This window comes from Nicotiana sylvestris, chromosome 6 (genome assembly GCF_000393655.2).
Source record: "Nicotiana sylvestris chromosome 6, ASM39365v2, whole genome shotgun sequence".
Lineage (NCBI taxonomy): Eukaryota > Viridiplantae > Streptophyta > Magnoliopsida > Solanales > Solanaceae > Nicotiana > Nicotiana sylvestris.
In genome coordinates this window covers 69,488,758-69,632,936 of record NC_091062.1, presented here as the reverse complement: position 1 = coordinate 69,632,936, position 144,179 = coordinate 69,488,758, and the positions used below count along the sequence as shown (strand labels likewise).

Here is a 144,179-nt window from a genome sequence, read left to right as displayed (position 1 = left end):
TGGACTTTTTGGTATGATTGGACAAGTTCTGGAGGGTTCGGGGTCTGTTTTGAGATAGTTTCAGACCACTTCCATGAGATTTGGAGCATTAGATTTTGCCGGTGACTGTGTTCATCGCGTTCGCGAGGTGGATCTCGTGTTTGCGAGGAAGGATTCTGGCAGGAGGGATTTTTTTCTATGAGTTAGCATTAGGGGGCTCGCATTTGCGAAGTGCATGGTCTGGGTGGTCATCGCGTTCGCAGAAGAGTTCACGGTAACATAGCATGAAAGTCAAGAGTGGAGGGGGGGTTGCCTTCGCGGTCACGGATCTTCGCATTCAAGAAGGGTTATTTTGGGGCTGATGTTGTCTGTGCTTCACAAGCGCAAGGCTGTGATTGCATTTGTGAAGGGTATCGCTTGGATGAACACTTAAGAGTTATATTTCAGGATTTTACTGATTCTATCATATTTTGCAACCAAGACTTCAAGAGGTGGAGATTTTGAAAAGAAATTTTACTACTAGATTGAGGTAAATAAATTTTTATATGGATTTGGCTTTATATCTTGATTCTCCACAGATTTTTATATATAAAACTTGGATTTTAAAGTGAAATTTGGGATTTTTCTTTACAACTTAAGATGGTGAATTTTGAAGATTTGAAGGACGATTTGGACTTATTAATGGAATCTAATTACTTATTTTGACTCGTGAGGCTATGAGTAGTTGGGATCTATCCCTTAATTCGGGTTTTGACTGTGTAGGTCCGGGTTGACTTTTGGGAATTTTATTAAATATCGAAGCTTTATTGTTTAGGATTGTTTTCAATGATTTATTTGATGTTATTGAGCTATTTTTACTAAATTTGAGTCATTTGGAGTTGAATTTGGGTGATTAGGCAATTGTTGTTTTGCTTACCGAGCGGAGGTAAGTCGTTTGTCTATCCTTGTAAGAAGGGATTCTCTCCATTGGTGACCTATATGCTACTTGTTGATACCCATTTTTTCCCTATGTATTTTTTACATGCAAATACTTTCAAATATCATATACATACATGTATAAGTATGCCCAAGTGTTTTAGTATTTTTCTAATTTTTTAAAAAGATTTTTAAATTGATTTATTGCTCAATAATTATTCCCAAAATTATCACTTTGGTGAATAACTTATTTTATTCTCATATTTATACCAAAATATAGGTAGGTTACTTTTCATATATTTTTACAAATTAATTTGGTATTTTAAAAGCTAAATTGCATATAATTGCAATTTTAGCCTGCTTTAAGATTTAATAGCATTTTATAATTATGAAACTGGTTCCAATATTTTTAAATTAATATTTATATACTATTAACGGATCCAGTGCTTTTAATTTGCTTTCAAAATCATTTTTTACTATTTTTATAAAATAAAAAGGGAAAACTGGCTATTTAAATTTTGGCCTCAGTTCGTTTCAATTGTAGCCCCATTACATTTCGATTTTAGCCTAAAATTGACCCAATTTCAAACTCAAATTCGGACACGCCCAATTCCTTTTGACCCAACCCGGTTCCCCACCTACCTTCTTAAATCTAGGACGTTGATCATTCGGATCAACGACCACTATTCGCCCTACCATAATTAAACACAGGTGACTACCCTAATCCCTCATTCTCACCTGGCCCGCCGCCTTTGAATCCCAAACCCTCTCAAATCCTCTCAAAAACTCTCCAAAACCCTAGCCTCCTCTTACCCCCTTTTCAATCACCGGTCACCGAAATCCATGGCTTCTCAGGCCATGGATAGTTGGTACTCACTTATCATCACCAGTAAGCCAGGGTTGTTCGAAGCTTCGAGGCCTGACCTCGACGATTCCCTCTCCGATCTTCTCAGACCTTTGATTTCATGGCTCCTCCGGCCATGCTCCGGCATATTCAAGACTCAAGAGCCTGATTCTTGACCTCTCCGACTCAAGATCGGACCTGTTTCCAAGCCTTTCTCATTTCTAGGGTTTCTCTGAAACCCTAAGCTATTCAAGGTCCTTTCACCGTTATTTGCTTGGATCTATACTGTATTGCTTTTCTTGCCATCTAAAGTGTTTTCCCAAAAGTTTCTTTTCAAAATCGTTTCTCTTCGATTTTAGGGTTTCTGAAAGGATTTTTTGGGAAAAATCTTTCTGATTTTTCTTCTTCTTTACTTTATGTGTGTTTGTCCATACCCTGTTGGTGTGATTACTCTTTATTACGCATGTATTGTCTTCTACCTTTTCTTTTCTGCTATGCATGTTACTCTTGTTAATCCCTGCTTAGTTTTTTTTACTCTTTTACTATGTGTGTTTACCGTTAAGTTATTTGATCTGGTTTACTGGACTCTGTTCATGTTCTTACATGTTTCATCTACTTGTGTTCACATTTGTATTATCTCCTTCTTCTGAACTTGTTAGCTTCCGAGTTTTCTCAAATATGTTCTTCATGATTTTTCTTCCTTTGTCATTCAAACATGCTATCATATCTGTTTTGTTGAGACTCTGAAACAAATGACTTGCTTTCTCACTTCCATGTCTGATTCAATTTTGAAACCCTAGGATTTGGGGGTTTCCTTTGACGATTTTGATTTTTGTGTTCGAGTTAAGGCTCCACTTTGGGACCCTGAAATCTCAGACTCACTATGAGTCTGCAAATTCAACCTATATCTTTTTGCTTATGATTCTGAACTTCTCTTCGATTAAACTCTCTTCTAAATAATTTGACAACCTCTTCTTGATTCACATATTTGTGTGCTTTATATATGAGAACTCTTCTTTCAAAAGGTTTTGCCAACTACTAATTGATTCCGAATTCCTTTAATGTTGTTTACTTGATTGTTACTGATTTTCCCTAATTGAACATTTCTTTACCCTTTTTCTGACTTGGTTCATTCGAACAAAGCTTGCAACTTTGATTTTACTGGCTGTTTGATTGATTCCCTTTCCTTATTTTTCACAAACCATGTACCATTGGACTTTTGCCTTAAATAAACCCTGTGTATTTACCCTTATTATGTTACTTTGGAAAAGGTTTTAATCAAATTCTTTCCTTAATTGTCTTATGCCCGTTCGAAATCAGAATCCCTTAACCAAAGGGAGACTTTATGTGATTGATTGCAAACTATTTCCTTACCTTTTCTTACTTGTTTTCTGCACTTGAACACACTTTGAATTGCATACTCTTACACACACTCTCTCAATTACAATACTCTTTCAATTCTCTACTCTCTTCTGAGATCTTTTGTACTGCTTGCTTGCAATTTGGCTTACAAAACTTCTGCTTTCACTTATTTGTTTTCCTGAAACTGGTATGTCCTAAATTTGATTCCAGCATCATCCCTATGTGTTTACTTTACAGTTGCTACACTCTTGGCTACTTTCATGTTCATGTTCTGTATTGAATATGCTACTCCCTCTTTTCATATGTTGTTTGTTGTGAATTCCCCATACCCCTACTCCCTTCTATGTGTTTGAGTTAAGGTTTATAGCCTGGCAGTATCCAAATTGCTGCTCAGGTCTGAACTTGATCCTCAATGGATCTTAACTCCCAAAATGTGGCCTAGTAGACTAGTTAGGGTGTGCCAGCACTCCTTATTGTTGGGTATGACCACCAGTTTATGCTGGACTTCCCCTAATTCCCCTCTATTGTACTTGCACTTACTCCTAGCCTCTAAGTTCTGCCCTCCCCCTCCTATGAGCCTTGCCTTGGGACTTTGAGTTCCCTCTGAGCTTGGACATTGGAGGGCTGACCCTTCCACACTGCACTATAATCTGATTCTGCAATGATATTTGGGGGTGTAAGCATTGCCTGGAGTTCTTGAAGCTCCTTGGAACTTTGACACATCCCAAATAAGAGAAAGGCTTTGGAAATCTGATCTTTGGAAGTTGGTTTATTTCATATTTCAGACCTGGGGTCTGAATTAGGCTCTCTTTGGTTGGAATCTTTAATTTCTGATATATTTTTTTTATCTTTTTCTTATTCATTCCGTTCTGTAATAATCTTGTAATAAACTGCTGGGGTGTTAGTGAAAAAGGGAGGGTCAGTCCTGCATGCAAAGGGGTAGATACCATGTTCATAGGGAATTACTATACTTCTGAAATTCTGCATCTCATGTAGATACCATGTTCACAGGGAATTCCTATACTTCTGAAATTCTGCATTTCATGTAGATACCATGTTCATAGGTTTTTCTGCACTTCATATAGATACTATGTCTATAAGTCGTTTTTGAAATTCTGCATATCATATATGTAATATGCCTATAGGACTTCCTGCATTTTGCATATGCATCTGTCACTAGGCAAACCTGTTTATAAGATTTAAATAACTAACTGCATATAGATGACCTGCCTATAGGATTTCTGCATGACAATAACAACACTTAAAATCAGTAACGCCTAGAAAGCATGCCTATAGGAGCTGTCAACCAAACCTGAATCGTCAACTCACTTATAAGCCTAAAATCAGTAGCAATAATGTTTAACGCCTGCAGATCTTATGTCCCTGTAATTGACAATTCTTTTTTCTGCAATCAGTTTACTTCTTTATTTCTAAAACTAATAGATATTATGCCTATAGGTTCCGTTTAACACTTAAGCAAGCTTTAGGGTAAAAACTATAATTGCACCAGTCTCTGATAATTACAACCAGTAGGCATGCCTAATTCAGACTTCTTATCTGAAAATATGTGATAAATCAGCCTGCCTTAATATTTAAGTTTAATTCAGACCTAATCAGTACGTGTAAGACATGTTAAACTATATGATTTTCTCTGATTCAAGGAGGTTTATTTGAGCCATATCTGCTTACTTGTTTCCCAATACTTGCTGTATATGTTTTGAATGTTGCCTTAGAATTTTATCCTTTTTAAAAAATTGCAAAAGCCCCAGCTCCCTCCCCTTTAGGATTAGTAGTCTCATACGCCTCCGGGACTGATAGGATTGGGACGGGTAATAGCATGCAATAAGTAACGATATTATTCCGTGCTTTAATACCTTAACGGGATGGGAAGGGTAGATATGGAGATGATGACCGATGCGCTAATATCACGTGCGACCCCTCTTTTTTGAGGAGTGATTGCTGGGTATTGCATTGAAGTGATCCATATTAATCGTAAACCTAGGACCCCCTCCCCTTATTTGGTTTCATCTCTTCTTGTGAAACCATTCAAATCTTTTTTCATAAATTTCTGTCCTCTCTACTTACCTTCAAAAGTTTTCAACCTAATTGCAATGTTGTATGCAAGTCCTTATTTGAGCCTTGATTGTTTACTTATAAAGTCACAATTGTAACATGGCCGGGACCACACTAGTGGATCTTGAGGGGTGCCTAACACCTTCCCCTCGAGATAATTTCTAGCCCTTATCCGAACTCTGGTTTTTTCCAACTCAAACCTTTCTTAAAGTGTCCTAATGCACTATAATCATTAGGTGGCGACTCTTCAAAATTCCAAAACCAAATTCTTGAAAGGGAATAGAGTTGTCCTCCCAATGTCGTATACCCGATTTCGACCCATAGAAAAAGGGGGCGTCGACAGCATGGCGACTTGCTGGGGAACTTCTTTAGGCTTTTTCCATTGTATGTTGCTTGTGACTTTTCTATCTCATTAATTGCTTTATTTACTGTCTTTTATTCTTTCACTATGAAACTGACTTGGCTCTTCATGTCTTTTCTTTCCTTTAACTACTTTCCTTTACTGCTTTATTTCAATACTGTTGTGATTACTGCAATTATTGTAATTATTTATCTTATGAACGTGGAAATACATGTCAATTTATTTCATTCTTGTAAACTTGATCTTCAACATCATATTCCACTTGTGCCAAACAAATACCATAGCAACGCTTATAATGAGTGGTTGCACTCTTCCAATATTATCACCCTTTAAATTCGGCAAAGGCGTATTTGCGGTAAAATAGTCGATCAGTGGTGCAGTCGACGGTTCCGTGCCTTTCCCTCTTGAGTTGTCCGCTCAAGGGTACCTGTCTAATACCCCAATAGAAACCTTACTCTGTTTAACTGTGCATGCATCATGGTCAAACCTAGCCGAGTTAGTTATGTTGCCCACATAATGACTCATTAAAATAGCCTTGTCCGAAGTCCACTGGGTTTCCCTGAAACCCAAACGGACACCTACATGTTCTATGCATTTATTTGGAGAACTAAATGCTTGCTATGCTAATTATTAGTTTAAATAGTCGAGTCTGGTGGGGTAAGGGTCTAACACTCTGTTTTGCAGAAAATGAGGTACGAAGTCCCCAGATTTGGCATGGTAACCAACATTCATCCAAGGCTGCTAAATTGGTGGAAAGACCTCCACTCCAGTGATCAGACGCTCGTCCGCAAATACTTAGGGAATCTGCCTTCCCTTCTAGAAATCCAGCCTGACAACAAAATCATAGATGCTGCAACTCTGTTTTGGGATAGTGACAGGTCCGTGTTCCGCTTCGGGGACCTTGAAATGACTCCTTTGCTCGAAGAAATAGGAGGTTTAGCTGGTATTCCTTGGGAGACTCCGGGTTTTCTTATGCCAGAGAATCGCAAGGGTAGGGGGTTTCTTAAGATGATGGGACTGAAGAAGAATCCAGACTTGACCTGTTTGAAAGACTCCTACATCCCATTCGACTATCTGTACGAGAGGTACGACTATAGCAAGTCATACCGCACCTACTCAGACGAATTTGCCCTCACCTCACTAGGGCATATTCACAGAAGGTCTTCGTATTCATGTTTTGTTTCCTGGGGATGATAGTGTTCCCTATGAAGAAGGCTAGGATCCACACCAGACTGGCCATGGTAACCAAGACTCTGATGGAAGGAATTGGCGGACAACCTTTCAGTATAGTGCCCATGATCATTGCTGAGATATACCGAGCCCTGGACAACTGTCAGCGAAAGGCCAATCATTTTGAGGGATGCAATTTATTACTTCAGCTCTGGCTCATGGAGCACTTCCAGAAAGAAGAATACCGGCAAAAGATCCTACGCAGAGACTGGGATAATCACATTGCCTTCCACCAGTCAAGGCGTATGAATTATATGCCTAACATGCTCGCTCAGCCAGAGGACGCTGGAGGATGGGTGGAGATATTTGAGAATCTGAAGGAAGACCAGGTACAATAGATGGTCGAGTGGTTCCCTACGGAAGAATTTATTGTTCGATCCCGAGACACACCATTTCTCATACTCATTGGTCTAAGAGGAACTTATCCCTATGTTCCCCTCTGAGCCATGAGGCAGGCTGGAAGAAAGCAAATCATACCAAAGGTCGACAAAATGAGTCACTCCAGGGCTGATTTCCAGGACGATGATATCCCTCACAAATGCCAAGCTCAGCACATGTGGCATTGCAAGCTCGTTTTGGGGAAAGAATCTATTGAGCCAGACAAGTATCACGCTGGTTGTGTACCGCACTATTCGGGTTGGTTGGAAGATAATCACAATGGTATGGGTCAGCCCGGGTTCATTCGAGGACACAGAATTATCGACGAGAAAGCTGAAATGCGGGTTAAGTACAATCAACTGCGCAAGAGAATTCGAGAGTGTGAAAGTGAGCATCGGGAAATACAAGAAGCCTATCAGAAGTGGATCGAGGAATGGAAGGATATGGTTGTCAGCGCCAACAAGCGACTAGGGTATTTGGAGCGGGGTCTAGTGGAGCTATAAGGAAAGTTCATCAAGAGGATTAAAGACTGTCAAAATGCTGAAGGGAATGCAGGCGGACATTTGGCCCGAGCTTATCTGCTGCTAGGACTGCACGAGCTGGTGAAACTGTTCGAGGGAGACAAAGATGTCGAATCTGGGGAAGGTCCTTCTGGGACCAAGTAGTTAGAAGTCTTTTATTTTGCTTTAACGATGTAATAAGGTCGATGGCCAATAGTGACATTTTACTTTCTGTTATTTAGCGTCGTTTTGGATTCGTCTTATTTTTATCAATAAAATGAGGCATTTAGCATTATAAGTTCTCCATATTAATTTGTCGCTAGGCCTACCTTGGGCACAATGAGGCACCCAAATTAGGACATGGTTTATATTCTTGCACAATATGTTTAAATATTGCAACATTGTTTCCTCATAATCCGCACTAACTTGTTACCTTTTTGTTTTTCTTTTCTTTTATTATTCCCCTCCCCAAAGGTTAGTTCGTGCATTCTGGTACCATCATCATACAGTACAAGATCCTATGGCCCTCCACCTCCTCCGAGTCCTATCCGGAACAAGAACAAAGGTAGAATGGGAGATTCAAGCGCCAGAAAGGAAACTGAAAGAATTGAGATTCCTCAGGGTACCCCGATTTCTAAGGAAACTGCTGCACAACTTGAGCAGAAATTATTGAAGTTTCGAGAAGAACTAGACCAAGTTCGGAACTTGGCAAATTTATCATTCTCTCTCACCGCTCCTAATGTCAACTTTCCAAATGCTCAAAATCCCGTACCTCCACAGAACACCCCACAACCACAGATGGAACCCACTCACGCTCAACACTGCAACACATGCCACACTCCAAACAACACTCCACTACTCATTCTTGAACCACTGAACACCACAAACGACCACCTCCACAACACTCCCATCTATGTAGATACCGTACCCCACTACACTCAACCAATCTCAAGTGCACCTGAGTCTGATGACAAGGACTCTCTTATCAGAAACTTGGCAGCAGAACTCAAAAAGTTGACCAACCAAGTCCAGGGCATGGAAGGAAACAAAGGTATAGAGGGGCTGAATTATGAGGACCTCTGCATTCAGCCAGATGTTGACCTTCCGGAGGGGTACAAACCTCCCAAGTTCGAGATGTTCGATGGCACGGGAGATCCCAGAGTCCATTTGAGGACATATTATGATAAGCTGGTCTGAGTCGGAAGGAATGAGAAAATCCGTATGAAACTCTTCATGAGAAGACTGAAGGGGGATGCTTTATCCTGGTACATCAGTCACGACCCCAAGAAATGGACAAGCTGGGTAGGTATGGCATCAGATTTCATGGATAGGTTCCGATTCAATACAGAGAATGCACCGGATGTATTCTACATCCAGAATTTGAAGAAGAAGCTTACCGAGACATTCCGCGAGTATGCTACTCGTTGGAGATTAGAGGCTGCTAAGGTCAGGCCGGCCTTAGAAGAGGAACAGATGAACAGATTCTTCGTCCGGGCTTAGAATCCACAATATTATGAGAGGTTGATGCTGATCGAGGGCCAAAAATTCTCTGATATCATCAAGCTGGGAGAAAGAATTGAGGAAGGCATTAAGAATGAAATGGTTACTAATCTTGAAGCATTGCAGGCCACCAACAAGGCTTTACAGTCTGGTGGCACGTCCAAGAAGAAGGATGTGAGTGCCGTGATGGTCGCACAAGGAGCCAAATCACCACTAAAATACCACACTTACCCGTCACCTCCACTACATATCAGCCTATCCCGAATTACCAAGCACCCGTACCCTCTTACCAAAACCCACCACCCGTTTACCAATCATCCCCACCTCCAACATATCAACCCACTTCACCCAGATACTCTCAACCTGCACCTGTTTACCAAGCTTATAATGCCCAACCCTCTCACTACCAATCACCTCCCACTCGCCAAAATTTCCCTAGACCCAGACCAAATTTTGACCGCAGACCTCCCAGACAATATACAGTCATCGCTGAGCCAATTGACCAGCTGTGTGAGAAACTTAAAGTTGCTGGTTATGTCTCCCCTATCCCTGCCATAACTTTAGAAAATCCTTCCCAGTGGGTCAACCCTAATAAGACTTGTGCGTACCACTCCGGCATGAAGGGACAAACCGTTGACGAGTGCCGCTCGTTGAAGGACAAGATTCAAACTCTGATCGATAATAAGGTTATCGTAGCAAAGGAGACTGCTCCTAATGTCCGCAACAACCCTCTGCCTGATCACAAAGGTGTAGACATTCACATGATCGAGATCGAAGATGACTAGGACCCCAAGGGGTCGATAGGATTGATTGCTGAGGGCGATGAGCCAAAGAAACTGGCGGTCACGCTTAACCCAATTGTTGTGCAGAATCAGCCCTCCAAGGGAGATGAAGTAAATATGTCTATACCTCTCGAATTTGAAGCACCTTCTTCTGCAAAGGTGCCCGGACCAATTAAGGTTGAGTTTGGAGTCCCGAAGGCACCTGCACCTTTTGAAGTTGTTGTGTTACCACCAAGGGTACCTATTCCTGTAGCAATGTCAAACATAACACTGTTCCACTCAAATGCCATACCATGGGATTACACAGCTGAAGCAGGGAGGAAAGGGAAGACCAAGACGGGAGAAGCAATTGATGCGCAGGGTATGACTAGAATAGGCATGGTTTACACTCTAGAGCATCTAGCTGAGTCCAGTAAGCAAGCCTCTGGACGGACTACTAAAACTGGGCCCGATGATCTTTGGAGGAAAATACAAGAGTATTCGGTCGTTGAGCAGTTGAACAAAACACCAGCGCAGATCTCCATCCTAGCTCTTCTGCAGAGCTCTAATGCACACAAAAATGCCTTGGTGAAGATATTGATCGAAGTTTATGTGCCCAACAACATAACTGGAGGCGAAATGGCAAATATGGTAGGGCAAATATTGGAAAGCCACAAAATCACCTTCCACGAAGATGAGCTACCACCGGAAGGACTGAGTCACAACAAGGCCCTGCACACCACCGTGCAATATGATGATTACTTCATCACTAGATTCCTGATCGACGGAGGATCCAACCTCAACATATGTCCGCTGATCACTCTCAAAATATTGGGAAAGAGCCTGCACGAGATCAAAGATGGAGCCATCAATGTCAAAGCCTTCGATGGGTCCCAAAGGTCTACTATTGGAGAGATTAGCCTATGCCTGCAAATGGGACCAACTTGGTTCAACGTTGACTTTCAAGTGATAGATGTCCCAGCATCCTACAACTTGCTGTTGGGACGACCATGGATCCACGCCGTTGGAGCTGTAGCATCGACCCTGCGTCAGACAGTGAAGTTCGAATGGAATCGCCAAGAGGTGATTATTCATGGCGATGGTAGCAACCCTATATAAAGTCGCCAGACCATCCCGATGATTGGAGGTAGAAGGAGAATAGACGGAGAAACATACCACCACATTGAAAGAGTCAACGCTGTAGACAAGGATAAATGGTGGGATAACAAGATTGAAAGTATCTTGAATTGGTATGGGTACGAACCTAGAAAGGGACTCGGCAAAAACCTTCAGGGAATCACCAAACCCATCAAGCTGAAGAAACATGGTACTACGTTCGGTTTGGGGTATGAATACACTTGGAAGAAGTTCAATGACTGGTCACCACCATGGCACGGTCCCTACTATCCACTATAGCATCCGATACCTCGCCTGGAGCAGACTTTCCAACTGGCAGACATTATATATGGATTAGAGGAAGATGAAGCATTGGCAGCCATGAAGAATCTGTTTCTGGAAGACGATGATATGGACTGTTGTGTTATTTTCGAGGAGGAAGGGGAGGAAGACCCTTCTATACAAGCTGTGAACCAAGGAGAATGCCTCAGCAATTGGCCAATCAGAACCACTAGGGCCCGGAAAGCTTCGGGGTAGCAAGGCTAAACAAAAGCACAATGCATCACATTTTTACTTTTTACTAGCTGATTTTATTTCCACATTGTCTTTAATTTTGAAAAGAGCTCTGATATTCAAAACAATTATGAATTCAATCGAAGCATTTCAGTTTATTATATATCTCGCTCTTATTATTTTTTCTATCATTCACTTTATTTTACACAGCATTACTATTACTTGCCTTGACGATGAACCAACGATTGTGACTAGCAACGAGGCAACACAACAAACGGATATGGATTCAGAAGAGGATAATATACCAGAAGAGGTCGTTAGAGAGGTTGAGAATTTTGAGAATAGGCCTAAGTCTAACTTGGACGAAACTGAGGTCGTTAATCTGGGAGATACAGAGAATGTCAAAGAAACGCGCATCAGTGTTAACCTGTCACCATCAGAAAAGAAAGAGTACACGGAATTCCTAAAGGAATATGAAGACATATTCGCCTGGTCATATGATGATATGACAGGTCTCAGTACATCCATTGTAGCTCACAAACTGCCAACAGATCCAACATATCCGCCGGTAAAGCAGAAGCTCAGGAAATTCAAACCCGACATGAGTTTGAAAATCAAAGAAGAGGTTACCAAGCAAGTCAAAGCCAAGGTTCTCAGGGTAGTAGAGTATCCGACATGGTTAGCCAACATCGTGCCAGTGCCAAAAAAGGATGGGAAAGTTAGAGTTTGTGTTGACTACCGAGATCTTAACCGGGCCAGTCCTAAAGACGACTTCCCCTTGGCGAACATACACATTCTAATTGACAACTGCGCCAAGCATGAGTTACAGTCTTTCATTGATTGTTTCGCTGGGTATCATCAGATATGGATGGACGAGGAAGGTGCAGAGAAAATGGCTTTCATCACGCTATGGGGAATGTACTGTTACAAAATGATGCCATTCGGTTTGAAGAATGTTGGTGCCACCTACATGAGAGCCATGACTACCATCTTTCATGACATGATACACAAGGAGATCGAGGTATATATGGATGACGTCATCATCAAATCCAAGAAAGCCAAGGATCACATGGAAGACCTAAGAAAGTTCTTCAACAGACTAAGGAGGTACAATCTGAAACTGAATCCCGCCAAGTGTGCATTCAGGGTTCCTGCTGGTAAATTATTGGGTTTCATCGTGAGTCGTCGAGGAATAGAATTGGATCCGTCAAAGGTCAAAGCTATACAAGAATTGCCGCCACCAAAGAACAAGAAGGACGTGATGAGTTTCCTGGGGAGACTCAACTATATCAGCCGTTTCATAGCTCAGTCCACGGTCATTTGTGAACCTATCTTTAAAATGTTGAAAAAGGACGCTGCCACCAAGTGGACTGATGATTATCAGAAAGCTTTTGATAGAATTAAGGAATACCTGTCAACGCCGTCGGTCTTGGTTTTGCCTGAGCCAGGAAGACCCCTATTGCTTTACCTTGTGGTATTGGATGGAGCATTCGGTTGTATTCTGGGACAACATGATGAAACAGGGAGAAAGGAGCAAGCCGTCTACTATCTCAGTAAGAAGTTCACACCGTACGAGGCCCGGTATTCTCTTTTAGAACGTACTTGTTGTGCTCTGACTTGGGTCGCGCAGAAGTTAAGGCATTACTTCTTTGCTTACACTACTTATCTCATATCCAGAATGGACTCTTTGAAGTATATCTTCCAGAAACCCATGCCCACTAGCAAGCTCGCCATGTGGCAAATCCTGCTAAGTGAATTCGACATTGTTTATGTGATCTAGAAAGCAATCAAAGGGAAATCCTTGGCGGATCATCTCACCGAGAATCCCGTGGACGGAGAATACGAGCCCCTAAAAATGTATTTTCCCAATGAAGAGGTATCTTTCATAGGAGAAGATATTGCAGAATCCTATGATGGTTGGAGGTTGTTTTTCGACGGAGCTGCAAATTTCAAAGGAGTTGGCATAGGAGCAGTCCTAGTATCAGAAACCGGCCAGCACTACCCGGTATCCGCCAAGCTCAGATTCCCTTGCACCAATAATATGGCCGAATATGAAGCCTGCATCTTGAGGCTCAAAATGGCCATTGACATGAACGTTCAGGAGTTGCTAGTGATCGGGGATTCAGACTTGCTCATACATCAGGTTCGAGAAGAGTGGGCAACCAAGAACTCTAATATACTTCCCTACTTACATCACATACAGGACTTGAGGAAAAGGTTCACAAAGACAGAATTTCAGCACGTCCCCAGAGTCCAGAACGAGTTTGCTGATGCATTAGCTACTTTATCGTCCATGATCGAGCATCCAGATACAAATTTCATTGATCTCATCCCAATAAAGATTCATGATCAGCCAGCTTATTGCGCCCACGTTAAGGAAGAAGCGGATGGAAAACCATGGTTCCATGACATCAAGGAGTACTTGACAACAGGGGAATATCCAGAACTTGCCAACGCTACTCAGAAGCGCACACTTCGTAGGTTATCCAGCAACTTCTTTCACAGTGGAGGAATCCTGTATAAGAGGACTCCCGATTTGGGTTTACTAAGGTGTGTCAGAGCAAAATAAGCATCCAGGCTATTGGACGAAGTGCATGTAGGGACCTGCGGGCCACATATGAATGGTTTTTTCTTAGCAAAGAAGATACTCCGAGCAGGGTATTTTTGGATGACTATGGAAACAGACTGTATCTGGTATGTTCGCAAATGCCATCACTGTCAGATATGATAAAGGTGCCTCCAAACGAGCTTACTGCAACAAGCTCACCATGGCCATTCGCCGCTTGGGGAATGGATGTTATCGGACCTATCGAGCCTGCCGCATCAAATGGGCACAGGTTCATCTTAGTGGCTATCGATTATTTTACCAAATGGGTCAAAGCAGCATCATACAAGGCGGTCACTAAGAAGGTTATGGCAGATTTCGTTCGCGACCGCATTGTTTGTTAGTTCGGAATTCCGGAATCAATCATCACCGATAATGGTTCCAATCTCAACAGCGACTTGATGAAAGCAATGTGTGAAACATTCAAGATCAAACACAAGAACTTTATAGCCTACAGGCCTCAGATGAATAGAGCTATGGAGGCAGCCAACAAGAATATCAAGAAGATACTAAGGAAGATGGTCAAAAGGCACAAACAATGGCATGAGAAATTATCATTCGCCTTATTGGGATACCGCACCACAGTCCGCACATCGACCGGAGCAACTCCTTACATGTTGGTTTATGGTACAGAGGCGGTCATCCCCGCCGAGGTAGAAATTCCCTCCTTAAGGATCATACAAGAAGTAGAGTTGGATGATGCAGAATAGGTAAAAGGTCGCTACAAGCAGTTAGCCCTTATAGATGGGAAAAGGATGAATGCAGTTTGCCACGATCAGTTGTATCAGAACAGAATGTCCAGAGCCTTCAACAAAAGAGTTAAGCCAAGGAAGTTTACACTGGGGCAGCTGGTGTTGAAGAAAATATTCCCACATCAAGATGAAGCCAAGGGGATGTTCTCTCTCAATTGGCAAGGTCCGTATATGGTTCACCGGGTTCTAACTGGAGGAGCCCTTATTCTTGCAGAAATGGACAGAGAAGTCTGGCCAAAGCCGATTAATTCAGATGCAGTAAAACGATATTATGTGTAACCACTTATGATTCCCTCTATGATGTAATTTGAACTACGCCTGACTTGATTCCCGTTTAAAAGGGGATACGTAGGCAACCCTATGGGTTCGGTCACAATTTAATAAAAATTCCATTTTCCCAGCTATTGGAACTGGGGCAAAATTTTGAGGAGGACCCTCAAAATTCAGAAGTTGATTTTAGTCCATGCATCGCCAGAAGCGCCAGCCCAGTAAATTAAGGCAGAATATTGAGGAGGACTCTCAAAATTCCGAAGACGATTTTTTTAGTCATTCAGCACAACCGTCAGAAATGTCCGCTCAACAAACTGGGGCAGAATTTTGAGGAGGACCCTTAAAATTCCGGAGCGAAAGAGGTTGCAATGTCTTGAACCACGTCGCAGTCGTTGGTTCATCTAAAGAAAACTATTTTCGATTATATACTTACGTTATATTTACTAAATCATGCATAACTATTATCCGAATTGCTGTTGTTTAGCGACGCTACCCCAATGACACACAACGTCAAGAGCCCGGGGAAAACGAACTAACCTTTTCCCCTTACAGAACTCACGATTTTTCTTTGGATGCAGGCACTCGACTTGCAGTATCGTTAAGTATATTTATGTACGCATACTTTCCCAAGAATGCAACTTCTCAGAATCATCACTTGCCCGCAATTGCTATCCATACACAATCTCCCCATCAGTCATATTGTCGTAATCGGCTATCAGCTAAGAGATCTTACTATTAATCGTCCTTTTACATTCTTGCACTGCATAAGGCTACTTATCTGCCTTTCGAGACTAAGCTCTGTCTCCATCTGCATTTTGCATAAGGTTACTTTTCTGCCTTCCGAGGTTAAGCTCTACCTCCATCATCATTTGCATAAGGCTACTTATCTGCCTTTCGAGACTAAGCCCTGTCTCCATCTGCATTTTGCATAAAGCTACTTTTCTGCCTTCCGAGGTTAAACTCTACCTCCATCATCATTTGCATAAGGCTACTTATCTGCCTTTCGAGACTAAGCCCTGTCTCCATCTGCATTTTGCATAAGGCTACTTTTCTGCCTTCCGAGGTTAAGCTCTACCTCCCTCATCATCTGCATAAGGCTACTTATCTGCCTTTCGAGACTAAGCCCTATCTCCATCTGCATTTTGCACAAGGCTACTTTTCTATCTTCCGAGGTTAAGCTCTACCTCCATCATCATCTGCATAAGGCTACTCTTCTGCTTTTCGAGACTAATCCCTGTCTCCATCTGCATTTTGCATAAGGCTACTTTTCTAACTTCCGAGGTTAAGCTCTACCTCCATCATCATCTGCATAAGGCTACTCTATCTGTCTTTCGAGACTAAGCATTGTCTCCATCCTGCATGGCTGAAATATCGCCTCTTTACTTTTCTCGCACGGCTGCAACATTGCCACCTTCATTTAAATTCTGTACCGGCTGAAAGATCGCCACCTTTTGCATTTCATGGGCTGAAAGATCGCCAACCTATTCAAAGGCATCATAGTTCGGAGGCACCATCTACATGGCCCGAGAACATCATTTCATGGCTTGCGAATTTTTATTTACACTCTTCATAGCCCGAGACGTCATGGTCTAAGGACGTCATCCTAACCGTCCAAAGACAGCATTTATGGTCCAATGGGAACTTGCATCACGTTTAAATTTATGTATAATCTATGTTGTATTGCCCACTTGCAGGTACACCGGCTAGAAAACGACCGTCTCAGTAGTAGATCCCGCTTCGGTTCTCGCACCCTATCAGACTTCAACTATCCTTCTCAACTTAGGCATCGCGTCCGTTCCTTTCAATAACTCTATCGGCATATTTCGCCGATGGATCCTGAACTACATATGGCCTGATTCCTGTAAGACCAGGGATATGTAGGCAGCTCAAGAGCCAGAGCTCGGTCAGAATTCTTTGCAAATCGTCTCTTTCGGTCAAAATTGACCATCATATCTTTACCCCACAACTCTTTCATCCTTCCCGGGTAAAGAGGGGCAGCTGTTGATACCCAATTTTTCCCTATGTATTTCTTTTACATGCAAATACTTTCAAATATCATATACATACATATATAAGTATGCCCAAGTGTTTTAGTATTTTTCCAATTTTTTAAAAAGATGTTTAAATTGATTTATTGCTCAATAATTATTCCCAAAATTATCACTTTGGTGAATAACTTATTTTATTCTCATATTTATACCAAAATATAGGTAGGTTACTTTTCGAATATTTTTACAAATTAATTTGGTATTTTAAAAGCTAAATTACATATAATTGCCATTTTAGCCTGCTTTAAGATTTAATAGCATTTTATAATTATGAAACTGGTTCCAATATTTTAATATTAATATTTATATACTATTAACGGGTCCAGTGCTTTTAATTTGCTTTCAAAATTATTTTTTACTATTTTTATAAAATAAAAAGTGAAAACTAGCTATTTAAATTTTAGCCGAGGTTCGTTTCAGTTGTAGCCCCATTACATTTCGATTTTAGCCTAAAATTGACCCAATTTCAAACTCAAATTCGGACCAGCCCAATTCCTTTTTACCCAACCCGGTTCCCCACCTACCTTCTTAAATCTAGGCCGTTGATCATTCGGATCACCGGCCACTATTCGCCCCACCATAATTAAACACAGGTGACTACCCTAATCCCTCATTCTCACCTGGCCCGCCGCCTTTGAATCCCAAACCCTCTCAAATCCTCTCAAAAACTCTCCGAAACCCTAGCCTCCTCTTACCCCCTTTTCAATCATCGGTCACCGGAATCCATGGCTTCTCAGGCCATGGATAGTTGGTACTCACCTATCTTCACCAGTAAGACAGGGTTGTTCGAAGCTTCGAGGCCTGACCTCGACGATTCCCTCTCCGATCTTCTCAAACCTTTGATTTCATGGCTCCTCCCTCCATGCTCCGGCATATTCAAGACTCAGGAGCCTGATTCTTGACCTCTCCGACTTAAGATCGGACATGTTTCCAAGCCTTTCTCATTTCTAGGGTTTCTCCGAAACCCTAAGCTATTCAAGGTCCTTTCACCGTTATTTGCTTGGATCTATACTGTATCTATGCTTTTCTTTCCATCTAAAGTGTTTTCCCCAAAATTTTCTTTTCAAAATCGTTTCTCTTCGATTTTAGGGTTTCTGAAAGGATTTTTTTTGAAAAATCTTTCTGATTTTTCTTCTTCTTTACTTTATGTGTGTTTGTCCAACCCTGCTGGTGTGATTACTCTTTATTATGCATGTACTGTCTTCTACCTTTTCCTTTCTGCTATGTATGTTACTCCTGTTAATCCCTGCTTAGTTTTCTTTACTCTTTTACTATGTGTGTTTACCGTTAAGTTATTTGATCTGGTTTACTGCACTCTCTTCATGTTCTTACATGCTTCATCTACTTGTGTTCACGTTTGTATTATCTCCTTCTTCTAAACTTGTTTAGCTTCCGAGTTTTCTCAAATATGTTCTTCATGATTTTTCTTCCTTTGTCATTCAAACATGCTATCATATCTGTTTTGTTGAGACTCTGAAACAAATGACTTGCTTTCTCACTTCCATGTCTGATTCAACTTTGAAACCCTAGGATTTGGGGGGTTTCCTTCGATGATTTTGATTTTTGTGTTCGAGTTAAAGCTCCACTTTGGGACCCTGAACTCTTAGACTCACTATGAGTCTGCAAATTGAACCTGTATCTTTTTGCTTATGATTCTGAACTTCTCTTCGATTAAACTCTCTTCTAAATAATTTGACAACCTCTTCTTGATTCACATATTTGTGTGCTTTATATATGAGAACTCTTCTTTCAAAAGGTTTTGCCAACTACTAATTGATTCTGAATTCCTTTAATGGTGTTTACTTGATTGTTACTGATTTTCCCTAATTGAACCTTTCTTTACCCTTTTTCTGACTTGGTTCATTCGAACAAAGCTTGCAGCTTTGATTTTACTGGTTGTTTGATTGATTCCCTTTCCTTATTTTTCACAAACCATGTACCATTGGACTTTTCCCTTAAATAAACCCTGTGTATTTACCCTTATTATGTTACTTTGAAAAAGGTTTTAATCAAATTCTTTCCTTAATTGTCTTATTCCTGTTCGAAATTAGAATCCCTTAACCAAAGGGAGACTTTATGTGATTGATTGCAAACTAGTTCCTTACCTTTTCTTACTTGTTTTCTGCACTATAAAAGGGGACTACCCTTCTGCACTTGAACACACTTTGAATTGCATACTCTTACACACACACTCTCAATTACAATACTCTTTCAATTCTCTACTCTCTTCTGAGATCTGTTGTACTGCTTGCTTGCAATTTGGCTTACAAGACTTCTGCTTTCACTTATTTGTTTCCCTGAAACTGGTATGTCCTAAATTTGATTCCAACATCATCCCTATGTGTTTACTTTACAGTTGCTACACTCTTGGCTACTTTTCTGTTCATGTTCTGTATTGAATATGCTACTCTCTCTTTGCATCTGCTGTTTGTTGTGAATTCCCCATACCCCTACTCCCTTCTATGTATTTGAGTTAAGGTTTATGGCCTGACAGTATCCAAATTGCTGCTCATGTTTGAACTTGATCCTCAATGGATCTTAACTCCCAAAATGTGGCCTAGTAGACTAGTTAGGGTGTGCCAGCACTCCTTATTGTTGGGTATGACCACCAGTTTATGCTGGACTTCCCCTAATTCCCCTCTATTGTACTTGCACTTACTCCTAGCCTCTAAGTTCTGCCCTCCCCCTCCTATGAGCCTTGCCTTGGGACTTTGAGTTCCCTCTGAGCTTGGACATTGGAGGGCTGACCCTTCCACACTGCACTATAATCTGATTCTGCAATGATATTTGGGGGTGTAAGCATTGCCTGGAGTTCTTGAAGCTCCTTGGAACTTTAACACATCCTAAATAAGAGAAAGGCTTTGGAAATCTGATCTTTGGAAGTTAGTTTATTTCATATTTCAGACCTGGGGTCTGAATTAGGCTCTCCTTGGTTGGAATCTTTAATTTCTGATATATTTTTTATCTTTTTCTTATTCATTCTAGTCTGTAATAAACTGCTGGGGTGTTAGTGAAAAAGGGAGGGTCAGTCCTGCATGCAAAGGGGTAGGTACCATTTTCATAGGGAATTATTATACTTATGAAATTCTGCATCTCATGTAGATACCATGTTCATAGGGAATTCCTATACTTCTGAAATTCTGTATTTCATGTAGATACCATGTTCATAGGTTTTTCTGCACTTCATATAGATACCATGTCTATAAGTCGTTTTTAAAATTCTGCATATCATATAGGTAATATGCCTATAGGACTTCCTGCATTTTGCATATGCATCTGTCACTAGGCAAACCTGTTTATAAGATTTAAATAACCAACTGCATATAGATGACCTGCCTATAGGATTTATGCATGACAATAACAGCACTTAAAATCAGTAACGCCTGAAAAACATGCCTATAAGAGTTGTCAACCAAACCTGAATCGTCAACTCGCTTATAAGCCTAAAATCAGTAGCAATAATGTTTAACGCCTGCAGATCTTATGTCCCTGTAATTGACAATTCTTTTTTCTGCAATTAGTTTACTTCTTTATTTCTGAAACTAATAGATATCATGCCTATAGGTTCCGTTTAACACCTAGGCAAGCTTTAGGGTAAAAACTATAATTGCATCAGTCTCTAATAATTACAACCAGTAGGCAGGCCTAATTCGGACTTCTTATCTGAAATATGTGATAAATCAGCCTGCCTTAATGTTTAAGTTTAATTCAGACCTAATCAGTATGTGTAAGACATGCTAAACTATATGATTTTCTCTGATTCAAGGAGGTTTATTTGAGCCATATCTGCTTACTTGTTTTCCCAATACTTGTTGTATATGTTTTGAATGTCGCCTTAGAATTTTATCCTTTTTAAAAAACTGCAAAAGCCCCAGCTCCCTGCCCTTTAGGCTTAGTAGTCACATATGCCTCCGGGACTGATAGGATTGGGACGGGTAATAGCATGCAATAAGTAACGATACTATTCCGCGCTTTAATACCTTAACGAGGTGGGAAGGGTAGATATGGAGATGATGACCGATGCGCTAATATCACGTGCGACCCCTCTTTTTTTAGGAGTGATTGTTGGGTATTGCATTGAAATGATCCATATTAATCGTAAACCTAGGACTCCCCTCCCCTTATTTGCTTTCATCTCTTCTCGTGAAACCATTCAAATCTTTTTTTCATAAATTTATGTCCTCTCTACTTACCTTCAAAAGTTTTCAACCTAATTGCAATGTTGTATGCAAGTCCTTATTTGAGCCTTGATTGTTTACTTGTAAAGTCACAATTGTAACATGGTCGGGACCACACTAGTGGATCTTGAGGGGTGCCTAACACCTTCCCCTCGAGATAATTTCTAGCCCTTACCCGAACTCTGGTTTTTTCCAACTCAAACCTTTCTTAAAGTGTCCTAATGCACTATAATTATTAGGTGGCGGCTCTTCAAAATTCCAAAACCCAATTCTCGAAAGGGAATAGAGTTGTTCTCCCAATGTCGTATACCCGATTTCGACCCATAGAAAAAGGGGGCGTCGACACTACTTGGTTCATTATTGAGGAGCCACGTATATGCGAGGTGATGAGCATCTATGCCAATCTAGGTTTTGACAAAATTCGGTATTGTTTGCTTGAATTATGCTTTGTTGGTTATGTGTAGTTATTATCTATGTTCAACTTGATTCTATGACTACGTGATAATTTATATTCATGATTTAGGAGCATCCATTAGATTATTACTTGTTTGTTTAGCATAAGGAATTGTTTTGCTAAGTTGAGTTTTATTATAAATCAATAGTGATAAACTCATCTTATTTGCTCCATGATTTGACGGTTTTTATGGCTTAAGCGACTCATGTTAAATAATATGATTAAACTTGTGTATGCTTAAACAGCTTATTGAGCCGTTGTGATAAAGTAAATTACATGATTATCCTAGCCATCTAACAAGCGCAAAATACACACTTAAATATGCTCTCTAGTCGAATATAGTAAATAAAATATCGTATCCACAGGGATTGGAGTTAAACAGTTATTATAGTAGTTTGTAGCTAGATCGTTATCCAAGATGATCAACAGTTGAGATTTATGTGATTTACAACTAAAATTAACTAAGAATCTAAACTATTAGCTAATGACAATCGACACAAGTAATGAGTAAGGAAAGATATCAATGGAAGAAAATAGGGTTTATAGGAAAGGTACAAGATAAATGTTTGGGACCTAACTCTAGATAATTCACTTCTAATGTCAGGTGAGTCTCTCAAATTCACTCAATTAATTGTTCACACATCCAGCAGAAACTCTTCTCTCGATTAAGTTCAACCTCACAATATAAACTAAATTACGCTCGGTGAAAATATGCAAGAACTCGTAATGGATTGGTCTTTACGAAAACCACTTTCGATTATTCTCCTAACTAGGTTAATCAACAATTCAACTAGTATCTTTCGATTACTAAGAAGTATTAATAAATTTACCCAACAAAATATAACGCAAAAATATTACAAGTTATGCCTCTCTCGATTATATGAACTAGCGAATATAGATGCAACCATTTAAAACATCCACAACAATTCAATACATAAAGTAGAGTTATAATCCACAAACAAATATTAATATACCAAATCCATTAAACCCTAAAGAGAAATACTCCATAGATATAGAGTAATTCATCACAATTAAGTTTAAAGTAAGGAAAAACATGAAATAATCCAAACACTTGTCTTGAGTTGGGATTGAATGATGGTTTCCTTGTGCTCTTCTTTCTCTCACTTCTCCTTAGCATCCCTTGGTGATATCTATGGAGTATTTTGCCCTCAGGTTCGGGGATATCCCTTGAATGATTGAATGATGGTTTCCTCTATGGTGATATCTATGGTGATATCTCTCACACAAATCCGATTTATTTTGCCCTCAGGTTCGGGGATGTACAATGTCTATTGTGATTCTTCGCATGTTGGCCTAATGAGTTGGCAGCTATTGTGCACACACACTCATGATTTGGAGGAATTACTTGTATGGAAAATCTTGTGAGGGTAAAACTGATCATTAGAATCTTCAGGATTTGTTCAAGCAAAAGGATTTGAATTTAAGGCAACAGAGGTGGTTAGAGTAATTGAGGGATTATGATATCATTATCTTTATATCACCCGGGGAAGGAGAATGTTGTAGAAGATTATAAAGTATGGGAGTTTGGCATTTATTCTAGTCGTGGAGAGGCCTGTGGCTAATAGGTTTGTTAGATTGTATATTTCCAAGCCTACCAGGGTTCTTGCTTGTGTTGTTGCACAATCATCCTTATTTGAGCGCATCAAGGCTCGTTAGTATGATGACCCTCATTTTCTTGTCCTTAGGGACATGGTGTTCCGATATGGTGTTGAGTAGGTGACTATTGGCAATGATGGTGTATTGCGACTTTAGGGTCGAATTTGTGTTCCTAATGTGGATGGTTTGAGAGAGTTGATTCTTGGGAGGCTCATAGTTCGTGGTATTCTATTCATCCAGGTACCACGAAGATGTACTATAATTTGAAGCAACGCTATTGGTGGCAAAATATGCAAAAAGATATTGTTGGGCATGTGTCGCGGTGTTTGAATCATCAGCATGTCAAGTATGAGCATCAGAGACCGGGTGGTTTGCTTCAGAGGTTAGAGATACTAGAGTAAAATCTATCAAGCATTGTTACAAAGCCAAGGTTTTTCAAATAGTTTCTTCAAATTAATATAAGGTTTGAGAAATAATCTTTAAGGTATAGCTTAAGAGTATCTCTTTAAACAAGCTTTACTTTACTAGAATAATAGAAATAACCATATCATTTTAAAAGACAAGGGTTTTAAAACTTAGCCTTATCTCACAAGTTTTTCTTGTAAATACAAACATTATATACATAGTTCAAAACTCTTTCAACCATATAGGTGTAAATAATTCCTTAAAGGCTTTTATAAATCTATATCCCTTTTAAAATTGCATATCCTATTTTCAAGTGATAACCTTTGAAACAAGATATACAATATCACATGCTTTTAGCACTAATTAAGCAGAATATAGACAACTAACTTTTTAAACCTAGTCTAAGTCCTATGGAGTTAGTTCAGGTTGATTTTAAGGGGTGCCTAACACCTTCCCCTTAGAAGAAGAAGAATACTTATCCAAAATCTCACCGGTTAGCAGACCAATAGAGAAATGATCTTAGTAATTCAATAGGTACCCTAGTATACCTTTAAATATTAAGTGGTGACACTCTTTTACCATCAACAAGAAAACTACTAGTTGAATCATATTTTGACTCGTACAAAATAGAGTGCAACAACATGGCGACTCTGCTGGGGATTTCGCACTTAGGTTCTGACCTTAGCAGACTTAGACTATACTTGGAATCAATGATTGTTTGTAAACTGCTTTAACTATGTTTAATTTGCAATTGTATGCTTACCTGCCTTACTTGCTCATTATGTACTTATTTGCTTATTTTAAAGGTTATTGCTAACATCACTATCTGTTATTGCTTTATATATACTGTCATGACACTCTTTCCTATCGAGTCTTAACCGTGCACTATCACACACAATGGCACATGAGGTTTGTCGTTTACGCCCCTCCAAACCTTCTTTCAAAATCTTTAAGTTTTAGAGAGTGGCTTTGTCAGGTCAACTAACATAACTTCCCGCAGTATTCACTCCTACTCAAAATTATGAAACACTTTACTCTAGCAAACATATGTTATATTGTATAAACCTTAGGTGGGTCGGTCCTTGGCATCGACACACAATTAGAAAAGCCAACCTAATGTCAAAGGGTCGTGCACCTGATGACTTGACTTTTGTGGAAAGACGAGCTAATCAAAACGAGACACTTATAATCTGAAGAAAACACTTATCAAACTCCTTTTCTCTACCCTCTTCAAAAATGGAAATCAACCAAAACATCCCCGAGATCAATATGGTGATGGGAGCACCGCACAAGCTAAAGCAATGGTGGAAGAACATCCGCTGAGAGAATGGAGACGAAATCAGGACACACCGGGGAGCACTAACTTCCTTGCTAAACATCCGAGCTGACAAGGAGCTCACCCGTTTGCTGATAGAGTTCTGGGATCCGGCCAAAGTAGTTTTCAAGTTTGCTGGTTGTGAGTTGGTGCCAACATTAGAAGAAGTTACCAATTTCACGAAGATGCCATTATGGGGAGGAGGCTGATACTACTGGTCACCACGCCTGGCTACATGTTTCTTCATGCTTTGGGTCTGACAAATAGTCGGGGTTTGAGAAACATTGAAGATGGATGGGTAAACCTGGACCAATTTTTCGAGAGTTTCGGACATCGTGAAAGCTATGAATGGTAATTGGGAGAATTTCAGTTTAATCAGGCAATGTGGGAAAGTCTCTTACCCATAAACTTCTCTTTGGCGCTGCTAGGACTGCTGGTTTTCCCGTAAAAAAGAGGACAGATCAATATCGATTTGCTGCCTGTGGTTTTGGCAACATTACGGGGCAACATCTAAGCCACTTTGGTACCTATGGTGTTAGCAGAAATTCTCAGCGCATTGTCCGCATGTTACCGGGGGTATGATTTCTTCAAGAGTTGCAACATGTTGCTTCAAATATGGGCCATGAAGCACTTCTTTTAGTGAGAGGCCATAACTGACTACTTTGTGGGCGTTAGCAACATGATTCGAAATCACAATGAGAGGCATTGGGTCTCCCCGCATGGATAGGAAGAATGGAGAGAGATACTGACCAACTTAAGTAGAGAATGGATTAATTAGAAGCTATCATGGTTGGGAAGAAGAGCAATCCTAAGGAACCCCAGAAGTATTTTACCAAGCTGATAAGACTTGAGGGCATCCAGCCATACTCACCCCTACGAGTTCTCAGGTAGTTTGGGTTGATTTAGGATGTACCTCTATGGATGAGGACGACACTATGTGAAGACGAATACAATGGGAAGATCCCTATACCAAGGATAAGGAGGCTCCGGGAGGAGTGAAATGATCTTGTCACGATGCCAATTAGTCAGAATTCATGGTGCACTCCAGAATACTATGTCTGCATCATTGAAGAGGACAAGCTAGCCCGACCAAGCAGGGAAGGAATAGCCTGGCTAGAAGATACAATGGCGGCTTTGCAAATCTATCATGAGATTTTGCCGCACTACCTCGTAACTACCTCCATGCACCGCTAAGTGGTCGTAGGGTCGATTGATCACATGTTGCCATCTCCCAGAAATGATGACCGGGTAGTTGAATGTATACAGATTGATTCTGAGATAAAACCAGAGAAAGACCGGAGGAAGAACCTGTATATGGCTAAAATCGGGGAGTCCGATTTTGGGGTCATCATGGTATTCCATAGCTCGTTGCCAGAAGGCTCGAAGCACAGCTCGAGGTTTGATGAACCAGAAGTCTCGAGGCGCAGCTTGACCTCGGGGCAGTGCAAATCGGTGGCTATGATGAACAAGTGGGAGATTCCCAAGGTAAGCGGTTAGAGCTGACCAAGTCTATAATAATAGTACAAGTCCGTACCGTGGCATTAAATGGTTGTACCAGCCGTTTATCTTTATAATAAATGCATATGTACTATGTTGGGATTCCCCCTCCTATATAAAGGGGACCCTTGTTATTTTTTGCACACATGATATTCAATACAAGAACAAGAACATTCTATGCTCTCTAACTTAAACACTCTCTATTGTCTTTCCTTTAATATATTGCTTACATTTATTATGTTTCATTGATTGTTCTTTATTTATTACTCATCACTGATCATAAAGAGCCCTCATTAAAGCTCTTAGAATTGTTAGTCCTTCATCGGCTACCCATAGCCTGACGCTTAGCTCAACCTCGAGGCCCAACATAGGCTAGATCGAGACCCCGATTCTCGGCTACTCGGTTTGCACAAAGTTCGACCTTCAAGATCTCATTTTATTTTCTAGTCTAACACTTAGCATCTACTACCTAACAACTAGCATAAAAATAAATCACGTATTTTTAGAACCACAAAATCAAATCTAATTGTATTTACCATTTTCGAGGTAAGCAGAACCCGAGTTCAATAATGATGAAGAAGAATTTGAAGAACACCCAGAGAAAGAACCGGAAAAAGAAGAAGAGATGGGAAATGACCGGGGATGGTTACTAGAAGTTCATTGATTTCACCCATTTTTCCACTTTGTATCTTTATCCCGAACTTTCTCATTTCCCTAAGGGTAGGTTTGTTTTAGCCTATTTAATCCTATGAATATTGGAAACAATTATGTAACCTTTGCTCACACCTATTACAATCCAAATACTATGAAAGAAAACCAAGATTTGCTTCGGATCTGAATGTGTCAAATCTAATTGTTTTTCAAATATTCGTGACTTAGGCCTACCACCAGCAAAGAGAGGTCCCACAAATTTTAGGGAAAATGTGTTTGCCTGAATACGTGAACTAACTGCTCTGTGTGCTTATACTTATGCAAATACTAAAACTGAATTCTGTTCTTTTTCTTTTCTTTTCTTTTCTTGTATTACTTTATTATTATTCCCCAAAATAAAGTTGGTTTGTGTTGACCCAAAACTGGCGGAACCATTGTACAAGTTGAGATTTAAAGGGAAGATGTTTGCGATAGATAACCCGACCGAACACCCTCTGGTAATAGCTGATAGCCCGGGATGATCAGGAGAGAAGGATGATATGCGGAGTGACAAAGATGTAGCCAATATGGCCTAAGAGATGGAATCATTGAGGGAGGAAGTACAACACATTCGCGAATTGGCATATCTGGTCGCGACGATGCTCCTACAACCACCTAGATTCAATTCGATCTAGATTCGATCCCGGACCACTTTCCTTCTACTACTTGACAAGCAAACAATACCCCGACTTTTGTCCCTACCACTAACCCTACAAAACCACCAAACCCTCCTATACACAGCCCTTATGTACCAAATTACATTCAAACACCTCAAAACCCACCAGTTGCCACCGACACTATTCATATCCCTTCTTGTGATTACATCACCCTCACTACTAACATAAACTAGAATATACCTATAACACATACTTCTGCACGTGAGCGATATGCTCCTCCCTTATATGCCGTTTTAGAATCTACCTTCACAGCGCCCATCACGGTCAGGCTACCTTATAAAGTTGATCAATATGCCAAAATGGAGAGGGAAACTAAGTATAAGGAGGATAATCGGTGTCCGAACAATTACGAGCATTGAGAAAACAAATGAAGAACCTTTAGGTTCCTCGAGGGAGCGAAAGTCTAGATTATGAGGATCTGTGTGTCCACCCTGATGTGGACCTGTCGATAAGGTACAAGCCTCTGAAGTTTGAAATCTTAGATGGGACAGGTGGTCCCCATGCATGATGGTAGGGTATAATCTTGTATTTTAGTCGCTTATTGCACTCTAATTACTATACTGTAATTGAGGTTGAGCTTTAATTGCTAGTATTTTGCACTAATTGTGTGTGTTATGCCTCGTAGGAGTGATTTCGAGCTATGTAGATGTTATGGAATGAATTCAAGTTATTCTGGAGCTTTGAAGTCTGAGTAAAAGCCCAAGGATTAAGTCGGGATCGTGTTCAGGGATCAACGAACAATAGTACACTTAAAGAACGAAATAAAGAATCGAGCAGGTTGTCACCAAAGTGCGCGAGCGCGCACTGGGCGCGCATGTGAAGAAGAATGTTATCCAAAATACGTGGCCAAATGTGCGAGCACACTCCCAGGTGCGCAGCCGCGCACGTCCAACTCCGGAAAGTGTCCTATTTCGCATAGGAGAAGGTGTTTTCATTTGGGCCTGACCATACTTGGTATATATACATGGAAAAATGGTATTTTTGAGAGTTTTGACACATCTAAGACTTAAGGAAGCTAAGGAGAAATGGGAGAAAGAAAAGAATAAGGAATCCATCATTCAATCCCAAAGGAAGAAACGAGAAGTTGAGGATGATGCTATTCATAAGGAGTTTAACAGGGGAAACACTTATTTGGTACACTCGCCAAAATCTCCAAAACTGGAGGGAGTGGCAGGATATGGCAGAAGATTTCATGAATTGCTTCCGATTCAACACAGAAATTACCTTTGATAGGTTTGCTCTGGTAAACTTGCAGAAGAAGCCGTCTGAATCATTCCAAGAGTATGCACGTCGATGGAGGAAAGAGGCCACCAGAGCACAACCCCCATTAGATGATAGTGAGTTGACTCATTATTTTATCAAGGCTCAGGAAGGGATCTACTTTGAGAAAATGATGGGTATGATGGGGCAGAAGTTCCTTGAACTTGTTAAGATGGTTGATTTTTTAGAGGAAGGTATAAAGTCTGGCAAGGTACAGTCTATGGACGTATTACTTATTGAATACATGGGGTCGATTATACTCATACTACACTCTATACTTCATGTCCAGATCCAAGTACATTCGGTCGAGGCGATTTCCAAAGTTGAGTTGCTATTAGCTTTTGGGAGACTACGAGGTAGCTGCTATGTCATCCGCAGTCCTTGAAGTTCTCTTTCAGTTATTCTATCTTTACTTTTCTATTGTTCAGACAATTATATTAGAGGATTTTGCTTGTATCTTGTTATTATGTAGTGCTCGTGTACTTGTTAACATCAGATTTTGGGGATGGTTGTAGCAGTATTATAGTTATATTCTCGTATATTTCATGACATTTTTCCGTTGATGGGTTATTAAACCATGTTTATTCGATTTTATTATTATTATTATTATTATTATTATTATATAATTATTGGCTTACCTAGCGGGTTGGGATAGGTATCATCACTACTAGTGAATTTTAGGTCGTAATAGTAGAAGATGACATTGTTCCAACCATCTGATGTCATCTTGTTTATGGTAGTATAGGACATTTTCTAATTTGTGTAACTTTCAAACAAATAATGTATTTTCTTCTTGCCAACATTGTAATTCAAAATCTTATTTGCTCATGTCTTGTACCACTAGTTATTGGGATTAGTTGAGTTAATTTTCACATACTTATTTATTTTATTGATGTTATCCAGTTTATATGATAATTTGTGTTAATTGGCTTACCTATCGATTTTAGTTAGGTGCTATCACGGCGTGATGGGATTTTGGATCATGACATATTTATATTGGCAGTATTCTTTTTTGTCCTTCGCTTTTCTAGTGTTTGTCTTTCTTATTTTCTTTTTATGTTGGCAAAATTCCTTTTTTTCTCGAATTTAATTACACATATGATTTTATCATGTTACAAATTTGTTGGTGGTGCTTATGCATTTTCTATTTCAATGGTAGATGTGATAAATCATATATTAGGTGAAAATAGCACGGGCTAGCCAGTTTTTGGACTGGTAATTGAAAAATAGTCAGCATTTGCAAAGTCATAGAAAAATAATCAATATTTTGCTGGAACATGGAAAGTTCTAGCATAATATACTGGAGATTGGTGCACTTGTGTATGAACTTCCAACATATTATGCTGGAATTCCAACACACGGAAAGTTCTAACACAATATACTGAAGATTGGAGCATGTGTGTATGAACTTCCAACATATTATGCTGGACCAGTATATTATGCTGAAAGTCAAGTATATTATGCTGGAACTCCAGTATATTATGCTGGAATATTTTTCGGATTTTGAACAGTATTTTCGTTCAAATTTATCTTTACATGAAAAGTGGCTAAATTTCGATTACTTTTGAAACTGTGGCTATTTTTCAATTATCACTTGTATATCGAGCTATTTTTAAATTTCTGGTACTTAGTAAAAAAATATACTGCTCATATATGAACATTATGCGTAATATATATTTTTTAGTTACATGTACTATATTGTATATATAAATTCATAGATTCGGTATGTAATATGTATAAATATTATATATCATATATAGAAAATATTGACATTATATAAAATGATACAGTATAATATACTGGAATATATTAAAGGCATAGTTATTAAAAAAAAATAGAATTTTCCAGCATAAAAATAAATATTTAAAAGATATTTATTGGAATTCCTTGATGGCAACCTCGTTAAAGAGGGGAGAATTTGTGAGATATTTTTCTTTTTACGATCTTTGAGATATTTAGGTAAGTAAAAATAACAAGAAATGAGGTAAATCTAAAATAACATGAAACTAAGCCTGAACTAATGACTCAACCTTACAAGTATTTCCTTAGAAAAGGCTAAATTAGCCTGCCATTACCCTCAATCTTGAATTTATGTGCTCTTTATAGTCTCAACGACTTTTAGAAATGGTCACTTTCGACGTTGATAGAAAATAACACAAATAAAAGATTAAATAAGGGAAAATTGTTTGAGGTCAAAAGGTAATATGATGACTAATTGAGTTAAAAGTAATAAGAAATGAGGTAACTCTAAAATGACATGAAATGAGGTAAATTTAAATGACATGAATGTAAGCCTGAGCTGAAGACCCAACCTTACAAGTATTACGTTAGAAAAGAGAAAATATAGTAAAAACTATATAGATTTAATGGATCTATTAATTAATGGGGTATGTTACTGATGCTGAAATTGGGTTAGTTATTGAATTTTATTTTTTTATTTTTAAAATGCATAGTTATTATAGAATCTGCTATATTTGCAATATTTAAAAAGATATGTTATTTTTGTATATAACTCTTACTAATAAGTATAATGGTTAAAAATCCTTTTTTTAATTATGGTATCAGAGCCTCCTTTCTAGTGGTTCTTGAAAGCTACCACTTTCCGCTTCTCTCTCGCATGATTGATCTACATCAGATGATGAGCCCAGGCAAAAACTAAGACCCGTCAGTCCCTATTGATGTGTTTTTTTTAATGTTGGGCCTCTTATTATGTGATTCATGCTCTCGTTGTCCACTCTTATGTGAGGGAGTATCAAATTTCACATTAGTTGAGGAAGTGAAGTATAATCTCCTTATATTACTTGGTAATCTTCCCTTCACGACATTAACAATGGTATATTGGAGTAGATGTTATGCCTTTATGGCCCAAACATATCCAAAATAAGTTGTATTAGAGATATAAATATTAAGATGAATATATGATCATATAGATTAGACGAGATTAGAAACTATCACTTTCGATATAGATAGAAAATAGCACAAATAAAAGATTAAATTAGGGAAAGGAAAGATTGTTTGAGGTCAACAGGCATTATGATGATTGATTGAGTTAAAAGTAACAAGAAATGAGGTAAATTTAAAATGACACGAAACTAAGCGTGAACTGAAGACCCAACCTTACAAATATTACGTTAGAAAAGGCTAAATTAGCCTGCCATTACTTTCAATGTCGAATTTATGTGCTCTTAAGAGTCTCAGAGACGAAATAAGGCTTTCAACTCCCAAAAAAGAAATCTTTTGATGCTATACAAAAGAACACCAAATAATTAATAAATGACCACTTCTGAATGCAGACTTCAAAGCTAATTACCATAAGAAAAACTTCCAACTTTTTTTCTTTTTGTTTTTGCAGCATAACTTTACACAGTGAGCTAAAAGATATTAGCTTGAGAAGAAGGAACTATAGTCCTCTTTGCATTCCTACATTGTTGATGACAATGGGGGAAAAAAGGATGGATCTTCATTAGAATTCTTGGTTTTTCATGAATGAGTATTTGCAGCAAACCCATTTGTTGCTAATGATAAAGTGTGAAATCAAGAATAAGTGCGTCCAGTTTTATAAGTTGAATGATTCAGTGCTTTTATAGTTTGAAACCAACAAAGAAATGAATAAACACGTGGCGCCAAATACCAGAACCGACCATTCCAATAATTTGGTCATTTTTCAACATTGTAGCTCACCAACCAACCACCATTGTACACTTGTTCTGAATTCCTCTTAAAAACTTTTCTTTATCTACCAGTTCCTTCTCTTTAATAAGGAGTATAACAATGTCAAAGTTGATTTTTCTGAAATAGAATTCCACTTCCAATTATGGCTCCCTGTTTCCTCTCCTATGCTTTGGCTTTGCTCTTATTCTTTCTAATAGAGCTTTCTGGTTCTATAGTGTCTGGTCGGGTTCGCTTGGGTTCAAGATTGTTAGCTAAAGAGAAGCAAGCATGGTTTTCTGACAATGGAACCTTTGCTTTTGGCTTCACACCAACAGCAGACTCTAATGATCAATATCAATTGGCAATTTGGTTTGCACAACTTCCAGTAGACACAACCATGGTTTGGTCTCCTAATATGTAAGTGAACCAATGTTCAAATGTGCTTAGGAGTTTATGTTCTATGCAATAACAGTGTAAAAGGTAGATCACTATGATAAATTAATTGGTAGCATGATAAAAATGATAACTAACCTACTATAGTAGGTTGAACTATATTGATGGTGTAACATACTTTTACACCGTATACAACTTAAATTCATTACTTATTAGCACGATGAAAATTTTGCATGACTTAAACTGTAGCTTCTCTTTCTCTTCATTAGGTGTTAGATTTGAAATTTTGTGGTAAATAACAAGTTCTTGAAATGGCTCAAGTGGACATAAATATGGAGTTGTAGATTAGGAATGTTATTCTGTTTCAAGACTAGGAAAAAAGCAGAAAATACTCCTCCACCTCTAGTTTTTAATAAAGCTTTTGCAGGTAATATAACTTTTTGGCCATTTTGTCTCAATCATCTAAATAGAAATTCACCAGTCAGCAAAGATGCAACCTTGGAGTTTGACACCACAGGAAATCTCATGTTGATGGATGGAGACACCACAGTTTGGGCATCAAACACCTCGGAAGCAGGCGTCGAGTTAGCTGTCATGTCTGAAAATGGCAACTTCATTCTCTACAGCACCAACCTAAGCGTCGCATGGCAAAGCTTTGCATATCCATCTGATACTCTCCTACCTGGTCAACCCTTTACAGTTTCACTAGAATTAACATCAACAAAATCATCTTCTCATGGCGGTTACTATACTTTAAAAATGTTGCAGCAACCTACTTCACTAAGCCTTGCATTGACCTATAATGTGCCTAAGTCATACACCTCGTCGCCTGAATCTTACAGCAACTTTTCTTATTGGTCAGGACCTGAAATATCAAATGTGACCGGAGATGTTATTGCAGTGTTGAATAAAGCAGGAAGCTTTGGTATGGTTTATGGCTCATCTTCAGATGGAGCAGTTTATGTATATAAAAATGATGGAGATTACGGAGGCCTATTGTCGGATGTAAATCAAAGGAATTCCAATGCACTATCTGTTCTTCGTCGATTAACCCTCGAGGTTAATGGAAACATACGTTTGTATCGATGGGATAATGATGTGAATGGATCAAGGCAATGGGTTCCAGAGTGGGCAGCTGTGTCCAATCCATGTGATATTTCTGGAATTTGTGGCGATGGGATATGTAATTTAGACAGAAGCAAGACGAATGCTTCTTGCACATGTTTGCCAGGGACTTCTAAAGTGGGAAATGATGTCTCATGTTCAGGAAATTCTTCAGTGACAGGGAAATGTGGACCTCGGCATGAAAACTTGATGTCTCAGTTCAAGATTTCTACTGTTCAGAAAACAAATTATTATTTCTCAGAATCATCTGTCATAGGAAATTATAGTGATAAAGGAACATTGTCCAAATGTGGCGATGCTTGCTTATCAAACTGTGATTGTGTTGCTTCTGTTTACGGCCTTAGTGAGGAGAAGGCTTACTGTTGGTTACTCAGGAGCATGGAATTTGGTGGATTTGAGGATCCTGTTTCAACTTTATTTGTGAAGGTTGAGGCCAATGCCTCAGCGTCTGGAGCAAGCAGTAGCAGAACACCTGGGGATTCATCACACGAGTCAGAAAGTACTCACGAGAAGGTTTTGATACTTCCTATAGTCTTGAGCATGGCAGTTCTTATTGGCCTGCTCAGTTGTTTGTTATATATTAATATCCATAGAAAAAGATCCATAAAGAGGGCACTTGAGAGCTCTTTGATTTTGTCAGGAGCTCCAGTTAGTTTCAGCTACCGCGACCTGCTAGGCTGGACTACCAATTTTTCCCAGTTACTTGGAACAGGTAAAGATATGAACATTTTATTACTTCTGTGCTACTAAGCACTCAAACTATGTGAACCCAAACACAGATCACTGGTTTCTTTAAGGACATAATTAGTAACAGTACTGTGTTGACAGGTGGATTTGGCAGTGTATACAAGGGTTGCCTAAAAGATGGAACATTAATTGCAGTAAAGAAACTTGATAAAGTTTCACCTCATGGGGAGAAGGAATTCATAACAGAGGTTAAAACAATTGGCTCTATGCATCATTTGAACTTGGTCCGTCTATGTGGATACTGTTCTGAGGGAACTCAAAGGTAAGTTACTTCTTCCATTGTAATTTGTGAAGTATAGCATGGGAAGTATGTATAGGTGTTGCATCGTAGTCAGGATTAGCTCAACTTTCACTAAAAATTTTCATTCTTTGGCAGGCTGCTAGTTTATGAATTCATGAAAAATGGTTCTTTGGACAAGTGGATATTTCATTCACTTAGTACAAGAGATAGACTACTAGATTGGTCATCACGTTTCCGCATAGCAGTTGGTACTGCACAAGGGATAGCCTATTTTCATGAGCAGTGTAGGGACAGAATAATACACTGTGACATCAAGCCAGAGAACATACTTCTGGATGATAATTTCTGCCCTAAGGTATCTGATTTTGGACTAGCTAAGTTAATGGTGAGAGAGAACTCCCACGTTGTCACTATGGTCCGAGGAACCAGAGGTTATTTAGCTCCCGAATGGGTCAGCAATCGCCCTATTACTGTAAAAGCTGATGTTTACAGCTATGGTATGCTTCTTCTAGAGATTGTTGGTGGCCGGAGAAATCTCGATATGACTTGTGATGCAGACGACTTCTTTTATCCCGGATGGGCTTACAAGGTATGCACTTCACTTGACACAATCTTCAATTTGACTCATATTGTTGCCTTGTTTCTGGTACATGTAGTCTTCACTGTTTTTCTCTTTCTTCTTTCCAGGAGATGACTAGTGGAACACCCGTAAAAGTTGTAGACAGGCGACTTAAAGGAGCAGCAGAAGAAAAAGAGGTAATGAGAGCATTGATGGTTGCTTTCTGGTGTATTCAGGATGAGGTTTCAAATAGGCCTTCCATGGGAGAAGTGGTGAAGATGTTGGAAGGATCGGTTGACATTAATATGCCACCAATGCCACAGACAGTTTTGGAGTTAATAGATGAAGGCTTAGATCATGTATACAAGTCAATGAAGAGGGAGCTGAATCAGTATAGTTCCTTCTCCGTCACTACTCATCCATCATCTTATGCTACATGCAGTCACTCCACTATCTCACCTAGATAGCTCAAGGTGAAATGGAACTCATCTCAAAGTTTTTTGTTATGATTAAGCAATTGCATATTCTTTGATTGTTCATTCCCCATCTCCCCCATTCCTGGCCTAACCCCTCCCACAAAAAATCCCAAGGAAAAAAAGGAGAGGGACAAAACCACTTTTGTATCATGTGTTTCAACAGCATCATACACACTTTGCAGGAACTCACTGATTGCTTCTCTTTATTCTTTAGTTTCACTCAATTCCTCTGCTCTCTTATTATTTCTTCTGTATAAATCCTTTTGTATGTCAAAGAACAGTGGAAAGAAGGGATTAGAGGGAGATTTTCTTGTCAAAACACCTATAGTGATGTTTGAAAAGGTGGAAAGAATTTCATTCATAGAACTGGAAGATGGTACATTCATGATCCTGTAAGGCTTTGGTTACCAGCATGCCTAGTTAAAAGGTTACAAAATGAATAAAACTGGTAAGCTAAGCTAGTAAGTTGCAGTTGTTTAGATCACATTACCTACCAACTTCCTACAAGGCAACAGCAAGCTATATACTAACATTTAGAGAAAATTCCGAGCTCTTTCACTGTCGAATAGTCGAGGTGCGCGTGAGCTGACCTGGGCACCACCATTGTCAAAGAGAAAAAGTGTCCCACTCAGTTGTTAGTCCAGATTCCTAATCTTGTTCTACATCAATTCCCATGCCAAAACTAGATAAACATTGAGTTTAGTGCTTCACTCAATGGGCTAATTTGGGTTGCAATTAGGAAACATATGTGAAGTTTGATGCGCCACAAAACGTATTGCAGATATGCAGTTGGCTTCAATGTCCTTTCGCTGAGTGATAATGAGACCAATACTCCTTGACGAGCTGCCCAAAGAGCGACCCTTCATTCTTCATCAGCTTCATAGGTTCATCATACTCCACTAGTTTTCCTGTATAAGCAACCAAAAGTAAGTCTTCAGGATAACATTGTGGGATTAACATAATAACTGAACTTCTAAGCATGGAAGTATTGAAAAGTAAACAGATTGGTCTTACCATCACTAATGGCCAGAACCATTGTACAATCCATTACTGTGGGTATTCTATGGGCAACTGTAATTACAGTGCAGTTAGCAAATTCTGTCCTGATAGTTTTCTGCAATATCATGTCAGTGGCATTGTCAATTGATGCAGTCGCTTCATCAAGAACCAAAATCTTGCTTTTCCTCAAAAGAGCACGCCCCAAACAGAACAGTTGTCGCTGCCCCATGCTCCAGTTCAACCCATCTTCCACAACTGAAACGAGTCCATGGTCAGTAAGAATCCACTTGTATAAAAGAATCAGACATGTTCAGAAGATTACCCAAGGAATCAAGCCCCTTCTCTTTTTCCTTAACTGCCTCATGTAGCTGACATTTCCCAAGAACCTTTCCCAATGAAGATAAAAATGACAATAAGTCATCAGAAAAATGCTATGCTATTTATCACCTGAAAGCTAAAAATAATGGCTTAATGTATAGTAAGTAAAAGCACATTACCTCCCAAATTTCCTGGTCAGTGTGCTGACATAGGGGATCTAAATTGCATCTCACTGTTCCATTGAACAAAGTAGGATCCTGAGGTATAACCCCGAAACGGGACCTTAAATCATGAAGACCAATTTTACAAATGTCTACTCCATCAACCACAATCCTTCCACCTGCAGGCTCCACTAGTCGAAATAGTGCGCTGATTAGTGTACTCTTGCCACTGCCAGTCCCGCCAAGAATACCAACTTTGTCACCTCCTTCAAATGTACAGCTGATACCTCTAAGAACAAGTGTGGACTCCTCCCTATATCTTATCTGCTTTGAGGCATACTCAGTAGTATGTTCAACATCCCAAAAGAATGGAAATTAGATTAGATTAAGTTTTACCTGCAAATCTTGAATTTCAACTTTACCCCTCGAAGGCCAATCAACTGGGGGACGGTTCTCTTTTAAAATTTCAGGAGCTTCACTTGGTATGCGCATATACTGGTTAAGTCTTTCCGCGGAAATGATATAGTTCACCAAAGTGCACTGATATTGAATGGAAGAAACAAGGGTCAAGTTTAGGGAAAGACCATAAGACAAAGCCATCCCAATAAATCCTGCAGTAGCATTAACAGGTCGCTAGTCATTAGAAAATTCTGTTTTACATAACGATCAAAGGTAACGAGGAGCCAGAAGTACCAGAGCTGAAAGTCCCGGGAGGAAGTAAAACCATGCAAAGTGCTGAGGAAGCAAGAACAGTTGCACTTATAGTTTCCAGCCGTTGAATCAACCACTCATTTGCTGAGAAGTTGTGGAAGAAGGGACTGGCATTCATATCAATTAGTTCAAAAGTTTTCACAAAAAATCTGTCTTCCTCTTTAAATGCCCTTATAGTCACAGCTCCAGCAATGGATTCTGCAAGATGGTTGGCCACAAATGATTTGGTAGTTCCGTTGATCCGCATCAACTCTTTGGATGATGCAAAGTAGTATCTCTGTGGAAAAATAGAAAACAAAATATCATTATTTATCCCATTTTCTAATTCCCCATAATCCTTGGCAGAGAATCTCTGACCTATTAGAAACTGAAGTATCATACAGAGATGTACATAAGGTCTCGGGTACTCCCAGTATGGTCAACGACCTAGCGGAAACTATTTAGTTTGTGTCCATAGTTATTGAAAAAGATATTAAGGTATTGACAAAGAGATGTGAAATTCAAATCTGACACTGAAAGACGTAATGTTTGGATTTGCACTGACATCTTAATTCTACCATAATTAAAATTACTTTTCTTGGTGAAAAAAAAAAAAAAGTTTTTCTTGGTGGAACAGAATTCTTGGTGCAAAATGTCTCTTCCATAATTGACTAATCATTTTCGTGGAAGAGAAGATTTGCATTTCGATAAATTGAGGCTTCTCATTTTCTTGGAAGAAAAATTTTGGACATGAGAATTCTGCTTCTCACAACAACAACAATATCCATAATGTAGTCATTAAGAAAATTACGTTTAGGGAGAGATTTATATTTTAATATTTTCTTTTATATTAGTATTTGTTTTTTTTAATTTCCTCTCTTATAAATGTAGGTCAATTGACCAAACCTCTTAACATGATAATCTCATTTGATATGCTTGATTTATCGTCATGAAAGTTATCTTTGTTATCTTTCGCATGTACCAGGTTATTTCGATCTCAACAAGTGGTATCAAACCTAATGGTTGTATCGAAGTTGAAGACAAGTTCAAGGCAGGTTCAAATCAAGCAACGATCAATTTGACGATAATGGAATTTTTTATCAAAAAAAAAAAAGTTCGGCGTACTACATATATTGATAAAACTTTCATCCATATTTTCTGCATTCGTGCTACTGCATCTTTCAAAGAAAAACATCACTTTTAACCCATACTTATGGACTCCAATATTTTTAGCACGTGCTCACTTTTAACGCACAGAGCCCAATTTAATCCGTTTTTATTTTCAATCATGGCAAGTAGTAGTGATAAAGATTATGTGAAGATGAATGATAAAATTTTGTCAAGAAAATTCAGGCCAAATAGGAGAGTTGTTAGGATTTGCCCTGAATTCTATCATAACTAAAATTATATTTGTTGTTGGAAAAGAAAAAGATTTACTTGGTGGAACAGAATTCTCGATGGAAGAGGCTTCTTCCATATTTGACTAATCCTTTTCTTGGAAGAGAAGTTTTACATTTTTATAAATTGAGGCTTCTTATCACATAATAATAACACAATCTCCGCAATGTAGCCTTTAGAGAGTTTTGTTTAGGGAAGATTATTCTCTCAAAAAATTTATTCTTTTTTTATATTAGTGATAAATCATAGGCCTCTTCCATATGTGACTAATCCTTTTCTTGCAAGAGAAGTTTTACATTTTTATAAATTGAGGCTTCTTATCACATAATAATAACACAATCTCCGCAATGTAGCCTTTTAGAGAGTTTTGTTTTGGGGAGACTAGTCTCTCAAAATTTTTATTTTCTCTGTTTATATAGGTGATATATCATATGTAGGTCGGTTGACCAAACCATAATAATTTAGTATCCCTAGTTTAGTATATTTTTCATTTCGTTTAATTTATCATCGCTAAAATTTACCTTGTTACCTTGCGCATAACGCCTTGTTATTTCGGTTCCAACACTTAACAACCTTAAAGTGTGTGATTAAAGGATACTGAGAGCATAAATGAAAATATAAGTATGACCTGTAAGCGAACAGCCACATAAACCATTGGGATGGAAACAAACAAAACTTGCCAAGTAACAACAGCTAGTACTCCAAGATTAGAATAAAAGTTTGTGGTAGCTGCAACAGCAAAAATCAAGTTGAATGGGATGTCAAGATCAACAGTACTCAAATCTGATGAGACCTGCAATAAAAGTTTGGTTAGGTCCTTGAACATACTTATTACTATCATTTATGATCGTTTGAGATATTTACCCTGCTCAGTATCCTTCCCAAAGGTGTAGAGTCATAAAATGACATAGGTGCGCGGAAAAGAGAATTTAGTAGCCGAGAGAACAAGGATTTCGATGATTGCAAACCCAAAACAACTGTCAATAGAGATCTAGAGAGCAAAAACAGTGTGGATGCAACTCCAATTAGCAAGTAAACTGAAATCAGTCTCAATGTGCTAACTTCAGGATTTTCAACATTTACGGCGATCCAGGAGTTCTGTAAAATCTGGCCGATCACAAATCCAAGTTGCGAGAGAACAGCCACGGCAAAGAACAAGTATCCCTTATTCTGATTTAAATACTGAACATAAGGCTTAAATCCACTGTCTCCAACTTCCCGCTCCTCTTGCTTGATCAACCGATCACCTCCTGAGGTTTCGGGTTGTTTAGCAGTATCTTTATTGTGAACTTCTCTTGTACAAGTTTCACTTCTTGGTGAAGAAAAAACCTCTGCTACCCTTTCTGAACCAGCAGTCTCTTTGTGCGCATTAACCAAGTCTTGAAATTCTTTGCCCAATGCCAATAACTGATGATATGAAGCTGAGTGTAAAATTTCTCCATCTGACATTAACTGCAGATCAAAGTAGATATATATTTGATACTGTTGCGGAAGCCAAATGTATATTGTGTGAATGTATCACAACTACTATACCAAAAATTATGACAGCCACCAAATAATAAATAAGACAATAAAGCAACAATAAAAGGAACACCAGAATTTACGAGGTTCGGCCAATTTTGCCTACTTCCTCGGACACAACCAATATTTTATTCCACTCCAAAAATACAAGTGAAATAATACTAAAGAGAGAAGATACAAATGACTTAAGAAGATAAGAAAGCAAATGAGAGATGTATTTAAATCCTAAACATTAGGTCTCCTTTTATAGGGAAATATTCCCTACCAAATGGCTAAACCACCAATGTGGGATTTGTCAAATTCAACAAATCTCCACCTTGGCAAAATTACACATCTTCAATTTTCTCTCAATAACAAATTTTGGTTGTGTCTTCATCTTCAATCTTCAGTGTTCAACAATGTTGATCAAATCCAAACAATGTTAAAACTTGACCGCAGTCACCACTTTTGTCAGCATATCAGCAGGATTCTCTGTAGTATGAATTTTCTTCACCATGACTCCACCTTCTTCTATGATTTCTCGTATGAAATGATATCGAACATCAATGTGTTTCGTCCTTGCATGATAAACTTGGTTCTTTGCTAATTGAATAACACTTTGACTATCACAAAAAATTGTGATACTTTTTTGTCCAATACCAAGCTCTTTTAGCAACCCCTGAAGCCAAATTGCCTCCTTCACAGCCTCTGTAATAGCCATGTACTCTGCCTCTGTTGTAGACAAAGCAACTGTTGACTGTAAAGTAGACTTCCAACTAACTGGTGCCTTTGCAAAAGTAAACACATAACCAGTAGTTGATCTTCGTTTGTCCAGATCACCCGCAAAATCTGAGTCACAATATCCAACTACAGACTGATTGTCTTCCTGCTCAAAAACTAACCCAACATCTACAGTATTATGAATATACCGTAGAATCCACTTCACAGCTTGCCAATGCTCCTTTCCTGGATTATGCATATATCTGCTAATAACTCCAACAGCTTGTGAAATGTCAGGTCTCGTACAGACCATTGCATACATCAAGCTACCAACAACATTTGCGTATGGTACCTTTGACATATACTCTCGTTCAGCTTCATCTTTTGGCGACATAGTAGTACTTAGCTTAAAATGGGGAGCAAGTGGAGTACTAACTGGCTTAGTCTTCTCATCTATGCCAAAGCGCTGTAGTACTCTCTTCAAATATTCTTTCTGAGATAAACAGAGTTTCTTTGAACGTTTATCTCTTATTATCTCCATGCCAGGAATTTTCTTTGCCTCACCCAAATCCTTTATCTCGAACTCCTTCTTCAGTTGAATCTTCAACTTATCAATTTCTTCCGAATTCTTGGAAGCTATCAACATATCATCAACATATAGGGGAAGATATACAAAGGAACCATCTTCAAGCTTGCGCAAATACACACAATGATCGTATTTGCTTCTCTTGTACCCTTGCCGCAACATAAACTTGTCAAATCGCTTGTACCATTGTCTAGAAGATTGTTTCAATCCGTACAATAATTTTTCAAGTTTGCATACCATATTTTCTTTTCCAGCAACTTTGAATCCTTCTGGCTGAGTCATGTAGATTTCCTCCTCCAAGTTTCCATGTAAAAACGCGGTTTTTACATCCATTTGAACTAGTTCCAAATCCAACTATGCTACCAAAGCCAACATAATTCTAATGGAGGAATGTTTTACAACTCGAGAAAACACTTCATTGTAATCAATTCCTTCCTTTTGAGCATATCCTTTGACCACTAATCTTGCTTTGTAGCGAACATCTTCTTGGTTAGGAAATCCTTCTTTCTTTGCAAATACCCATTTGCACCCAATTGCTTTCTTTCCCTTCGCGAGATTGGCCAATCTCCATTTATGATTATGATGAAGGGACTGTATTTCATCATTCATGGCAATTCTCTACTTATCTTCTTCTGAACTTTGGACTGCGTCTTTATAAGTGGTAGGAACATCATCAGCTACAATTGAGGTAGCACAAGCAACCGTCTCTATAAGACGAACAGGTTTTGTTATTGTCCTTTTTGGTCTGCTGGTTGCTATTGATTCAAGTTGTTGTTGAGGTTCCTGAGTTGGAATCTCCCACTCTACTGGCTCTTCTTCTAGAGGATAATCTTCATATGTTTCCTCCTCTGCTTCTTGTGCAGGAAAAATAAATTTTCCCTCAAACTCCACCTGCTTAGAAACACCCTCATTTTGTTTGGTATCTTCTGTTACCTTATTTATCATAGCAGATTCATCAAAAGTAACAACTCTGCTGAATATTACTTTCTTTGTCATAGGACACCATAAGCGATATCCTTTGACTCCAAAAGTAATCCCCATAAAAATAGCCTTCTCTGCCCTTGGATCCAATTTTGACTTGTTCACATGATAATATGCAGTTGAACCAAATACGTGCAAAGAGTCATAATCTACAGCAGGCTTTCCATACCATTTTTCAAATGGTGTATTGCCATCAATAGCAGCAGATGATAGACGATTAATGAGGTGGTATGCATATGTAACTGCCTCAGCCCAAAATTCTTTGCCCAAGCCAGAATTGGACAACATACACCGAGCCTTCTCCAGCAAGGTCCGGTTCATACGTTCTGCCACTCCATTCTGTTGTGGTGTATGTCTGACAGTGAAGTGTCGGACGATGCCATCATTTTCACAGACCTTATTAAAATGATCATTTTTGTATTCACCTCCATTGTCTGTGCGAATACACTTGATCCTCCTGCCTGTTTGATTCTCCACCATCATTTTCCATTTGAGAAAAATTTCCAACACTTCATTTTTGCTCTTTATTGTATCCATCCACACTCTTCGGGAAAAATCATCAACAAAGGTTACAAAATAGTGTTTCCCACCCAATGAAGGTGTTTTGGAAGGACCCCAAATATCAGAGTGTACATAATCCAAAATACCTTTAGTATTATGGATTGTTGTACCAAATTTAACCCTTGTCTGTTTTCCTTTGACACAATGCTCGCAAAACTCCAAGTTGCAAGCCTTTACTCCTTTTAACAATCCTTGATCTGATAAAGTTTTCAAGGATTTACCTCCAGCATGTCCCAAGCACATGTGTCATAGCCTGGTCGCTTCTGCCTCTTTTTCGTTACTGGATGTTAATGTCGTTGTCTCAATAACTGTACTACCGCGATAACAGTACATGTTATTGTTCTTCCGATTGGCCTTCATTACTACTAGTGCACCGGAGCATACTCTCATCACTCCATTTTCTGCAATGATTTTGAACCCTTTTGATTCTAGGGCTCCCACAGAGATGAGATTCTTCTTCAAATCCGGTACATATCGAACATCTGTTAATGTTCTGATCATTCCATCATGGTTCCTTAATCGTATTGAACCAATGCCATATGAGGTAAGAGGGCTGTTATCCGCTGTGTGGATGACTCCATATTCTCCTTCTTGAAATTCCACGAACCAGTCCCTGTTGGGACACATATGATAGCTACAAGCCGAGTCCATCAACCATATGTCTGATGATGTTGATGACTCTGTTGTAACTAATGAGAAGTCTGAATCATCACAATCAGCTACATTTGAATCCATAATGGCCTTTCCATTGTTATGTTTGGCCTTATTCTTCAACTTCGGACAGTCTTTCTTCCAGTGCCCTTTTTCTCGACAAAAGGCACATTCATCTTTGCTGGGTCTGGATCTTGACTTGGATCTTCCCTTCTTTGTCCTCGTTTGATTTTGAGGACGACCCCTCACAAATAGTGCTTCTCCTTCTCCGCCCTTCTGTTTTTCTCGCTTTCTTTGTTCATAGCTGTACAAAGCCGAACAAACTTCTCTAAGAGAAACTTCGTCATTTCCATGGAGTAGAGTAGTTTCAAGGTGCTCGTACTCATCAGGAAGTGACGCCAACAACATCAAGGCCAAGTCACCATCATCATAAGTTGTATCCATATTTTGCAAATCTGTGACCAACTTATTGAAACTGGTGATATGTTCATTCATCGTGGTACCAGGAACATAGGTGAAGTGAAACAGTCTCTTCTTCATGTACAATTTATTTTGACTATTTTTCTTCAAAAATTTATCCTCCAGTGCTTTCCATAATTTACTTGCAGAAGTTTCCTTTGTGTATGGATATTTCTGCTCTCTAGCAAGGTAGGATCGAATGGTACCGCAAGCAACACGGTTGATAATTCTCCAATCTTCTTCTCCAATAACATCTGGTTTCTTTTCTTCAATGGCCAGATCTAGCCCTTGTTGAAAAAGGACATCTAGAACCTCGCCTTGCCACATCCCAAAATGTCCGGACCCGTCAAAAATTTCTACCGCAAATTTCGCATTTGACACAATTCTTGTCATAAGCGAAGATGCCAATGATGACGTATTGTTGACACTTGATGTAGATTCTTCTTGTTTATTGTCTCCCATCTTTGACACAAATATTATTTAATAGCTGACGACACAAATCAAGATTATTTCCTTTCTGGTGTGGAAGATCAGACTAAGCTGCAACCACAGAGCATACTCAGACAGAACCTTGACTCAGTTACCAAGATAAATCTTTTCTGATGTGGAAGATCAGACTATGCTGCAACCACAGAGCATACTTAGACAGAACCTGGCTCTGATACCAATTGTTGCGGAAGCCAAATGTATATAATGTGAATGTGTCACAACTACTATACCAAAAATTATGACAACCACCAAATAATAAATAAGACAATAAAGCAACAATAAAAAGAATACCAGAATTTACGAGGTTCGGCTAATTTTTCCTACTTCCTCGGACACAACCAATATTTTATTCCACTCCAAAAATACAAGTGAAATAATTCTAAAGAGAGAAGATACAAATGCCTTAAGAAGATAAGAAGGCAAATGAGAGGTGTATTTAAATCCTAAACGTTAGGCCTCCTTTTATAGGGAAATATTCCCTACCAAATGGCTAAACCACCGATGTGGGATTTGCCAAATTCAACAGATACAAGAATGATCATTATACACATCAATTTCAAAAGATTAATTTTACTAGAGGAGAGACACACCAGAAGCAGAATATATATCAGACAATGACAAGAGACAAATTAGAGAGAGAACTTCATGTAGAAAAGCTAACCAGAACCACATCGAATGCAGGAAGAAAATCAACTTGATGCGTCACAAGTAAGACAGTCTTCCCAGAGAGAGCTTCCATGATGTATTCCTGCAAAGGATGAATTGAGCTTGCAAATGGCAAGAAATGATAAGAATCGCATCATTGAAGAAAGCGATGCTCACATTGAATAGGCTTGTAGCGATATGTGCATCTACAGCACTGAACGGGTCATCCAATAGATATATATCAGCATCATGATACAGTGCACGAGCAAGTTGAATTCTCTGCTTTTGTCCACCGCTAAGATTGACTCCTCTTTCTCCTATTTCCGTGAGATCACCATAAGGTAGTAACTCAAGATCTTTTAACAGTGAACACTTGTCCAAAGTTTGCTGGTACCTCAGGCTATCCAATGGAGAACCAAACAAAATATTCTCTCGTATTGTCCCTGTCTGAATCCATGCTGATTGAGAGACGTATGCAGTTGTTCCATATACTTGAACCTGCAGATAATAGAAAGTTTTAAGGATCAGCCATAGACACTAAATTTTTCTCAAACTTTGAGTGAAATAAACCAAATGATCATTATGCCTGAAAATGAAAACTTTAATCCTGCTTCTTATTACCTAACCAACTAGGAAAGAAGGAACCAGCCACTACAACTTACTGTTCCGTGTATACTCGGAACCTCTCCCAGAATTGTTGCCAGAAGATTTGACTTTCCTGACCCAACTTCTCCACATATAGAAACCTTCTCACCCGGTTTAACCTCCAAATTAATATTTCTGAGTGTTGGTCGCGATGTATTCTCTTCCCATGAGAGATTAGCTGATTTGATGAGTACAGAATGATCGCTGCTTCTGATGTGTTTTTGTCTCAAATTTGCCATTTCCAGCTCAGATGCCTCAAGGAACCTGATAATCCTCTCAGAGGCAACCTTTGCTTGAATTACCATACCAATAACATCCGGAATTGTTCTAACAGGATCCTGAACAAGGCGCAAAGTCGCTACAAATGTAAAAACGTTGCTTGCGCTTAGCTGAATGCCAAGGAAATAACAAGTCCCAAAAGTAGCAGCAGAGACCAAAACAGGAGATGACCAAAAAAGGAAGTTATTGTATGATCTACGCAACTGAACTGCTGATAACCACTTTTCTTCTACTTGCCTCAAATTCTGGATAACATTTTTGAAATGGGCTTCCCATGCATATAATCTTAGAACCTTCATACTAACAAGAGCCTCTGAAATAGATTTTAGCCTATCGTCTTGTGCAACCATCAAATTGGACTGGAGCTTGTGCTGTAACTTTGCAAGGGGAGTATTGCACAGCACAGTTAGTATAATCACTACCAAGGATGCAACAGTTGCAAGCCCAACGGTGGAAAAGAGAATTATAAGTGCAAAGAAGAGCTGGACACTTGTTGTCCAGGTCTGATGCATCCAAAAAGGAAACTCTCCAATCCGATAAGCATCCACAGTAACATAGTTCATAATCTCACCACTGGAGTGTATCAGCTTGGCTGAATTAGATAATCTAATTTGCTTCCTATATATGGCCGCTGTAAGTAAAGATCTCACTTTTAGACCAATTAGTCTGCTCCTGAAGTACCACTGTCTTTGTGACAATGACTCCAAGATCTTTGAAGTAAAGAGCAGAATGGCCAAGAAAAGTCCCTCATTTTTGAAACTTGCATTTCCTTCAGCAACCTTAATGAAGGCATTGAGAAGCAAAGGACCTGCTGAAAGAGTAGTTATTTTCAGCAGTGCAAAGAATCCTGAGACAATAATATCTTTCCGGTGACATAAGACAATCGTCTTCAAAACTGATGGCTGGGATGAGGGATCAACTTGTTTCTGTTTGTTCAATAGCTCCTCAAACAATAAGTAACATGATTCTGCACAATCTACCTCACGTAATCCAGGTATGTCCTCATCCTCGAGAGTTTTCTCCTTCCCCTTCTTCATCAGCGGATTCAGCCACCAAAATGACATTTTACTAAAGATTCCAGCCTTAGCAAATGGAGTGACGGAGCTAACAGAATTACTTTTATTGACAGCATTATTTAAGGGAGCATAAAGATCATTTCGAATGACATCTTCCTGCTTTAGCCCTTTATAGGTGCATAACAACAATAAACATGCTCCTAGTGAAGACAATACATCCAAATCAATCTTCACTGATGCCCTTTTATCAGCAAAAAAAGATAAAACGCTAGAAATCCCAGCAAAGATAAAAGAAAGAACTGACAAAAGCCTCAGAGGGGTTTTTGAAAAATGTTTTCCTCCAAGGCTTGTAGTAAAACTTACTAATAACCATGTCATTCCGTGAAACAAGATTAGTAACCACCAGTGCAGAGGTAATGTCATCTCCTGGTCTTCTAAAATCCAAATGCCAAAAGACAAATATATCAATCCTAGGAAGCCGTTAAAAATAGCAGAAATCAACTGCAAACGCGAAAACCCATGAAAGCGAGCAGGATTTTTGGTTGCTCTTAGGGATGCCTTATAAAACAGAGTAAATAGGAAGATGAGCACAAGTATAACATCAAAACAAATGATCGATATATGATTGATACAGGATGAAGGATCTGTCATTGACCCAAAATCAGCACGGCAAAGCTTTACATTATCGTCCGAGCAACCACAAAATACAATCCAAAGGTCCTCCATTTCCTTGTCCAATTTCTTTTCCCTGCAAAATTTACTTTGAATTCTATAAATTCATTTGAAAAGAAAATTTTATGTCTACCAAAATCATTTATGCTAATGAAGAAACAATCTTGTTACAATTTACTAACCAATATAATACTTCATAAAGATTACAATAATACTAACATTGTAGGATGAAAGAAAAAGACTGTGAAATGTGAGAATTTTCCACTGACTGTCTTCATCACTCAAGGTTGAATATATACAAGTAATTGCTACAAAAGAAAAGTGTAAAATAAAATCCTATTTATACTTGTACTATTCCTATTCACTGTACTGTAATTGTATAACAAATTATTCCCTACTATGTGCACACATGCGACAAGCACATGCTTGGCAATTGTACTATTACTGTATAATAGATTTATTCCCTACTATGTGCACACATGTGCCAAGCACATACTTGGATCTTTCTAGAATAAATCTAATATACAGCTGCCTTTCCTCATATCTAACGGCTGAGAGAATAGGGCCATTATTTTACTTCTAAGGCTGAGATTGAGCCACGTGTGTTTGTTGACTCCGAAAACACTCTGCTCTTTGTCTCTCATTCCCTTTGATCTTTACTTCTTCATCAGATAGAATATCTTTCTTCTTCAGAGAGTGAAAACGATCCTCAGTCATATGGGGGTTTTCTATGTCAACATCCCCTCTCAAGTTGGAGGGTAGAGAGAGTACCCCCAACTTGTTCATTATAGCCCGGTGAGAAGCCCCAGATAAGGGTTTGGTAAATATATCGGCGAGCTGCTGTGCCGATGGAACAAAAGATAAAGTGATGATCCCAGAAAGGAATTGTTGACGGACGAAGTGACAATCTAACTCCACGTGCTTTGTCCGCTCATGGAAAACGGGATTTTTGGCGATATGGATAGCCGCTTGACTATCAGAGTGAATGGGTACTGGGAGAGTCGCCGGTGTAGAGAGATCGGCAAGGAGACGAACTAACCAAGTTATCTCAGCTGTGACTCTGCGCATGGAATGGTATTCTGCTTCTGCGGAGGAAAGAGACACAGACACCTGCTTTTTGGATTTCCAAGAAATTGGAGCTCCACCAAGTGTGACAAAGAACTCACTCACAGATCTACGAGAATCTCTGCAGGATGCCCAGTCGGCATCGCAAAAGGCTAGCAAATCAAAAGAGGGATTTGCGGATAGAAAAATCCCTTGAGAAGGATCTGAACGTAGATACCTCAAGACCCGTAGAGTTGCTGAGAAATGTGGGAAAGTAGGCTGCTGCATATATTGACTAAGGCATAAGACAGCAAAGGAGAGGTCCGGCCTAGTGTTTGTGAGGTAATTCAGCTTACCAACAAGGTGGAAAAAGATGGTTGGATTGTTCATAGGAGCCCCAAGGTCAGCATGAAGCTTTGCATAAGGATCAAGTGGAGAAGACACAGCTGCCCCTGTACAATCAAACTCTTTCAACAAATCCAAGGTAAATTGTCTTTGGCTAATGATAAAACCTTATTTTTCCCTTAGAATTTCCATGCCCAGAAAATAATGAATGTCCCCTAGATGTTGGATTCTGAACTCTGTGCTCAGGAAGTCACTAATCTGTGTGATTTCTGTGACATCATCGCCTGTTAATAGTATATCATCTACATAGACAACAATAATAGATGATAGGGCACCTGTTTGTTTGTAGAATAAAGAGTAATCATTCAATGAACTAGAATAACCCTCATAACTTAGAGCCCCTGCAAGTCTAGCATACCATTGGCGAGATGTTTGCTTCAAACCATAGAGTGATTTTCTTAGAAGACAAACTTGACCAGGTTTAGAAGGGAAAACACCTGCAAGAAATTTCATATATACCTCCTCATGTAATTCTCCGTGTAGAAATGCATTATTGACATCAAGTTGTGAGACCTTCCATCCCTTCTTGACGGCTACTGTCAATAGACATCAAATAGTGGTCATTTTAACCACAGGAGAGAAAGTCTCAGAATAATCTATCCCTTCTCTTTGTATGTCTCCACTAACCAAAAGTCTTGCCTTTAACCTCTCTATAGTCCCATCAGAATTATGTTTTACCTTTTATACCCATTTACAAGGTAAAGCTCTTTTCCCATGTGGAAAATCTACCACATCCCAAGTGTGGTTCAATTCAAGTGCAACAATCTCTGCTTCCATGGCCTGTTTCCACCCTGGGTGACTAGAAGCTTGAGCAAAACTGTTAGGTTCAGAGATGGTGGACAAGGAATGGTAGAGTTTTTGATTAGTGATGGATAATGCCCCAAAAGAGAAAACATTAGGCTGGGCAGGATGAGTGAAACAGGTAGAAGTGAGGTTTGAAAGAATGACGGAATTGCAGACATAGTCCTGTAAGCAGACTGGTTGTTTACTGACCCTGTCAGATTTTCTAATTGTTGGAGGTGGAGCAGGAATTAAAACAGCAGGTGTAGGTGAGGAAGTAGAGGGAGAGGTGGAGGTTGATGAAGAGTTGTGTGAAGGAGTTTGAAGATTTATGTGAGGTGAAAAAACTGAATTGTGTTCAGCTGGTTGGACAATTGGTGTTGTGGGAGTGGGAATGCTTGATGAAGGATAACTGTCTAGGGTGAAAGAAGGACTTGAAGGAGATAAGTCTGGGGTTATGATAGGTGTTGCAGGGACTTGAGTATCAGGTATGAAAGGGGTAGAAGGAAAATAGGGCAGAACAGAAGGCATAGTAGAAGTAAGAAAAGGAGAATGAGTTTCATGAAATTTAACATCTCTAGAGACGAACACTCTTTTGTTTGATAGGTCCAACACCTTATAGCCTTTTTGATGAGCAGCATAACCCAAGAAAACACAACTGGTTGCCCTGGGAGCAAACTTCCATCTATTGTGACTCAAAGTGGACACATAACACAAACACCCAAAAGATCTCAGGTGCTTATAAGTAGGTGGCTTACCAAACAAAACCTCATAAGGTGTTTTTCCTTTTAAAACTCTAGAGGGAAACCTATTGATCAAATAAATAGAGGTTAAAATGCACTCACCCCAGTATCGTAGATGAACATTAGACTGGAACATCAAAGCTCTTGCAACCTCAAGAAGATGTCTGTGTTTCCTTTCAACCACCCCATTTTGTTGGGGTGTAGCAACACAAGAAGTCTCATGCAGGATTCCTTGTTCAAGTAAAAAACTGGATTCTTGTGTACCTGTGCCCAATTCTAGTGCATTATCTTATCTTATCCTTTTCACTTTCTTGTTGAACTGTCTTTCCACCATGATTAGAAAAGATTTTAATACTGAAAATGCATTGCTCTTTGAACTTAACAAGAAAGTCCAAGTTCCCCTACTATAAGCATCCACAATGGTTAAAAAAATACTTGAATCCATTATATGTTGTGTTCTTGAAAGGACCTCAAGTGTCAATATGAAAAAATCAAAAACACCACATGTTTTGATTTGACTGATAGAAAAAGGAATCCTAGTTTGTCTAGCTTGAGGACAGACATTGCACACATAATCAAAATCTGAGGGAAAATGAATGAAACTGAATTTCTTCATTACTTGAAAGGGTAAATGCCCAAGCCTTACATGCCAATCCTTTACATCTGAAATAGCATTAGCACACATAGCTTTTGAAAGAGAAACATGACTAGAAACTAGGGTGGAATTGCTTCCTTTTGGAATTGAAACCACACTTTGATTAGGTAGAAAACTAGACTTTATACTAGCTGGCTGGAGCAGGTACAAACCATCTCTCACTTCACCAAAAACTTGTCCTTTCCTCATTAAAGGGACCTGCATCAGACATGCACTAGAAGTGAGATTCAAAGAACAACTGAACTGAACACATAACTTATGAACAAACAATAAATTATATCTGAAAGAGGGAACATAAATAACTTTGTTAAGTGTCATATCAGGCTGAATGCAAACACTTCCAATATGTGTGACATGTAATTGAAAGGAATTAGGCAAGCTAATGTGTAAAGGAATTAGAAGAGGTGTCAAACTAAGGAAAGAATTTGAATCAAAACACATGTGTCCTGAAGCTCCATGTAAGCACGTGATTTTTGCCCTGTATGAGAATTACTCCCAAAAAAAAATTCAAAAATAAATTCATTTTTCTTGGTGTGCAATTTTGTGATATTTTGAATAATTATTTGTATTTGTCTGTGCATGTTTATTTGTTAAATTAATAAAAATACAAAAAATATGTCGCATTTTGCATGTAGGATTTAATCCTACAATTGTTAGTAATTAAGTTTGTTTTACAAAAAATAAAAATCACAAAAATAGGCATCGTTTGCATTTTTAGCAATTAATGTCCAAAATATACAATTTTATGCTTAATTATTACTTAATTGTGCGTTAATTGTTATTGAGAGTTAATTTGCGATTTTATAACTTAATTTAGTTCTTAATAATAATTCAAGTATTTTATAATTTAGTTTTAGATAAATAAAAGAAGAAAAAAGAAAACAAAAATACAAAAAATCGAAATTGGGCCTTTTCTTCAAATTCAAGCTACAAGCCCAAAAATACCCAATCTTCCCAAACGACCCAGTCCATTTTGAACTGGGTCGACCCAGTCCAAATACCCAACACCCTTCTTCATTTTTTCAAAACACAAAACAAAACAAAAAATAACAAAAAAAAACAAAAACCCTAAAAACTAAGAAACCAATCCGCCACCCCCCTCCTTTTTCCATCTTCTTCCTCAAGCTTCACCAAGCTCCATCAATGGCTTCATTCCTTCCCCTCACGCCACACACACTCACTCACGACACACACACACACTCATGGCACACACACACACTGTTGCGTCGTCTTCCTCCTTCAACCAAACGACCTTCGCGATGCCGCTCCATTACTTTTCCATAGCTGCTGCGTCGTTGCTCCAGCTTTCTTCATCGCCATCTTCCTCCTTCCAGCTGCTACTGACCCTACTGCTTCTTCTTCCTCACTTACTGTCACTGCGTCATTTCCTCCTCCAAAAACAGGAGTCCGCCATGGCTGCTGTCGCGACTGCTTCTTCCAACTCTGTCGCCGCTGCTCGTCGACCACTGCTTCCTCGTCCAACTTCTGCCTCATCAACACAGGCAGCCATGGCTTCCATTGTATCACCTCAACGTCGAGCAGCTGATTTTATTCGCCACTGTCCATCGACCTCCCCTACTGCTCCATCTATTTCAGCTGCTTCGCTACGTCCAAGCACACCTTGTTTTGCTGCGTTGTTGCTGCCCACGAGCAGCTTATTTTGTTTCAGCTATGCTGCTGCCACCATTTCGTTTGGTCGAGTTTTAGTCGAGGTCGTCGAGTGTCGTTTTGAGTTCGTCAAGGAAGGTGAGTTCGTCGTTGAGTTCAAGATCCGTCAAAACAGTCCGTACATATTTCGTGTCGATCCGGTTAGTAGATTTTGAGTTTTATTTTGTCCGTATTTTGTTTTGATATTTCTCGAATCTAAAATCGGTAGATATTTGATTTTTGGTTTTGTCCATGTTCATATGTTTTGTTGAAATAATTTTCAGATTTCAAATGGAAATTTAATTAGTTGTTTTTCATGTTTATTTCATGTTTGTTTTATAGTTCTTGTTTATTGTTTAGTTAAAAAGTTGTTAGTTTAATGTTGGTTAAATACAAATTGAAGTTTAATTAATTTGTTTCATGTGTTCTATGTATTTTTTCCAGAAATTGTTAATATTGTTAAGTTCAAGTTTAAATTCATAATTGTTAAGTTTTGTTTTGTTATTTGCCTAAAATAACTTAGTTGTAATAGGGAAGTATGTTGGTTTAATCATTTGAATCCGTCGTTTTTATTTTTAGATTTAATTCATGTCCATACTTTGTATGATTGTTCTTGAATACGAAATTAGTATAAGTTTGATTTTCTTGTTTATTGTTTATCATTTATGATTATTTCTTGAATTTGTCTCATAATCTTGTTTAAAGTTTAATATAAGAATTGTTTGTTGTAATGTTGTTAGAGTTGATTTTAAGTTCAATATTATTGAATTTAGAAATCTAAATATACTTGTTTGATTGTTGTTGTTGAATCTGAAAATAGATTTGTTTGTTGCTAAAAATATTGTTCAATCAAATTTTAGTTGTTCTTTGTTGTTCAATTTGTGTTCATGTGATTTGTTGTTGAAATGTTGTTGAAATCATGTTCATGTGATTTGTTGTTGAAATGTTGAAGAAATCATGTTCATGAGATTTGTTGTTTGAATTTATGTAGAAATTGGTCATATTGGCTATATTTTGGTTGAGTTTGATTAATTGATTTGTTATAGCTGATGGGGTAGTTTGGTAATTTGCAGTACGTTCAGGGGTAGTTTAGTAATTGCAATAAGGTCGGAGGGGTAGTTTAGGAATTGTACATTTTTGTAATATTTTATATGAAGCATGGGGGACAAAATGTAATGGGGTGGGTTGTGATATAGTTGTTTAATATAAAGGGGAGACAAGACAAAATTTAGTGGGGAGGAATCTTGTATTTGTTTAGTGAAACATGGGGGACAAAAGATAATGGGGTGGTGATGATATATTTATTTAATGTAATGGGGATGAGTGAGAAGAATAATGGGTTTGGTATGAAAAAGTATTGATTTTAATTGATTAAAAGATTTATGGGATGAGATATATATAGAAGTCTTGAATCTGATTTAGAGGGAGGATAAGACAGACAGAAAAGAGAAAATACAGAAATAGAGAGAAAAAAAGGGCTGAACATTTAAGAGAAAGAAAAATTCCGAAAAATATTTAAGCTTTCAAAATAAAAATAAAAACTAAAAAAAAATCTTCTGCTTTCTTTATTTGAAATCAGTATTAATTGTTGTTGTTTCATTCAAAGCTTGAAGCTTTTGTTTTTGGGATTACTGCTCTACTGGTTTGCAAACTCTTTTCCTGGGTTGTTACTGTTGCTGGGCTGTTGTTGCTGGGCTGTACTGTTATTACTGCTACTGATTTTCATCTTCATTTTCTTTTGCTTCCAATATCAGGTATATATTTTTGACTCATGTTGTGGAAAGCTTCAACATTGCCAAATAAATGAAGTTCGGAATTATAATTATGTCTTTTACTCGTTTAAATCTATTAGTTTAAATTTCAGTTTTGTTTCAGTTGATTAATATAGTAGCTTACATTTGATGTGAGAACTGTTAGTTAATCATCCCTTTGAAATTCGCATAAGCTTTGTAATAATGTTATTTATTTCAGAATTTCATTAAGTATAGCTATATTCAAATTATAAGATAGGGAACATGGCAGAAAGCTAGCCATTAATTAAATCTTATGATATTGTTGGCTAAGTATGGAATAGTATGGAACTATCAAGAAACTACATTACTAGCATATTTTGTCACAAAAGTCCGATTTTATTTAAAACTAGATTGATGTAACTTGTATGTTGTTCGTACATGGCATGATAACAGTTACATGTATAACCATAAGTGAAAGGTGAGTTGATATAATTCGTTACGAGGTTAGAATATTAGGAATGGTTCAGACGTACAACTATATTGCATGTGATGCAATTTTATTGAATCAATTTGTATAATAGTTCTCTTTCTTATCAACTTGATTCTTATCTACCATTGTAAACAAATTAACCAAACAATTATAACTTTGGACTAAAAACAAGTATATGAGAAGGATATGGGATTTATAAGCACGAATTGCAACATTTTATGTCAAGGATATGTAGAAATAGAGTTCGCATTAAATATAACAATGAAAATTCTTCAGAAACTATTAATTTGTTTATCAAATTAATTCTTTTCCAGTTTTATATGCGATTCGATTTTTGGATATATTAATGTTGTATCCACGATAAAAATGGTAGTTTTTTTTAGTTACATGTTGTTTGTTTCTTTTTCATATCATTAATTCTTTAAAATTTGAATAGTTTTGAGGTATATAATTCATACGCGTAAAATAAGACTTGCGGTCAACACATAATAACTTTTGAATTCTTTTCAAGAAAATTTAGAGACGTCTAAATCAGTGTTTCTCTATGGCTTTCATATAAAAATAAGTGGATGCAATAAACAATTTGTAGAGAATTTTATCAAGAATATTTTGTGAAATTAGGGATACGTTCGCGTGGCCTAAATTACATTTTTTAAGGCAGTTCGGATTATGCGTTCGCGCAACTTTGAGCCAAAATTTTAATAAAAAAAGATTCGTCGGAGGATATTAAATTAATTTCATAAAACCCGAGATGTGCGGTTCACTATTTAAGAAAGGTGAATGTTCTTAATTTTATTTTAAGCACAATTTCGAATATCAAATAAATTTTTTTATAATAAAAATATAAAAATATTATCAACCTTTTTGTGTACACGTATGCGTGGCACGATTCTCTACAATTATAAAAGGTATATAATACGAATATACGTACGCGTGATTCGTTTATATAATTGTAAACAATCTAAACAAAAGCGGTAATAAAATCGGGCAACAAGAAAAAAGGTATTTAGTAAATCAAGATAATTAAGCCAAATATAAAAATGGTTAAGCGACCGTGCTAGAACCACGGAATTCGGGAATGCCTAACACCTTCTCCCGAATTAACAGAATTCCTTACTCAGGATTTCTGGTTCGCAGAATAACAAACAGAGTCATATTCTCCTCGATTCAGGGATTAAAACCGGTGACTTGGGACGCCTTAAAATTCCCAGGTGGCGACTCTGAAACAAACAAACAAATCCCGTTTCGACTGTCCTTTAATTGGAGAAAACTCCCTACGCCCCTCGCGGGGGCGGAAAAAGGAGGTGTGACAGCTCTGGCGACTCTGCTGAGGATAATCTATTTCATAAAACCCAGAACCACTGGTTCAGGGTTCAAGAATTCGAGCTTAAAATAACTGCTATAGTTGGCTTTATTTATTATCTGATTTTTACATGATATATGCTTAATGTGCTGAATGATGCTTTTACCGCTTTAATATTATTTGAATTGTGTATATAAAACTGCTACGAAACCCTTCCTCTTTCTGAGTCTTCTGAATTTATGGTGTACACGTGCGCGTGGCCCACCTTTCTGTTAGAAGTCATACCAAATAAAACGAAGTTGGGACAAGTAACTAGGCCGAGTAGACTTTCGTGCTCCCGGTACGTTGCCCCCACTGCGGCTCAAGCTGTCCACTGGGTAAGCCAGGGCTAGAACAATATGCCTCAGGTTTTTCACTTAGAATAACTCAGCTTCATGTCGGATCCCTAGTAGGAACGTTTGTTTGCATCACGTGCATTTGACTTTGGAGGCTCAACACAGGTGTTGGGTCTGTCTAGGACAAGTGTACCAAAAAATGAAAATGGCCATCCTAATGCATCTTACTTGCTGCTACTTGCGCATTTATTTGATTCGGACTTGTGTGTTGACTGACTTTTGAATATCAGGAATAATATTTTAAAATTGAAAAAAGAAAAAGAAATAGCGGTTAGGGAATTGACTGTTTATTTTTGAAAAAAAAACCAATGCCCAAATACTGTCAAAACTCTGCTGAAATTTTGAGAAAATGAAAAAAAAATGTTTTATTAGTTTGTTTTATTAAAAGCAAAAAAAAATAGAAAGAAAAAAAAATCGTTGTTCTGTCTTATTTTTCAAAAAAAATAAATATATATATATATAAAGGAAAATAGTTTGTCTTCCTCTGAAAATGACAATGAAAAAGAGTCTTACTTTTAAAATAGTTTTTTTTATTCGTTTCTGAAAAATTCAAAATGAAAATGAAAAGAGTCGTGCTTTGAAAGTGGTTTTGTTATTTGTTGCTGAAAAAGAAAAAAAATCCTGTTTTAAAATAGTTCGGTTAGTTGGCCCGAATTACGCGAGTTTGATTCTCACCGGATGTGAGATACGTAGGCAACCCTCATCGGGTCCAACCCCCATTTTTGCTAAAATAGCCAAAAACCAATAAATAAATAAAAAACGTGTCAAAATTTTAATTTTGTCATAAATAAGTCGGACGGTGTCTAGCCTCCCCTTTTGCTAAAAAATAGCCAAAAAATATGTCAAATTTTAATTTTGTCATAAAGAAGTCGGGTGACGCTGTTTTGTCAAGACATAGCCGAATGTTCCCGAAAAGGACGCCAGAAGGCTGACTTTGCATAAACAACCACCTTTTGGGTCATGTTTAGGATTTTTGGTCCAGTTGACCCACACAGCGTTAAACAATCTTCGTCCCCGAGGCGCTGAAGGGCCGTGTTTGAAACACCCGGTTTTTATTATAATTTGAAAAAAAAGAGTCAACGGTCAGGTGAATACCGTTTGGATTTTTGGTCAAAGTAAGCCGAGCCAGCTTCGACCGCGTCTTAAATCGTTCTTGCCAAAATAGCTTTAGAGTATCTTTCAGTTGTCGAAAAGTTATTTTCGTAAAAGAACGGACAAGTTTGTAAAGTGTCATAAAATAATCCTCCCCGGCCTCAAAACTCATGTGAGATTTGGAAGGGGCCACATTTGCAAAAATAGCCATTTGGTTGCATTTGTCAAAACGGGGAAAGGAAGTTGGCCTTTTTGTTTTGAGGTTATAAATCTTTTGATTAGAATATGTGGGTCGTTTGATTTTCAAGTTTGTAGGTCATCTTTAAACCTTTGAAATCCAGTTGTTTTATTATGAAAATTGATAATTCCAAAGAAAAAAATGTTTCATTGTTCTTACCCAGTCTATTGTCCGAACTACGCAAGGTCTGATTCATGCGGGGTCATGATACGTAGGCAATCTCCATAAGATTCGACCACAACAAAAAAATGAGAAAAAAAATTGAAAAAAAGAAGGAAAAAGATGTTGCTAGTAATAAGAACCGACTGAGTCCATTCTAACATGTTTTGTTTTGAATTGTGAAGAAAGTTGAGTTGGTCGGTTTGTTCAGAGGGTTCAACAAGAGTCTACTGTGCCGGGAAAAAATAGAATACTGAAACAGCAAATGACCGGAGTGTGTCAAGCATGGGCCAGTGGGCAAGGACAGCCTCGTCATGAGTCACAATTTGCGACACAACAAGAGCAGTACCACTCTCCTAAGTACCACCCGTACTCGTTTGATCTTCCTGCAAAGATTGAAGAGCCTGCCCGAAAGATGGTACAAGAAGAAATGACCCAAAGAGTGAAAAACTTAGAACAATGGTTGAAAAACAGGCAAGGGTTGTCTGGTCAAAAGAGTGTTGCCTTCAAAGATCTATGTATGTTCCCCGATGTCCACTTGCCGCCTGGTTTCAAGACTCCCAAATTTGAAAAGTACGATGGACATGGAGATCCCATTGCCCACCTGAAAAGGTATTGCAATCAACTGAGAGGTGCGGGAAGAAATGAAGAATTGTTGATGGCTTATTTTGTGGAAAGCCTTACGGGAGTAGCTTCCGAATGGTTTATGGATCAAGACACGTCTCGCTGGTATGTCTGGGACGACATGGCACAAGCATTTGTCAAACAGTTCCAATACAGCATCGACATTGCCCCAGACCGCATTTCCCTTTCAAACCTGAAGAAGAAACCAAGTGAAAGTTTCAGGGAATATGCCATTAAATGGAGAGAGCAAGCAGCTCGAGTTAAGCCACCCATGGATGACCACGAGCTAATAACTGTCTTCCTTCAAGCGCAAGAGCCAGATTACTTTCAGAACATGATGTCCGCAGTTGGCAAATCCTTCTCGGAAGCAATCAAAATGGGAGAAATAATAGAGAATGGTCTTAAGACAGGAAAAATTATAAGTCAAGCAGTTTTTAAAGCTGCAACTCACGCTGTCCGGGTTGAGTCTGATAATTTTTGCGACACAAATGAGAAGATTGAAGAAATCATGATGACATCAGGGTCAAGAAGAGGTCCTAGGAGAACATCTCGAAGGTATGAGCAGCCTCCTAAAGTTATCTATGAATCCCCTGAGCAATATTATCCCCCTCAGAACCCACAACATTCTATTGTTCCACCTCAGTATGTTGCCCGGACACCAAAACACCCCAGAAGGCGAGCACGAGCGTCACAAAATCTCCAGAAGCCTCCACATAACTTTCAGGTGCCCTATAACCCACATCCAAGCCAGAAGTATAAAGGGGAACGAAGGTTGAAAGATAATTTTACACCAATAGGAGAGTCCTATGAAAGCTTATTTGAGAGGTTAAAGCATCACGACATGATTGCATCTATTCCTCCAAATCATGTGGACCCACGTGCAAGAAGCTTTGACCCTTCTAAAAGGTGTGAATACCATTCCAATGCCCCGCCCCCGCGAGGGGCGCAAGGAGTTTTTTCCAATTAAAGGACAATCGAAACAGGATTTATTTATTTATTTCAGAGTCGCCACTTGGGAGATTTAGGGTGTCCCAAGTCACCAATTTTAATCCCGAATCGAGGAAAAGAATGACTCTGTTTTACAGTCTGCGAACCAGAAATCCGGATAAGGAATTCTGTTAACCCGGGAGAAGGTGTTAGGCATTCCCGAATTCCGTGGTTCTAGCACGGTCGCTCAACTGTTATATTCAGCTTGATTATCTGACTTTATACAAAATATGAACTTATGTGCAAATTTTATCTTTTTACCACTTTTATTATTTTTTATTTATTGTTATTATTTTACGAAGAATTGCAACATTGTGAAAACGTATTTCAAACCACGTCGCAATCAATGCACCCGTGGTTATCGACACATTTCAACTCCGTTGAGATTTGGATTTGGGTTACATAAATGCACACCCATATTTAAGAAAATAATTTTGTTAAAGGCACGCCTAGAGCGACTAGCGTATTGTCGATTTGGGAAAGGCCGTGAAATTTTGCTAGACGACCAATTCCGATGTTCTAAATAATTAATACATACATTTGTGAGGGCCCCGCAATCTATACATTTTTACTAAGCGAGGCTCATATCATTTTATTTTAAATGGACAAATCTTAAAGCGACTACATTTTCTATAAAAATTAGTCTCTAAAATAAAGAAAAAAAATCCTAATTAATTACTAGCTCTTTTTTATTATTTTAAGAAAACATGACATGCTAATTGCTAGATTAATACAAATATTGATGAAAAAGGAATTTTACTCTTAATTTCGAAATTATAAATAAAAATAAAAGTTCAACAACTAATATCCAAAAAATCAAATACAACTCAGCATTGTTATATAAAAAAACTATTGATATTAATTATTCACAACCATTTGAAACTAGATTTAACTATAATTACTAAAGCTTATTAGAAAGTTTATTAGACTTAAACGTTCTTCTAATCTTGCTTGAACTCAAATCATGCCTTAATGCCTAATTTACGAAATTTAATTTAAATTCATGCCTTAGCTAAATTTAGCTACTTATTCATGATTAACCTACTGTTGATAATCTTGAAACCTTCATAACTTAATGAATTAACCTATTTTGCCAAACCGATTAAAGACTAACTTATGTTATTTTTTCTTATTCCAATTATTATTCAATAATACATGAAATAGCTTAAATACAATCAACAAAAGGAACAAAGAAAAGCGAAATTAAAACTTCAAACTTCATTCTTCATATGTATTCATGCTTCCACATTATTAGCTTGCAATAGCTAGTATTACAGTCGTGTACCTGGTATTGGAAACAAAAGAAGATGAAGATGAGAATCAGCAGCAATAATATAATACAGCACAACAACAACAGCCCAGCAACAGTAACAACCCAGTAACAGACCGGTGGAGTAGTAATCCCAAAACAAAATGCTTCCAACTTTTATGAAACAACAACAATTAATGCTGATTTCAAACAATGAAAGAAAGCAGAATATTTTTTTTAGTTTTTTTTTATTTGAAAGTTTAAATATTTTTTTTTCCGGACTTTTCTCTCTCTTAAATGTTCAGCCCTTTTTTCTCTCTCTTAATTTCTTTCTGTCAGATTTTTTCCTCTATCTGTATGTGTTTTTTCTTATATCAGATTCAAGACTTCTATATATATCCCATCCCATAAATCTTTTAATCAATTAAAATCAACCCATTTTCTCTACCAAACCCATTATCTTCCCACTCATCCCCATTACATTAAATAAATATATCACACCACCCCATTATATTTTGTCCCCCATGCCTAACATAAACAAATACAAGATTCCCCCACACTAAAATTTGTCTTGTCCCCCCTTTATATTAAATAACTATATCACAACCCACCCCATTTCATTTTGTCCCCCATGCTTCATATAAACAATTACAAAATGTACAATTCCTAAACTACCCCTCCGACCTTATTGCAAATTACTATTTTACCCCCGAACGTACTACAAATTACCAAACTACCCCATCAGCTATAACAATCAATTAATCAAACTTAACCAAAATATAGACAATATGATCAATTTCTAACAATGTTTAAACAACAAATCACATGAACATGATTTCTTCAATATTTCAACAACAAATCACATGAACATGATTTCTTCAACATTTCAACAACAAATCACATGAACACAAATTGAACAACAAAGAACAACTAAAATTTGATTGAACAATATTTTAGCAACAAACAATCCTATTTTCGGATTCAACAACAACAACAAACAAGTATATTTAGATTTCTAAATTCAATCATATTGAACTTAAAATTAACTCTAACAACATTACAACCAACAATTCCTATATTAAACTTAGACAAGATTATGAGACAAATTCAAGAAATAATCACAAATGATAAACAAGAAATCAAACTATACAAATTTCGGATTCAAGATCATCCAAACAAAGTATGGACATGAATGAATCTATTTTTTTTTTAAAAAAAAACAAACATGACGGATTTAAATGACTCAAACAACATTAATAATTTCTGGAAAATATATAACAATATGAAACAAATTGAAGAAATAATCAATTAAATTTCAATTTGAATCTAACAAACATCAAACTAACAAATTCTTACTTAAACAATAAAACAAACATGAAATAAACATGAAAAACCACTAATTAACTTTCCATTTGAAATCTGAAAATTAATTCAATCAAAACACATGAACACACTAGAAAATTATTTCAACGATGAACAACGAACAAAACAAGAATCAAATATTTAACGATTTTAACTTCGAGAAATATAAAACGAAATATGGACAAAAATAAAACTCAAGAACAACTAACCGGAGATGAATCAACGACGAACTCGATTGTAAACAAATATGTCCGGGCTTCGACTCAATAGAAAAATAAACCTTCGAACTTTGACGAGACGAAGAAGATGAAGCAACGTGAAGCAGAAACACGAAGCAACTGCTGCGACGAGCAGCATCAGCAGTCCGTCGAGTGAGGAAGAAGATAGCAGTCGCGCAGCGGCAACTGAAGTAGCTCGACGCAGCTAGAAGGAGGAAGGGAAGCAACAACTACGGGGAGCTGGCAGCAATGGTTGCGTCAATGGCGGACGCGGGCAATCCGCAGCACGTTTGGACTGGAAGATGAAGCAACTCAATGAAGAACCAGTCGTTTGGACTGGAAGATGAAGCAACTCGATGAAGCTTTGGTCGCTTAGGTTCTTGGGGTCGTTACGAGGTCTGTTTGGACATAACAGAAGCCATCAAGAAACAGCAGCAGCTGCTCATCGAGGAAGGAGATGAAGCAGGCAGCGATGGAGGTTTTTTGAGGTCTTTCATGGTTTTTGAGGTCGTTCATGGGAGGGCAGCTTGAATACGACGTGTGTGTGTGCGCTTGCGTTGCTGTGTGTGTTGTGTAAGTATATGTTTGCTGTGTGTTGGAGAAGGAGAAGGAGGGAAGCCATTGATGGAGCTTGGAGCTTTTTGGGAAGATGAAGAAAAGAAGAAGAAGAAAGATAGGGGGGGGGGTCCTTTCTTATTTTTAGGGTTTTTTATTTTTTTTATTTTTTTGTTTTGTTTTGTGTTTGGACAAAAAATGAATAAGGGGTGTTGGGTTATGGACTGGGTCGACCCAGTTCGAAATGGACTGGGTCGTAGGGAAGATTGGGCCATTTTTTGGGCCTGTGGCTTGAAATCGAAGAAAAGGCCCAATTCCGACTTTCTTTATATTTTCGCTCTCTTTTCTTCTTTTATTTATCTAAAACTAAATTATAAAAATACTTAAATTATTATTAAGAACTAAATTAAGTTATAAAAGCGCAAATTAACTCCAAATAACAATTAACGCACAATTAAGTGATAATTAAGCATAAAATTGTATATTTGGACATTAAATGCTAAAAATGCAAACGATGCCTATTTTTGTAAATTTTTATTTTTTGTAAACAAACTTAATTACTAAAAAATTGTATAATTAAATCCTACATGCAAAATGCGACATATTTTTGTATTTTTTTTTATTAATTTAGCAAATAAACATGCACAGACCAATACAAATAATTATTCAAAATATCACAAAATTGCACACCAAGGAAAAAATCATCTGGACACACGTGCAAGAAGCTTTGACCCTTCTAAAAGGTGTGAATACCATTCCAATGCCCAGGGGCACAATGTTGAAAGTTGTCGGGATTTGAAAAAAGAAATAGAAAGGATGATCCAGGAAAATCTGATTGTGATCCAAGGTAATGACACCCAGAATATCGCGCAGAATCCTTTACCTGCACATCATGATGCACACTTTATGGGGAGGATGCCTGGTGACATGGGATTTTAGAGTCATCCCGGGAAGCCGCTAACTAATGATAATGATATTGAAGTGGGTAACGGTTTTGGCAATGATGATGCAGAACTTAATGGCTAAAACACCGTGTTGGGCAATTGGAAAGGCGCTCCATCTCCTGGTCAGCCAGAGAGGAGTTTTGGTGGTTTATTTTGTTGTCATTTCTGTCGTCCGGATTATTTCAGGGTTGTAATCCGGATATTGTCTTGTGGTCAAATCCCCTTATCCTTTTATTTGTCTAGTACCTAATGTGGTGTTATCTGGTTTAGTTTTAGGGTTGTAATTGGTTATTTTGTCATTTAAATGGTTCTACCTTTTGCCTAAAAGCAAATTCCGGTCTTTTTCATCTTCTTTGTTTAGTTTTCTTTACCCTTTTGTTTTGCTTTTGTTCAACGCCGATTCTAGTGACATGACATGCGCGCACAGTTTAAGCCTAATCTTAAAAGTTGACCGTAAAGACATTTGGGGATGATCGGGTCCCCTTTGAAAATAAGAACAGTTTGAGATCATCTGAAGCCCAAACCATGAGAAATTGGGGCAAGTAAATGAGAGTGTTGTCCAACGATGTTATGTGTGGATATGGTTCTCTGATGCAATCAAAAGATGTTACTAATGTTTTCGGCGGTTTGTTTAATTGTGTTGTTTGTACTTGGCGTGTTTTGGAGATTGGAATGACGAAGACATTTTGTTCTACTATCCAAACACTTTATCCTTCGTTACCCCTTTTGAGCCTTATTTATTTTCTTTCATACCACTCGTTCGGAATCAATAGCAACGATTAGGAAATACGAGCCTGGAAAAAGGAAAGAAAAAAAAACAAAAACAATGAAAACAGAGGAATTGGGAACTACGTTTGACTTGATTCCTCAAAGAGGATACGTAGGCGCCTCACGGCTCGGTCATGGTGTAATAAAAAAAATTAAAAATAAATAATCCCCAAGCAAGAAACTGGGGCAAGAGTTGTGCTCGTTGTAAACAAAATTGGTTCCGAAGGTTGTAATGCTAAACCCTAAATTTATTTTATTTTTGAGCCTTTAATACCCTTTCTTTCTAGCCTGTCCAAAAAACTACATTACGGTCCAAAGAAAGACCTTCTGACTAGTCTGCAAAGGATGCCAAGTCAGACAAATGAGAATCTTACCGGCGAACATAACATTCTGTTCTACAACAAAAAGGACTCTAATCTCCAGCAGAGAGAGTCATACCGGCAACACTCCAAATCCCCAGCTGGAAAGTGATACAAATGAGGGAGTCTTATCGGTGAAAATCTTCACGGACACCATAAGGCGATGAAAGCTAAGAGAAAAACCCAAAATGAGAGAGGCTTGATAGTGAAAACCCTTCGGGCACTACAAGTCGAATAAGATTGAGAATCAGATGGGGAATTGCCAATTGAAGGTCTTGAAAGACGATTAACGGCAGAGGATAGGCCACATGTACATGTCACGACCATTAGAGTCGGTGTCGGCGTTTGATAGGTTTTTATTTATAGTTTCTTTTGTTAAGGAGTCATCTTTTTCCGTTGTCTTTTATTCTATTCCTTTTTTCCTTTCATAAGAAAAATTCCCCAGTAGAGTCTGTTTGGTCAGAACAAGTGGGAAATGACTTCAAAATAGGCCATCAGCTTTCCAAGATAAGATCTGACTAGTACATACAAATGGTATAGTCAGCAAGGAACAAGCGCGAAGCCAGTGTCAAAAAAGATATCCCCAGCAAAAGGGAATTGACAAAAAGATTAACGAGTATCAAGAGGGATATCCTTGCCAAAATCAAAGGTTATTAAAACCTCAAGGACAAGGCCCGTGGACAAATCAGGGAGAGCAATGAGCATGATTTGGGAAATTCATGCGAGACTAAAAGGTCAGGGAAATGCCAGTTTCCGAGCTGTGCCACAAAAGAAGAGGGATATCCCCAGTAGAAAGGGATCATTCCCAGCAAATAATATCATCCCCAACAAGTTGTGGAACGCAGAGCAAGGAAGGAGAAAGAGAAAGCCATCCCCAGTAGGAGTATCACAACCAACCACCGTGTTTTAAACTAACAAATTTTGTTTAATTTGAAACAGGTAAAGGAAATGACATTAATGACAGAAATGCATGCCATAAGGGAGACTGTCAAACTGGGGCAGAAAATTTTCCATTCATTTGGAAAATTTTCTGGGAAGTCAGGTACCCATTCGAGGAAGAATAAAGATAACACCAGTCTCAAGGAAAGTGGTCTTTGAACCGGTGTTGCCCCAACATAATAAGTTTCCAATGAAGGAAGTTGATCCCCAGCAGACAGAACAAAGGGATGACATTTGTGCTAAAAAAAAGGGGCCTTATCATCCCCAGCAACTTCCATAAGAATGAAGCATCGATTTGAAGGGATAAAATTCCCCAACAGCGTTATCCTCAACAACGTTATCCCAAGAAAATAACACTTTTATCCCCAACAGTGTTGAAAAAACCAAAAAAAAAAAAATTGAATTTGAAGGAGGGGAAGAAAGGAGACTCCCACAGTGGTATTATCCCCAGCAAGCAAGAACAAAGCAGCGCAAAGGAAAAAGAAAAGAAAAGAAGAAATTACGAAGGTAAGTTTCTCAAATCATTGATCTTTACATTTTCCTCTTAGGATAAAAGTCCTAATCTGATGAATTTCCTTCCCGATACAATCTTGGTCCGATGAAATTTTTCTCCCAAGATAAGATATCAAATCTTAGTCCGATGAAATTTTTCTCCCAAGATATCAAATCTTAGTCTGATGAATCTTTCTCCTAAGATAGAAATCTTAGTCCGATGAAATTTTCTCCTATGATATCAAATCTTAGTCCGATGAATCTTTCTCCTAAGATCACAACAAAATGGACCGAGTTTGACGATATATCTCCTAGAGTCACAATCTTGGTCCGATAGAATTTTTTCTCCCAAGATAAGAATCAAATCTTAGTCCGATGAATTTTTCTCCTAAGATAGAAATCTTGGTCCGATGGAATTTTTCTTCCCAAGATAAGAAATCAAATCTTAGTCCGATGAAATTTTCTCCTAAGATACCAAATCTTAGTCCGATGAATTTTTCTCCTAAGATAGAAATTTTTGTCCGATGAATCTTTCTCCTAAGATCACAACAAAATGGACCTAGTTTGACGATTTATCTCCTAGAGTCAAAATCTTGGTCCGATGGAATTTTTCCTCCCAAGATAAGAAATTAAATCTTAGTCCGATGAAATTTTCTCCTAAGATATCAAATCTTGGTCCGACGGAATTTTTCTCCCAAGATAACATAATAAAATCTTAGTCGGATAAATCTTCTCCTAGGATCAAAATCTAGTCTGATGAATTTTCTCCTAGGATAATTTGAAAAAAAGAAGAAGTTTGAATTTGAAAAAAAAAAGAATTGTTGAAGTCAGGAGCCCCACTGAAGAATAGAATGGCGATTTATTGGTTGAAGTCAGGAGCCCCCTGAAGAATAGAATGGCGATTTATTGGTTGAAGTCAGGAGCCCCCTGAAGAATATAATGACGACTTATTGGTTGAAGTTGAAGTCAGGAGCCCCCCTGAAGAACAGAATGGCGATGTATTGATTGAAGTTGAAGTCAGGAGCCCCCCTGAAGAACAGAATGGCGATGTATTGGTTGAAGTCAGGAGCCCCCCTGAAGAATAGAATGACGATGTATTGGTTGAAGTCAGGAGCCCCCCTGAAGAGCAGAATGTCGATTTATTGGTTGAAGTCAAGAGCCCCCCCTGAAGAATAGAATGGCGATGTATTGGTTGAAGTCAGGAGCCCCCCTGAAGAACAGAATGGCGATTTATTGGTTGAAGTCAGGAGCCCGCCTGAAGAAAGGAAAGGCGTTTTAAAAAAGGGTTGTTGAAATCTCGCCATCCAAAGAAAGGAATGGCATTTTTTAAAAAGTTGTTGAAGTCAGGAGCCCCCTGAAGAACAGAATGGCGATTTATCGGTTGAAGTCAGGAGCCCCCTGAAGAACAGAATGACGATTTATTGGTTGAAGTCAGGAGCCCCCCTGAAGAACAGAATGACATTTATTTTCCAAGTTGTTTATTGAAGTCAGGAGCCCGCCTGAAGAGAGGAAAGGCGTTTTATTTTAAAAGTTGTTGATGAAGTCAGGAGCCCGCCTGAAGAGAGGAATGACGATTATTTTCAAAGTTGTTGTTGAAGTCAGGAGCCCGCCTGAAGAGAGGAAAAGAATTTTATTTTAGAAGTTGTTGTTGAAGTCAGGAGCCCGCCTGAAGAGAGGAATGACGTTTATTTTTAAAGTTGTCGTTGAAGTTGGGAGCCCGCCCAGATAACAGAGGCATACATTTCAGTCTTTACATTTCAAGCGTTGAAGTTGGGAGCCCGCCCAGATAACAGAGGCATACATTTCAGTCTTTACATTTCAAGCGTTGAAGTTGGGAGCCCGCCCAGATAACAGAGGCATACATTTCAGTCTTTACATTTCAAGCGTTGAAGTTGGGAGCCCGCCCAGATAACAGAGGCATACATTTCAGTCTTTAATTTTCAAGTATTGAAGTTGGTAGCCCGCCCATACAACAGAGGCATACATTTCAAGATCAAGTCAGAGTACAATAAAATAGAGGGTTACAACAGGAATCCCCAGCAGGAAACAATAAAAATCCCCAACACTGGGAAGCAGAAGGTTGCAATAAGAGGTCCCGGTAAAAACTCAAGTGCATGTGTCGAAAGGAAGAAAGCACCGGAAAAAAATGCAAGCAGACAAGAAAGCAAGGCAACAAGAACAAATTGCAGTCTAGCCTAGCTTCTTGTTTTCTTTTAAGCACGGTGTAACAAGGAGATCAGTAAGCAGTGGTAATAGCATGCAACAACAGTAACATTGCAGTCCCACGGTAGTCCCAGCTACCAAGACTTCCCGAACTACATTGACCTGATTCCTGTTTAGCCCAGGATATGTAGGAAACCTTTGAGGCAAAGGTTCGGTCAAATCTTTTTCAAAAAATGCTTCATACGGAGTACTCGGATGGGCAAAAAATCGCTCGCTTTATCTTTGCACGAAAACCCTTCGTGTCTTCGGGCAAAGAGGGGCAACTGTAAGCACGTAAATTTTGCCATGTATGAGAATTACTCCCAAAAAAAAATTCAAAAATAAATTCATTTTTCTTGGTGTACAATTTTGTGATATTTTGAATAATTATTTGTATTTGTCTGTGCATGTTTATTTGTTAAATTAATAAAAATACAAAAAATATGTCGCATTTTGCATGTAGGATTTAATCCTACAATTTTTAGTAATTAAGTTTGTTTTACAAAAAATAAAAATCACAAAAATAGGCATCGTTTGCATTTTTAGCAATTAATGTCCAAAATATACAATTTTATGCTTAATTATTACTTAATTGTGCGTTAATTGTTATTGAGAGTTAATTTGCGCTTTTATAACTTAATTTAGTTCTTAATAATAATTCAAGTATTTTTATAATTTAGTTTTAGATAAATAAAAGAAGAAAAAAGAAAACAAAATACAAAAAATCGGAATTGGGCCTTTTCTTCAAATTCAAGCTACAAGCCCAAAAATACCCAATCTTCCCAAACGACCCAGTCCATTTCGAACTGGGTAGACCCAGTCCAAATACCCAACACCCTTCTTCATTTTTTCAAAACACAAAACAAAACAAAAAATAACAAAAAATAAAAATAAAAACCCTAAAAACTAAGAAACCAATCCGCCACCCCCCTCCTTTTTCCATCTTCTTCCTCAAGCTTCACCAAGCTCCATCAATGGCTTCCTTCCTTCCCCTCACGCCACACACACTCACTCACGACACACACACACACTCACGACACACACACACACTGTTGCGTCGTCTTCCTCCTTCAACCAAACGACCTTCGCGATGCCGCTCCATTACTTTTCCATAGCTGCTGCGTCGTTGCTCCAGCTTTCTTCATCGCCATCTTCCTCCTTCCAGCTGCTACTGACCCTACTGCTTCTTCTTCCTCACTTACTGTCACTGCGTCATTTCCTCCTCCAAAAACAGGAGTCCGCCATGGCTGCTGTCGCGACTGCTTCTTCCAACTCCGTCGCCGCTGCTCGTCGACCACTGCTTCCTCGTCCAGCTTCTGCCTCATCAACACAGGCAGCCATGGCTTTCATTGTATCGCCTCAACGTCGAGCAGCTGATTTTATTCGCCACTGTCCGTCGACCTCCCCTACTGCTCCATCTATTTCAGCTGCTTCGCTACGTCCAAGCACACCTTGTTTAGCTGCGTTGTTGCTGCCCACGAGCAGCTTATTTTGTTTCAGCTATGCTGCTGCCACCATTTCGTTTGGTCGAGTTTTAGTCGAGGTCGTCGAGTGTCGTTTTGAGTTCTTCAAGGAAGGTGAGTTCGTCGTTGAGTTCAAGATCCGTCAAAACAGTCCGTACATATTTCATGTCGATCCGGTTAGTAGATTTTGAGTTTTATTTTGTCCGTATTTTGTTTTGATATTTCTCGAATCTAAAATCGGTAGATATTTGATTTTTGGTTTTGTCCATGTTCATATGTTTTGTTGAAATAATTTTCAGATTTCAAATGGAAATTTAATTAGTTGTTTTTCATGTTTATTTCATGTTTGTTTTATCGTTCTTGTTTATTGTTTAGTTAAAAAGTTGTTAGTTTAATGTTGGTTAAATACAAATTGAAGTTTAATTAATTTGTTTCATGTGTTCTATGTATTTTTTCCAGAAATTGTTAATATTATTAAGTTCAAGTTTAAATTCATAATTGTTAAGTTTTGTTTTGTTATTTGCCTAAAATAACTTAGTTGTAATAGGGAAGTATGTTGGTTTAATCATTTGAATCCGTCGTTTTTATTTTTAGATTTAATTCATGTCCATACTTTGTATGATTGTTCTTGAATACGAAATTAGTATAAGTTTGATTTTCTTGTTTATTGTTTATCATTTATGATTATTTCTTGAATTTGTCTCATAATCTTGTTTAAAGTTTAATATAAGAATTGTTTGTTGTAATGTTGTTAGAGTTGATTTTAAGTTCAATATTATTGAATTTAGAAATCTAAATATACTTGTTTGATTGTTGTTGTTGAATCTGAAAATAGATTTGTTTGTTGCTAAAAATATTGTTCAATCAAATTTTAGTTGTTCTTTGTTGTTCAATTTGTGTTCATGTGATTTGTTGTTGAAATGTTGTTGAAATCATGTTCATGTGATTTGTTGTTGAAATGTTGAAGAAATCATGTTCATGAGATTTGTTGTTTGAATTTATGTAGAAATTGGTCATATTGGCTATATTTTGGTTGAGTTTGATTAATTGATTTGTTATAGCTGATGGGGTAGTTTGGTAATTTGCAGTACGTTCAGGGGTAGTTTAGTAATTGCAATAAGGTCAGAGGGGTAGTTTAGGAATTGTACATTTTTGTAATTTTTTATGTGAAGCATGGGGGACAAAATGTAATGGGGTGGGTTGTGATATAGTTGTTTAATATAAAGGGGGGACAAGACAAAATTTAGTGGGGAGGAATCTTGTATTTGTTTAGTGAAACATGGGGGACAAAAGATAATGGGGTGGTGATAATATATTTATTTAATGTAATGGGGATGAGTGGGAAGAATAATGGGTTTGGTATGAAAAAGTATTGATTTTAATTGATTAAAAGATTTATGAGATGAGATATATATAGAAGTCTTGAATCTGATTTAGAGGGAGGATAAGACAGACAGAAAAGAGAGAATACAGAAATAGAGAGAAAAAAGGGCTGAACATTTAAGAGAAAGAAAAATTCCGAAAAATATTTAAGCTTTCAAAATAAAAATAAAAACTAAAAAAAAATCTTCTGCTTTCTTTGTTTGAAATCAGTATTAATTGTTGTTGTTTCATTCAAAGCTTGAAGCTTTTGTTTTTGGGATTACTGCTCTACTGGTTTGCAAACTCTTTTCCTGGGTTGTTACTGTTGCTGGGTTGTTGTTGCTGGGCTGTACTGTTATTACTGCTGCTGATTTTCATCTTCATTTTCTTTTGCTTCCAATATCAGGTATATATTTTAGACTCATGTTGTGGAAAGCTTCAACATTGCCAAATAAATAAAGTTCGGAATTATAATTATGTCTTTTACTCGTTTAAATCTATTAGTTTAAATTTCAGTTTTGTTTCAGTTGATTAATATAGTAGCTTACATTTGATGTGAGAACTGTTAGTTAATCATCCCTTTGAAATTCGCATAAGCTTTGTAATAATGTTATTTATTTCAGAATTTCATTAAGTATAGCTATATTCAAATTATAAGATAGGGAACATGGCAGAAAGCTAGCCATTAATTAAATCTTATGATATTGTTGGCTAAGTATGGAATAGTATGGAACTATCAAGAAACTACATTACTAGCATATTTTGTCACAAAAGTCCGATTTTATTTAAAACTAGATTGATGTAACTTGTATGTTGTTCGTACATGGCATGATAACAGTTACATGTATAACCATAAGTGAAAGGTGAGTTGATATAATTCGTTACGAGGTTAGAATATTAGGAATGGTTCAGACGTACAACTATATTGCATGTGATGCAATTTTATTGAATCAATTTGTATAATAGTTCTCTTTCTTATCAACTTGATTCTTATCTACCATTGTAAACAAATTAACCAAACAATTATAACTTTGGACTAAAAACAAGTATATGAGAAGGATATGGGATTTATAAGCACGAATTGCAACATTTTATGTCAAGGATATGTAGAAATAGAGTTCGCATTAAATATAACAATGAAAATTCTTCAGAAACTATTAATTTGTTTATCAAATTAATTCTTTTCCAGTTTTATATGCGATTCGATTTTTGGATATATTAATGTTGTATCCACGATAAAAATGGTAGTTTTATTTAGTTACATGTTGTTTGTTTCTTTTTCATATCATTAATTCTTTAAAATTTGAATAGTTTTGAGGTATATAATTCATACGCGTAAAATAAGACTTGCGGTCAACACATAATAACTTTTGAATTCTTTTCAAGAAAATTTAGAGACGTCTAAATCAGTGTTTCTCTATGGCTTTCATATAAAAATAAGTGGATGCAATAAACAATTTGTAGAGAATTTTATCAAGAATATTTTGTGAAATTAGGGATACGTTCGCGTGGCCTAAATTACATTTTTTAAGGCAGTTCGGATTATGCGTTCGCGCAACTTTGAGCCAAAATTTTAATAAAAAAAGATTCGTCGGAGGATATTAAATTAATTTCATAAAACCCAAGATGTGCGGTTCACTATTTAAGAAAGGCGAATGTTCTTAATTTTAATTTAAGCACAATTTCGAATATCAAATAATTTTTTTTATAATAAAAATATAAAAATATTATCAACCTTTTTGTGTACACGTATGCGTGGCACGATTCTCTACAATTATAAAAGGTATATAATACGAATATACGTACGCGTGATTCGTTTATATAATTGTAAACAATCTAAACAAAAGCGGTAATAAAATCGGGCAACAAGAAAAAAGGTATTTAGTAAATCAAGATAATTAAGCCAAATATAAAAATGGTTAAGCGACCGTGCTAGAACCACGGAATTCGGGAATGCCTAACACCTTCTCCCGAATTAACAGAATTCCTTACTCAGGATTTCTGGTTCGCAGAATAACAAACAGAGTCATATTCTCCTCGATTCAGGGATTAAAACCGGTGACTTGGGACGCCTTAAAATTCCCAGGTGGCGACTCTGAAACAAACAAACAAATCCCGTTTCGACTGTCCTTTAATTGGAGAAAACTCCCTACGCCCTTCGCGGGGGCGGAAAAAGGAGGTGTGACACTCCAGAATCAATTATCCAAGTCTTAGTGTTAAAAGCAGCAAGACAAGTGCCAGAATACTTAAGTATAGTACCAGTCACTGCGTTTGCATTAATTTCTGTTCCTGTATTTCCTGCTCCTCCAATCTGCACCTGTTTTATCAGATTCACTAGTTCTGAAACCTGCTCTTTGCTAAAAAATTGATTCTGATTGTTCCCAGTTCCCTCATTTGGAGTGACTTCCATTTCTGCTCCTTCCTGACTTCCCATCACAACATTTCCTTTGACTGCTCCTTGATAGTTGCCTGATTTGGTGAACTGAAAATCTTCAGGGAATCCTATCAACCTATAACAATCTGATCTTGCATGCCCTGTCCTCATATAGTGAGTACAACTCACATTAGGGTTGAATTTGGTCTTTCTTCCCTTGAATTTCTATTGTTGATTACCATACTTTTGTGGTGGATTCCATCTTTTCTGATTGTTATTTCTTTGTGGGATCTTGTTTTGTGTATTTGCCATTAATGTTGCTCCATCTGTTGGATAGTGAGGGCTGAGGTATGTCTCCCTCTGTCCTTCATCCTGTAAGAGTATTTAATAAGCATGATCTATGCTAGGAAGTGGGTTCATTATCAATATGTGTCCCCTTGCCTGAGCATAGGAGTCATTGAGACTCATGAGAAATTGAATGACTCTCTGATCTTCCAAGAACTTTGCCATCTTTGTCTTCCCTTGACATGTGCAGTTGCAGGTACACCCTAGATGAGAGTTGAGAGAGTCCAGTTCATCCCACAACCTTTTGAGTGTTGTGAAATATCCTGCTATGCTGCTATTTCCTTGCACTGATTTTGCAATTTCCTTTTGCAGATGATAGAGCTTGGCCCCATTTGATTGCACAAACCTATGTTCAAGACTGTTCCAAAGGCTTTGTGCAGTTTTTGAGTAAATCACACTGTCTCCTATCTCTTTGGATAGGGAGTTTAGTAACCAAGAAGTGACCATATCATTTGTTCTGCTCCATTGAGGATGTTCCTTAGATCCCAGATCTGGCTCAACACAAACCCCATTGATGAAGCCAATCTTATTCTTGGCTGACAGAGCAATTAAAACAGACCTTCTCCAACCTGGATATCCTCTTCTATCAAATGGTGAGTTCACCAAAGTCATTCCAGGTGCATCAGATGAGTGCAGAAAATAAGGATGGTTTGTGTCTGCTGTGACTCCACTACTGGTTGAACCAGCTAGAGGAAGAGTGGGTGAAGATTCAGTTCCTGTCATGGCTGAAGGTAAAATAAAAGGGAAAGAACAAAAAAAAATGATTGATAGTTGATTGTAAATGGATCGAGCTACTGTTGCTCTGATACCATGAAAGAAAAAGACTGTGAAATGTGAGAATTTTCCACTGACTGTCTTCATCACTCAAAGTTGAATATATACAAGTAATTGCTACAAAAGAAAAGTGTAAAATAAAATCCTATTTATACTTGTACTATTCCTATTCACTGTACTGTAATTGTATAACAAATTATTCCCTACTATGTGCACACATGTGATAAGCACATGCTTGGCACTTGTACTATTACTGTATAATAGATTTATTCCCTACCATGTGCACACATGTGCCAAGCACATACTTGGATCTTTCTAGAATAAATCTAATATATAGCTGCCTTTCCTCATATCTAACAGCCGAGAGAATAGGGCCATTATTTTACTTCTAAGGCTGAGATTGAGCCACGTGTGTTTGTTGACTGCAAAAATACTCTGCTCTTTGTCTCTCATTCCCTTTGATCTTTTCTTCTTCATCAAATAGAACATCTTTCTTTTTCAGAGAGTGAAAACGATCCTCAGTCATATGGGGCTTTTCTATGTCAACATAGGAAGGTAAGGAAACTTTTCAACTATTTCGCTAATCGAAAGACCATACCTAAACAACTTAGTCTATCTTTTGTACGTGTCAATAAAACTGATCAGAGCATCACTCTACCTTCGACGCTGCTACTATAAGCTTAAGGTGAGTATGAGAAAGAAGCTGAAAACAAGAAAGAGTCCATGAAAATGGGGAGAGTTTAATGAGTTTAGCTTTTATGCACAAATAGTGTAATAGTTTTATTACACTATCAAGTCATATTAGAGATAATAATGGTAACTAATAATACCTGAAAAATAAGGTAACAAACCTGCTACAACTGGTTATAACATGTAAAATTTTTGTACATCAGTTAAATTCGCGTTTAATTATGTGGTGCTAAATGAATGTATTCACCCGTGGCTATACAATGGTCATAAAATACTCGGTATAGATTAATAAATTCAAGCGCGAGATCCAAAATGCAATCACTAAACAGCATAAATTACAGCAAACCACAACATTCTGGAGCATTATAAGGAAAAGAAATGAATAAAAACTAGCCAACAACTTCGATATCATGCAAGGAGTGAAGGACATAGTTACAGAATAAATAAATAAATAAATAAATAGTACAGGACAAGACCAAAAACAAAGTACTAACCAGGAGGACAGAAACACGCCGAGTCTCAAAAATATCGCCAAACAAATACAATCTACTCTTTAATAACAAGAACGAGTGCCAGTATCTTTGTTCGTCATGGTATGTTACGTTGTATAAACAACGTAGTAGGAGTATTAATTTTTTGATGTTCGACAAAATGATGGTTAAGGTTTCCTTTGCCAATTGTTCGCCACTGTTATGATTTAATTTGTTTATCCAAGATGCTGTGAGTACCTATGTATGTGGTAGTTACTATTGTGGAGGTAAAGTTAGAGGTTAGCGGAGAAGTCGCATGATGTTTTCGCTCATGTTTCGGACGAATATTCTTCTTTCTGTCGTCGCGCGTCCTGGTATGTTTTCGTATTTTGCCCATTTTCTTTGATCCATCGATCTTGTCTATTACCGTACAGAGACGTAGGTGTTTTGTGTCCTTCACCTGATTGACAACCATCAAATACGGATCTTGGATTTAAAGTTATAGGTTTACCTTTTAAAACATATCCATATTTTTTAAGAGTTATACTCATACATTCATCATCTCCTAACTTGCACAAAAATTCCTTTTATACACTTTTTTTTCTCAAGCATTCTTTTACACACCTTAGGTATATCGATGCACGTGCAACCATGAGGTTGTAGCGACGCAATTCCAACAACATCGTCAACAATGATTGGAATATTGCTCTCGGGTTGGATCCACCCAAAAGGAGTGATCATTAGTTTATTAGTCATGTATACGATTAAAATCGGGTTTGCTATTTAATCGAGTTCATGGGATCACATCGAGTGTCAGCCTCGCAATGGATCGGGCTATAGCACGAAGACGAAGTGTTGAGTTCAAGAATCGAGATGTCCATCCAGACCGAGGCCAGCAGCAATTGGCACTAAGCATGACCGACTTCGAGTAAAGTGCAATAACGGAAAGATGAGATATCTGTAACCGGTGGAGGATCACGGTGGAAATCCCGCAATAGATCAAATCAAGGGCGGTTATTTGTACCAATCATGGAATTTACTTTCGTAATTAGAATTGTACAATAATTAGGATTCCTCTAGTATATAAAGGGGAGTCCCCATCATTTGTAAGGACACTACATTCACGAATATGAAAGCAATATAATGTTTCTTTCTTTTGCTCATCGACTTGCTCCTCTTTAACTGTTCTTACTTCACCAAGCTCGAGGGTTCATTAGCTCAAGGGCATTAACCAAACACTGGTTTGCTTTGTATTATTGTCAATTTGCATCACTTATCTTTACGTTTATTAATTGATATTAGGTAAAATTGCATATCCTTAAAACCACATTATAAGTTTAATTGTTATCCAATTTTTAGGATGTAGTATCTTTCAACGATGAGGATGCAGAAGGGATCGAACAACCTCACAACGACGCACTGGTAATATTTATCCTTATGAATAATTTTCAAGTTAAACGTCTGATGGTTGATCCAGGTAGCTCGGCAAATATTATTCGATCGAGGGTCGTGGAGCAGCTCGGCCTTCAGGATCAAATCGTGCCTGCAGCTCGAGTGCTCAACGGTTTCAACATGACAAGTGAAACCACAAAAGGGGAAATCATATTGCCAGTGCACGTGGCTGGAACTATTCAGAAAACAAAGTTCCATGTAATCGAAGGTGATATGAGATACAACACGCTGCTCGGGAGACCTTGGATCCATAATATGAGGGCACTTGCGGGAACCATTCCGGTACAGAATCACTGGTTCACAAAGTCATTAGAGCAGAGTATTATTGGGATAGTATGGAAAAAGATACTAAGGAGTTCATTCGAAAATGCGACAAATGCCAAAGACATGCACCGATGATTTATCAGCCAGGGGAGCAGCTTCATTCAGTCTTATCCCTATGGTCGTTCATGAAATGAGGAATGGATATCGTCGGCCCTCTGCCATCTGCCCCAGGTAAAGCTAAGTTCATTTTATTTATGACTGACTATTTCTCTAAATGGGTTGAAGCATAGGCTTTCGAGAAAGACAGAGAGAAAGAAGTTATAGACTTCATCTGGGATCACATCGTATGCCGATTCGCGATACCCGCTGAAATAGTGTGCAACAATGGAAAATAATTTATTGGCAGCAAAATAACGAAGTTCCTATAAAATCACAAAATAAAAGGATATTATCGACGTCGTATCATCCTAGTGTGAATGGACAGGCTGAAGCAACGAACAAGACCATCATTCAAAACCTAAAGAAAAGGTTGAACGATGCTAAGGGGAAATGGAGAGAAATTTTGCCCGAAGTCCTTTGGGTATATCAGACAACGACAAAATCTAGTACGGGGGCAAAACCGTTCTCCTTAGTATATGACACCGAAGCTTTGATCCCAGTCGAAGTTGGGGAACCAAGTGTCAGGTTTTGATACACAATGGAAGAATCAAATTACGGGGCTATGAATACAAGCCTCGAATTTCTAGACGAAAAACGGGAAGCCGCCCTCGTTCGAATGGCCGCCCAAAAACAACGAATAGAAAGATACTATAATTGAAGAGCCAATCTTCGACACTTCAAAACAGGGGACTTAGTTTTGAGAAACGTCACCCTCAACACTCGAGATCCAAACAAGGGGAAACTCAACCCAAATAGGGAAGGACTATATCAGGTCCTCGGTGTCATCGGAAAGGGATCTTATAAGCTTGGCATGATGAACGACGAACTACTACCAAATAATTGAAACATATCACTCCTCAAACGATATTATTGCTAAGGTATGACTCTCTCCCGTTTTTGTTTATATTCGATACTAACTTATTACAGTTGTTCGATCAAAGACATCGGGAAATTCTTCAACATAAGGACCTCAGGTTTTAAAGCACGTATTGTGCTCTTTTTCCCTTAGATCGATTTTTGTCCCAAATGGGTTTTTCCGACGAGTTTTTTAACGAGGCAACAATTATCTGTGGTACCTGGGGACAATTCAACAGTATTTGAGGCTTCTTTACAATTAACCTCGAATACTGGGGGGGCACCACACTCGAATGTTATGTTTTCAAGGAAGATGATTCGTGTCAACAGGGTCTCGATAGGAAAATTTTGTAAAGGGCCAAACGGTCAAACGAACCGTGCCCATGTAAATTGCCCGAGCCGTAATGACAAAACATGTATGTATGAATGATCCATTAAAAGAAGTACTTTTTGCTTATCAAATGTTCCATTCCTTATTGAGATTTATACTTTACAATTTCGTACTTACGATATATTACACAAACCGGCTCAAGAGCGAATCGTAACTAAAGCTCGAGCAATTAACCTCGTACTCGGGGACCATCGTCCGAAAATTGACATGCTCGAATTATTAAACTTCGAAATATTAAGACCTTAAAAAAATGATCCTCAATTTTATAGGCCACGGCCACCCCACTCGGTGAGTGATACTTCAAACAAGTTTGAAGTATAATCGAGAAACAAGCCCAATGGGCAAATATCAAGTTAAAGGCTATGGCTAAACTAACACGGTTCGGAGATGTCTGAAATCGTTAATCAAACAGGCCTTCAAATATTTTCATAAAACCGATTAAAAAAGGGCTACCCTCGGCAAATATACATAGGGTTTCGAGAACATCAACCCTCGAAAACCTTAAGAGGTACCAAATTGAACAAACTTATGCTAAGGCGTAACAAATGTTTTCGACAACACTGAATCCTAATGGGTACAGATCTATCCCATGGTAAGCCATAACAAATTTTTATATGATTAAAATTTTAAGCCGAAAAAGGGAAAAAGCTACTCTTTGGAGGTCATATCGGTCCGATTCAAGAGCCTGAGGGACATTACATTGCTGAGCTCGAGGACCCGCCCTCGCTTAACCAAAACCCAAGGGTATTTACTACTCCGGGTTCGAGCAAGTACTCACTCGATTATAGAGATTATAGCAATCCAATTTCAACAAAATTTTCACAAGGCAACGAAGTGAGTCAAATTTCTCACAAGACCTAAAGTATATTAGAATTATCATAAGGCGAAAGCAAAATAGATTTTCCACAAAACAGAAATCAAAGACAAATTGGAAAGAAAAAGGATCTTTCATATATGCAAAAGTATTTACAAAGACCAATAAGGGTCTTACACAAAAATCCGAAAAAGAAGAAAAAATTCTAATTTCCTAATCTTCCCCGGGAGCTTCATCTTCATCTTCTCCGCTCGCGCTCCCAGAGTCATCATAATCAGAGAGCAAAGCTTTGGCTTCATCCTCTAGAACTTTCGCATTCTCGATATCGGCAGTAAGGTTAAACCACGAGCATAAATCTCTTCTAGAGTCTCTCTCCGAGATTGGAACTTGGCATGCTCGGTAACGCATAATGATTGAACCTGAGCAGTATCGGAAATTTACTTTGCTCGAGCGTTAGCTGCTTCCGCATCGGCTCGGTAGACGGCTACGACCGCCTCTGCATCAGCCCTTACTTTTTCTACTTCAGATGCGGCCTTTACAAGTTTAGCAACCAACCGAGTCTCAAGCTCCTCAATTTTCTTGGCTCGGGACAAGCTCTCCTCCTTCATGCTTTGGAGTTGACGCTCAACCGAAAATAGCTGGGCTCGAGCAGTATCTTTCTCCGAGATGAGATGGTCCATGTTCTACTTCTACCCCAAAGTCTCTGCCTCTTTCATCTTAGCCTCCTCGCGAAGCTGCTCGATCTTTTTGGTCTTCTGCTGAACCTGTTGGATCAAAGTATTAGTTGCCATCCCCAAATCGACACACCAAACTTCTAAGAAAATTCTTCATTACCTGCTCGATCAAGTCAATCTGCTCTTTGTGAGCTTTGGCCAGTTCATCTCGGAGGTCCTTAATCTCCTCTTCTTTTTGCCCACTAAAGAGTTTGAGGGCATTTCTCTCCTTCGCGAGCCTTTTGAGATCGGCCTCACATTGGTTCAACTCAGCTCCGGATTTGGAAAATGCTTCCTAATGAAGCGTCACGGCCTAAAGAGAAAGTAAGAAAATCAGGCAAAAGGAAATAGAGGTAAACGTAAAACTAATAGCGGAGGCTGAAATCTACTTGGTTCAGGAGTCACTGAGCCTCATCGAAAATGATCGATACATCCAGATCGGAAACATCATCAACCCCCGTGAAGTAGCCACGAAATAAGTCATCCCCTTCTTGGGTCGTTCCCATAGTGGGGGTCTCCATAGCCTAGACCTCCTGATTTTTCCCCGTAGAAAAGGTGGGGAGGGGCGGCGAATCATCAATGTTGATTGCCCCAAGCAAGACACTTGGGGCGCTCTCTCCTTCTCGAAGGGCCTCAGAACTGGACCCTTCAGGCACATCCGCCGATTGTTCGTCACGACGGACAGGTACACTCATCGATTGTTCATCACGACGGGAGACATCTTTAGCCTCCGATGACTGGTGGACTTTTCTCGGACCATCTTCCGAGATCTCCTCGGTCCGAAGATGAGCCTCCTCGACCTTCACCGCTACCTTTGAAGCTTCGGCGCTCCCCCTCTTTCGAGCCGCCAGCTCATAGTCAGCATCTTCTTTCTCCTTTTCTTCATCTCATAGTTTCTGGGCTACGTCAGTAGGCAGAGCGGCAGTGTCATTCTTTGACTTACGAGCCTTGTTCTTTTTAGGCTTTGGAGTATCGGAAGGCGAGACCCTTCTCCTCTTCTTATCCTTAGCCGGTTTCGGGGCCTCCTCTTCCCCAAGTGGGGACGACCTCATGACAGCATTGTCTCTGATTCCTGTATGGGGGGAAATCAAGTGAAAATAAAAAAGAAACATTTCTTAAAAGGGAATCAAACACGGATAGAGAAGCTTACCATGATTTTTGGCCTCCCATCGGCCCCTTGACAAATCACGCCACGAGCACTTAGTGTACGAAGAGGTCGAGGTCAGCTTCCGAACACAACCTTCAAGGTTCGGGATTGCACTTGGCACCCAAGAAACCACTGCATCATAGGAAAAGATGTCAATACAGAAAGGAAAAAGAAACAAAGTGGTAAACGTAAGCTATAGGTGGGTTTGTACTTACTCTTCATGTTCCACTCTTCAGGGAAAGGCATCTTCTCGGCTGGAATTATGCTGGAATTCCTTACTCGGACAAATAGGCCCATCTATCCTCGATCCTTGTCCTCATCTATGCTTGAGAGAAGCACCTTGGTAGCTTAACGCTGAAGCCTTATTAGTCTTCCTCGATAAAGACCGGGGTTGTACATTCTAATGAGATGATCGAGGGTAAAAGGCATCCTCTCGACTTTGCTCACGAAGAATCGAAGCAAAATAACAATGCACCAGAAAGAAGGATGGATCTGTCCCAGGGTTATTTGGTATTGGCAGCAAAACTCGAGGATAACAGGGTCAACGGGACCCAGTATAATAGGGTAAGTGTAAACACTCAAGAACCCTTTCACGTGGGAGGTGATGTCCTCTTCAAGCGTCGGAATCACCACTTATTTGACTTCATAGTGGCAATATTGTTTCACCTGCTTCAGGCCATCCTCAGTTATCGAGCATATATATCTCAACATCAGCTCACATCGGCCAGGGACCTGCGAGGTTTTCACGATCTTGAAATCAGAAGTGAGATTGCATGCCCCGGGAACGCACTCCTTGATGCGTGGCTCCACCGGCATTTTTGTCGCCGACCTGCCCGCGATGAAGAAGCTTTTTCCTTTTGGGAACGATTTTTGATGTTTTTGCCATTTTGGTATAGATTTAGAAAAAGAAGAAGACGAGATTTATAGTTTTGAAGAAAGATTGGTAACGAGGCCTAGAAATTGTGCAAGAGCGGAGAGGCTAAATGAGATGTGAAGATCTTTGGAGACTTGTAGAAAAACTTGAAAAACTCAGAAGGATTATTAAGATTAGTACAAGAAAATTTCATAGTAAAGTTTAAAGAAGTAAGAAGAAGACCTATTTAAGGATTTATGGTGATGGTTCAAGGGCACTAGTGGCCGACCATCAACTGACGGTAATTAATGATTTTGGGAACCGTACCGACGTGACGCTTCGGTCGTTTTTGTCGCTTACGTCATAAGAATGACATCATAATTGGTCTAAGTATAAAATCAAAGACTCAGTTCGTTTCTTCTCATTACACTCCAAGAAATGAGGGGCCTATCTGTATACGGTTAAAATCTTGCCCGATTTTGCTATTTAATCGGGTTTAGGGGATCACGTCGAGTGTCAGCCTCACAATGGATCAGGCTATAGCACGAAGATGAGGTGTTGAGTTCAAGAATCAAGATGTCCGTTGTAAGGCCCCAAAAAATTTCTCTTAAGTAATTTAGGATTTCGTGGTGCCAGTTAGGCTAATTACAATACTTTATGTTCTATTAAAATGATGTATATCAATTGGATATGGTAAATAAGTGTATAAGTCATATAATAAGTAATGTGGGGACTATTGAGAGGCCTATATCTAAGTCGAGTTGGAAAATTATATAATAGGCTAAAATTCCAAATGAGTTCGCACAAGTCCAAACTTTGGACGAGCATATTTATATATGTATACGATATTTATGTGATGAACAACCTATCAAATAAAATATCTTCGAGTCTAGTTTCTAACGCTTCAAACTGTTCGTCATTAGATATTCCTACACAAAGTTATGATCAAATTACCAAAGGCTAGACTTGCGATCAATTTTGTGACCGTAAAACGATTCCGCGGACCGCATAAGCATCACAAAGTGGAGTAGAGACGAGCAAACTATTATGCTGTCGCATATTGATTATGTTGTCGCATAATTGATTATGTTGTCTATTAATGATTATACTGCAATTCTGCTGCCCACAAAACGATTATGCTATAGCATAATTGTACCACATAATTGACTTCGGGGGTCATTTTTGGAAATTTTCATATCCGACCCCATTTTGATAAATAAACTTTGGGGCTTCATTTGGGGCAATTTTCTACTAAATATAGAGAGAGGTGAGAGCATTTTAGAGAGAGAAAGAGGCAACCTAGCCCTCCAATCACCCAATCTTGCACAAATTCTCAAGAATCAAGAAAGCTCATCTCTAGCTCAGTATCCTTCTGGGTAAGTCCTACTTCTAAGATTTCATATAAGAGATTATGAGTTCAAAAATATATTGTGGGGTTAGAAATAGGCCATGCATGTGACACTAGACTATAGTATGTGGGATTAAAGAACTATTTTGGGGTTGTTCTTGTTGAAATTGGTTGAGGGAAGAAGGAATTTCCATTGTAGATCCTTGTAGTCTATTTCACATGTTAGGTGTTTGATGAAATTCCTAAGAGAGTTACACCATGGGAAATTTTTCTAATTATTAATCGATTTTTGCTATCTTTCTATAGATTATTATTGCTAGAAGCGTTGGTGCATTGTAGTAACTTAAGGAAAGCTCAAACAAGGTATGTTTTCTAAACTTTCTCTCTTGGAATTAAATTCCAAAATGTTTCCGTAAGTTTAAGTATGACCGGATCAAAATCCCTAATTTCTATGTTCCAGATTATCCCCTATAAACTCATAAACTTGATCATTCCGAACAAGCCTTATATTGAATGATAGATATTTAAAGTATGGGTTTCTTATTAAAATGGTATGGCTTTGAGTTGTGGATTAAATTAAAAGTGGTGTACCGATTAGGTAAGGAAAACTCGATGTGCTTAATACTCCTAACGCTCGTATGCGTACTAAATGTCTTGATTGAGTGTATCTAGTAGTTGATAAACTATGAAGATGTTTGAAAATGAATTAAATGAACTGGGGAAATAGAGTATGGATAACGTTTATAATTGTGCCTAGTGATGCCTATGAAATGGGGAAATATATGAATCAGATTATGAAGTGAGCCTCGACTCAACTATCTTAAAATGACTTCTAAAAGGAAAATTTGCTTAAAAGCTCTATTGAGGTATGTATGGCTAACTCTCTTCTTCTTAGCATCGAACTCTTAGTGTTCGAATAATTGGTGTAAGTTTTGACTTTATCATGCTAGAATTAATTGCATTAATGTGTTGGATTGAAAGATTTACGTTCTGTAATTGTTCTAAATGTTTACCATGTAATCATGCTATTTGAGAACGTGATTATGATTTCCAAGCTCTTTCCCTTATGCGTGCAATGTCTTATGTAATAGGACTTATTGACATGAATGATACTGTTATTCGAACGTATAAAAAGGGAAGGATTTGAATTGTAAAATGCGTTCAAGTGCCAAGAAAGACTTAATAAATAAGGCTGCTTGTTCCACGTAACGAAAGATAGGAAAGAAATTGTCACGACCCAAACCGATGGGCCACGACCGGCACCCGGTACCTTACTCAACCGAGTACCAACATAACGTATCTTTCTTATTACATCATTATATACACGTGACATACGGGCCTAGTAGGCCAACATAATCATTTATAAACTCAAACATAGGCCGATAAGGCCGTACAATCTTTCACGTATACGACATATGTCTACAAGCCTCTAAAAATACATAAATGTCATAGAGGTCGGGATAGAGTCTTGCCATATCAAACAATACACGTCTAAATCATACTAACCAAACAAGCAACTCCGAAGCAAATGGAGCGCACCAACATCTTTCGCTGAGCTGATATCCTACTTGGAGGGCTCTCGACCTGTCTATCGGGACCTGCGGGCATGAAACGCAGTGTCCCCAGGAAAAAGGGACGTCAGTACGAATAATGTACCGAGTATGTAAGGCACATAAGTATGTACATCAAAGACATGGAAGAAATCTAGAGTACATGACTCAACCTGCAAGTCTGAATAACTTTGTAAATTATAAATTACTTTTAGCGTCATGCATGTGCGTATGAATATCATGTCGTGCATAGGTACATGTTTCATAACATTATCAGCCTCTGAGTGCATCCCATCATATCATATCGGCCACTGTGGGCAAAATCATCATCGTATACCAGCTGATCAGGTGGTGGTGCGTATATAACGCCATAACTTTTCCCATATCCCATATGCATATATATATATATATATATATATATATATATATATATATATATATATACATATATACGCGTATATAACTCCATTTGAATTCATACATATATATGCGTATATAACACCATTTGACTATATACACATATAAGCGTATATAACGCCATTTGAATCATATTTTAGCCACTGTGGGCAACAACATCAACATATACCAGCTGATCAGGTGGTGGTGCGTATATAACACCGTAACCTTTTCCCCTATCCCATATACATATATTTACATATATACGCGTATATAACGCCATCTGGTCATGAGTCAATGCACATGAATGAAATGTATAAAAAGTACGTCAATAAAATTATTCGGAATGTTATAAGACCATTTTGCCTTTGAGTAATATCATAAAGTAAACTCTTTCAACTTTCGTATTTTTCTGAGACCCATGAACAAATGATAAGATATTATACCACACGAAAATTCAAGAACACAGCTATCTCTACAACTGTTATGAATAGAGTCATTCATGGAATTTGTGCATTTGCACGTTCCGATTCGTATCGTAAGGATCATGCCAAAAGTAAGAAGAGATAGCCTTAACATACCTGGATTAAGAATAACTCCGTATAATTATCCTGTTGAAAACCTTCGTGGATTGAATTTAGAACCCAAAAATTGGATTTAGGCTTCTGCGTTTTTTGAATTTGTAGAACGAGTATGGCTTAAATGCCAAATTTAATGAATTGAGGAGTGTGATTTTGTACGTTGAAAAGCTTCTGTTTTTTCATTTCAATAGAATGTAACAAGGTTTGCTTTTGCCTTTCAAAATAAGATCCTTATTTCCTTTTTTTTTAGATAACGCTTGCCATAAAGTCTTGGAAAGACTTTAATGCTTATCTCTTAGACACATGTAGGCATGAATTAATGACTCACTTTATACTAAAGTGAGGGGCTTCTACGTTCCCTCTTGGGACAATTGATTAAATTTTTGTCCGCTTATTAGCTAACTGGGTAATGTTTTGTTACCCGGTAATTAACCAATTACCCGTAAAATTTAAAAAAATTTCCCCGAATTACTTAAAATATTACTCACTTTCCACATACCTTATACACCTTACTATCATGGCTATGTAGTACCTTATATGGCACTAGTCCATAAATACCGGGTATTTTAGCTCGGGCCGTATTTTACCCCAACATGACAAACTTCGACAAAATTCGCTTTCTTCGATATTACTTACCCTCTTACCTTCACGAATTTACTCATCACTTATAATCCTTATAATCTCCAAATAATATTTTCCTTGGACTGATTGTCAATTACCTTACTACAAATTCAACATACAATACTACGGGGTGCAACATCGTCGTGACTTATTACTGCAAAGCATAATATTTTCGTAATGTAATACAGTTGGGTAGAACACTGCCGTAACTTAATACTGCAGGACGTAATATTGACATAATATTGTGGGGTGTAACATCATTCCCCCCTTTGGAACATTCGTCCTCGAATGTTGACTAATGCTCTTATCATTTTCGTAACTCATAGCTCTTGTGAATACATTTATACTCTTCTTTCAATTCAAACATTTGCTCTGTGAATAAATCTAATGTCTGGGGTATTCCCCTTTTTAGTCTTTTTTCTAATATCATGACCTGTGGTCGAAATCTTCCTAATCTTGCAACTTTTGTTACCTCTTGTCATGCGGTCTGTATGACCCTGGCTTTTTTAGGTGCACTTATGTGATTCATCTTTCCTTTTTCCTTATACCTTTTAGTCAATCTGTAGGCCTTACTTTGTATATACAAGGCTTAATAGGATGCCTCTCTAGGCCTCTATAGGTATATTGAAGTCCTTTGCTCGATACTTTGTTGGATTCACGAATATTGCTAAATCTCATCTCAAAGGTCCGTTTAACCATCCGTATGAATTTACTACCATAACTCTTACTTTAATTTATCGTTGCTGAGGTCTGCTACCAAGTCCCAGCTTACTCTCGTTGCTCATTCCATATGTATAAATTTAAGTCCTTTAAGGCTTCCTTATTATTGTTCATCTTTGGAATGACGACCTAATCTTATCTCATACTTTGTAGCTTTTGTCCATCCGTTGTTGATTCACCTCAATATTGATTTACAATATACCACTGATAACTTAACCTTTTATGTAATATTGCTGCTAGGATTCACGTTTTATCGGGGAACGTCTGAAATGATTAGATTGATCCACCTGGGGCGATACCTTGCTTCCATAACCATACCTAACAACATCCCAATGCGATTCACCTTTCGTGGGTATTTTAATCCTGTCCAATTTATAAGATCCGTTTCTTTTCTTCGTTAAATCATTACTCAATCGAAGGCCCAAACACATCTTTTATTTATCACAATTTGACCCTCATTCTATTACCAGGGTGGCATTTCATTCCTTCTAAATGCTATTAATTTTTGACTCCTTTTAGTTCATTAAAGTTATAGTGAACTTTGGATAACATAGAGAAACTATCTACTCTTCTTATTTTCATGGGCTTAATCCTAAAGACTTATCTATTCTCGTCATCTTTCCACTTGCCTTTCCTCATCCTTACTCATGCTTCCTTAAAACTTTATCGCTCTACCACACTTTAGCTTGAGACCTATACATATCCATTTATAAAATTTCTTAAACTTGCTTGCACCATAAATTTTCTTATGTTATTCTGGAACATCAAGTGAGACATCACATTGTCTCTAACTATTCTTTACTCTCATAATCAGGCTTTTCAATACCTAGACCATAGGCTGGAAGATATGCTACTGATGCTGCTGCTATCCTTCCTGGATATTGAATCCCTGTTCTTATAACCTTCTATCCGAAGTATGGACTATTCACAACTTTCTGCATTTTAGTATCTTGTACGTTGTTCACTTTTACCTTACTTACATAAAATCTCGTATTATATCTTCTATCTCTTTCATAACCTCCCTTCCATCTAGGTGTAATTCACGTCCATAACTTGAAGCTCTATTATAATACTTGCACCTTTGGTGCATACACAATTCGGTGGGAGCTTCATACTAACTTCTTATGAGGCTGGTACTCTTCAGTTGGCTTCATCGTTGAGCCGTTATAAAATATGGCTACTGTGCTATCTCTGTTATACCTCTGCTATTTAAGAGTGATCTTGAGGTCTATAATTCTCTTGGTCCCTCCTATTTTGCTTAGTCGATGTAACTCTTTAGTTTCCTCTTCTTTCTAATCAGCCTTTATGTAGGCTTAAGATATCTTTCGACCTATGGCTCCTGGTATTAGTTATTACTTTAGCCTTTCATAGGCGCTAAGGGATATTCATGATAAAATCCTTTAACAATTCAATCCTTCATCTATGACCCGGGCTCAATTCTTTCTTTTAACGTATACCAGAATCTTCTACGGCTGTATATGATGCATGTATAAAACTCCGAACCCTTAAGTGAGTTCGTAATGTAACCAACTCTGGATCATTGATCGAATAATTTCTTTCGTTCCATTTTAGCTTCTTTTAATGTAAGCTATTACTTTTCCTGGTCTTTCTGCCCCCTTGTTGCGTCCATACTTAGCTTATATTAGTTCCCACACTTGCCAGAGTTTTCATGCAACTCATATGATCTCGAATATTACTTTTATTCTTACTTTCTGTTCATTAGCCACAGTAGGTGTCATTTTCCTTTGGAATGCTTACAAAGTTGTTACGATATTGTTGTTACCCGACCATTTTATCTTTAGGTTATTATGCTTAGGTTGAAGCCTTCTTCCTTATCTCTCCAGCTAGTCTTTCATTGTAGTACTTAGGGAGAACCCTTGACTCTGGTAAATCTATGACCTTATTGCGGACCTTTTTGATGTCCTTACTTGCCTGTAATCATCCGTAGTTGCTTACCTCCATGCCCTTGTGTTTGTATGGTTGCTTCTGAACTGATATTTTGACTGCCTTCCCAGTGGCACTTTTTTTTATTCCCATAATGTTCGTACGGTACCTTTAACTACCATGACTCCTATCTGGATATATTTCAAGTATTACAATAACATTATTGCGAAGCTGAATTCACTATATTGGGTTTTACTATGTTTATCTTGCACGATCTATTGGTTCGCCTATAACCTACTGTCTAGCCGTAACTAGGCTTTTCCTTAAACAACTGCTAACTACTCATTGGCCCATTCTCATATAAATATTCCACATAATCTTTCTTGGGTTATTTTCTTTGTCTTAACTTACGTCTCGCACTAGATCCTTATTTATCCATAACATTCCGGGCAGGAATGCCTCACTTCTTCTCCTTGACGTCGTGTTTGCATAATGTTCTGGGATTGTAGCCTATCTGTAGGCTTTGAATAGTGCAATATCATCCCTTTCTTATATTTTATTGCATTCTTCCTTCACCATTTCGTAGCTACTAGAACCACTTAATTCTGACTTAACACCACATCACTCCATATTCCCACCTTTAGGGGAGTACTAAGAGTTGAAGCCACGAGTATCTACCTATGGATATGTTACCTCTTCATCTTTGGCGTCTTTTCACATTATCGATTACCCTTACTCGCCTTGCGGAAATCCTTCTATACCAAGGATAACAAAATTCCTTACTCACGAGGGTGATACTTAGTGTAACTGGCACATACAATCCCTTAAGCTTAACTTTGCTCACATTGCTTGTTTTAGGGAAGCGTCTTCCTGAATAACCATTCTCAAAGTTTCTCATGAATATTCCTCCATGGTCCATTCTATTATCGCCGGAACGCAATATGAAGTTCTCATGATGCTGACCACCATCAAATCACTCAGTCCTTAATGCATGTTTAGTTTATCTTTTTCCACCAGTCCGTGCTGGCTTCTATTACTTTGGGGTCTAACTTTTTCTTTTGAACCACGTTAACGTTGCGAACTTGTTTCTCGAAGTGAGGATATGACTTTATGGCCTATACTCTTTTGTTATCTCAAGGCCTGTCACTTCTCGTCTTTTCCTTTACTTGACTATCGACTCTGGAATACTGTCATCTTTGTTGCCTACCATTGTCATCCATGTATCACAGCTTACTCTAAATGTTTCATTAGCTCTCTTCTTATTTCCTACGTACATTTCCGTCTATCACTTTATTCTAAAAATTTTAACAAGATATTCTTTTGCTTTTAGCTCCCCTTTGCACCATCCACTGGCTCTTTGGGTTGCCTATCATGTTCTCTCTACTAGGGACATGAGCCATACTAAGATAATATTATCCTTTTCAGGCTTCTAGTGCATGTCTTTGTAGTACTCATGTCTAGCTGTACTATTTTAGAGTGCCATATCTAGGTATCTCATAAGGAGTTCTATTATCACCTTTTTAATATCCTTCCAAAATGTAAATTAGCGCAAACCATCCATCCATCATTTTGGGTTACTCTAACCCCAGCCGGATCTTGCTATCTCATCCTTCTCTTAAACCATATCCATTAGCTCCCATAGGGCATGACTGAGATAGGTGTGACCGATTGTACGTACATCTATTACTGTTGAAGCTAACTCAATATGCATATACCTCCCTTCCTGAATGATAAATAATGATAATTATTATTAATTGGGTACCTCGTACCCTTCTTCACCTTGCTTCTTTTACTTGCTGAAACTTGTGTCTAACTTTTGATTCCGTTATTCCTTTTTACCGTAAGAGTGGATAAGTGTTCTTTCCTTAAAGATCCTTATGAAGAACCTTACACCTTTTACTAAACACATGATTTGCCGAAGACCTCACATTTGCTCATCATATGCAAAATGCAAAATCGAGTTCCTCTAACTCAACACTTCCACAGCTATATCCCTTATCGATCGTCTTTCTGAATGTAGGCATCGTCTTATTACGAATAAAATAGAATTTTGAAATCTTATAAGTGAGCTTTACCACACGATCTAGAGTAAGAAGAAAGAGTGACAATCCTAAATGCCCCGTATCCTCCTGCTAATAAGTGTGGTGCACGACACACCCATAAACAAGACTCTACTAGACACGGCTTGTAGACAACCCTAGGAAAGAACTGCTCTGATACAACTTTTGTCACGACCCAAACCGATGGGCCACGACCGGCACCTGGTACCTTACTCAACCGAGTACCAACATAACGTATCTTTCTTATTACATCATTATATACACATGACATACGGGCCTAGTAGGCCAACATAATCATTTATAAACTCAAACATAGGCCGACAAGGCCGTACAATATTTCACGTATACGACATATGTCTACAAGCCTCTAAAAATATATAAATGTCATAGAGGTCGGGATAGAGTCTTGTCATATCAAAAAATACACGTCTAAATCATACTAACCAAACAAGCAACTCCGAAGCAAATGGAGCGCACCAACATCTTCCGCTGAGCTGATAGCCTACTTGGAGGGCTCTCGACCTGTCTATCGGGACCTGCGGGCATGAAACGCAGTGTCCCCGAGCAAAAGGGATGTCAGTACGAATAATGTACCGAGTATGTAAGGCACATAAGTATGTACATCAAAGACATGGAAGAAATCTAAAGTACATGACTCAACCTGCAAGTCTGAATAACTTTGTAAATCATAAATTACTTTTAGCGTCATGCATGTGCGTATGAATATTATGTCATGTATAGGTACATGTTTCATAACGTTATCAGCATCTGAGTGCATCCCATCATATCATATCGGCCACTGTGGGCAAAATCATCATCGTATACTAGCTGATCAGGTGGTGGTGCGTATATAACGCCATAACTTTTCCCATATCCCATATGCATATATATATATATATATATATATATATATATATACATATATACGCGTATATAACTCCATTTGAATTCATACATATATATGCGTATATAACACCATTTGACTATATAAACATATAAGCGTATATAACGCCGTTTGAATCATATTTTAGCCACTGTGGACAACAACATCAACATATACCAGCTGATCAGGTGGTGGTGCGTATATAACATTGTAACCTTTTTACCTATCCCATATACATATATTTACATATATACACATATATAACGTCATCTGGTCATGAGTCAATGTAGATGAATGCAATGTATAAAAAGTACGTCAATAAAATCATTCGGAATGTTATAAGACCATTTTGCCTATGAGTAATATCATAAAGTAAACTCTTTCAACTTTCGTATTTTTCTGAGACCCATGAACAGATGATAAGATATTATAACACACGGAAATTCAAGAACACAACTATCTCTACTACTGTTATGAATAGAGTCATTCATGGAATTTGTGCATTTGTACGTTCCGATTCGTATCGTATGGATCATGCCAAAAGAAAGAAGAGATAGCCTTAGCATACCTGGAGTAGGAATAACTCCGTATAATTATCCCGTTGGAAACCTCCGTGGATTAAATTTAGAACCCAAAAATTGAATTTAGGCTTCTGCGTTTTTTGAATTTGCAGAACGAGTATGGCTTAAATGCCAAATTTAATGAATTGAGGAGTGTGGTTTTGGACGTTGAAAAGCTTCTGCCTTTTCATTTCAATAGAATGTAACAAGGTTTGCTTTTGACTTTCAAAATAAGATCCTTATTTCCTTTTTTTTTTAAATAACGCTTGCCATAAAGTCTTGGAAAGACTTTAATGCTTATCTCTTAGACACATGTAAGCATGAATTAATGACTCACTTTATACTAAAGTGAGGGGCTGCCACGTTCCCTCTTGGGACAATTGATTAAATTTTTGTCCGCTTATTAGTTAACTGGGTAATATTTTGTTACCCGGTAATTAACCAATTACCCGTATAATTTAAAAAAAATCCCCGAATTACTTAAAATATTACTCACTTTCCACATACCTTATACACCTTACTATCATGGCTATGTAGTACCTTGTATGACACTAGTCCATAAATATCGGGTATTTTAGCTCGGGCCGTATTTTACCCCAACATGCCAAACTTCGACAAAATTTATTTTCTTCGATATTACTTACCCTCTTACCTTTACGAATTTACTCATCACTTATAATCCTTATAATCTCCAAATAGTATTTTCCTTGGACTGATTGTCAATTACCTTGCAACAAATTTAGCATACAATACTACGGGGTGCAACATCGTCATGACTTATTACTGCAAAACATAATATTTTCGTAATGTAATACAGTTGGGTAGAACACTGCCGTAACTTAATACTGCAGGACGTAATATTGACGTAATATTGTGGGGTGTAACAGAAATGTGAATTGAGTTGAAAAATTGAAAGAGGATATGTCTTAAGTGAGATGGCTTAGCCGATCGTGCCGAGATCGGACTCCATGTAAGAACACAATGGCATTGTTGATGAAATTGTGAATATGGTTATGTCTCACTTGAGATGGCTTAGCCGATCGGGCCGAGATCAAACTCCGTGTAAGAATATCGGTGGCATTGTTGATGAAATTGTGAATATGGTTATGTCTCACTTGATATGGCTTAGCCGATCGGGCCGAGATCAGACTCCGTGTAAGAACATGGTGGCATTATTGATCAAATTGTGAATATGGTTATGTCTCACTTGAGATGGCTTAGCCGGTTGGGCCTAGACCGGACTCCGTGTAAGAACACGGTGGCATTGTGAGTTGTGGCACTTGGCACTAAGATTATCAACCTTAGTTTTTCTGTGTAGCACTTATTGATTATTATGACTGCCCTCTCTTTGTTTCACTGTTCATTCTACTGAGATTGGTGTTTGCCTTTACATACTAGTACTATTCGACAGTACTAACGTCTATTTTGTTGGATGCACTAGATCTATAAATGGATGTAGGTGGTTCCATAGCAGACAATGTTGGTCGCAGCTAGTGGCGCATCCTCTTTTCAGCCGATTTGGTAAGCCCCACTTCATTTCGGGGTCCTGTATCATTGTCCATCATGTACTTTATATTTTGAGGTATAGCCGGAGCCTTGCTGTCGGCATTTCCATATTACTCTTCAGTTGTATTTAGAGGCTCCGTAGACAGGTTGTGGATGGTGTTTGATATTGGAAATAAAATTAGAAATACTAGTATTTGGCAAATATATTTTTCATCATAACTATAAAAATTGTAATATTTTGGACATTATGGTTGAAACTGCTAATGAAAAAAAATGGAAGTTGTTAATGAAATATTTACAATGTATGATCAATGGAGTTCATCTCCTCTTTATTCATGAATTAGTTTGGGTAGAATGAAACCTAACAGGCTTGCTCAGTCGGGTTTGCTCGATTGAGCGCCAGTCGCACTCCTCGATTTTTGGGGCGTGACATCCGTCGAGACCGAGGCCAGCAACAAACAGGACTAGGCATGACCGATTCGAGTGAAGTGCAATAACGGAAAGGCGAGATATCCGTAACCGGTCGAGAATCACGGTGGAAATCCTGCAATAGATCAAATCAATGGCGGTTATTTGTACCAATCATGGGATTTACTTTCGTAATTAGAATTGTACCATAATTAGGATTCCTCTAGTATATAAAGGGGAGCCCCCATCATTTGTAAGGACACTACATCCACGAATATGAAAGCAATGTAATATTTCTTTCTTTTGCTCGTCAACTTGCTGCTCTTTAACTGTTCTTACTTCACCAAGCTCGAGGGCATTAACCAAATACTGGTTTGCTTTGTATTATTGTCAATTTGCATAACTTATATTTACGTTTATCCATTGATATTAGGTAAAATTATGTATCCGTAAAACTACATTATATGTTTAATTTTTATCCAAATTTTAGGGTAAACAAGTCCATTAGATAGTTATTCTTAAAACCTACTACTAACATTGATAACTGTCATCTGCTTGTCTGTGTATTTATCTATATCTTCGGATCAGCAGGTGGTCGAACAGCTGCTGGTAGTGGGTAGTTTTTCTTTTTGATAACTCGCCAAACTTTGACGTTATAAGACTTTGCATATATTTCCATACACATTTTCTAGTAAGAAAAGTGTTGTCCATTGAAATATGGTGGCCAAACTTGCGTTGTTCCTTCTTGAAAGAGTGCTCCCACAATAACTTGATTTGCCATGATCTTTTCTCACATGCTGTTAAGCAAAGAAGTGTGAGACTAGCTCTGATACCAATTGAAAGTACAAGAGGAGAGAGTGGTTAATTGCTTATTTTTAATAACTTTTATAAGTAGTTGACTAGTTTACCAATTAGTCGACTAGAATTAAGAACAGGATAATAGTAAATGCAGAAATAAAATGTAGGAAATAAAGACACCAGAATTTTTATACTGGTTCAGATTCAATGTGAATCCTAGTCCAGCCCCCTTGGGTTGCAAGGGTGTTCTCTTTCAGTGATCGATGTTTCTGAGTATAGAATGAATGGTGTAGTTTACACTAACAACTTAGTCTCTATGTCTCTTTTCTTTTCTTGATACAATGCCTCACCAATGTTTATCTCTTTTTCGTCTCTAACTAATTACGCAGCAGATCTAAAGGAACTACAATGCTTGTTTGGAGTAGAACAAAAAAAGGGTAGATGATTCGATCAAAGTATGTTCTTTTTCACGTCCGGAACGTTTGTATATGTATACTTTCTATGAGGCCTTCAAGAATCTTGAGATATTGCAAACCAAAGGGATTTGATCCTTGAAAGGAATCATAGATTGATTCTTTCCAAGAATAAGGTTAAGTTCCCATTAATCTTCCTTGATTTATGGTCTTGATGAGCTTTCCATCGGCTGAGCATATCTCTTTGGTACTTGAGTCATATCCGCTGGATCCCTTGATTGATTTTCAGTGATTGCATTTCCTTTTGATTTGGGATCTTCCCGTAATAGCTTCCGCCAGTCTCTGATTGATTATCCTTGCCAGATCTCCGCTGTTTTTTCCTTTTTCATCGCTGATTCCTTTCTTTGTTTGCTTCCGTCAATCACTGATTGACTGTTTTTGCAAGATCTCTGCTTCTTCTTCCTTTTGCGTTGCTGATTATTGATTCTTTCCTTTGATCTACTTTTGACTGGTACTGCTTCTTGAATCCCTTTAATGTATTTCTTGAGATCCTACACTAAATATAATATATTATTTTTTATTATTGAAACTTATAATTAACACCGTGTTCTTTCATACGTTAATTCCGAGGAAAAGGTGGGAACCAAGTAGAACTTGAGTCATGATTAACATTTCTAGGCTCTGATTTTCTTTGTTCTTAGCACTTCTACGTTTGCGGAATATTATCTCCTGACTACCAATTGGTAGTTAAATGGAAGACAAACAATCTTCTTGATATTCGTGTTAATTAGTATATCACTCGAGTCTCTGAATTGGGATGAGCTAAGATCTGCCTGCAGAATCTGGACCGGAGTCACTTGTATTTAGTATAACTTCAAAATTATAACCGTTAATTGCCTGGAGTTGGATTCTAGGGCTCAATGCTTATGTGGTCATTCAACTTTGTGTTCATTACACAAAAATTACTTTTTTTTTGTTACATAAAAATTATTCAACTTTGTGTTCATTGTCTTCTTTTGTTACATTAAAATTATTTTACTATGCTCTATTTATCACAAAAGATACCTTGGCAAGATTTTATAATACTTTAACTTAAAAAGTCTATTATGTCTTTGATATTATAAATTCTCTCATTTATGTAATACCTTTTATATTATATACTATATAACATATTTTTACTTAGGTATTATACATATAACTAAAATAACTTTAAATTTTTTTTTTATAATATATCCATACATTTAATTTTTTATGGCACTAAATTTGTCTAATCATATACAAACATGATAGATATATTTTAAATATAAAAATGATAAAAAAATATTTATTGTTTAATATTTACTTAAAATAATAAAAATAGATTTGTTTAACAAATGATAGTTTTTATAGTCAATAAAAATTTTAAAAGAAGTTTCAGATATTTGTGCTTAATATTAAGTTTTTTAAAGCTTTATCTGTTAATATTATTTATTTAAAAGTATTAATCTGATGTGTCATTTTACTAAATGTGGGTATTTTATTTATTAAATTAATGAGTATGGCTTGGATGATAAATCAATGAGTTTTGATTTTTTAATTTTCATTAAACATATTTCATTAAGCATGATTAAGAATGTGGACTTGAGATTTGTTCACAGTACTGTTACTTATATGTTGAAAATTAATATTAAGAAAAATATTAAATGTACGAAAATATTATAAAAATAATAAATAAAATAATATTAAGTTATTTTAATTATAAGTAAAATATCTGGGTAAAATTATATCATATAGCATATAATATAGATGGTATTACATAGAGTGAGAGGATTTATAATGTAACAGGCATAATAAACTTTTCAAGTGAAAGGTTTGTAAAATCTGGTCAAAGTGATTATTGTGATAACTCGAGCATATTAAAATGAATTTTGTATAACAAAATAAAAAAAGTGATTTTTGGGTATGAACACAGATTTTTACGTAACAAAAGAAATAAAAGTAACTTTTGGGTAATAAACATAAAGTTGAATGACCACACATAAAATTTACTCCTTTATTAGGTTGCTTGTCGGCTCTTTTTTTTTTTTTTTTTTAAGTTCCAATATATACAGTTTCCTTCAGATTCTAAAGAAAACTTGGGAATGTGACGTCTCTCTATCTTCATTTCAGTAATTCTCGGCTTGGCAAAGCTGATTTTTCTGCTTGGATAGTATGTCGGTTTTGATTTGTTAAAGAATATAGTGGGACTGTGGTGCCTTCCTCAATTTAGGACTTACTCATTTCACTGCTTTGATTTGCTAACATATCACTCTAGTAACGTTTCTGATCTCAATTTCATATCAACCTAAGGGAGAAAATATAAAAAGGCAACCCGATGCACTAAGCTCACGCGCGATATGCGTTTGTGTCCGAGAAAGGACCGGATCACAAGAGTTTATTGTGCACAGTTCTGCAAGAGGCTGTTTTCATGGACTTGAACCCGTGACCTCCTGGTCATATAGAATAGAATAAATCAAAATTCACGTGTCAATTTTAATATGGGTCTAGATCTCTCAATGGTTGAGGGTATTTATATTCGAATGTGTAACTGTAGGGTTATATGAGCCTAACAGTCGTGTATCTAAAAGCACTTTTATTTTCAACCGCCAGATGGTAAAGGAAGGTGTCATCCCTCCTTTCTCTTGTAATCATAATAGCATATAATCGAATAGTTGAGTTAGACGGGGGTAACGGCCAAACTATCAAAGAGGTCCGCTACCAAAAAATTAGGAGTTATAACATTCATAAAAGAAAGAAAAAACCAATATAACAACTTCAACTAAGAAAGTATAAGGTACTTAAATGCAGGGTAGATATGAACAATCTTTTAAAGTAGATGGATAAATATGACTCTTTCCGTTTAAAAAAATTGCAGTTGAACAAAAAGAAATAAAAGAAACGAGTTAAAAGATTTACATGAAGGCAACGAGCTACATAATGAATAAACAGGCATAAACAAAAGCAAAGAAAACCAGCTGAACGAGATGAAAAAATCAACTTAATCAATCTAATTCTCAATAGAAGGACAATCACCTTTATACAAGCAATGATACAAGCTGGTTCCTCCTTGGGAATGGCAAGGTGGACAGCTGCAGGCATTCTAGTGCACTAGCAGTTCATGTTGTCAGACCAACATGCAAAGGTGCAACTCACTTTCGCACAATTCTTGTTCTCACACCCCCTGGATTCAAAAGATTTCTCAAAACTTTAGAATCACGAGAAACCACTTAGCTGAAGGCAGAAGATACAATGATCAAAACTAAACCTGCTACCGTAAAAGTTAAGGGTACAGGAAGAATATATATATAGAGAGAGAATGTCATAAGCTTAAGCTAACACTGACCTTCAGTTTCCTCAAAGTCAATTTCTTTTACTAGTTCAGAAGTTGCATTGTACTCAAACCTGCAAGATGAAATGGTATAAATATATGAACAAATAACAATAACATAAGACATTTTCCCCAAGATTAAACAGGCAAACTTTGCGAGGTAGAGGAGGAGCCAAAAAGACAGATAGTGCATCATAGGAAAAAGGAAGCAAAAAAATAAGAGCAACATGTTTTGAGATGCTCCAAGCACCCTCTTTCTTTCTGTTTCAGGAATAAGCAATTTCAACCGTCCTATCATCTACATACATGTTCCCATGATTAAGATTTTATCATCATGCACAGTTTGCATATGTCTTGTCCGTCGTAAAACTCATTATATATTCTAGCTAGGCAAGGAGATTAATTTGATGCCACTCTAATACGAATGACAGAATGGATCACATCAGCTATTTTCTCTTTTTCTGATAAGGATCTATTTCTCATTATATCAGGTAGGAGTATTTTTCTACAACCAATATTGAAATCCTTAGTATGAAAGCAAGATACAGTATTCACTAGTATATGTGCATGGCATGAAATCAAGCTAAAACATTCTGACTTCAATTCTTTGGCCCCTTGATCATAATCTCATACACTGTTCTTCAGCAATACAGACTAAACTACTTCGATAATATCTGCAGATGCATCCATTTGCAGCTCATATTTTTTTGAAGGTCAGATAAGCCAGATGAAGAAGAATTGAGGAGTTCAAAGTCAATAAGAAAATGGCACTTCACTTACCTATTAGAGAGTAGCACCTCAAGTTCGTAGTCGGATTGACTCTTGGTAGCGTCTACTAAGACGGTTACAATTTCCGTCTTCCGGGTACTGGCCATCAGTAGATCATACTCAGTTGGGATAATTATTGCTAAGAAATTATCACTTAGTTCACTCAAACAGAGCTTTTCAACGGCTGCCAGAGAAATCCGCCTTTTAAGTGCATCAATGTCTGGATCTACAATGTAAATGGCAAAATCAGTCATAAGAAGAATGCGCCGCTTCATCTTTCCTGAACTTGTGAACTTCAGAACCTTGTCTGCAAAGAGAACTTTTTTGTCACCTGCAAAAGATTACACAAATCAGCATTGATTTAGATATTAGTTTAGAAAGATGAATCATGAAACATCCATGCGTAATCAATCCCACCAAGGTGCTGAAAGGAATAAAATGCACTACTATCAGCTATTATTACAGTGTCTGCCTCGCAGCTAAAACTAACTGCTACAGTAATTGCGTAGAAATCTAGAGATGCCAAGCAAAATCCATGTAGCCATTCATCACTTGCTGCAAAAAGCTGAAGAATAGCTTTCAGTTTCTCTTTGTAACAAAACTATGAGTGAAACAACGAATATCCTCAACTTTTCCTTTGTGATAAGAACAAAACAATATCCTCAACTTAACTACAACACCAAGTAAAACAAGGATTATTTCGTTCGAACTGCAAGCAACAGGCAACGATTTTCATTCGAGGCAAACAAAGTGAACTCAGAAATTCTGAAAGTTTCATTTTAAAGAAAAAGGTTATCCCGATACAGTTACACGGGTTCATTTTTATATTTTACCAAAAAATGGGAAAAGAGAAGAACATGATGTACAACTGTATATCACTAGAGGGTTGTTCCGAGTGAAGATTTACCCCAACAATATTAACTAAGAGCTCCTACAGTTTTTCTAATTTCTCAACCTTAGTATTTTACAGTATTTTATATCACAATCTTACTATTCCTCTAAGTACATGTTGATTTAGAAATTCAGTGTTTTTAAAACCGGAAAAAGCAAAATAGTGATAAGGTACTTCTATTTACACCATCCACACAATTGTTTGTAGATTAAGGGTGTGTTTGGTATGATCGAAAATATTTTTCAGAAAATGTTTTCCAATTTTTCCATGTTTGGTTGACTTAAATCTTTTGGAAAATATTTTCCTCATGAACTCATTTTCCTACGTTTTCCCTATCAAGAGAAGGGAAAACATTTTCCAAAACTCTTTTTCAACCTTCCTTACCATATTCCCCATCCCACCCCCACACCCAACCTACCCACCCCACCCTATCCACCCTACCCCACCCTAAATAAAAATGTTATTAATAATACTTTCTTTTCATGTTATAGATATATATATATATATATGTTAAAAATAGTAATAAACTTGTTTCCATTGTCCACATTTGTTTAGATTTGTTTACATTAATTTAATGTTTTCATACATATAGTTAGAAAAGAGTGAGGTGTGGACATGTGTGAATTTGTGTAAACAAAACTATATATTCTCTTCTTTTTTTTTTGAATATTTTTTCAAGATTTAAAATAGCTACAAAATATTAATAAAACTATTTTTGTAATTTTCGTTTTTATATATAAAGATAAAATATGAAGTAATATTTTTTGTATTTTTCAAAATTATAATGACTGCAAACATTAATAGAACTATATATTTTTTGTAATTTTTCGAATTTATATAAATTACAAAATAAAGTGCAATTTTTGTATTTTTTCAAGTTTATGAGAAATACATAAACTAAAATTTATATATGTATTTTTGTGATTTTTCTTTTTGCAACGAAATAAAGTAAAATAGTTAAAATGGCTATATTAGACCCAATTACATATTTATGCTAAAAAAATGTGAAAATCCTCGGGGAGGGTCAAAAATCACGTGCTTACAGCTGCCCCTCTTTGACTGGAAACACGAAGAGTTTTCCGACAAAGAACGACTAGACGTGTTTTTGACCCGACCATTACTTGGACGGACTACACTTAAGGAAAGGGAGGGAATGTGACCGAGCCCTGGTATCTGAGCTGCCTACATATCCTTGGTTATACAGGAATCAGGCCACGTGTAGTTCGGGAATGAGAGAGATAGTGAAGTGTACCGAGGTGAAGAGCCGATCGAGGTGCCGTTCCGTTGAGGTTCCGGTCCGCGGTCCTGCCATTACATCAAAAATGATAACTGAAAAAGACTAACTAAACCTATTAGCTACTAGTTACAAGAATTTCTATCTCTAAGTCTTTTGAAACTTGATCTTGAGTGTTGAATGGTGCTTCATACAGACTTTGGATTTGAACCTTGTCACACCTCCTTTTTCCGCACCCGCGAGGGTGCAAGGGAGTTTTTCCAATTAAAGGACAATCGAAACGGGATTGGTTTATTTATTTCAGAGTCGCCACTTGGGAGATTTAGGGTGTCCCAAGTCACCAATTTTAATCCCGAATCGAGGAAAAGAATGACTCTATATTACAGTCTGCGTACCAGAAATCCGGATAAGGAATTCTGTTAACCCGGGAGAAGGTGTTAGGCATTCCCGAGTTCCGTGGTTCTAGCACGGTCGCTCAACTGTTATATTTGGCTTATTTATCTGATTTTAAATACAATATGAACTTATGTGTAAGTTTTATCTTTCAACCGCTCTTATCATTTACTGTTATTTTTATCAAGAATTGCAACGTTATAAAAATGTATCTCGAACCACGTTACAATCAATGTACCCGTGGTCGTCGACAAACTTTGACTCCGTTGAGATTTGGATTTGGGTCACATCAATGTGCACCCGAGTTTAAGGAAATTAAATTATTAAAGGCGCTCCTAAAGCGACTAGCGGATTTATTTTGGGTAGGACCGTGAAATTTTACTAAACGGTCCATCCCGAAGTCTAAACAATTTTTAAAGCAAATATTTACTGAAGGCCCCGCAATTTGTATTTTATTTGGCAAGGCTCATCTCATTCTTACATATTTTTTTTAAATGAATTTGCAACGTCATGGACACGCATCTCGAACCACGTCACAGTCAATGTACCCGTGATTAGAAATACATTTCGAATCCGTCGAGATTTGGATTTGGGTCACATAAATGTGCACCCGAGTTTAAGAAGGTAAGGTTTATTAAAGCGTATCCTAAAGAGACTAACGTGTTGTTATTTAGGGAGGGTTGTGAGATTTGCTAAGCAACCCATCCTGGAAACTAAATGCTCCAACAATATACATTTAACAAGGGCCCCGCATTTGCACGTTGTGTTTATTTTCATCGAGGCTCATCTCGTTCTTATTTTAAAAGGTTATCCTATAGCAACTACGTTTCTTATCGCGTTTGTCCTTATCAATTGAAAACAGTATATAGTCCTAATTAATTAAATGCTTGCAAGCTATTTGTAATGACATTCAGAAAAGCTAAAAAATTCAGAAATGGGGCTGTATATGCAGTCAGCCGAACAAACAATTCTAGGCCCAAATCCAGCCCATGCGTGATAGGCCAGACCTGGGCCTTTGCCTGCTCTACGCGGGCCTACTTAGTTTGCTTCGATTTGGGCTCGACCTTCATGAGGTTGAGGCCCTGAACTGATTCTTTATTTTGTGAAATGAGTTTATCAATTTATGGGACAATATGGCAGAAGGAGAAAGAACTTTAACTAAAACGGATAGCTTTCCTATTTGGCCTACATTAGAGAATATACTATACCATCAGACTAAGTCTGAAATACAACTTATTACACTGGGCATATTCTCACCTAGCAGTATACATACAAGGCTAGCATTCGTTAACCTACATTGATATACTTAGTATGTAGGCTGCTTCTATTGTCCAAACAAAAATGAAAATCATTATACAGTACATGATATCTAATGTAACAATTTATGTATAAAAGTCACTCTTCAGGTCTTTTCTTTTGTATTCATGCTCAACTTTCCAATTACATTTGACAGAGTATTAGTCATGTACCTGGTATAGAGAGACAAAAGAAGAAGGAAATGATCAGCTGGGCAGTATGCAGTAAATACAGCAGCAGCAGACACACAGTAACAACACAGCAACAACCAACTAGACCAAGTGTTTTCCACAGTCACAGATAACCAACAATATCTCCCAGAATACAAGGACTAGCAGATAGTTGAAACCAAGCCAGCAATCCCAGGAAACAGTAAAGAAATAACAGCAGTAACTGAGGGTTCAAATGCAGTAAAACTAATAGTTCAATAACCAACAAACAACTCAGCCAATGCAAGCAACAGAACTTGGCCAAGGCAGCTTTGAACAATATGCACTCTTGTACAACTTTCAGGCAGTGTTTGGTTGCAATCTATTTGGAAACCAACTTAGGTTATTCAGCTTTCTTCAAACTCAGTAAACCTTTCTTTAGACTAAAAGTTTCAGCTTTAAAACTCGAAATTCCAGTCTTTTCTCTCTTTTTTCTGAAGACTAAAAGTCCAGCCTTTCGTTTTCTCTTTTTCTCAAGACTCAAAATCCCCCCTCTTTTTGTTTTTGAATGGCCTATTTATAAGCCAAAGACTAAGTGCAGCTAGGCTGCCCCCCCCATCATCTGCAACTTGCAGTCTGCCCATACCCCTTAAAGCCCATCCCTAAACATCTTTTGGTGTCAGCCCCCTTTATTCTCCACGCCTGGTTTTTGTTTAATCCAGAATTATGGGCTCATTTGTTTATTCATTTTAAGCCCCATACCCTTGTGTCTTGTTCCCCATTGGTATTAGTTTAATCCCAAATTAGTACCCCATTTGTCAGCTCACTTAAACTAATTACTTTTGTTCTTTTTAACACCCCAGAATACCCCTGTCAACCTTGATTATTACTGCCCCTGCCTACTGCAGCATCAGGGCATTTTTTTGAACTGATGAAAGCTCGAACTCAAGACTGCCTGGGCTGAACCTTTTCAGTCAGTTTTATAGTGCAAACAAACCATTTCAAACAATGCTGGGGCACACAGTCAGTGACAAAGCTCAATTAGTCATGCGACCTTATTAGCTCATTCGATTTATTAGTTATAGAAAGCTAATCGACGATATTTATCGAGTCGACTATACTAATTATAACAGGTAATAATCAATCGCTCACATAAACAATATGTTTGGGGACCTAAAGGGCATCAGCCAACTTTTGTTCAATTACTGGGGCCTATATGAATTATTTATGCGACGACTATACTAATCGGACATGCTTTTCACAGAGTGTATTCAGAACACAAATAGAAGACAATCGACCAAATAAAAGGTCTTTACAGAGATGAAAGAAATCCAAAAAAAATAACAAAATAACAAACAAACACAAAGAGATATGCTGACAACTTATTTGGAAATAAAACAAAAGAACGGAAAACTTACCAAAACGTTTAAACCAAACAGACCCAAATCAAACTCGACTTCGAACTTTTGAGGCCGAACAAACTTTAATCAGGGTGTTCTCACATGAGAACACCTTGATTAAGGTCTATTAGACCTCAAACCTATGTCCAAACCGGCCGGATTCCCCAAGTGCATGTGTTCTAAAGTCTGGATTTTCAGATCTGGATTTTTGGGAGTTGTGGGTAGATTCGGACCAAACCAAGCTTGGTTTGGTCACGAGGAAGGTCAGGGGGGTGTCTGGTATGAAGATGGGGTGGTTTGGCATAGATCCGGGTTCGACTCAAATCTTCAAATGAAGATTCGAGACGAACGAAAGTGATTCGAGGCTAGGGAGTAACAGATCCATGTTTAGGAGAGTGAGGGGGTCTTAGGGTGTTCGGGAGGTGGCCACCGGCGTTCATGCCGCCGGGTTTTGGTGGAAGGGGAACTAAGGCGGCTTGCTAGGGTTTGGGGGTTTCAGGCTGGGGAAGGAGACGAGTGAGGGGTGGGGTTCGGATAGGGGGTGCGGGGTGAAGGGTCAAGTTTATATATGGAAGGGGAAGAGAGATTGGAGCCGTTAGATCAAGTGATCTGAACGGCTTAGATCTATTGGTGGGTAACAGGACGGGGTCGTTTGGTATGGGAACGGGGTCGTTTTGGTTTAGGTGAGGGGTTGGGTTGAACCGGCTAAATAGGTCGGGTCCTGAGGGAAGCCAGGGACCATTGGATCAATGAGGTTGGACGGCTCAGATCAACTTGCCTGAAACGGCGTCGTTGAGGTGAGTTGGACAGCCTGATCTGGACCGTTCCTTTGAATCAGATCAACGGCTTCAAATGGGGACGCCGATACGACGTCGTTTGAGTCCGTGCTTGGGCAGGCTGGATTTGGACTGGATCAGTGTTGGTTTGGGCCTGTTTTTGTTCCATTTATTTTGGCCCCAACCGATTTTCTTCTCTTTTTTTTCTAGTTTCATTTTTCTTTTGAAACAAAAAAATGAAATAAAATAAAATAATAGACAATAAAATAATGAAATTAAAACTAAACAACAATGGAACATTTTAACACAATTATCACCAAATATTCAAGTAAGTTAACTAAAAGCCTAGAACGAACGATGCACACATATGTATATATATATATTTTTTTTTGAATTTTCTTTTACTAACACATATTTTTGTATTTTTGTTTGGTAATGACTAGATGTAAAATGGACAGACCCATAAATGACTAACAACACATGTCACGGAAAACTCGAAAAATTGTACAGCGAAATCATTTGTCACTATTTTTATTTTCTTTTGGAGCGATTGCTCGTAAAGCAAAAATCACGTGCTTACAGCTGCCCCTCTTTGCCCGAAGACACGAAGGGTTTTCGCGCAAAGATAAAGCGAGCGATTTTTGCCCGTCTGAATACTCCGTGTGAAGCATTTTTTGAAAAAGCTTTGACCGAACCTTTGCTTCAGAGGTTTCCTACATATCCTGGGCTGAACAGGAATCAGGTCAATGTAGTTCGGGAAATCTTTGGTAGCTGGGACTACCGTGTGACTGTAGTGTTTGCTGTTGTTGTGCGCTGTTGTATGCTGCTGTAGGATGCTACGGCTCAACCGATCTTCCTATTACATTGCTCTAAAAGGAAAACAAGAAGCTAAGCTAAACTGAGGATCCTGGAATCTTATCCATCTTCAACTTGTTCTTGTTGCCTTGCTTTCTTGTCGGCTAACGCTTTCCTCTGATGCCTTTATCTTGTGACTTTGGGAGATGAAGTTGGTCCTTTGCTGACGTTTGAATGCCAGTTTTCATCACTTTGCTTGATCCGCTGGGGATACGGCTTTCTTCTTTAAATCTTCCAATGGTTTCTTCAGTGGTATGTTTCTTCATCAGCATCGTCATACCGGGCATGCTACAACGTTCCCAAACTGCTTCTTTTGAGATGCGTTCCTTTTTCCTTTTGAATTGCGCGCTTGCCTTTGCAATCGTATGCTTCTGGGGATTTTATTGTTTCCTGCTTGGGGATCTCTGTTGCAACCTTCCTTCTTCAGGTGGGGCTACTGATTCCGAACTCTAGAGCTAAAAGTATTCCCGCATTATACTGGTGGGTGACCTAGAACTTAAAATGTATTCCCGCATTATACTGGTGGGCGACCTAGAACTTAAAAGTATTCCCGCATTATACTGGTGGGCGACCTAGAACTTAAATGTATTCCCGCATTATACTGGTGGGCGACCTAGAACTTAAAAGTATTCCCGCATTATACTGGTGGGCGACCTAGAACTTAAAAAGTATTCCCGCATTATACTGGTGGGCGACCTAGAACTTAAAAGTATTCCCGCATTATACTGGTGGGCGACCTAGAACTTAAAAGTATTCCCGCATTATACTGGTGGGCGACCTAGAACTTAAAAGTATTCCCGCATTATACTGGTGGGCGACCTAGAACTTAAATGTATTCCCGCATTATACTGGTGGGCGACCTAGAACTTAAAAAGTATTCCCGCATTATACTGGTGGGCGACCTAGAACTTAAAAGTATTCCCGCATTATACTGGTGGGCGACCTAGAACTTAAAAGTATTCCCGCATTATACTGGTGGGCGACCTAGAACTTAAAAGTATTCCCGCATTATACTGGTGGGCGACCTAGAACTTAAATGTATTCCCGCATTATACTGGTGGGCGACCTAGAACTTAAAAGTATTCCCGCATTATACTGGTGGGCGACCTAGAACTTAAATGTATTCCCGCATTATACTGGTGGGCGACCTAGAACTTAAATGTATTCCCGCATTATACTGGTGGGCGACCTAGAACTTAAAAGTATTCCCGCATTATACTGGTGGGCGACCTAGAACTTAAATGTATTCCCGCATTATACTGGTGGGCGACCTAGAACTTAAAAGTATTGAAATTGTTTCCCCGTTCTTCCGAGAAAATTTTCGACAATCGGCAGAAAATTTTCTGCCCCGGTTTTTGGTGACTTCCATGGCAGTGCATCTTGCGGCCATCATCAATCCTTTGTTTTCCTGCAGCAGACAAAAGGATTTAATCAGTTTTAAATCGTGGTGGTAGAGGGTGCCTTTCTGGCGAGCAATTTTTCTTTCTTCCTTTTCTTGCTCTTTGTCCCCATAATTGGTTGGCGGGCAAAGTTGCCTGTTGGGGTCTCTAGCCTGCTGGGGATTGGTTTTCAATTTATCCCCTTTTCTGCTTTCTTTTAAAACACATGATGTGGGAGTCTGCTTCTAACTCCCGAAACCACTCCCTTTTGGAGCTTACTTCTTCCAACATTTCCGAGCACAATCCCTGCATTGCCTGGGGCCGGCCTTTTAAGACTGTTTGTATTACCCTGCATTGGGTGAATTTCCCTTCGGTTTCTGGTAGTAAGCTTTGAAAAATCCTTTAAAGACACTTTTTAGGAAAAGAAAATAAAGATATGGAAAAGAGAAAAACTTTGTGAACCAATATTTTGTGGGAGGAGCTAATCAAAAGAACTTATCTGGAGGACACAACTGGTCCCCGTGATCATGACATGCACCATAGATTCCCGACACAGTCTATTTGTATCGATCGATTCGCCCGATGGTCTGACTTGCTGGGGATGATAAAGGAGTGTTCACTTCGTTTCGAATGTGGTAGCTTTGCTGATCTGTCTTGCCGCCTCATAGTGCCCTTCGAGGGGTTTTCACTAATGAGACTCTCTCTTTTCTCTCATCTCCCGGCGCCTTATGGTGCCTGTGAAGGTTTTCACCAATAAGACTCTCTCATTTCATATCCCTCATCTTACATCGCCTCTCGGTGCCTGCGAAGGTTTTCACCGATGAGACTCTCTCATTTTATTTCTTTCGAGGAATCGGGGTGTTGTAGATACGACCCTCTCTTCCGGGGGTTCTTTTGACTATCAACTCATTCCCAGTCTTACGATCCTTTTCTTTGCTGGGGATCGGTGTATTATTCTCGGCCTTATTTGCCAGATTTGGCATCTCTCGAACATTGATCGGGAGGTCTTTTGGATGTCGATGTTGGTTTTGGTGTGGGATTGAAGGAAGGCTAAAAAAAATGAAAACAACTTGAAGGGTGATGTGCTACAACTTTTGGAATCAAACCTTTGTTGGAACTTAAAACATAACTTCTGCCCCAGTTTTCTTGCTTGGGGAATTTATTTATTTTTTACTCTTAGGTTGTGCTACGTGCGTTACGCACGCTGTGTCTATTATGCACACCATGTACATTATGCATCCTATATTTATTACGATGCATACTATGACCGAGCCGTGAGGCGCCTACGTATCCTCTTCGAGGAATCAGGTCAAACGTAGTTCCCACGGTTTTATATTTCTTATGATTTTATCTTCTTTTTTCTTCTTCTTTTTTTTTTTTTTTCATGTCCTTTCCATTAGTGATTCCAAAAGAGGGGTATGAAAGAATTAGCTCAAGGCTCAAAGGGGGAAGCGAAGGTTAAAAGTGTTTGGATAGAAGAAAGAATTGCCTCCGTCATCTCATTATTCAACAAATGCCAAATACAAACAAATAAACCAAAATTGCCATAATTTAAAGAAATTACGCATAATATCTCTTGACTGCATCTGAATTGATAGCCATGTCGACGCATCTACCTTCGACATCTGTCAAACACAAAGCACCATTGGCCAAGACTCTGGTCACGATATAAGGCCCTTGCCAATTTGGGGCGAATTTGCCTTTCGCCTCGACCTGATGTGGGAGGATCTTCTTCAATACCTGCTGCCCTACTTCAAACTTCCTGGGGCGCACCTTTTTATTATACGCTCTTGCCATTCTCTTCTGGTACAGCTGACCATGGCACACTGCTGCCAATCTTTTCTCATCTATCAGGCTCAATTGTTCCAGGCGAGCTTTGATCCATTCATCATCATCAATTCCGGCTTCAGCGACAATTCGGAGGGACGGAATTTCGACCTCTGCTGGTATCACGGCCTCAGTTCCATACACCAACAAATAAGGAGTTGTGCCTATGGAAGTCCGGACGGTAGTGCGGTAACCCAACAAGGCAAAGGGCAACTTCTCGTGCCACTGTCTGGATCCTTCCACCATTTTTCGCAGTATCTTCTTGATATTCTTATTGGCTGCTTCGACTGCTCCATTTGCCTTAGGACGATATGGGGTGGAATTGCGGTGTGTAATCTTGAATTGTTGGCATACCTCTTTCATCAGGCTGCTATTAAGATTCGTACCGTTATCCGTGATGATCACTTTTGGGATCCCAAATCTGCAGATGATATGGGAGTGAACAAAGTCCACCACTGCCTTCTTAGTTACCGATTTGAAGGTTTTAGCCTCAACCCATTTGGTGAAGTAATCGATGGTCACTAGAATGAACCTATGACCGTTGGATGCTGCTGGCTCGATGGGCCCAATGACATCCATGCCCCATGCTACAAACGGCCAGGGTGCTGACATCGTATGCAATTCTGTTGGCGGAGAGTGAATCAAGTCTCCATGTATTTGGCACTGATGGCATTTCCTCACGAAAGTGATACAGTCGTGTTCCATGGTGAGCCAATAACACCCCGTTCGAAGGATTTTTCTTGCCAATACATATCCACTCATGTGGGGCCCGCAAACTCCAGCATGTACTTCTGCCATAACCGTCGTTGCCCGCCCGGCATCTATGCATCTCAACAATCCCAAATCCGGGGTTCTTTTGTACAATACCCCTCCACTGAGGAAGAAACCATTCGACAACCGCCGAAGGGCTCTTTTTTGGTCTCCAGAGGCATGTTCTGGATATATCCCCATCCTGAGGTATTCTTTGATATCATGAAACCAGGGTTCGCCATCCGCTTCTTCTTCTATGGCATTGCAGTAGGCGTGCTGATCACGGACCTGGATGTGTAGAGGATCAACATACATTTTGTCAGGGTGGTGCAGCATTGATGCCAAGGTGGCCAAGGCATCCGCAACCTCATTGTGAACTCTCGGGATGTGTTTGAACTTTACCGATCGAAATTGCTTGCTCAGATCATGCAAGCATTGTCGGTATGGTATGAGCTTTAGATCTCGTGTTTCCCATTCACCCTGAATTTGATGTACCAAGAGGTCCGAGTCTCCCAAGACCAAGACGTCTTGGACATCCATGTCGGTAGCCAGGCGCAGACCCAGAATGCAAGCCTCATATTCGGCCATATTGTTGGTGCAATAGAAGCGTAGTTGAGCCGTAACAGGATAATGCCGTCCTGTTTCAGAAATGAGTACTGCTCCTATTCCAACCCCTTTTGCGTTTGCAGCTCCATCGAAGAAAAGCTTCCAACCTGGTTCCTCAGGTAATTCCAACTCATTCGTATGCATCACCTCTTCGTCAGGAAAATACGTTCTTAAGGGCTCGTATTTTTCATCAACGGGATTCTCTGCCAAATGGTCTGCCAGTGCCTGGGCTTTCATGGCCGTCCTCGTCACGTAGATGATATCAAATTCTGTGAGCAGAATTTGCCATTTTGCTAACCTTCCCGTGGGCATAGGTTTCTGAAAGATATACTTCAGCGGGTCCAAACGGGATATGAGATAAGTAGTGTATGAAGACAAGTAGTGCTTCAACTTCTGAGCTACCCAAGTTAGGGCGCAGCATGTTTTCTCGAGTTGAGTGTACTTGACCTCATGCACTGTGAATTTCTTGCTAAGATAGTAGATGGCCTGCTCCTTCCTTCCTGTGTCATCATGTTGCCCCAGTACACAACCAAATGAATTTTCCAAGACCGTCAGGTAAAGGATTAGGGGCTTCCCGGGCTTAGGCGGGACCAATACGGGTGGATTAGATAGATACCCTTTGATTTGGTCGAAAGCCTCCTGACACTCTGTCGTCCAACCTACTGCAGCATCCTTTCTCAGTAGCCGAAATATGGGTTCACAAGTTGCTGTGAGTTGAGCGATGAACCTGCTGATGTAATTGAGTCTACCCAGCAAACTCATTACCTCTGTTTTGTTCCTTGGCGGTGGCAAGTCTCGGATGGATTCAATTTTGGATGGGTCTAACTCAATCCCCCGTCGACTGACGATGAATCCTAGCAACTTTCCTGATGGAACCCCGAATGCGCATTTGGCCGGGTTAAGCTTGATATCATACCTTCGGAGTCTTTGGAAAAATCTCCTTAGGTCTGCTACATGGTCCTCCTGACGCCAAGATTTGATGATCACATCATCGACGTACACTTCTATTTCTTTGTGTATCATGTCATGAAACACAGCAGTCATTGCTCGCATGTACGTTGCCCCAGCGTTCTTTAACCCGAACGGCATTACCCGATAGCAGTAGGTTCCCCATGGCGTAATAAACGCTGTCTTCTCAGCATCCTCTTCGTCCATTAGGATCTGATGATAACCCGCATAGCAATCCACAAAGGATCCGATCTCGCGCCCAGCGCAATTATCGATCAGGATATGAATGTTGGGTAACGGGAAATTGTCCTTGGGACTTGCTTTGTTGAGGTTGCGGTAGTCGACGCACACCCTGATTTTTCCATCCTTCTTTGGGACTGGTACCACATTGGCCAACCACTCGGGATATCGAGTGACCCGAATGACCTTCGATTGCAACTGCTTAATCACTTCTTCTTTGATCTTTACACTCATTTCTGTTTTAAATTTCCTTAGTTTTTGCTTGACCGGAGGGTATGCCGGGTCAGTGGGCAATTTGTGAACCACTAAATCGGTGCTCAATCCAGGCATATCATCATATGACCATGCAAAAACATCTTTGAATTCCCTGAGAGTTTCGATCAATTCTGCTTTGACATTTGGCTCAATGTGGATGCTAATTTTGGTCTCTTGGATGATATCAGCGTCTCCTAGGTTCACAGCCTCAGTGTCGTTTAGGTTAGGCTTGGGTTTCTCTTCAAATTGGCACAGTTCTCGGTTTATTTCTTCGAAGGCTTCCCCTTCGTCACATTCGGATTCATCATCACAAAAGACCTCTTGTATCATTGAGTCAGATTCAGATTGATTTATTAGACTAGGTCGAAGATCCGCTGTGCATGCCATGTCATTAGGACCAGTAAAAAGAGAACTGTTCAGAAAGAAAAAGAACAAAACAAGAAATTAAAACGGGACAAAAGAAAAGAACTTTATTAAATTTGCAGGATAAAAAGGGTTCACACTTTTACAAAACGAAAGTAAAATTGGGATTACACCCTTGAATAATCCGATCAAACAAACAAACAAACAAAACATTAATCAAAGCCTACTACCAAGACTCCCCTCGGACAGGAAGAGGAGTAACCGTCCAATTGTTGATCTTGGCCTCAGGCCCCACAAATTGTATCTCTGCTCTGCTGGAACCTTCTCCAGCTTCCACCATACTGACATCCGCAAATAGCCTCTCAAAACTCTGATTGAGGTCTTCATTTATACCGATCAAAGGTCCTCGAATCTTTGGGATCGCTGACCCCTTGGCACTAGCTTTAACAAAAGACCTTGAGAGGCGTGGCACTGGTTTAGGCAGAAACCAGACCCTCTTCTTCATTTTTCGCGCCTCCTTCCTGTCTGCTGCGGTTGGTTTGAACCCCAACCCGAAGGTTTCCAGATTCTTAGGAAGGGAAACAGGTTGGACTATCCCTTGAAGTTCAACTCCCAGGCCTTTTCCCGGCACAAATCCGTTACCCAGCATCTCCGATACCATCATGACTGTTGCGGCAGCTACCCTAGGGTGCGGGATGATTTCTCCTTCAGAGATTTTGTTGGCCGACCCTGTATCGAGAATCTGGTAGACCCAAGGACCCTTGTCATCAGTGGTCTCTATGAAAGGCACAATGGTTCCGCCCATGGTGCATGTTGTATCCTCACCGTGCAACACGACCTCTTGTCTTTCCCACTCGAACTTCACTGTCTGATGTAGGGTGGAAGGCACCGCTTTAGCTGCGTGAATCCAGGGTCGTCCTAACAGCAAGTTGTAAGATACCGTGGCGTCCAATACCTGGAATTCCATGGTAAACAGGACCGGGCCAATGGTTAGTTCAAGTACAACATCCCCCACAGTGGCTGTTCCGTTTCCGTCAAACCCTCGGACACAGATGCTATTCTCCCGGATTCTTCCACGGTCAATCTTTAACTGGTCCAGGGTGGATAATGGACAAATATTGGCGCTTGAGCCGTTATCCACCAATACTCGGGTTACCACCGAGTCTTCACATTTGACAGCTAGGTATAGAGCTTTGTTATGCTCCGTACCTTCCACCGGCAGGTCATCATCTGAGAATGTCACTCTGTTCACCTCGAAAATCTTGCTAGCAATGGTTTCCAGGTGGTTTACAGAAATCTCACTGGGTACATGAGCCTCGTTCAATATCTTTAACAGGGCCCGACGATGTTCCTCGGAATGGAGGAGTAATGACAATAGTGAGATCTGGGCAGGTGTTTTTCTCAGCTGCTCAACCACAGAATAGTCTTGTACTTTCATCTTCCTCAGGAAGTCTTCAGCCTCTTCTTCTGACACTGGCTTCTTGGTTGCCACTGGGTTGGTTTTTCTTAACTCCGCCGGAGCAAAACATCGACCTGATCGAGTCAAACCTTGCGCTTCACAACTGACTTCTTCCACCTGTTTTCCTTGGTACGTTACCACTGCTTTTTCATATTTCCAGGGCACAGCCCTGCTGTCAAGCATAGGCAGTTGGACCACCGGCTTTATGGTCACCCGTTCTCTACATACCCCTTTCAACATGACTGCCGGTGTGGGCAGGATCCCTGGTATTACCAATTTGCTTGGCTCGGGTTTGCTTGTTATGACGGACGGGTTCTTCCCCCATATTACTACCGGCTTGACGCCTTCTCCCTGCGACTGTACCTTTGTTCCTCCACCGGTTAAGACTTCTTTTGGGGCAGCTTGGATCATCATCACTGTTTGTGGAGGGTTTTCTTAATTCACCTCCCTCACACACCAACTCAATCATGTGAGCTTCGTGGTGCGCTGGCAGCGGGTTTTGGTTGATGTTAGGAGCCTCCGGTGTCTGGACCTCGATCTTATTGGTGTCAATAAGATCCTGTATGGCATGCCTTAACTTCCAACACTTCTCGGTATCGTGCCCGAGCATCCCTGAACAGTATTCACAACTGATTGAACGGTCCAAATTCTGAGGCGGGGGATTTGGTTCCCGAGTATGGACAGGACTAACCAAACCTAATTGCCGCAGCTTGTGGAACACAGCGGTGTAGGTTTCTCCCAGTTCGGTGAAGGTTCTTTGCTTCCGCAACCTGTCATTTCTGGCATCTGGATTTCCCCGGAAACCTGCCCCTGAAGGATTTCTATATGCCCTTGGTGGAGGGTAAGTGTTTTGTGGTGGTGCATATATGTTCTGGGGAGCCGGTGCGCGCCATTGTGGGCGAACCGGAGGCTGAGTGTATACCTGGGCTTGGTGTACGGAACAATGTGGTTCTCGAGGTGGATAGAAATTTTGTGGTGGGTTGTATGGGTAGTTTGACCTGTGAGGCCTGGGTTGGTTGTAGTGCGGCCTGCCAGCCCTGGACCAACTGCCTGCCTCGATCGTGGCAACCTCTTCTTTCTTTCTTCTTAGCGCACCTCCCGTGCCGCTTTGAATAGCCTGGGTTGTGGCCTTAAGTGCCGAATAGTTTAAGATCTTGTCCGACCTCAAACCTTCTTCTATCATGACCCCTATTTTGACCACCTCGTTGAAAGATTTTCCAACCGTTGTCACCAAGTGACCAAAGTAGGTTGGATCCAATGTCTGCAAAAAGTAGTCTACCATTTCTCCCTCTCTCATGGGAGGATCGACTCTAGCTGCTTGTTCTCTCCAGCGGAATCCGAACTCGCGAAAACTTTCCCCGGGTTTCTTCCCAGTTCTCAATAATGTGAGACGGTCGGGGACTATCTCTAGATTGTACTGGAAATGACCTGCAAAAGCCTGTGCCAGATCATCCCACGTGTACCACCTGCTGAAATCCTGCCTGGTATACCATTCCAGTGCAGATCCGCTCAGACTTTGGCCGAAGTAAGCTATCAAAAGCTCATCCTTGCCTCCTGCCCCTCTCATTTTGCTACAGAATCCCCGCAAATGTGCCATGGGATCACCGTGCCCTTCATATAAATCAAACTTGGGCATCTTGAACCCAGCCGGGAGTTGGACATCTGGGAAAGGGCACAGATCTTTGTATGCCACGCTGACTTGATTGCCCAGCCCGTGCAAGTTTCTGAAGGATTGCTCCAGGCTTTTGAACTTTCTTAACACTTCATCCTGTTCAGGGGCCTTAACCGGCTTCTCAACCTCTGCCGGTACTTCCAAATGGGGATTGTAAACCTGTGGTTCCGGTGCGTGGAATGTAGGCTCAGGGGGATAGTATTGTGTATCGTGAGCCTGAAACAATGGCTCACTGGTCGTTCGCTGCAAAGGGGCTGATGCAGGTCCCACAAAAATGGGAATATTGGACGTTGGGAGAGGTTGATGGGGTGGTGGAGCTTGGGAATCATGAGGGCTTCTTTCTTGATGATAGAGGGGATTTGGGCGGCTTGTGGAGGGGCCAGAGTGAGGGTATTCCGGCATGTGTCCCAGGGTCTCAGGGCTCTTTTGTGTTTTGGCCAGGGCTAGCTGCATTGCATGCATCTCTAGTCCCATCCTTTCAATCTTTTCCATTGCCTCTTTTAGCAACTGGCTCATCGGCCTTTCTTCCTCATTACTATTCTCTGAAGTAGTCATGCTTGTTGCTACCGGTCCTTTGGATCTGGTTTGGTATGAATGTGTTGCCAGAATTCTTTAACAACTAACTGTCTGGTATCAGACAACAACAAACTTTGTTAGTGTTAGAGCTTAACAGATTTGATCATAACACATAGAGGATGCAATGCACCTAGGCAATTAATCGTTTCTACATGCCTTGCCTCAAACAACATACGTCATCCCGGTTTGCTCATTCATCCATTTTTAAAGTACTTTGGGAAACCCTGTGTTTTATTTTGTATTTTTATTTTTATTTATTAAAAGCGGTCGAATCTTATGGGGATTGCCTACGTATCACGTCCCCGCGTGAATCAGACCAGGCGTAGTTCTGCCATAAAGTAAAGACACATAGAAATTCTTCCGGAGTCACTTAATTTCATTATCAAAATTTGCTATTACACATTACTTCAAACAAAATAGCAACAGTACAGACTCCAGGGTTTTAAACTTGGTTTGAGGAAAAGAAAACAACATTGGGGAAACAACAAACAAAATAACCAGGACTCGATCAACAACTAATTTTCCAACTTAGGGACCCACGAGGCATCTTTCGGCCCTTTCGCGGCCCTAGGTGTAAGGTCTCTTTGCAAGCCCTTCAACTCGTTCATAATCCGATGGACGCAGCCCATGATGGAAGCAATGAGGTTTTCCCGAGGTGTCTGCTCGCATGCCAAACATTTTAGGTAGATGTAATGCCCGACTTTGTCAATTCTTGCCCGAATGTTGTCCCTTTCTGCGAACAATTGCCTTATCTGTCGGCTCTTCAACATTAGCGTTTGTGCATTGGCGGCGAGCTGATCCTGGAATATATCCATTTGCCTCTCCATCCTTGTCATTGCATTGTAATAGCGTCTCCGGTCGGCCTGGGCATCTTGCGTTTGCTTGAAGATCCGCTCCTGCAAAGCGGAATTTTTTTCCTTCGCTGCTTTGACGCTCAGTTCACAATTCCTCATGACTTGCTGTAGGCGCTTTCTCCGGGCCATTGTACCTTCTGCCCATTTGGCTCTCATCCTTGCTATGCAAGCCTCTGATAGGTCTAATTCTACCTGGCTCTGGATGACCTGATTTCTCAAACTGGCTATCAATCTTTCATCGGAGCAACGCCTCTGTCGATCGATGTTATTCTTACTGGCTTGGCGAAGCCGGGCCTTCAGGGTTTGGTTTTCTTGGGCTAACTTGTCTTTTTCAGCCTGCTCTTGGGCGACTTGTACGTTGTTTTCGAATACCATCCTTTCCATTTGTCGCTTCAGCTTCCTAATTTCAACCAGGTAACCTTCCTCTTTTGCAAGCCAGTCCCATTGTTCTTGCGATGACTCAACAAAATTTTGGAGGTGAGGCCGTTTGGTTGGCCGTTTTACGATGTTCTTCTTGTTCTGCCAAGTGATATAGGCCGGCGAGACTTCACCCCTAGACAAATCATTTACTCGGGTATTCGCCGTTAAGTACTGGCATTCACTCCATATGCAACGAACTGTCTTTTCAGGAAATTGGCCGTCACTGCTGACCTCGACTGCATAAGTGCTGAGATCTTCGTCCGGGTGTAGTACTTGACATCTTCCCAACTGCCTCATTACCCTGTAAGGGGCATAAGGTTGAATACCCCTGAGTCCCATCAAGAGGAAGTGAGGACCAGTGGCGGGCATGTATATGATTTCTTCCACAGAAAGCCAACCCAAAGTCCAGTTTATTTGGTCTGCGGTGATGATCCGGAGATAGGATATCCATTCTTCAAACCCTCCCGGTGATCGGAAACCTGAAACCCTTAGGCTATAACCCTCGATGCAGCCCACATTTGTAGACATGTAGCGCATATACTGAGGGTGGTGACACAAGTGTTCGATCATCCACATCTGTAACAACAAGTTGCACCCTTCGAAGAAGTCTGCTCCAGCCTTACAAGCCGTGAGGGCTCGGTATATTTCTGACATTATCATGGGAGCAAGGATGCTTTTATCGTTGGTAATCAGGATTCTGACGATTCCAGCCACCTTTAGGTCGATATTTCTATCTTTTCGGGGAAACACCACAAGGCCCAAAAATGCCACCATAAAAGCGAACCGCCTATGCTCATTCCATTTTACCAGATTTCCCCTGCTGCAAACACCACTTTCTGGCTCATTGAATCCTCCTATGCTCCCGTACCTCTGGTATATGAATTGTAGGGTAGAAAAACCTTTATCCAGTTCAGCGTATGGGACTCCTTTGCTTATCTTCAACAGATCCATGAATTTGTGTGAATTCACAGCCCTTGGAGCGATCAGGTATTTGTGTCTCAAACCTTCAGTGACGTCCATGTAACCCGCCACTTCCTCTAAGGTTGGGGTGAGTTCAAAATCTGAGAAACGGAACACGTTGTGGGCCGGATCCCAGAATGTAACCAAAGCCTTTATGATGTCGCACCGAGGCCTAACTTTCAACAAATCAACCAAACCCCCAGATGCAGTTTGACCTTGTCTTGCTCTGGCCTTTCCAAATCCTCCCACCATAATCGCACCTCCAGGGGAATTTTGCTTCTAACTGTCATCGGCAAACTTGGACTCATGCTCATTCTGCATGTTTATTGGGGTGATTAAGCAAAGATCCAAACTCATTAGACTCAAATACACAAATCGACACCTTTTTTTTCTAGAAAAACGAAATCTTGGTTGTTTTTGAAAGTACGATGTTACCTTAAAACTTTCGTTATTTGGTTTATACCTCTATTTTGAAAGAACAAGTTGAGCCCGATGGGGGTTGCCTACGTATCCCGCACCATGCGAGAATCAAACTGACGTAGTTCGGGCATAAATCGAATTTTGGGGACACCCTATTTTTCTTAAAAATGAATCAAGGACTCCCCTTTTTTTTCTTTTTCTTTTAAAACAAATTAATAAGACACACATTTTTTCAAAATTCTGGCGGAGCTGACCATTTTTGTGACTTTTCAAGAATAAATAAGTAACCCCTTAACCGTTATTCCTCTTCCTTTTCCAAACATTCCCGATATTCAGAAACCGGTCAGCATGCAAGCCTTGAAACAAGTAAATGCATAAAGCAAACAGGATGTAGCAGGATGGTCTTTATTCTCAGGTTGCCTGTCCTAGACGGACCCAGCCCCTGTGCTGAGTCCCCTAAGTCAAATGCACATGATGCAAATAAGCGTTCCTACTAGGGATCCGGCATGAAGTTATGTTATGCTAAGCTGTAAAACCTAGGTGCTTGTTCTAGACCTGGCTTACCCGAGCGGACAACTCGAGCCAAGGATGGGAGCTGTGTACCGGTAACCAAAAGGCCATCCGATTTTGCAACTCCTCCGAATCCTCGTTCTATTTTGGGCATATGACACTAACAGAAAGAAGCCACGACCAGCGTGCGCTCCTCAAGAGAGAAGAGAAGGGTTTCGGCACAGTTTATATGTACAGTTCAAACAATATCAAAGCAGTAAAAGCAGCATTTAGCACATTAGGCTCGAAACATGTAATCAAATCAGATAATAAATAAAGCCAAATAATAACAATTACACTAAGCTCGAATTCTTAACCCTGAACCAGTGGTTCTGGGTTCCATTTATCCTCCCCAGCAGAGTCGCCAGAGCTGTCACACCTCCTTTTTCCGCACCCGCGAGGGTGCAAAGGGAGTTTTTTCCAATTAAAGGACAATCGAAACGGGATTGGTTTATTTATTTCAGAGTCGCCACTTGGGAGATTTAGGGTGTCCCAAGTCACCAATTTTAATCCCGAATCGAGGAAAAGAATGACTCTATATTACAGTCTGCGTACCAGAAATCCGGATAAGGAATTCTGTTAACCCGGGAGAAGGTGTTAGGCATTCCCGAGTTCCGTGGTTCTAGCACGGTCGCTCAATTGTTATATTTGGCTTATTTATCTGATTTTAAATACAATATGAACTTATGTGTAAGTTTTATCTTTCAACCGCTCTTATCATTTACTGTTATTTTTATCAAGAATTGCAACGTTATAAAAATGTATCTCGAACCACGTTACAATCAATGTACCCGTGGTCGTCGACAAACTTTGACTCCGTTGAGATTTGGATTTGGGTCACATCAATGTGCACCCGAGTTTAAGGAAATTAAATTATTAAAGGCGCTCCTAAAGCGACTAGCGGATTTATTTTGGGTAGGACCGTGAAATTTTACTAAACGGTCCATCCCGAAGTCTAAACAATTTTTAAAGCAAATATTTACTGAGGGCCCCGCAATTTGTATTTTATTTGGCAAGGCTCATCTCATTCTTACATATTTTTTTTAAATGAATTTGCAACGTCATGGACACGCATCTCGAACCACGTCACAGTCAATGTACCCGTGATTAGAAATACATTTCGAATCCGTCGAGATTTGGATTTGGGTCACATAAATGTGCACCCGAGTTTAAGAAGGTAAGGTTTATTAAAGCGTATCCTAAAGAGACTAACGTGTTGTTATTTAGGGAGGGTTGTGAGATTTGCTAAGCAACCCATCCTGGAAACTAAATGCTCCAACAATATACATTTAACAAGGGCCCCGCATTTGCACGTTGTGTTTATTTTCATCGAGGCTCATCTCGTTCTTATTTTAAAAGGTTATCCTATAGCAACTACGTTTCTTATCGCGTTTGTCCTTATCAATTGAAAACAGTATATAGTCCTAATTAATTAAATGCTTGCAAGCTATTTGTAATGACATTCAGAAAAGCTAAAAAATTCAGAAATGGGGCTGTATATGCAGTCAGCCGAACAAACAATTCTAGGCCCAAATCCAGCCCATGCGTGATAGGCCAGACCTGGGCCTTTGCCTGCTCTACGCGGGCCTACTTAGTTTGCTTCGATTTGGGCTCGACCTTCATGAGGTTGAGGCCCTGAACTGATTCTTTATTTTGTGAAATGAGTTTATCAATTTATGGGACAATATGGCAGAAGGAGAAAGAACTTTAACTAAAACGGATAGCTTTCCTATTTGGCCTACATTAGAGAATATACTATACCATCAGACTAAGTCTGAAATACAACTTATTACACTGGGCATATTCTCACCTAGCAGTATACATACAAGGCTAGCATTCGTTAACCTACATTGATATACTTAGTATGTAGGCTGCTTCTATTGTCCAAACAAAAATGAAAATCATTATACAGTACATGATATCTAATGTAACAATTTATGTATAAAAGTCACTCTTCAGGTCTTTTCTTTTGTATTCATGCTCAACTTTCCAATTACATTTGACAGAGTATTAGTCATGTACCTGGTATAGAGAGACAAAAGAAGAAGGAAATGATCAGCTGGGCAGTATGCAGTAAATACAGCAGCAGCAGACACACAGTAACAACACAGCAACAACCAACTAGACCAAGTGTTTTCCACAGTCACAGATAACCAACAATATCTCCCAGAATACAAGGACTAGCAGATAGTTGAAACCAAGCCAGCAATCCCAGGAAACAGTAAAGAAATAACAGCAGTAACTGAGGGTTCAAATGCAGTAAAACTAATAGTTCAATAACCAACAAACAACTCAGCCAATGCAAGCAACAGAACTTGGCCAAGGCAGCTTTGAACAATATGCACTCTTGTACAACTTTCAGGCAGTGTTTGGTTGCAATCTATTTGGAAACCAACTTAGGTTATTCAGCTTTCTTCAAACTCAGTAAACCTTTCTTTAGACTAAAAGTTTCAGCTTTAAAACTCGAAATTCCAGTCTTTTCTCTCTTTTTTCTGAAGACTAAAAGTCCAGCCTTTCGTTTTCTCTTTTTCTCAAGACTCAAAATCCCCCCTCTTTTTGTTTTTGAATGGCCTATTTATAAGCCAAAGACTAAGTGCAGCTAGGCTGCCCCCCCCATCATCTGCAACTTGCAGTCTGCCCATACCCCTTAAAGCCCATCCCTAAACATCTTTTGGTGTCAGCCCCCTTTATTCTCCACGCCTGGTTTTTGTTTAATCCAGAATTATGGGCTCATTTGTTTATTCATTTTAAGCCCCATACCCTTGTGTCTTGTTCCCCATTGGTATTAGTTTAATCCCAAATTAGTACCCCATTTGTCAGCTCACTTAAACTAATTACTTTTGTTCTTTTTAACACCCCAGAATACCCCTGTCAACCTTGATTATTACTGCCCCTGCCTACTGCAGCATCAGGGCATTTTTTTGAACTGATGAAAGCTCGAACTCAAGACTGCCTGGGCTGAACCTTTTCAGTCAGTTTTATAGTGCAAACAAACCATTTCAAACAATGCTGGGGCACACAGTCAGTGACAAAGCTCAATTAGTCATGCGACCTTATTAGCTCATTCGATTTATTAGTTATAGAAAGCTAATCGACGATATTTATCGAGTCGACTATACTAATTATAACAGGTAATAATCAATCGCTCACATAAACAATATGTTTGGGGACCTAAAGGGCATCAGCCAACTTTTGTTCAATTACTGGGGCCTATATGAATTATTTATGCGACGACTATACTAATCGGACATGCTTTTCACAGAGTGTATTCAGAACACAAATAGAAGACAATCGACCAAATAAAAGGTCTTTACAGAGATGAAAGAAATCCAAAAAAAATAACAAAATAACAAACAAACACAAAGAGATATGCTGACAACTTATTTGGAAATAAAACAAAAGAACGGAAAACTTACCAAAACGTTTAAACCAAACAGACCCAAATCAAACTCGACTTCGAACTTTTGAGGCCGAACAAACTTTAATCAGGGTGTTCTCACATGAGAACACCTTGATTAAGGTCTATTAGACCTCAAACCTATGTCCAAACCGGCCGGATTCCCCAAGTGCATGTGTTCTAAAGTCTGGATATCCAGATCTGGATTTTTGGGAGTTGTGGGTAGATTCGGACCAAACCAAGCTTGGTTTGGTCACGAGGAAGGTCAGGGGGGTGTCTGGTATGAAGATGGGGTGGTTTGGCATAGATCCGGGTTCGACTCAAATCTTCAAATGAAGATTCGAGACGAACGAAAGTGATTCGAGGCTAGGGAGTAACAGATCCATGTTTAGGAGAGTGAGGGGGTCTTAGGGTGTTCGGGAGGTGGCCACCGGCGTTCATGCCGCCGGGTTTTGGTGGAAGGGGAACTAAGGCGGCTTGCTAGGGTTTGGGGGTTTCAGGCTGGGGAAGGAGACGAGTGAGGGGTGGGGTTCGGATAGGGGGTGCGGGGTGAAGGGTCAAGTTTATATATGGAAGGGGAAGAGAGATTGGAGCCGTTAGATCAAGTGATCTGAACGGCTTAGATCTATTGGTGGGTAACAGGACGGGGTCGTTTGGTATGGGAACGGGGTCGTTTTGGTTTAGGTGAGGGGTTGGGTTGAACCGGCTAAATAGGTCGGGTCCTGAGGGAAGCCAGGGACCATTGGATCAATGAGGTTGGACGGCTCAGATCAACTTGCCTGAAACGGCGTCGTTGAGGTGAGTTGGACAGCCTGATCTGGACCGTTCCTTTGAATCAGATCAACGGCTTCAAATGGGGACGCCGATACGACGTCGTTTGAGTCCGTGCTTGGGCAGGCTGGATTTGGACTGGATCAGTGTTGGTTTGGGCCTGTTTTTGTTCCATTTATTTTGGGCCCAACCGATTTTCTTCTCTTTTTTTTCTAGTTTCATTTTTCTTTTGAAACAAAAAAATGAAATAAAATAAAATAATAGACAATAAAATAATGAAATTAAAACTAAACAACAATGGAACATTTTAACACAATTATCACCAAATATTCAAGTAAGTTAACTAAAAGCCTAGAACGAACGATGCACACATATGTATATATATATATTTTTTTTTGAATTTTCTTTTACTAACACATATTTTTGTATTTTTGTTTGGTAATGACTAGATGTAAAATGGACAGACCCATAAATGACTAACAACACATGTCACGGAAAACTCGAAAAATTGTACAGCGAAATCATTTGTCACTATTTTTATTTTCTTTTGGAGCGATTGCTCGTAAAGCAAAAATCACGTGCTTACAGCTGCCCCTCTTTGCACGAAGACACGAAGGGTTTTCGCGCAAAGATAAGCGAGCGATTTTTGCCCGTCCGAATACTCCGTGTGAAGCATTTTTTGAAAAAGATTTGACCGAACCTTTGCTTCAGAGGTTTCCTACATATCCTGGGCTGAAACAGGAATCAGGTCAATGTAGTTCGGGAAATTTTGGTAGCTGGGACTACCGTGTGACTGTATTGCTTGCTGCTGTTGTGCGCTGTCGCATGCTGCTGTAGGATGCTACTGCTCAACAACCTCCGCTCCACAGGCAGGCTCCTGACAACCAAAACAAACAACACAAATGAAATTTCCTAACCCAGTTTGCACTGGGAAGGTTTGTGAGTCGTTAGAAAAATCGTAACCCACCGACCCTACTGATGCAATGTTGAGAGTGAACTAAAGACTAGACTAGGATGTGCATCTCCTACGAGTAGAATCTCAATTTAGGAAGTGAGTCTCCTAAAATAATATATAACCTGAAAAAGCCAAGCTAGGAAACGCGCCTCCTATTGGTAAAACATGGAACGTATTCCCTTGTTATACAGGTGGGCGCCTGGCTTCAACACTTGAAATGAAAAGACTGAAATGTATGCCTCTGTTCTATGGGCGGGCTCCCAACTTCAACACTTGAAAGTAAAGACTGAAATGTATGCCTCTGTTATCTGGGCGGGCTCCCAACTTCAACACTTGAAAGTAAAGACTGGAATGTATTCCTCTGTTCTATGGGACTAGGTCATTTTTTGTTTTTTGGTTATCTTAGGAGAAAGATTCATCAGACTAAGATTTTGATCCTAGGAGAAGGTTCGTCAGACTAGGTCTCTATCTTAGGAGAAAAATTCGTCAGACTAAGATTTTGATCCTAGGAGAAGGTTCATCAGACTAGGTCATTTTTTGTTTTTTGGTTATCTTAGGAGAAAGATTCATCAGACTAAGATTTTGATCCTAGGAGAAGGTTCGTCAGACTAGGTCTCTATCTTAGGAGAAAAATTCGTCAGACTAAGATTTTGATCCTAGGAGAAGGTTCATCAGACTAGGTCATTTTTTGTTTTTTGGTTATCTTAGGAGAAAGATTCATCAGACTAAGATTTTGATCCTAGGAGAAGGTTCGTCAGACTAGGTCTCTATCTTAGGAGAAAAATTCGTCAGACTAAGATTTTGATCCTAGGAGAAGGTTCATCAGACTAGGTCATTTTTTGTTTTTTGGTTATCTTAGGAGAAAGATTCATCAGACTAAGATTTTGATCCTAGGAGAAGGTTCGTCAGACTAGGTCTCTATCTTAGGAGAAAAATTCGTCAGACTAAGATTTTGATCCTAGGAGAAGGTTCATCAGACTAGGTCATTTTTTGTTTTTTGGTTATCTTAGGAGAAAGATTCATCAGACTAAGATTTTGATCCTAGGAGAAGGTTCGTCAGACTAGGTCTCTATCTTAGGAGAAAAATTCATCGGACTAAGATTTTGATCCTAGGAGAAAGTTCATCAGACTAGGTCTTTTCTTTTTGGTATCTTAGGAGAAAGATTCATCAGACTAAGATTTTGATCCTAGGAGAAGGTTCGTCAGACTAGGTCCCTATCTTAGGAGAAAGATTCATCGGACTAAGATTTTGATCCTAGGAGAAGGTTCATCAGACTAGGTCTCTATCTTAGGAGAAAAATTCATCGGACTAAGATTTTGATCCTAGGAGAAGGTTCGTCAGACTAGGTCTCTATCTTAGGAGAAAAATTCGTCAGACTAAGATTTTGATCCTAGGAGAAGGTTCATCAGACTAGGTCATTTTTTGTTGTTTTTTTATATCTTTAACAACCACTTAGGAGGAAATGCATCTCCTATGGGTAAAACATAAACTTAGGAGGAAATGCGTCTCCTATGGGTAAAAGTGAAACAAACTTAGGAGGAAATGCATCTCCTATGGGTAAAAACTTTAATGATTTCAAATTAGGAAGTGCGTCTCCTATTGGAAAAGACGTGAAATGTATTCCCTTGTTATACAGGTGGGCGCCTAAAATATGAAATGAACAGACAAAAAGTATTCCTCTCGTTATTCAGGTGGGTGCCTGTCTTCAAACAAAGGGCGGATGAACCCAAAATATCCTATTCGAGGGCGGATGAACCCAAAATATCCTATTCGAGGGCGGATGAACCCAAAATATCCTATTCGAGGGCGGATGAACCCAAAATATCCTTAAGACTTGAAAATGTCTTACCTCGAATACTTGCTGGGGATTGGGATGAATTTTCCCTTTCTACCTTCCCCATTTTTTTTTATTTTATTATTATTCTTTTTTTTTATTATTATTATTATTATTAACTTCTTCCTTCGAAAAGGAACCGCTGAGGATACCGACTTTCCAACCTTGTGTTGGACTCCTCGCAACTGCTAGGGATAACATTGTTGGGGAATTATTTACTTACCTGCTAGGGATAACACTGTTGGGTAAAATGTTATCAGCTGGGGGTACCTGACTTCCAGAAAATTTTCTAAATGGAAGGAAAATTTTCTGCCCCAGTTTGATAATATCCCTTGTGGCATGCAGTTCTGGCATCAATGCCATTTCCTTTACCTGTTTCAAATCAAACAAAATTTGTTAGTTTAAAACATGGTGGTTGGTTGTGATACTCCTACTGGGATGGCTTTCCCTTTCTCCTTCATTGCGCTGTGCTCCACGACTTGTTGGGGATGATATTATGTGCTGGGGATAATCCCTTCCTGCTGGGGATATCCCTCTTCTTTTGTGGCATAGCTTGGAAACTGGCATTTCCCCGACCTTTTAGTCTAGTATGGATTTCGCCAAATCATGCTCACTGCTCTCCTTGCTTTGTTCACGGGCCTTGTCTTTGAGGTTTATAACCTTGGTTTTGGCAAGGATATCCCTCTTGACGCTCGTCAATCCTTTTGTCAATTCCCTTTTGCTGGGGATATCTTTATTGACACTGGCCTCGCGCTTGTTCCTTGCTGACTATACCATTTGGATGTACTAGTCAGATCTCATCTTGAAAAGCTGATGGCATATTTGAAGTCATTTCATACTTGTTCTGGCCCGACAGACTCTATTGGGGAATTTTTCTATGAAAGGAGAAAGATAAAAGAAACAAAATAAAAGACAAAGGAAACGAATGACTCTTTTACAAAAGAAACTATAAATAAAAATCTATCAAACGCAGATACCGACTCTAATGGCCATGACATGCGTATGTGGCCTATCCTCTGCCGTCAATCATCTTTTAAGATCTTCCATTGGCGATTCCCCCTCTGATTCTCAATCTTATTCGACTTGTAGTGCCCGAAGGGTTTTCACTATCAAGTCTCTCTCATTTTTGGCTTTTCTCTCAGCTTTCATCGCCTTATGGTGCCTGTGAAGGTTTTCACCGATAAGACTCTCTCATTTGTATCACTTTCCAGCTGGGGATTTGGAGTGTCGCCGGTATGACTCTTTCTGCTGGAGATTAGAGTCCTTTCTGCTGTGGAACAGAATGTTATGTTCGCCGGTAAGACTCTTCATTTGTCTGACTTGGCATCTTTTGAAGACTGATCGGAAGGTCTTTCTTTGGACCGTAATGTGGGTTTTGGATAGGGCTAGAAAGAAAGGGTATAAAAGGCTCAAAAAATGCATTAATTTTGGGTTATTAATTACAACCTTCGGAATTAGATTTATTTACAACAAACGCAACTTTTGCCCCAGTTTCTTGCTTGGGGATATTTTAATTGATTTTTTTTTCATTTTTCAAAACTATGACCGAGCCGTGAAGCGCCTACGTATCCTCTTTGAGGAATCAGGTCAAACGTAGTTCCCAATTCCTCTTTTTCATTTGACTTTCCTTTGTTTTTTTTTTGTTATCATTTTTCTCTTCTTTTCTCTTTTTCTCTTTTTTCATTTTGTTGTTTTTCTTTTCTTTCTTCTCTTTTTTTTATTTACCTGTCACGCTTGTGTTTTCTAGTCGTTGCTACTGATTCCGAACGAGGGGTATGAAAGAAAATAAATAAGGCTCAAAAGGGGTAACGAAGGATAAAGTGTTTAGGTAGCAGAACAAAATGCCTTCGTCATTTCAGTCTTCAAAACATGCCAAGTGCAAACAACACACTTTAAATTTGTAGTCTCTTCTGATGGTGCTGGACTTGACAATTATGTTAAACATTTTATTTTTCCTTTGTCATTTCTAAGCACCGTTGGGCGACACTCTCATTATCATGACCGACCCTCATGCCAATTTGGCGAATCTTGCTTTTAACGGTTTTCTTTGTGCTTAACTTGCCCCAGTTCCACATGACTCGAGCTCTGAATAATCTCAAACCGTCCTTATTTTCTTTAAATGGTCTGATCGCCTTTCCGGGGTTTTATGATTAACTTTTAAGATTAGGCCCAAACTGTGTGCGCATGTCATGTTACTAGAATCGGCGCTGAACAAAATGACAAAAGGACTAAACAAAGAGATGACTGGAAATAATAAAAGACCGGCTTTGTATTAGACTACCGGCGAAATGGTTTGAATAATAAAAACAAACAAAACAACCAGAATAAAATCCTAACACAGACTCGACAAAACTTAAACAAACTGATATGCCAAAATGGAAAGATAGGAAGGTTTGACACAAGAAAATATTCGGATTACAACCCTAAGAATAATCCGGACAACAAAAATGACAACAAAATAAGCCACAACCAGCTTCTCTTTTGCTAACCAAGGAACGGAGCGTCCTCCCCTTTTACCAAACTTGGCATCGTAGCCACTGAGCTTTGCATCAATACTGCCAAGACCATTACCCGCTTCAACATCGTCACCCTCTGTCAACAAGTTCTCGATAGGGTTCGAGTGCTCCATGTCACTGTTATTGATCACAATCCGCCCTTCTTGGATCATTCTTTCTATTTCTCTTTTCAAATCCCGACAAGCTCTCAACGTTGTGCCCTACGACATTGGAGTGGTATGCGCATCGCGCTGCCGGATCAAAGTTCCTTGCAAGTGGATCTGGAGTACATGCGGGGAGTGGCTCAATCAAGCCAGCATGCCTTAGCCTTCCAAACAGACTGGCATAAGATACTCCGATAGGGGTGAGAGTCTTTCCTCGTTTCAATAGCCTCTTCATTCTTGCATGTTGACAGGGCCGGAAACCTGATCCAGGTGGCTTTTGGTAGGCTTGTGTAGGTGGGTAGGCATTTTGTGGAGCCGGGTGCCTGGAAAGTGAAGTATGGCGGGGAAAGAAGTGGTGTTGGGGAGCGGAGAAGCATTGAGGAGTGATGGAGCTACTCGGGCAGCTGGGAAAGCTGCCATAAGTGGGTTGGGATGGAGAGTATGGGGGATCTTCCATTATGGTGTTGGGTGCTTGGGAAATGACCGAGCTCAAGAGACTTGGCGGTGGAGGGGTGGTGCTTTTCCTGTTATCCATGCCTGATACATGTCTGCCACATGCTGTCTCAGCATTCTCACTTCTTTTACCAACCCGCTGTTCCGTTCGATCAATTGTTGTCGGTCATCAGTACCGACCCACTCGGTTCTGCGGTTCTGAGCCATTGTCCTTTGATTTTGATTTGCAGAGAGGAGTTACCACAACCAACCACTTTTCTATATATGAACAAAGCAAAGGGAAGCCATCAACGTTAGTGTTAGGGCATTTGACAGACAATCATATATCAGAGATACAATGCACCTAAGCAGTCAGACAATTGTGCCCCTCTGAAAATTTCTCACACTTTCCTTTATTTATTTATTATTTTTTTTTTATTGTTATTATTATTATTATTAATTTTTTTTTAGTGGTGGTCGAATCTTATGGAGATTGCCTACGTATCATGTCCCGCATGAATCAGACCTTGCGTAGTTCGGACCAATAAAAGAGAAACAATAATGAACATTTTTTTTCACTTTTCATATTAAAACAAATTGGGTTTCAAAGGTTTAAAGATGACCTACAAACTTGAAAATCAAACAACCCGCCTATTTTAATCAAAAGGTTTACAAACTTCAAAAACAAATGGCCAACTTGCTTCCTCCATTTGCTAATTTTAACCAAATGGTTGCTTTTGCAAACGTGGCCCTTTCCAACTTTCACATGAATTTTGAGGCCGAGGAGGATTATTTTATAACGCTTTACAAACTTGTCCCTTCTTTTACGAAAATAACCTTTCGACAACTGAAAGATACTCTAAGGCTATTTCGGCAAGAATGGTTTAAGACGCGGCCGAAGTTGGCTCGGCTTATTATGACAAAATTCAAACGGTATTCACCTGACCGCCGACTCTTTGTTTTTTTTTTCAAATAATAATAAAAACCTGGTGTTGCAAACACGGCCCTTCAGCGCCTCGGGGACAAAGATTTTTTAAGGCTGAGTGGGTCAACTGGATCAAAATAAAAAATGACCCGAAGGTGGCTGTTTATGCAAAGTCAGCCTTCCGACGTCCCTTTCGAGAACATTCGGCTATGTTTTGACAAAACAGCGTCACCCGACTTCTTTCTGACAAAATTAAAATTTGACATATTTTTTTTGTTATTATTATTATTTATTTGTTTTTGCCTATTTTAGCAAAAAAGGGGGGTTGGACCCGATGAGGGTTGCCTACGTATCTCACATTCGGTGAGAATCAAACCCGCGTAGTTCGGGCAAATAAACTATTTTTGAGATGACCCTTTTCCATTTTCTATTCTTTTTTTTATATAACAAACAAACAAACTATTATTTTTCATTCATAACAAACAAACTAACTAACGTAAACAACATTCCTTCTTTTTTCATTTGTTTTTCCTATTCTAAAGAAAATGTTTTTTTTTTTGGAATTTTTCCTTTAATAAAAGAAATGCTTGAATTTTTAAAGAAGAATCAAAATTTTTTTGAATTTTTTTTTGGATTATATACATATTTATTTTGGAACAAATAATAAAATCACGTTCAACGCCTGACTCTTTTTATTTTATTTTTGGCATTTTCATAGACAAATAAAATAAAATAAAACATTTTTTAAAAACCAGACTCTTTTTCATTTTCATTTTCATGGCAAAACAAACTATTTTCTTTTCTATATTTTTTGACAGAACAATGATGATTTTTTTCTATTTTTCCTTTGCTTTTAATATAACAAACTAATAAGACATTTTTTTTTCATTTTCAAAATTTCGGCAGAGTTTCAATACTACTCGGACATTCGTTTTTTTTTCTTATAAAAATAAGTAGTTATATCTCTACACTGTTGTTTTCTCATTTTTTTTTCACGTTTTTTTTTAATCCGTGGAAAATGATAGAAACATACAAAATCTTTTGAATTTTCATGCTTTGTTTTTATATGTATTTTTATTTTTTATATTTATTATTATTTTCAAAAATGTGGCATGGGAAACATAAGGATTTCCAAGACATCTTGGATTTCGCAAATGTTCCCCGTGCGCTTTTCCCAACATGTGAAGCATGGGGGACATAGGGAATTCCAAGGTTTCTTGAATTCCACAATGTTCCCCATGTGCTTAATTAACATAATAACATGCTTATCTAAAAAATCGTGCAACTTTCTTATTTGACGTGATCAGCATGATAAGGAGTGTCATTTGTCCGCAAATATCATTGATCCGCCAAATGACCCATTCACCCTTGAATAAATACAACATGTAGCACATAGGATGCCATAAGATGGTCTATTATTTTCAGGTTGCTTGTCCTAGACGGACCCAACCCCTATGTTGAGTCCCCTAAGTCAAATGCACATGATGCAAATAAACGTTCCTACTAGGGATCCGGCATGTGGCTTTGTTATACTAGGTTCAAAAACCTGGGTCGGTGTTCTAGACAGTGTACCCGAGCGGACAACTCGAGCTGAGGAAGGAGCTCCTTTCCGGGAACCAAAAGGCCAGCCGACTTAGAAACTTTCCGAGCCTCTTTTATTTAGGGTATGACACTAACAGAATAGGGAGTCTCAACCAGTAAGCACATCCCCGGAGGTAAGAAGAGAAAGGTTTCGGCACAGTTTATATACAGTTCAAATAATATCAAAGCGGTAAAAGCAGCATTTAGCACATTAGGCTCAAAACATGTAATAATCAGATAATAAATAAAGCCAAATAATAACAATTATTTTAAGCTCGAATTCTTAACCCTGAACCAGTGGTTCTGGGCTTATCCCCAGCAGAGTCGCCAGAGTTGTCACACCTCCTTTTTCCGCACCCGCGAGGGTGCAAGGGAGTTTTTCCAATTAAAGGACAATCGAGACGGGATTGGTTTATTTATTTCAGAGTCGCCACTTGGGAGATTTAGGGTGTCCCAAGTCACCAATTTTAATCCCGAATCGAGGAAAAGAATGACTCCATATTACAGTCTGCGTACCAGAAATCCGGATAAGGAATTCTGTTAACCCGGGAGAAGGTGTTAGGCATTCCCGAGTTCCGTGGTTCTAGAACGGTCGCTCAACTGTTATATTCGGCTTGATTATCTGATTTTATACAAATATGAATTTATGTGCAAATTTTATCTTTTAACTGCTTTGTTATTATTGTTTTTAAAAGAAATGTGAACATCGCTTAAAACACGTCTTTGGACTGCGTCACATGAAATGCACCCACAATCCGGAACACGTTTTATTCGATGTTTTGAGATTTGGATTCGGGTCGCATGAAATGCACACCCAAGTTTAAGAAAGTAGATTATTAAACACGCGCCTAAAGAGACTATCGTGTTATTATTTTGGGAAAGCCGTGAACTTCGCTAGACGACCCTCCTGAATTCTAAGTAATTTTAAAACAAGTATTTATTGAGGGCCCCGCAATTTGTATTTTTATTCGGCTCATCTCATCTCATTCTTATTTTTTAAAAGAATTTGCAACGTCGTGGACATGCATCTCGAACCACGTTACAATCAATGTACACACGATTTAGAGACACGTTTCAATTCCGTTGAGATTCAGATTTGGGTCACATAAATGTGCACCCGAGTTTAGGAAAATTAAATTATTAAAGGCGCGCCTAAAGCAACTAGAGCATTATTATTTTGGGTAGGGCCGTGAATTTGCTAAAACGGCCCGTCCCGGAATCTAAGTATTTAGTATATACATTTGGAGGGCCCCGCAGCTTGTATTTTTATTTGGCGAGGCTCGTCTCATTTTTATTTATTTATTTGTTTTTTTTTTAGAAAAAGGACAAGACTAAAATAACTACGTTTTTAGGTACTTCGCGAGATCATGGGTTATAAATTGAACTTATTTGATGAAACGAGTATTTTTCGCGGAATTAAAATCACTACTATAATTTTAACATTACTACTACATGTGCAAACAATTATTAAGCCAAACTAAAATAACTAACATCTTACAGAATGTGTACAAACGCCTATTGTGGCAAATATTTGGATAACAATAATCTGAGCATGAAGAAACAAAATGTCGGATAACTGCTTAAAATAACGAAACAAAGGAAAAGACATTCATGGCCAAATTTCAATGCCACACGGAGTTAATTAACAAGAAATAGCAATTTACAAACATCATATGTATATGTCTCGCTTACTTGCATACTATTCGCATGAACTAGGATTGTATTTCAACTAACACATGTACATACTACTGAAACAACAAATATGAAGGACACGGATAGAGATGACCTACTTGATATTGTCGTCCGATGCGTTGGACCTGCGACGAAACCTCGGACAACAACCTCGACGTACCGGACCTCGACTAACCAAAGACGACCTCAACGACCTCACCCTGGACAGAACTTCTGGGCTACTTTTCGAATGTTTTTGGTTAAGTTTCAGCTGGCGTGTGCGTGTGTTTTTTTTTCCGGTCAGTCGTGGCAAGGAGGGAGGGGTCGTTTGGGCAATGGCGACGGGTAGGTTTTTTCTGGTTCTTGGACGTGAGGGCGGTGGTGTTTGACGACGGGTTGGGCAGCAGGTTATGGTCAGTGACGGGTTTACTGTGTTGTGGTGGAAGGGTCTGTTTTGGTTTTGGTGTTTGGTGATGGCGGGGAGCTGGTTATTTGACGACAAGGGGGGAAGCTGTTGGTCGTGGTGCTGGTTAGAAGCTGGAGGGGTCGTGACTGAGAGGGGTCAGCTGGGGAGGGTTTGGAGGTGGAACGAGGGTGGTCGTTTGGTGGTGGCGACGAGCAGTGGTTGGCGCGTCGATGGAGGTGGTCGTTTGGTCGTTGGTTGGACGTGGACGCATGTGGTTTCAGGCGTTGGTGAAGGTGACGGAGGGAATGGTGGTTTGTTGATGGTGGTTTCACAGTGGGTGCGAGGGTAAGGTTCCGTTTTTTCTTTTGTAGGGTTTTGGGTGTTTGTCGACGGGGGTCGTCGTGGGTAGTGGTCGACGGTGGTTTCGGACAAGAGGGTGACGGAGTTGGGAGGAGACGGGGTGGTGTTTGGACGGTGGTGATGGAGTTGGGCTGGTAGCCTCTCACAGTAGGTTTTCTTCTTCTTCTTTAGGAAGAAGAAGGTCTACAGTACCTCCCTCCAAATTTTTCAAAGTCCTCCTCTTTTGTTCAGCAAAATGTCCGTGTGTGCCAAGAAATATGAGCCCACGCGTGGTGGGGTTCAAGGCATATGTCCCCCACGCGTGGTGGGGTTCCCCACGTGTCGTGGACTCGGTTTATTATGGGCTAGGTCCGAAAATTAGGCCTAAAACCGGGTAGTTTGAACCCGAATATTATTCTTTTGCCCGGACCCGAGAAATAGGAACACGACGTTGCTCAACTAGTCCTATGTAAGCAAAATAACTAACAAAAATAAGACTAATATTTAAAACAAAACTATATTATTATTTTCTTAATATTTTTCGAGATTAAAAATAGCTACAAAATATTAATAAAACTATTTTTGTAATTTTCGTTTTTATATATAAAGATAAAATATGAAGTAATATTTTTTGTATTTTTCAAAATTATAATGACTGCAAACATTAATAGAACTATATATTTTTTGTAATTTTCGAATTTATATAAATTACAAAATAAAGTGCAATTTTTGTATTTTTTCAAGTTTATGAGAAATACATAAACTAAAATTTTTATATGTATTTTTGTGATTTTTCTTTTTGCAACGAAATAAAGTAAAAATAGTTAAAATGGCTATATTAGACCCAATTACATATTTATGCTAAAAAAATGTGAAAATCCTCGGGGAGGGTCAAAAATCACGTGCTTACAATTGGCCAAGGCCTGAACATCAACTGCAAGAGGTTTCTCCCCAACAGGAATATATGCCAAACTGCCCATACTCACCGCCTTCCTACTCAAGGCATCAACCACTACATTGGCCTTCCCCAGATGGTACAAGATAATGATATCATAATCCTTTAGCATCTCCAACCGTCTCCGCTGCCTCAAATTGAGGTCCTTCTACTTGAACAAGTGCTGGAGGCTACGATGATCAGTAAACACCTCACAAGACACACCATACAAATAATGCCTCCAAATCTTCAACGTGTGAACATTGGTAGCCAACTCTAGATCATGAACGAGGTAGTTCTTTATTTACCGTGAAGATGGTAATAACAATTAAATTTGATTTAGTGGTTCTAAAAATACTTGATCTATTTTTAAGCTAGTTGTTAGGCATTAGATGCTATGCAAAAGACTTAGTAACGAAATAAGAGCTTAAGAACGAGGTGATAATCAAATCGAATCGCTGCCAATCGGGACCTCGAGCTTGCCTATTCAAGGGCCTCAGAGTCGAGTTCGAAGCTCGGCTGAGAGCTATCGAAAGAGGTTGATGGCGAATAACAGTTACAAATAGATCAGGGGTGGCTCTTTATGGCCAATAATAAGCAATAAATGATGAATAGAATCATAATAAATACGAGCAATAAATGAAGTAACAAGATCAAAAGAATATGTTAGAGAGAAAAGAGAATGTTCTTATATATTTAGTGTGGAGAAACAAAACCTTACAAAATGACAAGGATCCCCTTTATATAGGAGGGGAGATTCCAACATAGTACAAATACATTAATTGCAAAGATATGGGCTGGTACAACCATTTAATGCCTTGATTCGCTTTTCCCCTAGACCACCAGACCTAGCCAACTGTATGCACGTGCCTTGGGAACCTCACCCTGATCCCCCGAGATCGTTAATTTTATTTCCTCGAGGCTGGTCGTTACTCATATTGTCTCGAAGTGGAATTATCGAGAATTCTTAGAGTCAATTACTGGAAACCCTCGAGATGCCATGAAATCGAGTCATCGATTTCCACCGTATACAGATAGTCCATGCGTTTCCTAGAACAAAGTGATAGGAAACAATCATGAGCCCCTACTCGATAAGCATTATCGCCATGATGTTAGTCCATCAGATTATTAAATGCCATACTCAAAAAGCCGCACAAGGGTTGCTGTCAAACACGACTATCGAGAATTCCACGAACCACTATTGGTTTGTTATTTTTGTTGCCCACACGTTTCCTATAAATGCATCAACCGTTTGACAATCCATACTTTTACAATATCTTCATATTTCCAAGGCTAAAGCCATTCCCTTTCGCACCCTTTCTTCCTCCATTCTTGATCCTTTGCCCACTTTCTCAGAAACGGTTTGCCACTATCATGGCTAAAACTTCCAAGACAGTTCCTCAGAAAGATGAGGTTGCCTCTTCATCCTGAACATCCAAAGGAAAGCCCAAAGTGATACCCACCGTTGAACAATGTACTTTTCCGTCGACAAAACATCATCTATACCGGGCCGGTTCAAATATGTGTCCCGGTACATTAGCGTTGTGACCGACATTGAGAGGGTGAAAAAAGACTGTAGTTGGGGGAAGGAAACACTGGTTGAGATTCCCTGTTCTAATGAGAGCATAATAGACCACACAGCTGGTTTACTCTATGTATATACTTACGCGTTCACTCTAGGTATAGTCGATTCCTCTAACTCTCCTTCCATGGAGATAGATCCGGTGATTCTCGATTTCTGTGACAAGTACCAAGTGACGCTCGGTCAAATCTATCTGTCTTTCTGGAGGATAGTCTACATGCTTCGCCACTTCTCCGATGGGATCAAGGGCAAGACCTTTATCCTCGACCATCTGATCAGATTATATAGCCCTCAATTTTATCGAGGTTTGATTAAGCTTCATCACCGATCCAAAAAATCATTTTTCTTGAGCCCCGATAAGGACAAGGATCGAGGGTGGATGAGTAGGTTCGTTTGAGTGAGGACCTAGGACATCATCCCGGCTGGGAGGATGCCATTCCCGGAGAACTGGAATACACAGCGTAAGTACTTTTCCTTCGAACATACTCTGTGACCCTCTTACCCCTCTTTTAAAAAATGATTTCCCTTTGGTCTTTGCAGCTGCCGCTTGGTACCCCGAAGCGATTCACGATCTGCCGAGATGGATCGGGCGGTTGGATTCTTCATTCCCATATCTCATCCAGTCTTGGCCCGACCTGGCTAAGACACGATGGGTGGCCAAGAATCATAGTAAAGTTCTTCTCAACACTTGTGTCTTAATCTTATGCTTCTCCCCAATATCTTTTGTGCTAATAAACGTCGGCCGATGTGTTTGTGCAGGCCTTGGCGAAGGTGTATGGATGATACCACCTCCCGGTGGTGAGATGGAGGCTTCTAAGCCTGCTAAGGGCAAGAAAAGGAAGAACAAGGCGACTGCTGATTCCATTGAGGCAAAGAAACCTATGTCATGCAGGCCTCGAGATGCCATCGGGACCTCGACTTCAGCTTCTGGAGCAAGTCCCGATACTAGGGATGAAGATGATGATGAGGGTCAGTGCTGTTTGGTATAAAGAATAAGGTCGGGCGCGAGAGTTCCGCATGTGCCCCGACCGGAGGCCACTAAATTAGGAACGACCGATTTGGATCGGTTTCGTAGGGTGGAGACACTCGAGGAGGGTGTGAATGTGGTCCCTAATCTTGTGACCGAGTGTGGTGCAATTCTTGCTGGGGAGACAATAGCGGCTGGTCTCGAAGCTTTTAGTGAGCAGGAGTTGCCCCTTGGCGACATTGATTCCCTGGGTGGTCTTAATTTGGGCCCTCAGTTCTCTTCTGGGGAGTTAAGAGATGCTTAGGACCCGAATACTGTCAACGTGGGGGGTTCCTCTTAAGGGGGAGGTACACTTGGCAACATTTTCGATGATATTGATGATGTCAGCAAGGACATCGACCTTAACACCTCCGGTGCCATCAAGGCAGCGGAGAGGTTCCAATGTGTCACGACCCAAACCGATGGGCCGCGATGGGCACTCGGTACCTTACTCAACCGAGTACCAACGTAACGTATCTTTGTTATTACATCATTATATGCATATGATGATCCTTTATAAACTCAAAACATAGGCCGACCAGGTTGTACAATCTTTTATATACACGACATATACCTATAAGCCTCTAAGAGTACATAAATGTCATAAAGGTAGGGACTCTGTCCCGCCTTACCAAACAATACACGTCTAAATCATACTAATCAAATGAGTAACTCCGAAGCAAATTAAGTGCACCAACATCTTCCGCTGAGCTGATAGCCTACTTGGAGGGCTCTCGACCTGTCTATTGGGACCTACAGGCATGAAATGCGACGTCCACAGGCAAAATGGATGTCAGTACGAATAATATACCGAGTATGTAAGGCACATAAATAAATACATAAGAGACATGGAAGGAATATGAAGTACATGACTCAACCTGTAAGTCTAAATAACTTTGTAAATCATAAATTACTTTTAGCGTCATACATATGCATATGAATGTCATGTCGTGCATATGTACATGTTTCATAACATCATCAGCCTCTGAGGGCATCCCATCATATCATATCGGCTACTGTGGGCAAAATCATCATCATATACAAGCTGATCAGGTGGTGGTGCATATATAATGCCATAACCTTTCCCATATCCCATATACATATATATACATACATGTATACACGTATATAACGCCGTTTGAATCATATTTCAGCCAATGTGGGCAACATCATCATTATATACCAGCTGATCAGGTGGTGGTGCGTATATAATGCCATAACCTTTCCCATATCCCATATACACACACATAGAGACACACACACACACACACACACACATATATATATATATATATATATATATACATATACATACATATATACGTGTATATACATATATACGTGTATATAACACCATATGATCATGGGTCAATGTACATGAATGCAATGCATGAAAAGTACGTTAATAAAATCTTTCGGAGCTTCATAAGACCATTTTGCCTTTGAGTAATATCATAAAGTAAACTCTTTTCAACTTTCGTATTTTTTTCTGAGTCCCATGAACAGATGATAAAATATTATGACACACGAAAATTCAAGAACATAGATATCTCTAATACTTCTATGAATAGAGTCATTCATGAAATTTGTGCATTTGCACGTTTCGTTCGTATCGTATGGATCATGCCAAAATAAAGAAGGGATAGCCTTAACATACCTGGATTAAGGAAAAATTCGTATGATATTCTTGGAAAAGGTTGCACCGTACTCCTTTAGAATCGCAAAATCTCAAGTTGCTAAAGTGCTAAGAAATCTCGTTGAGATCTTGATGGAATGAAGCTGTTTTCCATTTTGAAATTATTTACTTTCAATGTAAAAGTTTGCTGAAGAAGATAAATGTTTCCTTTTTAAGACTTTGTAAAGGATCCTTGCACGTTATTTTTGCTGAACAACTTTACATCCATTTTAAAAAAAATGAGATATCAATGACTAAGCTTTCCAAAGTTGGTGATTAAGCCAACATAATTTCAAAAGTTGCCACGTTAATTCAACAAAGATCAAGATTCAGCCAATATTAATGATCTCTTTTTGCTTTAGTCTTTATCCCAATACTTTAATTAATCCATCACTAATTATTAATTAACTAGGGAATATTCCATTATCTAATAATTAACCAATTACCCACATAATTAAGAAATATATCAAATTACATAAATTCTACTCACTTTTAATACTCTTTATACACCTTACTATCATGACCATGTAGTACCTTGTATGACACTTGTCCATAAATACTGGGTATTTTAGCTCGAGCCGTATTTTACCCCAACATGCCAAACTTCGACAAAATTTGTTTTCTTCGATATTACTTACCCTCTTACCTTCACGAATTTACTCATCACTTATAATACTTATAATCCCCAAATAATCTTTTTCTTGGACTGATGTAAATTACCTTACGACAAATTCAATGTACATTACTGCAGGGTGCAATATTGTCGTAACTTATTACTGCGAAGTGTAACATCACCGTAATGTAATACTGCTGGGTACAACACTGTCGTAATTTAATACTGCAGGACGCAACATCAATCGTAATATATTACTGTAGGACGTAACACCATTGTAATATATTACTGTAGAGGGTAACATCATCATAATATATTACTGCAGAGCATAATATTGTCGTAATATAATACTGCTGAATGTAATATCGATGTAATATTGCAGGGCGTAACATTATTCCCTCCTTTGGAACATTCGTCCTCGAATGTTGATTGATGCTCTTATCATTTTCATAACTTATAACTCTTGTGAATACCTTAATACTCTTCTTGCCATTTAAGCAGTTGCTCTGTGA

The 144,179-nt window shown here is 38.9% G+C and overlaps 5 protein-coding genes across 7 annotated transcripts; 1 reads left to right on the top strand and 4 right to left on the bottom strand.

The window, feature by feature from the left end:
• Window positions 1-33,095: 33,095 nt before the first annotated feature.
• LOC104245610 (G-type lectin S-receptor-like serine/threonine-protein kinase At5g24080) lies at window positions 33,096-39,766 on the top strand. Of its 3 annotated transcripts, XM_009801228.2 has the most exons (6): window positions 33,096-33,368; window positions 33,815-35,181; window positions 35,298-35,478; window positions 35,593-36,046; window positions 36,145-36,489; window positions 39,646-39,766. In XM_009801228.2, the coding sequence occupies exons 1-5, from the start codon at window positions 33,115-33,117 to the stop codon at window positions 36,481-36,483; spliced, it is 2,595 nt and encodes an 864-aa protein (XP_009799530.1). In that variant the 5' UTR covers window positions 33,096-33,114; the 3' UTR covers window positions 36,484-36,489; window positions 39,646-39,766. The 3 variants fall into 3 exon arrangements, with proteins under 3 accessions (XP_009799530.1, XP_009799529.1, XP_009799531.1); XM_009801227.2 differs by lacking the exon at window positions 39,646-39,766 and having other exon boundaries at window positions 36,145-36,773; XM_009801229.2 differs by lacking the exon at window positions 39,646-39,766 and having other exon boundaries at window positions 33,293-33,368; window positions 33,772-35,181; window positions 36,145-36,773.
• On the bottom strand, window positions 36,845-49,316 carry LOC104245611 (ABC transporter C family member 10-like). The gene is made up of 11 exons (XM_009801230.2): window positions 47,313-49,316; window positions 46,828-47,148; window positions 46,667-46,753; window positions 40,923-41,510; window positions 40,687-40,851; window positions 38,664-38,958; window positions 38,367-38,581; window positions 37,989-38,294; window positions 37,814-37,877; window positions 37,507-37,746; window positions 36,845-37,400 (listed from the first exon to the last, which is right to left on the bottom strand). The coding sequence occupies exons 1-11, from the start codon at window positions 49,314-49,316 to the stop codon at window positions 37,288-37,290; spliced, it is 4,398 nt and encodes a 1,465-aa protein (XP_009799532.1). The 3' UTR covers window positions 36,845-37,287.
• Window positions 49,317-75,619: 26,303 nt separating this feature from the next.
• LOC104221512 (uncharacterized) lies at window positions 75,620-76,912 on the bottom strand. Its single transcript, XM_009772582.2, has 3 exons — window positions 76,286-76,912; window positions 76,084-76,216; window positions 75,620-76,005 (listed from the first exon to the last, which is right to left on the bottom strand). Exons 1-3 carry the CDS (start codon window positions 76,910-76,912, stop codon window positions 75,620-75,622), a joined length of 1,146 nt encoding a protein of 381 aa, XP_009770884.2.
• A 5,835-nt stretch (window positions 76,913-82,747) lies between these two features.
• Window positions 82,748-84,215, bottom strand: LOC138870747 (uncharacterized). Its single transcript, XM_070148582.1, has 6 exons — window positions 84,134-84,215; window positions 83,922-84,050; window positions 83,715-83,843; window positions 83,302-83,651; window positions 82,893-83,066; window positions 82,748-82,822 (listed from the first exon to the last, which is right to left on the bottom strand). The coding sequence occupies exons 1-6, from the start codon at window positions 84,213-84,215 to the stop codon at window positions 82,748-82,750; spliced, it is 939 nt and encodes a 312-aa protein (XP_070004683.1).
• A 17,278-nt stretch (window positions 84,216-101,493) lies between these two features.
• LOC104221513 (uncharacterized) lies at window positions 101,494-140,644 on the bottom strand. The gene is made up of 5 exons (XM_070148581.1): window positions 140,543-140,644; window positions 103,031-103,214; window positions 102,626-102,944; window positions 101,861-101,919; window positions 101,494-101,698 (listed from the first exon to the last, which is right to left on the bottom strand). Exons 1-5 carry the CDS (start codon window positions 140,642-140,644, stop codon window positions 101,667-101,669), a joined length of 696 nt encoding a protein of 231 aa, XP_070004682.1. The 3' UTR covers window positions 101,494-101,666.
• Between the last annotated feature and the right edge of the window lie 3,535 nt (window positions 140,645-144,179).

Bases quoted from the DNA above. Each gene is read 5' to 3' on its own strand.
- LOC104245610 (XM_009801228.2), top strand. From the start codon at position 33,115: ATGGCTCCCTGTTTCCTCTCCTATGCTTTGGCTTTGCTCTTATTCTTT. The intron at 33,369-33,814 runs GTAAGTGAACCA...TCATCTAAATAG, and splicing joins ATGGTTTGGTCTCCTAATAT to AAATTCACCAGTCAGCAAAG. The intron at 35,182-35,297 runs GTAAAGATATGA...CTGTGTTGACAG, and splicing joins TTCCCAGTTACTTGGAACAG to GTGGATTTGGCAGTGTATAC.
- LOC104221512 (XM_009772582.2), bottom strand. From the start codon at position 76,912: ATGACAGGAACTGAATCTTCACCCACTCTTCCTCTAGCTGGTTCAACC. The intron at 76,217-76,285 runs GCAAGGGGACAC...ATACTCTTACAG, and splicing joins TCAATGACTCCTATGCTCAG to GATGAAGGACAGAGGGAGAC. The intron at 76,006-76,083 runs GTAATCAACAAT...ATATGAGGACAG, and splicing joins GAATCCACCACAAAAGTATG to GGCATGCAAGATCAGATTGT.
- LOC104221513 (XM_070148581.1), bottom strand. From the start codon at position 140,644: ATGGTCGAGGATAAAGGTCTTGCCCTTGATCCCATCGGAGAAGTGGCG. The intron at 103,215-140,542 runs GTACTTGTCACA...TTTCACTCATAG, and splicing joins ATTTGACCGAGCGTCACTTG to TTTTGTTACAAAGAGAAACT. The intron at 102,945-103,030 runs GTGGGATTGATT...AATCTTTTGCAG, and splicing joins TTATTCCTTTCAGCACCTTG to GTGACAAAAAAGTTCTCTTT.
- LOC104245611 (XM_009801230.2), bottom strand. From the start codon at position 49,316: ATGGAGGACCTTTGGATTGTATTTTGTGGTTGCTCGGACGATAATGTA. The intron at 46,754-46,827 runs GTGAGCATCGCT...CATCCTTTGCAG, and splicing joins TCGCTACAAGCCTATTCAAT to GAATACATCATGGAAGCTCT. The intron at 37,401-37,506 runs GTAAGACCAATC...TTGCTTATACAG, and splicing joins GGTTCTGGCCATTAGTGATG to GAAAACTAGTGGAGTATGAT.
- LOC138870747 (XM_070148582.1), bottom strand. From the start codon at position 84,215: ATGGGCCTATTTGTCCGAGTAAGGAATTCCAGCATAATTCCAGCCGAG. The intron at 83,652-83,714 runs GTAAGTCAAAGA...TATGAGATGAAG, and splicing joins GCCTAAAAAGAACAAGGCTC to AAAAGGAGAAAGAAGATGCT. The intron at 82,823-82,892 runs GTAATGAAGAAT...TTGATCCAACAG, and splicing joins AGATTGACTTGATCGAGCAG to GTTCAGCAGAAGACCAAAAA.